This window comes from Procambarus clarkii, chromosome 50 (genome assembly GCF_040958095.1).
Source record: "Procambarus clarkii isolate CNS0578487 chromosome 50, FALCON_Pclarkii_2.0, whole genome shotgun sequence".
Taxonomy (NCBI): domain Eukaryota; kingdom Metazoa; phylum Arthropoda; class Malacostraca; order Decapoda; family Cambaridae; genus Procambarus; species Procambarus clarkii.
The window spans coordinates 6,412,159-6,556,337 of record NC_091199.1 but is presented as its reverse complement, the minus strand read 5'-3'; the positions used below and the strand labels follow the sequence as shown (position 1 = coordinate 6,556,337).

Here is a 144,179-nt window from a genome sequence, read left to right as displayed (position 1 = left end):
AGGTAGCCGAAAAAGTTAGGTTAGGTTAGGTTAGGTAGGTTAGGTAGTCGAAAAACAATTAATTCATGAAAACTTGGCTTATTAGGCAAATCGGGCCTTGCATAGTAGGCTCAGAAGTGAGTTCTGGCTACTAGGTACGACATATATATATATATATATATATATATATATATATATATATATATATATATATATATATATATATATATTTATATATATATATATTTATATATATATATATATATATATATATATATATATATATATATTTAATTTATTTAGTGATTGTTTTTAATTTGTTTGAGAAATACTGTAAGATACTGTATTCATGCTGTATAAATTTTGTGGACATCTTAATTAATAACTCAATATACTCAGAACACAATTCACCATGTTGAAATTATCATATGACAATTCATGATCTAAGCCATGTACAAGGCAATACAAACAAATATACGATACTGTATATATAATTTATTAAGGCAATATTAAATAAGTCACTTGTCTATCCTGAGAACTAATTTGTTTTGGTACAAATGTAAAATTATTGATTTTCCTTGGTGCTGTATAAAGCCATTCATTTTTGTCAAGCAATAATAGTCAAATTAGATATTTACACATGACAAACCTAACTAGTCAACCAACTAATGAAGTAATTCCTGGCCCCATGCAGCCAGCTAATCACAATATCTGGTGTTGATCATTTATGTCCTGTCTTGTAGAAAGAACTTTTCCTTGCCAACTATACTCTACACGGAATGGAGTCAGCGGTGGATCACAACATTCCCTTCCAGTAAACCACTGTCAGCATCTCGTCTCTCTATGGGACTCCTGCCATCGTGATCATCTGCTGGTTACATCGGCCAGTACTCCAATGCTGGCCACAGGTTTTGATTCCAGTGAGTGCATTAGCTTGTACTATATCAACAATATACCTACGTTTATCGTTAACCTACTTTGTCTTGTAAGCCTTAACCGCTGAATATGATATTTTTGCCTAATGGCCTCATGACCTTAGTCTTTTCCAGCATTTCCTCTCCTCTCTTAACAAACTGGCTCCTTCTATCAATTTCAAAGTTCAATGGGAATCCAATTCCCTCCTTCCTTTTCTTGACAATCATGTGAACATGATTGTCAAGAAAACAATGAATCATGTTCACATGATTCAAGGTTCTTTTTCTCTGTCTACTGCAAACCTATGCATAGTGGTATATACAATCATTTCTTTTCCTACCACCCTTAATCTGTTAAGAAAAGTGTTCTCATACAGTATCTCTCTTCCTCCGCGCTTCATACATCAGTGACCCTCAGTTTCTTGATTCTGAAATTTCCTCTATTTACAGGGCATGTACAATTTCTGTACATGCCCTGTCTGTCGGAAAATCCGACACCACAAAATAATATCATACAGACAGATAATAATTGCTGCTGTATTGTATAAACAAGTTACCCATAGAAAATGTAACTTGTAGTGGAACATTCCGTCTATAGAAAACGGGATATCACCACATACTATTATAAATTCACCAGCTATTCTGCTGGGAATTATTCTTAAATACATTTTTTTTTTTTTTTTTTGAGATATATACAAGAGTTGTTACATTCTTGTACAGCCACTAGTACGCGTAGCGTTTCGGGCAAGTCCTTAATCCTATGGTCCCTGGAATACGATCCCCTGCCGCGAAGAATCGTTGTTACAACCAAGTACACATTTTACTGTTGCGTTAAACAGAGGCTACAGTTAAGGAATTGCGCCCAGTAAATCCTCCCCGGCCAGGATACGAACCCATGACATAGCGCTCGCGGAACGCCAGGCGAGTGTCTTACCACTACACCACGGAGACTGTGGTGCATTAGTCTTTGGACTTTACCATCATAAAACATTTCATATAAATTAACTTAATTATCAATATTAAAGTAGAGTAAATGTGACCCTTCTATCACTTTCTGTCATCTGGACAATGTAAGCCAGGCGTCAGGGTGAGGGAGTGGCAGCCATTGTTAGACTGAGACCAGAGGCTCACGGGAGCAAATACGGCTCCTGTTAATTTTACTTGGACGTAGTGTTATGGAAACCAAAGGTGTACCATCTTCAACACGCTGTCAACAAATTCAAGTTAAGTGTTCTTCCGAAACCCATTTATCTTTCATTTATGGCCATTAATGTCTGGATATAGGGTGACCCGGTTAGAGCACGAGATTAAGCCAGGTCTTTAAGGTTCCATGTACAGTGTTTTCTCTGATATAGCTTGTCATATACTAGGATTCTGGCTTCACAGCTAGCGCCCTTTTGACAGGTCAAGACGAGGAAGCATGCTTTGTGCATCAGTTACCAGGGTGATGGAAGCTACCTCAAAGAGGGAAAATGTGGTGTCTACATCCTGGTTATACCTGGTGGACTAAGGCCTGCTGTACAAATAAGATAAGGAACCTCTTCAATGTTTAATAATGTGTAGTTAATACTGTAGTTTGATTGGCTGCATATATATAAATTTAATAAACCCCCCTAATGTGTAGAGGATCGATTTGTGAGATTATTGCAGAAATACAGTCCACTCATTATCATACAAATTGCTATCGAAGTATATAAATTAACGTAAATATAAATTCATATAAATTAAATAAATATAAATCTCACAGGTCGGTTCCCACACTGTCTTTGCAATACCACATTATTGTGATATTGTAGACACACCACAATAACTCATGCCTTGGTTACCCCTTACATTTTATCAACTGTGCCTATTCTCAACTAAACAATATTTCTTTCATCCCAAACCTGTTTCCAACACTATTAGCATCGTGCTCTGCCTTCCCTTCATATCTGAACTCAAATCTCTCACTAATACGCTTCATCCTCTGGACATAAAGCTCGCCTTTCGACAAACTAACTCTCTTCGTAGTAATCTGGTTCACAATGATCCTCCTGTTTTTAATGCTGCTGGTGTCTACATTATTTTCTGTTCATCTTGTCCTCTCCAATACTTTGGGGAAACTGGCCGTACACTAAATGACAGACTTAACCCTTAAACTGCGCAACACGTCATATGAAGTGTTGAGTAACTTGCAGTAAATTGCGCATCACTTCATATAACGTGTTGGAGTACTACGCAAGATTTAAATGGCCGGCGGATAAACGGGGTTCACCTCACCTTCATCAGGGCTCTTGTAAACAGACCCCATTTAAAAAAAAAATCGTGGGCCAAACTCCCGGGTGTTATAGGCCTCAGTATTGAGTGAGCTACCAAGCCTTACGCACGCAGCATGAGCTCACAGCACTGCTGTTCAGCTTGTGACCACAGCATCACCTAAAAATGCCATAATATACTTGTTCATGCTATTATGTATCGATGATATTATTACAGAAGACCCCTGACTGTGATAAAACTGACCAGGGTTCTGATAATAGCAGGATTGTGGTGATATTTAACGCTGTGCACCATGGAGGGAGGAGTAATGCTGTGGGAGGGAGAGTGGTGGCGATGTCTTCTGACTGTGTGTGGCCACCTTTTATTGACTGCACTCACCATACCAACTTAGTGGTTCGCTATGGTGAACACAAATGTAGATACTTATATATAACGTGTGTATAGAGGGTATAAACAGCAAGAGGAGTAGGTTGGGAGCCGCCATTTTGGTGAGGGCGGTGGCGTTGTCTGCACGATTTATCATGTTGTTTACTGGTTACCACGATGGTCTGTGGGCACCATACCAGTTTACTTGTACAAGTATGGTGAATAAAACAGGTAGATATTTATATATAATGTGTGTATATAGCGTAATAACACCACAAACGGTATTGTTGGAGGAGAAATATTAGTGCATCTGGCCTTGAGGGCGGCAGCCATCAGCTGACTGTGTGAGATCCTACGTCTTTGTGCCTTTACTCACCATACAAGCTTAGATGTACAGTTATGGTGAACAAAACATGTAAATACTTATATATAATGTCTGTATATAAAAGCAAAAACAGTATGGTGGGTGGAGAATGGTGGCAAGTCAGGTGAGGTGAGGGAGGGAGGGAGTGGCAGCCAGTGGCGGGCTGCCACTGCCACTCAGCATACCAACTTGGTGGTTCGTTATGGTGAACACGAATGTAGATACTTATATATAGCATCTGTATATAGTGAATAAAAGCAAAAACAGTATTGTGGGAGGAGAATGTGGGTGAGTCAGGTGACTTGAGGGAGGGCGTGAGTGGCTGGGTTTACACGGCGGTCACTCCTCGTTACTTTTTAACTCATAATAGCAACTTAGCGGTTCGTTATGGTGAACAAAACATGCAGATACTTATATATAACCTGTGTATATAGTGTAATAACCAACAAAGTATTTGTTCACTGTTTGATGAACATAATTGTATCAACAATATGCAGGGAGCCGGTCGGCCGAGCGGACAGCACGCTGGACTTGTGATCCTGTGGTCCTGGGTTCGATCCCAGGCGCCGGCAAGAAACAATGGGCAAAAGTTTCTTTCACCCTATGCCCCTGTTACCTAGCAGTAAAATAGGTACCTGGGTGTTAGTCAGCTGTCACGGGCTGCTTCCTGGGGGTGGAGGCCTGGTCGAGGACCAGGCCGCGGGGACACTAAAGCCCCGAAATCATCTCAAGATAACCTCAAGATAACTGTATTTTTGAGTACAACGATGATTCACTCATTTTATTATATAAATATATCACACTACACACTATTGAATAATATTACAGCAAAAAAACTACGAAAAATCAGAGACATTGAAATAATTAGGTAATTATCTCTTTGTGGCAACTCCGGCCTGACAGCTGGTGATCAACAGACCGCTTGGGACGCACGCTGAGTCAGCGCCTATTTTTTGCCTGACTTCCCCGCCCTATAGCGGGCAATATATGCCACTTATGATTTTTTTATTATTTTTCCCATGATCAGTGAACACAAATTAACAGGTTAGGAAGAATTTTTTTTTTTTTTTTTTTTCAACATTACATGCGCCTGTGGGGAACAAAGGATATTATACCCCTAGCATGTTAACCCTTAACATGCTAGGGGTATAATATCCTTTCTTCCCCACAGGCCCATGTAATTTTGAAAAATAAATAAAATTATTTTTTCTTCCTAACCTGTTAATTTGTGTTCACTGATCACGGGAAAAATAATAAAAAAAATCGTAAGTGGCATATATTGCCCGCTATAGGGCGGGGAAGTCTGGCAAAAAATAGGCGCTGACTCAGCGTGCGTCCCAGGCGGTCTGTTGCTCGCCAGCTGTCAGGCCGGAGTTGAGATAATTACCTAATTATTTCAATGTCTCTGATTGATTTTTCATAGTTTTTTTGCTGTAATATTATTCAATAGTGTGTAGTTTTATATATTTATGTAATAAAATGAGTGAGTCATTGCTGTACTCAAAAATATGGTGTGCATATTGTTGATTCAATTATGTTCATCAATCAGTGAACAAATACTTTGTCGGTTATTACACTATAAGCACAGGTTATATATAAGTATCTGCATGTTTTTTTCACTATAACGAACCACTAAGTAGCTATTATGAGTCAAAAAGTAACGAGGAGTGACTGCCGTGTACCAGCCAGCCACTCCCGCCCTCCCTCAAGTCATCTGACTCACCCACATTCTCCTCCCACAATACTGTTTTTGCTATAATTCACTATATACAGACGTTATATATAAGTATCTACATGTTTTGTTCACCATAACTGTACATCTAAGCTTGTATGGTGAGTAAAGGCAAAATTAAAGACGTAGGACCTCACACAGTCAGCTGATGGCTGCCGTCCTCAAGGCCAGACGCACTAATATATCTCCTCCAACAATACCGTTTGTGGTATTATTACGCTATATACACACACTATATATATATATATCTACCTGTTTTATTCACCATACTTGTACAAATAAACTGGTATGGTGCCCAAAGACCATCGTGGTAACCAGTAAACAACACCATCGTCTGCACGGTGGCGTCGTGCAGACGACGCCACCGCCCTCACCAAAATGGCGGCTCCCAACCTACTCCTCTTGCTGTTTATACCCTCTATACACACGTTATATATAAGTATCTACATTTGTGTTCACCATAGCGAACCACTAAGCTGGTATGGTGAGTGCAGTCAATAAAAGGTGGCCCCACACAGTCAGAAGACATCGCCACCACCCTCCCTCCCACAGCATTACTCCTCCCTCCATGGTGCACAGCGCTAAATATCACCACAATCCTGCTATTATCAAAACCCTGGTCAGTTTTATCACAGTCAGGGGTCTTCTGTAATAATATCATCGCTACATAATAGCATGAACAAGTATATTTTGGCATTTTTAGGCGATGCTGTGGTCACAAGCTGAACAGCAGTGCTGTTAGCTCATGCTGCGTGCGTCAGGCTTGGTTGCTCACTCAATACTGAGGCCAATAACACCCGGGAGTTTGGCCCACGATTTTTTTAAAAAATGGCGTCTGTTTACAAGAGCTGTGATGAAGGTGTGGTCAACCCCGTGTATCCGCGGGTCATTTAAATCTTGCGTAGTACTCCAACACGTCATATGACGTGATGCGCAGTTGACTGGAACAACGTCCAACATGTCACATGACGTGATGCGCACTCTAAGGGTTAAGGGTTAAGGCACACAAAAAAGTCTGCAGACACAAACAATGTTCTCTTCTGTCATGTCACAGATTCTAATCATCCTATTGATTTGTTTTCTTCCAAAATAACCTTTCCTGCCTCTACCCTTCACAGACGGTGTCTTGTTGAATCGGCTCTGATACACAACATACCCAACATGAACCTTAGTCCTGGCTTTGTTGTTGTTGACTCTTCCCTTTCACAGTGAGTACTCAAATGCTCTAACCTTTCTAACAAATGTGACCTGACATAAGCCTAACCCTCTTTTTTTTCTCTTTCATCTCTTGTTATGTTTCTATTCTTCCTTCACCCCACTGTTACACCCATCTCAACCATATCCTTTCTTCTTCTTTCCTTTCGTCTCGCTTTCACCTCCTCGTAGGAACTCCCTCCTCTTACCTGCTCCTCACCTTCCTATTGCTTACTTAATGCCCGTGCCTCCTCCGCTCCCATCACAATCGATTTGACAATGGTCCAGAACGGACTGAAACTTCATCGTCTCCTCATCTTCTGGTGTGTGGTTTGGTCATCATATCTCATGGTTTTTGTTTGGAGTGCAATATCTCATGGTTTTTGTTTGGAGTGCAATATCTCATGGTTTTTGTTTGGAGTGCAATATCTCATAGTTTTTGTTTGGAGTGCAATATCTCATGGTTTTGTTTAGTTGGAGTGCAATATCTCATGGTTTTGTTTGGAGTGCAATATCTCATGGTTTTGTTCAGTTGGAGTGCAATATCTCATGGTTTTGTTTGGAGTGCAATATCTCATGGTTTTGTTTAGTTGGAGTGCAATATTTCATGGTTTTGTTTGGAGTGCAATATCTCATGGTTTTGTTCAGTTGGAGTGCAATATCTCATGGTTTTGTTTGGCGTGCAATATCTCATGGTTTTGTTTGGAGTGCAATATCTCATGGCTTTAGTTGGAGTGCAATATCTCATGGCTTTAGTTGGAGTGCAATATCTCATGGCTTTAGTTGGAGTGCAATATTTCATGATTTTACATTATTTTTATAAATAACTAATAATAGCTTCTTTACTTCATTTCTAGTCTTTTCAGTTCAACTTTGTGGTCTAGTTTCAATCCAGTTAATTAAACAAAATTTATAAAAGTAAAACCTGAAATTCCTAGTACCACACACCTTCATAAAAACTTATCTGTTCTTTGTTAGTTATCGTGGTAGAGTACATTCATTTATGGCATACAGTGGTACCTCCATTTTCCAATTTAATCTGTTGCCAGAGATGGTTGGTAAACTAAAAATTTGTAAACCGTAGGGAATTTTCCCATAAGAAATAATGTAAATTGAATTAATCCATTCCACACCCCCAAAAAAACAGCGTTGAATGTAATGAAACGTCATGTTCTGGGTAAGTCCCGGAGGCTCATCGGGGCTATCCAGGCTGATGGGGATAGTCCTAATTTTTGGCATCAGTCGATGTGGGTGAAGTTCTAGGCCTACTGGGGACCACGGCCAGAACCTGACCCCCCTCAGAGTAGCACGAAGAGCAATGGCCTATAGAAATGCACGTGTGATTGTGAAGTATTCTATATCTGCCATCGACCGGGACATGCACCCCAGAAAGGTAAGCGTCCCAAAACAAACCCCTATTCTGGTAAAAACAATAAAAATAGACAAACGAGTGGACAGAACTCCCCAAAGGGAAACGACCAAAAAAGCACGAAGTCACGCGAGCCACAATGCATGTCTGCACCAGGGGAAGCCCCAGACCCCCTGCATTGGCGATCCACACCCCAGTTCTGAGGCAGGATATCAAAATAAGGAAAAAAACGCAGACCGGGGGAATTGAGGGTTGCCCGGAAGCCTCCAGGACTCGCCCAGAAAATGATGTTTCATTACATTCAACGTTGGTTTTCTGGGGGGGAGCCCTATTGGCTTCCCGGAGCTACTTCACCAAAGACAAAATTAAAGGAAGAGGACTTACCCGGGAGGCGGTCGGTGCTTCACACCTCAATTCAAAGTCGAGACAGGCTGCAGCCACCAACCCAGAGCGACACAGGCCCGACTAGGCCCAGGAACATTCACGAGGTAGCGTGCAGCCAGGACCCTGTTCGACTGCCAAAAACCTCGTGCCCGAATATCAGCCCAGGACATGTTCCCAAAGATGGAACATTCACGAGGAGGTAGCATGCAGCCAGAACCCTGTTCGACTGCCAAACACCCTGTGCCCGAATATCAGCCCAGGACATGTTCCCAAAGACGGCAGCAAGAGCAGTAAACTTACAAACATCATGGGCACTGGGATAGACCGCAGGCTGGCTAGACTTAAAAACCCTGCGGACGACCTGAGAGACCTATACCCACTAACAGGGAAGAAGGGAAACCGGGTCAATCCAAAGAGCGTCCCCGGACACAAGTGGTGGCACGCAAATAACGGCGGTGGGCCGCAAGTAGACACAACAGAAACAACAGAAAGAGTCTAGGGGCCTCGTAGCCTGGTGGATAGCGCGCAGGACTCGTAATTCTGTGGCGCGGGTTCGATTCCCGCACGAGGCAGAAACAAATGGGCAAAGTTTCTTTCACCCTAAGTGCCCCTGTTACCTAGCAGTAAATAGGTACCTGGGAGTTAGTCAGCTGTCACGGGCTGCTTCCTGGGGGGTGTGTGTGTGTGTGTGTGTGTGTGTGTGTGTGGTGTGGGGAGAAAAAAAAAAAAAAAAAAAAAAAAGTTAGTAGTTGGTTAGTAAACAGTTGATTGACAGTTGAGAGGCGGGCCGAAAGAGCAAAGCTCAACCCCCGCAAAAACACAACTAGTAAACACAACACATGATGCACCCCTGGCCTGACCAACCAAGCATCAACAACCCAAGGACCCCTCTGGAAAGCAAGTCTCATTCTTCACCAGAAAAGGAGACGGCTGCAGACGAACAAACCTATCTCCACGACCGAAAGAGCGAAAACCCTTGCGCTGGAGGAGAGCATGAAGCTCCCCGACCTGACCCCACCCCCAGAGGCCAATGCCAACAGGAAAAAAGAGCCTTCAAAAAAACAAATCTGAACCAAAGGGTCCACAACAAACCGAGGAGAAAAGAGATAGTTGAGCAGTCTATCCAAAGACCATGATGGCTCTGGTGGCGCATAAGTAGGCCGGAGGTGAAACAACGCACGAAACAGCTTGTGAAACTGCGCAGAAGTGACATCTATACCGAAAGCAAGCTGAAGCGGCTCCGCCAGCGCCGCGACAGTATTTGGCATAAGATGATGGTCCTGGAACAACCACAAGAGAAAGGACAACATAACCCTAACCGAATGCGAAGTACAACGACGAGGAGTCCAAAAGAAACTGAAGGACCACCAGGAAACTTCATACTGCCACCGAGATGAAGCCAGTAGGTGGGATCCCATCAAGGAAGCCACCTGATCACCATACAGATGGTGATAAACTCAAGTTAAAAATACCAAACGCGAAGACTCGAGGAGAAGAGCGAACCAGTCTCGTAACAGACCAGGCCGAAATTCTGAGAAAGAGGCGGAGCTGCGGAAAAACCTCCGGGTTCGGACACCGGGCAAGCAGCGCCTTAAACCACGGCTGGGGCCGGCCGCCACCGGGCCAAGAGGACTACCCGCCCTTGGTAAGTCTCCAAACGAGCCAGGAACTGAAGCAGCAGCTGAACCGGGCAGAAGAGTTATAGGAACCCCCACCTCGACCAAACCTGCCAGAAGGCGTTGATCTCGACGGCCTCACCTTCAGGGAAGGGCACCACATATACCAGGAGATGCCTCGACCACGCTGACATGAAGAGGTCCACCTCCGAGCGCCCAAATGTCTGGCAGAGCCAACTGAATGAGTCGGCATCGACCATCCATTCCATGGACAGGGGAACGAACTGGGACAGGCCGTCCACCAGGACGTTGGACACCCCCAGACGTGAACCCTCAGGAGAGCTAAACCCCGAGAGCTCAGCAGACAAGTTATCCGAAGTGATCAGCCCCAAAGAGCCAAGGACTGCATCGACCCCCCCCCCCACCCCCCGGTTCAGGCAATGAATCACCGGGGAGCAGTCCGAATGGAGCCGGATTGTCGATCTGTGGGCAAACCGAACCCCTCTGAAGAGCGAACCCCACCGCAGTGTACTCCCACACCATGCTGTAGGCCCGACGGAAGGACAGACCTCACCGCCCCTGGCCGACCTGGTGAGCACTGGTCACAAAGCCCAGCCAAGACATGACGTGTCCATGAACACATCGAGCAAGGGCTCGGGTAGGCGCCAAGGTACTGAACCCCCAAAAAACTGAAGAGGAATATGGCGACGCAGCAGCCGACGCAAGGCCCCCGGGGGGTTGAACCCAACGATCATGAGAGAGGCGGAAGGGACGTCCCCGATGGAACTAGAACAGCCAACGAAGCCAAACCCAACCCGGCAGGCAAGACCCTCATCGCAAAGTTCAGGCTCTCGCACAGACCCCTCGAGTAACTGCCGGGTGACTTGGGAGCCTCCTAGAAACAATCGCATGTGGGACTGCAACCGAAGAAGAGACTCCAGAGGAAAAGACAAGGAAGCTGTCCGAGAGTCCCACACAAGACTCAGCCAGGTCCAAACCTGGGAGGGAACCAGATGGGACTTCCGCCATTTCACCAGGTACCCGAACCCGGCTAGCGAGGAAAGCACCAAACCCCTGGCGAGCAGACATGCATACCGATTGGGAGCCCAAACCATCCAGTCATCGAGGTAAGCCAACACCCGAACACATAACAGACACAGACGGGCCACCACGACCCGGGTGAGGTGTGTGAACAAGCGAGGTGCAAGGTTCAACCCGAACAGGAGACAACAAAAGCAGTAACTCTAATGCCCCCAAAACAAATCCGAGCCACTTCCTGAACCCCAGATGAATAGGTACGTGCCAATAAGCGTCCTTGAGATCCAGGGACACCATCCAAGCGCCCGGCTCCAACAGAAGCAAAAACCCAGGGGTTCAGACGGAACAATTCCAGAATAAACCGCAGATCCGCACACAGAACTGAAAACAGTTGAGAAACCCACCTGAGGGACGTCGTTGTTTCGACCATGCCCATGCGCACCTACTCCAAGATTACCTGACAGAGCGCAGGAGAAGAGGCCTGCCCTGCCAGCCCCAAACCCCCTGAAGGGGGAGGAGCCACCCAATTCCACTGAAGGACGTGAGAAATGACCCTCTAATGGGGCCAGGTTCTGGCCGTGGTCCCCGGTAGGCCTAGAACTCCACCCACATCGACTGATGCCAAAAGTTAGGACTATCCCTATCAGCCTGGATAGCTCTGGCTCCCCCAGACATATTAACAAAAATGCATTTTATATATACTACTGATTATATTTTGTACTACTGTATGTACAGTATAAGTACAGTATATCTTACCTTTAATGAGGACTCTTGCTGGCATATGGAAGACAGTGAGGAGGGGGGAGGAGAGGTGTTATTGTTTGGAAGGGCAGTCCCCTTTCTATTATAACGTCAGGCAGTGATGACTTTTCTGGGGCACTCTCTCTCCTACGTTTTGCAGGCATACCTGAATTTTACTTGAATTTACCCGAGGGCCACTAATACTACTGGCCTTGATGAGGACAGGAAGCCAGCAGCTTGTCAAAGCTCCTCCCCATTTGCCCAGATGATCTTTTCTATCTGTATTTTAAAACCCAGCAGAGTTTTGGCGTTTACGGCTTCAGCGGGAAAGCGGTTCCACAGGTTCACAACCCTATAGGTGAAAAAGCATCTCCTGTTTTCTGTCCTACATTGTTGCTTATCGAGTTTAAACTGTTCGTGTTACATCTGACCTTTTGAAGAAAGTGTCCAGATCGACATAGTCTAAATTGTTTAGTATTTTGAAGGCTTCTATTAGATCTGCCCTGTCATACACATTTTAACACTTGTCTGTAGTGAGATATCACATTGTCATTAAAAGGATCAAAGCAATGGCCTGCTACAGCTTTATCTGGGTGAATCTTTTCAGCAAAACTTTGAAGCATGGGGAAGAACTGTACACATTTTTTTAACGAGGAAGAGACATCCTCTGCTGCCTCTACTCAACTATTTTCTTAGGTTGAACTTTTCCACTTATTTTCTTGGGATTCATGGCATGATACATAATAATTACTTTTATGATCAGAAACAAAATGCACAAAAACAAATAAATTCTTCACAAAGAATTTAAGCACAATCGTCACCAGGCGGGAGACACTGGTAAACTGAAGCGCACCTCACCTGTGCCATGAAGAACCACATGCTCGGTCGACCTATATGTTTATCAACAAACTCAACAAGCAAGGTGAAGCTCGTATACAGTACTAAGTTGAATTTTTAAGAAGAAATTGAGCTCGTAAACCGAAACACTCGTAAAGAGGGGCATTCGTCAATCGAGGTTCCACTGTATTTAAATTTCTAGTAGGTTAATGTGTAGGGACATTTTATATATTGCTCCACTTTCTTTCCCTTCGGCTCCCCGGAGCTATCCAGGCTGATATGCTAATGTCAGACTTTGGCATCAGTCGTGTATGGAGTTCTGTGGGCCTACCGGGGACCACGAGCCAGAACCTGACCTCCACAGAGAGGCATGGGGAGCAATGGTCCCGTATGGTTGGAAGCATTCTATGTCTGCCATTGACCGAGTCAGGCACCCAGAAAGGTAAGTGTCCCAAAACAAACCCCTATTCCGGTGAAAATTCCTACCAAAAGCCGAACATGTGGATAGAACTCCCCAAAACGAAACGAACATGACGTCACATGTCGCCTCGTACTCTGGCTCCAGTGATTTTCAGCACTGTGCTTTGAGTGTGATGTCTGTCCTCCAGGGGTTGCGCAAGCCAAGAGTTATTCTACAGTACTCGGGCTGCATGCACCTAGGGTTATCATCCCTAGGTGCCCAGTCAATACTGCCCTTGGGACTTGGGGCCACCTTCCACAAGTTCCTTGGGTCCTGCCTCTGCTAGGCCAACATACTGCTCGGTTTTTCAGCCGCCCTTTAGGTGCTTGGGGGTTTTGTCTCCCTTGTTTACCTTAGGATAAGAGGCAGTTTGCACTGGTAAGGTGCACAGGGTGCTGCGCAGCTTGCTTTCACCATTCATAGCAGCCGGCTCTGTTCCTTTTGGGTACATTGTCCTCTTGCGAGGTTTTCTTTTTCTTTTTCTTTTTGCCTTGTGGGGGGGGGGGGGGGGGAGAAGGGGGGCCTGCCTTGGATATTGCCCCTTTGTGCCTGACCTGAGTACGGTTCTTTTCTGGTGGTACCCCCTGCTAGGTCCCCGTGAATGTACACATCCCTGAAGTTCAGCTTTAGAGAGTTGCTCAGTAGTTTTGGGCGCCGATTAGTAGTACCCTACCTGGGATTCCCTGAGCGTGAGTTCCATCTCAGGACCCTAGGAAACCCCAGGGGGTATGCGGGTCCGATGGTTGTGACCCCGTGAGTCCCCCCTCGCTTCGTGCGAGTTCGAGGGTTGCTCGGTCCCCTTTTCTCTGGGTGCCTCTCACTGTTTTTGCCTCCGTCACGCTGCCTGTTGGGTTGGTGACACTTTCGACCTGGAGTCCTGCGAGTTTTGTTGCTTGCTGGTGATTCAGTTTACCCAGGCCAATGATAATCTTCTGCAGGTACAGGCGACGCAAGCGTTGCATGTGCGCTTTAGGTTGTTGTAACACGCTAGGTTGGTTACTCACCCGGATGCCCCGAGGCTGCCCTGTTTTGCTTATAGGGACCGAACTTGGGGGTGATGGTCGCTTCGGCCTTGGTTCAGTCCGCACTCCCTTGTCCTTCCCCTGCTGCGGTTCGTTATGGTCCACCCCCTTTCCCCTACTTCCAGCCCCAAAACATCTGAGGGTTTCAGAGTTGTAGCAGGGTTTAGATGGTCTTGAGACTTGGGCAGTCTTTGGGATGCCCTTTCCGGTGGCGACAGAGGCATTCGAGTCCGATTTCCAAGCTGAAGCCTCCGGGTCTGACCAGTGGGCCTCCTTTCATCCGGCTTACACAGCTGTGCCGGCCTTTTCTTTTGAGGCCGGTGCTTTGGGGGATGACTCGGCCCTGGGTCCTGCAGTGGAGGATCCTGGGGAAGGGAAAGGGGCAGACTTGGGGGCCTTGGGCCCCGTTGGACCCCGCCTGGGTTTTTTCTGCCCTCTGAGCGGGGCTTACTGTTACAAGGAGTGGGGTTCTCTTTTCCTCCCTCTGCATACGAATTGGATTTGGTGCCTGCCCCTCCCTGGGTTCTGTTCTGTGTCCCTCCGGGTGCGTCGGTTCCGTCTTTCCAGAGGTTTTCGGCTTCCTGCATCCAACCGTCTGCGGTGTGGGTGGACCTTGTGGCTTACCTCCTGTGCGACCCGGATTATGCCTCGGTTATGGATCCGTCTTCTTTCAGGTTTGGGACATCGTTCCCTTTCTTGGCCCGTTATGAGGTTCCGGAGTCATCCTGGCTGGCGGACTGTCCTGTGTTTGCTTTGGAGGCTTGGCATTCCTACTGTCATTCCCGCACACTTGAGTGGCGCGAGGCTTCGACGGTGATTCGGGTGTTCCTGGGGTACCTTGAGTACATCAATGAGTGCCTGTTTGCCCCTGCCCTTTCTTGGGATGTTGGCGTCGTGCAACTCCATGTGCAGGTTCCCTCCCTTTTGGCTGCGCAGGTTGCTGAGGACTTGCGCGCCTGTTGCCTCTTGGCTTCGGCCTTACATTTTTTTCCTCCTGGAGCTGTCTTTGGACTGGCTTGGGGACGACGTGGGGACGCTTGGGGCTGTTCCCGAGTCCTGTGCCTTGGGCTCGGTGGCTCACTCATTAGCTGCCTTGTTGAAGCTCTTTGCGCCGATCCTGTGGGGTGAGGTTTCGCTGTTATATGCTTCCCGACTCGTGTGTTGGCAGGCGGTGCTTGCCTCCTCTCTGGAATCGGCCTGGGCCCTGGCTCTTAGGATGTCCTCTCCTTTTTGCAGATTCTGCCATGGCACAATATTTGCAGGCTGCTTCAGCTAATTGTCGTCCTAAGTCTGACCTGTTGGTTCTCCGTGGGTCCCCAGGAAGGCCTTCCCGGATGGGTCGTGCCAGGTTCGGGGGTCCTCTCATTGAGGTAGGCCACTGGTGCCAGGTTCGGGTCCGTCCCTGCCTTCGGACCCACCTTCGTCTGGTCGGCGCGGTGTTCGCTCTGCGCGAGGGTCGGGGTCTCATAAGGGGTGTTGGCCCTTTCGCGGTTTGCCCCATTGATGGGGCAATGGAGGGAGGCTTGCACTGTTCGTTCACACCTGGTCCCACGATTTGTGGGTGTTTCGGGTCATTTTCTTCGCCTGAGGTGGCGTTGGGTGGCCCCTCCTCCTTCGGAGGGTTTGTGGCTGGCGGGGCAGGCCTCTTCTCCTGCGCTCTGTCGAGTCGTCTTGGAATGGGTGTGCTTGGGCGTGGTCGAACGACGACGTCTATCAGATGGGATTCCCGTCTGTTCCCAGTACTGAAACGGGACTTTGCGGACCTGAGGTTCATTCTGGACTTGTCCCGTCTGAATCTCTGAGTTCATTGCCCCTCCTTTCGGATGACTATGCTGTCCCAGGTTCGGCTCTTGATGGCGCCGGGCTCTTGGATTGTGTCCCTGGACCTCCGGGACACTTATTGGCACGTTCCAATTCTTCCGGGATTCAGGGACTTGCTTGGTTTTGTTGTGGGGCGTCAAGGTTACCGCTTTCATTGTCTCCCATTCGGGTTGAACCTGACACCTCATGTGTTCACATGCCTTACCCGGGTCGTTGTGGCCCATTGGGTCTTTTTAGGTATTCGGGTGTTGGTCTACCTCGACAACTGGCTGGTTTTGGGCTCCCAGCTGGTCCTCTTATCTGCTAGCCAGGGATTTGGTTCTTTCCCAGCTTGCCGGGTTCTGGTTCTTGGTGAACTGGAGGAAGTCCCATCTGGTTCCTCTCATGTTCGGACCTGGCTTGGTCTTGGGTGGGACTTTCGGACCGCTTCCTTGTCAGATCCTCCGGAATCTCTCCTGCAGCTGTGATCCCGCATGCGCCTGTTTCTGGGGGGCTCCTGGGTCATCCAGCGGTTGCTCGAGAGTCTGTGCGGGAGCCTGAACTTTGCGATGATGGTCTACCCACAGGGTTGGGTTTCGCTTCGTCGGCTGTTCTGGTTCCTTCGAAGACGTCCTCTCCACCTCTCTCTCTCTCTCCACCTCTCTCTCTCTCTCTCTCCACCTCTCTCTCTCTCTCTCTCCACCTCTCTCTCTCTCTCTCTCTCTCTCTCTCTCTCCACCTCTCTCTCTCCCTCTCTCTCTCTCTCTCTCTCTCTCTCTCTCTCTCTCGATCGCTGGGTTTTGGCCCCCGGTGTGCCTTGCGTCAGCTGCTGTTGCCGGCTTTCTCTTCGGGTTTTTTCGGGGTTCAGTGCCTTGGCGCTTGCCCGAGCCCTCGCTCAATGTGTTCACAGACGCGTCATCTCTTGACTGGGGCTTTGTGACCAGTGCTCACCAGGCCGGCCAGGGACGATGGGGTCTGTCGGTCCCACAGTACGGTGCGGGAGTTCGCGGTGGTGTGGTTTGCTCTTCGGAGGGTTCAGGTCGCCCGCAATTCGACGATCTAGCTCCAATCGGACTGCTCCTCGATGGTTCATTGCTTGAACTGAGGGGGTTCGATGCGGTCTTTGGCTCTTTGGCGCTGGTCGCTTTGGGTGACTCATCTGCTGAGTTCTCTGGGTTTGGCTCTCCTGGCAGTTCATGTGTGGTGTATCCAACTTCTTGCCCATAACGTTCGTACGTTCGCTGTTCTTGCTGCCATCTTTGGCAACATGTCTGGGCTGATATTCGGGCACGGGGTTTTTGGCAGTCGAACAAGGTCTTGGCTGCACGCTACCTCATGAATGTTCCTGGGCCTAGACGGGCCTGTGTCGCTTTGGGTCGGCAGTTGCAGCCAGATGTCTTGACTTCAGGTTGAGGAGTGAGCAGCGACCGCCTCCCGGGTAAGTCCCTCTACTTTGCTTTCTGTGGGTAATTAACTCCAGGGAGCTTAAGGGGCTCCTCCCAGAAAACCAGTGTTGAATGTAATGAAACGCCATTTTCTGAGCGAGGCCTGGAGGCTCCCCAGCATCCCTTCCCCCAGTCGGCAGTTTTTCGTGTGTTTTGATGTCCAGCCACTCAGAACTGTGGATGGCTAGCACAGGGGTCTGGGGCTACCCCTTCCCCTTCCCCTTCCCAGGGAGAGGGGTAGCGGCGCAGACAGCGGTGCAGCGACGTGTGACGTCATGCTCGTTTGCTTGTTTTTTTTTGGGTATTTCTATCCATTTGTTTGGCTCTTGATAGCAATTTTCAACAGAATAGCAGTTTGTTTTGGGACATACACCTTTCTGCGTGCCTGACCCAGTCAATGGCAGACATAGAATGCTTCCAACCACACAGGGGTTTCTATAGGCCATTGCTTCCCATGCCTCTCTGAGGAGGCCAGGTTCTGGCTCGTGGTCCCCGGTAGGCCACAGAACTCCATACACATGACTGATGCCAAAGTCCGACATTAGCATATCAGCCTGGATAAGCTCCGGGGAGCCGTAGGGTCTCCCCCATCCCCCAGAAAAATATCTGCAGGAGAACAGTTTGCCACTCAAGGCCCTGCTTCTCCTCAATAATGCTCTTGCCCATCCTCCAGGCTTGGAGGATTCATTGATGGAGGAATTTAGTTTTGTTACAGTAAAGTTTCCTTCCTAACACCACTCCTCTACTTCAGCCTATGAACCAGAAAATCATTGCCAATTTTAAGAAACTTTACGAAGAGGCACTTTTTTCGGAAATGTGGCGAAGTGACGGATGCCACAACTCGCCCTCAAAGAGTTCTGGGAAAAAAACATTTTAACATTTGTAGCGCTTTAAAACTCGTAGACAAAGCCTGGCAAGAAGTGACTGTAAGAACCATGATCTCTGGCTGGAGAAAATTGTGGCCTGAATGTGTTTCAGAATGAGACTTTGAGGGGTTTGAGCCTGAAACTGAAGTGCCTCTAGTTGAGGAAATTGTTTTTCTGAGCCAGCAATTGGGCTTGGAGTTGGATGGTGCTGATATTGAGGAGTTGGAGGAGGAACACGGCGAAGAACTGACCACCGAAGAAACTCCAAGCCCTTCAAAAGGAGCAGCAACAAGAGGCAGCTGAGGAAATTTCTTCAGTGGAGGAAGAGGCAATACAGAATGTTTCCTTCCTCAAAAATTAGAAAATGTGTGCAGCATGGGAAGAACTGCAAACTTTTGCTGAACTACTACTCGCCCAAATCAAGCTGCAGTAGGCCGTTGCCTAACCTTTTCAATGCCACTGATGCATCACTACAGATAAATGTTTAAAACGAAGGGAAAGAGAATTTTTAGTGAGACAAACAAGCAGTGAACCACAACCAGGTCCTAGTGGTATGCAGGCAAAACGTAGGAGAGAGTGAACTACAGAGGAGTCATCACTGCCTGATGTGATAATGGAAGGGGACTTCCCCTTCCAAACAGTAACACTTCTCCTCCCCCTGTCATCATCATCATCCATATGCCATCAAGAGTCCTCCATAAAGTAAGATAAACATATGTACTGTATTGTAGTTAAGAGAAAAAAAATGTATTCATTATAAAATGTATTTTTAAGTTAAATTTTTGGTGGTGGGGAACGGATTAATTCAATTCTCTTTATTTCATATATGAAAAATCGTTTCGACTTATGATATTTTGACTTGCAAAATGTCTCTGGGAATGGATTAGCATCATAAATCGAGGCCCCCACTGTGTATATGTATGTATGTATGTATGCATGCATGCAACTGAGGCCTCTCAATTCTGGTAATAATCTAGTTACAAACCTCTGAACTTTCTCCTGTTTCTGTTTATGCTTCACAAGGTGTGGGTTCAATGCTGGAACTTCTGAGTCTAGTATTGGTCTTGCATAGAAATGTGTATCGATTTAAAAACTTGTTTACATTCTTGAATGATGTTTTTTATGTTTGGTAATTTCCTGTATGTTGCTGATGTTATCCTGGTCACATGAACGTATGGGTGTTAATGATGGGATTATGTCTACTACCAGGATTTTCCTTATTTTTTTTATTTTTTTTTTTTTTTTTTGAGATATATACAAGAGTTGTTACATTCTTGTACAGCCACTAGTACGCGTAGCGTTTCGGGCAAGTCCTTAATCCTACGGTCCCTGGAATACGATCCCCGCCGCGAAGAATCGTTTTTTCATCCAAGTACACATTTTACTGTTGCGTTAAACAGAGGCTACAGTTAAGGAATTGTGCCCAGTAAATCCTCCCCGGCCAGGATACGAACCCATGACACAGCGCTCGCGGATTATTTCTTGTGATTACCTTACCCTTAGAGTATAGTTAAATACAGTACAGGTTTGCTATCTCCTTTACCAATTGTCATTACTTTATACTTATCTGGAATTAATTCCAGTAGAATTCTGTGAGGCTCCTTTGTTGACCAGTCTATTTTCATTGTTAAAACTTCTAAGTATTATGTTCTTTGCTCTGGCTCTCCTTACTACTGTGAAATAAGCTATTATCTTGAGGTATGTTTCGTTGCATTTATCATATTCTTCCCTTGGACCTATTAGAAGTTAATGGCGGGTTGCAAATAACACCTGCCATTATCGTCAAGGTCCTCACTGTTATCATACCTAGTACAAAATCCTGCTAGTTGGTTACCTCCGGAATCTCTATCTCCTCAAAGTTATTGTGTCAGTAGGCTCATCCTACTCCCCCGTTTATTGTTTCTTTCTCGCTACATGGTATTCTCTTTGGAATATTGCCTCCTCTATTATGTTTATCAGTCTCTGGAACTATAGTAATATAAGGACACACTCCTCATGCCCCATCTTGCAGCTCTACCTATATTTGTAATGCATCGACATTTGACACATTGTCACAGCTCTAGATAACGAGTCGGCAGCCTTCAAGTAACCTTCAAGACATCTAAGGTGAAGTCAAAGTCAACTTTGAGGGAAATAATAGCCATTGTCTAAACTTTCGAGGCATAAACAATTAGAAAATAACTACCCATGGGGCAAAAATAATAATATCTTACATAGTGCAATGTACAAACCTCTTGTGTTTCCATGTTATAATGTGAATTATTTCATCAAACTCAATATGAAATAAAACTACTTTTAATAACCTTGCTGGAAATAATAGACAGGTAATGAGCACACAAGCTACCCCTTTCCCCCTTAAGTTACAACATTTCACTTATGATACCAAGATATATACCCCCATAGATTACCAGAAGGTGCATATAAAGAATACAATTACAATATCAAGGTACCATGCAAGACACTGCAGGTCTATATAACACTGTGCTAAAATATAACAAACAGCAATTTTCACAAAACTCCTCCCTGAACAGTGTGTTGACGAAACATTACATAAGCAGGCGCTCAAGAGGATAATGTTAAAAGATGGTAACAAGAGACACAGGTGAACACCGTGGAAAATTTTATTGCTACTTCACAAAGTGGGGGACAAACAACAACAATTTGTCATATTCTTGGTTTAAAATAATAGACGAGTGTTAAAAGACTGCAACACCCAAGGTGAACATCTGGCCAGGAGCTGGTGGGGTGCTTCGGCACTGTGCATCGTAACCATTTGCTCAATATGCAAGCTGCTCCACTCACCTAAATAAGGAACATGTTGAACTGTACATACATACAAGTGAGAGTGCAAAGACCCATATTTGATGCTCTACACACTTTAGAAGAATACAAAAACACTGAGTAAAGAAGCCGGCCAAAGCACCTGAGCCATTTACAGAGAGGTCATCCTTCTACCCAGATGGTACAAATGTCATCTACATACACTTCAGTAAATACTTACGATATATTTCAAAATGCAACTACATGTATGCTTAGTATGTAGTATGTACAAATTTGATCTTTTACCTTCAAATGGATATAAATGTTTTAGAAATCAGATACATACTTATAAACGTCACCTGCCCACAAAAAAAAAAAAAAGGCATCCAGTAACTAAAGAATTTTGTATAATTAACCAACCATACAGCATTAAGTAAACAAAGAGGAAACTCCTTAGCCGCCAACTTATCATGCACATAATGTTTTATATTGTTGTGTCACAGTCTTTCAAAAACAACAAAAAAGCATATTTTGGCAGTGCACTCAATCTCAAATAATTCCCTTAAATATGAGGACAAGCAGCCGGCACTTTCGTGCCTACTGGCACCTCGCGAGCAATGGTTCAGACTTTCACCTGAAGAAATTCAATTAAACCATAAGTCATAGTAAGTAAACAGACAAATTTGAATTATTACACTAGAAAAATCCATTACTAGCTTCCAATGGCTCAACCTCAGTCAATGGAAGGATATATTTTGCTTATTCAAGCTTTAAGTATTTGGTACAAATTAATAATAAATTATACTTCAGTGAGCATCCTTGCAAATATAACAAAGAAATACTATATTTTATTTCAATATATAATACAGTATACAGGACACGTGCCAAAATGAGCATATCAAGTTTCAAAAGAAAACAGCGCACCTAAGGAATTCCCACAGTTATTTCCGCACTTCACACAAAAGAAAGTCATGACTAGAATGCAAAGCAAACGGTGCAAAATTTGTAAAGAATGCCAAGGAAAGCCCTCAAGAATGCGGTGAGCATATAAGCAGTAAGACATGGCAGGAATAACTCACTGCTCCAGCCACGACGGAGGTGCGGTGTTGGGGCTGCGGAGTTTGATGTTGAACTGTTTAAGGGTGGCTTTCCAGAGCCGTCTGGTTGCCACTAAAATATGCAGATACAGCATTGTGGAATAGCAATAACTGCTTGTGCATTACTTTCACCTGGAAAACATAAAATATATGTCACATTTTGAAAATGAAAACACAGTACAGCATTTTAATTTTATTTTAATTTGTTGCTGTCTAACTACACTTACCACCTGCATCTTGGTCTAACTAGATTGTTACCATCTGTATCTTTGTGTAACTATTCTATTACCACCTACATCTTGGTCTAACTACACTGTTACACCTGCATCTTTTCCTAGCAACATTGTAACCATCTGTATAATCTAAATTGTCACCAACAGAATATTTGCCTGTCAGAAAATCTTAGCAGAGCCACTCTCAACAAATGACAACAAAATTAAGACGTTCATGCCTAGTGCAAACCATCCAAGAATATTGATTCTTTGCACACAGTTTCATGGGATAGAAAATTAAGTTCTTAAATGCATCCGAAGCCAAAAATATAAATATTTGCTCACAGCCTGCTAGCATACCTCCAAAGTATACTATAATAATTATTACCTCAGTTTCTGCCTTACAAATTTGCATGGTGAAACTCCATCAGGTCCAACCACTTTATTTCTTCCTAGCCTCATGAGTAATTTTTTCCACTTTATCTTGATACCTCTATGTATTCTATGGTGTGCTCTGGAATTGGTATTTGGTCTGGCTCTCTGAAATCCTCATTTTGTACAAACACATTTTTTGGAACTGTTCATTTAGTGTTTCACATATTTCTTTTTCATTCTCAGTAGTCCTTTTCCCCATTCTCAATCACTGGATTTTATCATTTACATGCTGCTTGCTTTTAATGAATTTATAGAAAAGACCTGGAACTGTTTTACATTTGTCTGCTATACCTTTCTCAAAGTTCCTTTCTGGCTCTTTCCTCACTGCTGTGTATTTGTTTCTTGCTTCTCGTGCTGGTATGTTTGTGGGTTAGGCCTCTTCTGATACTGAAACCCATTTTCTTGTCTTTTCCTCTCTGGCCCTCTCACAATTTCTGTTGAACCAATCCTGTTTTCTGGTCTTTCATTTCTGTTTTGGTATGAATGTTTGTGCCTTCATCGTATATATTTTGCAAAATTTGCCATAAATCTCATTTACTTCCTTGCCTAAACAAGTTTGTCCAATTAAACTCATTAAAGAATTTTCTAAGTTCCCCAGTGTCCTCTCTTGAAATCTAGTTTATCAACTATCTCAATGTCCCCATTCTTTTCTAGATTATATCGCAAAGCAAATTTAATTTCCAACAGAACATGATCACTCTTTCCTGAGGGAGGAAGGTACTGGATGTCAAATATTTCCTCTTCTTCCTGGTGAATATTAAATCCTGTATTAACGGAACATCCCCTTCCCTCATTCTTGTGGCCTGCTTGATGTGATGATACATGAATGTCTCTAGAATGAAATCTACAAATCTGCATGTCTAAATGTCCTTCACTCTTGCTTCGTAGGCCTTCCAGTGTATTGCTTTCAAGTTGAAGTTCCTCAGTACCAACAATCGTGATTTATCTTAACTGCTTTTACTATAATTTCTCTCATAACCATAATGAGGCTGCCTCATTTGTCATATAGTTCCTCCTTTGCCCATATATTGCTTGCTGGTGGGCTGTAGGCCTTTATGATTATCAGTTTAGCATCCTAATTCCAAACCTGCAATGCCATTATGTCATCTTCGAGAGTTTTTGATTATTAACTCTCTTACCTTCAGGTGTTCTTTCACCAGCACAGCCACTCCTTTCCCCTTCCTAGTTTTCCTGTCATGTCTCCAAACTAAGTAGCCCCTTAAAATACAACCTCATATAAAATATTTTCTTCAAGTTTCGCTGCTGTCGGTGCAACAATATCTGGGACCTTAAGCTGAATTATATCTTTTAGCTCCAATATTTTTTATCTTACTCCATCCATGTTGATATGCGAAATAACCACATGTAAAGAATTAGAGAATGCTGAACCCATTTTTGGCTCAATTTGCCATCATCAGAGCAAGATAAAAAGTGAAGAGGAAAATGTGGTGGGCCAGGGAAGTGGCAGGTCATCTGACCACCAAGAGTTGGGGATGAAACCTTACTTTGGTATATACAATTTTCAGGAACATGTTCCCTTTTCCTTTGTCCTTTACTCCCCCTTCCTATAATGATTTTATTGCTTTGTTTTCATGTACCATTTCACTAGCTTTCCAGTCCCTAACACTTTGTAGGAAGAAAAATTTATTTTTTTCTTCATTTCTATTCCCATTTAGACGTTTCACTTCATCGAGGTTTGTATTCACCTTTTCTCTGTCTTCCTTTGAGAGGTCTTGTCTTACTGACCAAAGTTTGTCATCCTCATCACACTGCAATTACCTGATATTTCTAATCACTTCCGTCATTTGTTTCACTCCATTAAATGTCAACCTTAACGACTTTTGTCTTTCTCATATTTTCCTATCCTCCTAAAATCACTGACATTTTCATTTGAATTGAGGCCTTCCTCTAAACCTACTGTTTTCTCAATGATTTTCAACTCTACTACTGCTGTCCACCCTAGATGATAATTTCCTTTTCTAAACACCCAAAAATTATTATGGACTTACTTCCACAATATCTGCAGCGTTTTGTACTAATTTCGGCTTCCTGTTGGTCATTTCTGGTTTTGACTTTCAACACACTTCCTTGATCGTCTTTCTCTCTTTTACAACTTGCGCATACGTCTCCCTAATTCCCTCTTTGTACTTTCTAGTTCTTTATTAACCTCCTCTATGCGAGTTGTCAATGAAGTTTCTCTTTGCATATCTTTGCCTAAACTATGTTAGCCCTCTGGGTTCCTTGGATTTGTCCACCATATAAATATTTTCTTGTTAATTTTGTAAAATTCACCATTCTTCACTTTCCATACCTCATTTTTCTTCTACTAGTTCCTTGATTTGTTCCTCCTGAATCTTTATCTTGTCCTTTAAAGCGGTAATTTTCTTACCTTGCTGAAGAACATTTCCTTTAATGGGTGAAACTAACTCCTGAGAGCTCCATTTTCTTCTAATTCAATTACTTTTTCTTTATACTTTTTTAGCATGTCCTCAATAATCTGCATATCAATACTTTAGCATGTCCTCAATAATCTGCATATCAATACTTTAGCATGTCCTCAATAATCTGCATATCAATACTTTAGCATGTCCTCAATAATCTGCATATCAATACTTTAGCATGTCCTCAATAATCTGCATATCAATACTTTAGCATGTCCTCAATAAACCTGCCAAGAAAACCTCCTTTCATTGTATCTTGGTGAGAATTCTTCGAAACATTCATCTATTGGTATGTTTACAGTCCGGTGGTAGCGGCCATCTTTGTTATTGACAACTCTTTTTGTTTCGGAATATAAACTTTTCCAACACAGAATTTTCACTCACAAATCACTTCTTGTACCTTATTTCTTTTTAACTCCCGTATGCCTTTATGTAACCTGGGACACCACTTACAGCCCTCAACCATTCCCAATACCTAGGCAGTTTGATATTCCTGGAGCCTGCTGCAGAGCATCCTTGCTTGGATGTTTCCTACTAAAAGAAGCGACAGGTAGGACAACATGACTAAACAACTTACCCTAAATGAATGAGAGTTATAAACTGCAAGCACAGAAAAGTATGGTTAACATGTTCATTGCACAAACTTCTAACTAGGCCATTATCTCATCTAAAATTATTAGTACAGTGCACATTATTAACCCTCATTATTACCATAATTCCAGCTTTCAAGTGGTAAGGCAGCATCAGCATGAGAAAGATAGGGAAGCAATATAGGAAAAAAGATTAAAGATATTAAAAAGAAACCACAATTTCTTACTCTCTAAACACTCACAGAGAACTAGTTATTCCCCATTACAGTACTACACAAAACACACCTTATTTTCATCCAAGAATTTAAGTTTAATGGCTACATCTGCTCTGAGTCTATCATAGTGAGCCTTGTGTCCATTGAAGTTTCTCTGGGCTTCTTCCAACTTGATGGAGCTAATTTCTGAACGTGGCTGTTGTGAAAGCATCTCCAAGTCACTCCGGTAAGCATCATATTCAATCCTGAGTAAAGAAAGATACAAATATAAAATATGCCCACCATTTTACCTAACACACACACACACACACTACACACAACTGACAGCGATATACCCATTATTACTGCCTCCTATCTTGTGTTCCTGGTGCTTATCTCAACAATAAAAACTCTGCTACTATTACTTGTCACCTATCTACCCACAGCAAAATCAAAATACATCCTAAACTTTATCAAGACAGAGTTGGTAGCACGAGAACCTGTATATCCTCGATCCCAGTTTGATTTTAACAATTTATCTTAGAGTACTGCAAGTACAGTACTATACCATAGTTTCAAACCATTGTGAATACGGCATTAACTTGATTACATTGTTTCTGAAGTTGGGGTGTAAGGTGTAGGACCACTCTGCCCTTCCACCCAAGTGCTTGAGTAACTCTGCCCTTCCACCCAAGTGCTTGTGGGACCTGTTATGATCCCAGGTAGCCGAAAAAACGAGTCTCTCCTTTGAGAATTATTCTATCAAGCCTGACCTGACTAGGAGGTCGGAAATACAGACATGAAGATTCCTATGTAAAAAATAATTGGGTAAATTTTACGCAGAGTTTAAGATCATGGGCAGTGAATAAGAAAACAGATAAATGACTGGTTAGGAGATGTGGATAATTTGCTGGAGGCGTGAGGCTCGCTTCTGGAGGGCTTTGACCTCACTCGAGCGCCAAACATCGCAGGGGGAAGCCGCGCTCCGTTCGAGCTCCCGTCAGAAAGGAACCCCTAGTGATATATCTCCAAGAGAAGAGAAGTGTGCAGACGTGCCAGCTGTGGAACTGAGCTGGGAACGTTGTGGTCTCAAGTCCTGGACGGCGAGGAGTGTTTATTAAGCCGCCCAGAGACATTATCGTAGGCCGTTGGAGTGCCCTGACCAGGCTCTGTCAGAGGGAGGAGCGCCCTCGACCAGACAATCTGTGGTAAGCACAATTTAAGCCAGTTCATAGTGATTGCTTGTAGTTGGTCGTGTGCCAGCGACAGTAGCAATGTTTATTGATAAGTTAGACATGTTTTGATAAGGCAGAAGGCCTAAAATAAGAGTGGAGAGGGAGGAACACGGAGCGACGTCCGTCCCCTCTGAGCGCTGGCAGGTGACTGAAAGTTCCTGGCGGCTGAGGACCCTCCCAGAGTGAGTGAGGCCCGCCGGGCAAGGTGGAGCATGGACCAGCCCAAAATGGGGGAGTCCACTCTCACTGTATGTAGAGAGCAGATAGATGTTGGAGGCAAACATATTGTGTGGTTATTTTTGTTTAAGAGTTTAAGGGGAAACATTTTTATTGCCCAAAATGGGGGAGTCCACTCTCACTGTATGTAGAGAGCAGATAGATGTTGGAGGCAAACATATTGTGTGGTTATTTTTGTTTATGAGTTTAAGGGGAAACATTTTTATTGGAGTGTCAAAGGGTTGCAGGTTTGTCTTTGGGAAGAAGTTGCTGAGAACTTCAAAGCCACCACAGAGGGAGTAGTTGACGAGACTCCAAGGTAGTGGAGCAGAGGACCTCGAGCTGTGAGGAGAAGCAGTGAAGAGGAGTGTCACGTGCTTCTGTAGAGGTGGTGAAGCACCACAGTTGTTCGAGGAAACTTCATGGTGTAGCAGCCAGGAGAGCTGTGGAGGACCCTAGTAGAAGTATTGAAGCACCATAGTTGTCCAAGGAAACTTCATGGTAGCAGCCAAGAAGTGCTGCAGAGGATCCTGGTAGTTAAACCCGGAAGAACCTGAAGATATCGGGCTAGTGAACTTCCAGATGTGGAAGGGAAGTTCTAAATGATTACGTGTATGGAGGTAATCGAGTGTTTGGTTGTCATTAGCATGCAAGATGCAGTGAGAGGTGGGTGATTGTTTGCATTCTTATGTCAAGGAGTGTTTTATACTGAAGTTTAGAGTTACAATCGTAGGCTGGATTACCTACAGATGTATGTGTTCTAGGACTGATGGAGTGATCGATTGATCATTGTTGTGTATCAAGGAACATTTATACTGATATATGTGTTATTGCATTCATATGCTGATTTTCCTTGTACATGTTTATAGATATATATATTCTCTTGCTGATAGTGCAACATTGTATTATAGGACTTGACCTACTTGAGGAGGTTGGTAATATTAGGTGGTGAATCAGGAGATAGAATACCACTTGATAAGCTGATGATAGAGCCCTGATGGTGTTGGAGTGCAACCTGACTGAAATAGTATAGAGTGTAGGATTCATTATTATTATATGTGTGTATGTATTGTGTATGTGCTCTGTCCAGTAAATGTATTCCAATTTACTGGTGTTTGATTGTGTCCTAGTGAGGCTTCCCAGGAAGTAGTAAAGAAGGGGAGAGAGAGAGAGAGAGAGAGAGAGAGAGAAAGAACCAAGAACCACTGCTGTGGACAGGGCAGAACAGAAAACTAATAAGTCAAAGGGGATTGAGGAGATCATATCACACAAGGAGAGAGTGGGGAGTCACAGCGGCTTGAGTGGGTGTGTGCACATGACAACGAGGCCAAGTTTTGGAGCCGCATCCCCTAAATGTGTGACGTTGAGCCCCCTCTCCAAGAGCCAGAAGTGCCCAGTGTGATCTCCTGGTAAAGTATAAGCACTCTACCAAGTTGTGGGTTGGGTTGTCCAAAAAGAAGGATCAACGACGACAACACCACCAACCCACCACACTATAATAGACCACTCTGCTCTTCCACCCAAGTGCTTGTGGGACCACTCTGCCCTTCCACCGAGTGCTTCTGGGACCACTCTGCCCTTCCACCCGAGTGCTTGTGGGGACCACTCTGCCCTTCCACCCGAGTGCTTGTGGGACCACTCTGCCCTTCCACCCGAGTGCTTGTGGGGCCACTCTGCTCTTCCACCCGAGTGCTTGTGGGGCCACTCTGCCCTTCCACCCGAGTGCTTGTGGGGCCACTCTGCCCTTCCACCCGAGTGCTTGTGGGGCCACTCTGCCCTTCCACCCGAGTGCTTGTGGGGCCACTCTGCCCTTCCACCCGAGTGCTTGTGGGGCCACTCTGCCCTTCCACCCGAGTGCTTGTGGGACCACTCTGCCCTTCCACACGAGTGCTTGTGGGACCACTCTGCCCTTCCACCCGAGTGCTTGTGGGACCACTCTGCCCTTCCACCCGAGTGCTTGTGGGACCACTCTGCCCTTCCACCCGAGTGCTTGTGGGACCACTCTGCCCTTCCAACCGAGTGCTTGAGGGACCACTCTGCCCTTCCACCCGAGTGCTTGTGGGACCACTCTGCCCTTCCACCCGAGTGCTTGTGGGACCACTCTGCCCTTCCACCAGAGTGCTTGTGGGACCACTCTGCCCTTCCACCAGAGTGCTTGTGGGACCACTCTGCCCTTCCACCCGAGTGCTTGAGGGACCACTCTGCCCTTCCACCAGAGTGCTTGTGGGACATACATAAAAACTTGGACTGGCTTCAGTAGGGGCCTCCAGACTTCCTGTGATTTCAGTAGAAATCAGGTTGAACGACTTTTACAAATCAGTGGTGGTCCACTAGTAGAGTATGCGACTGGCAATGCCGGGCTCGTAGGTTCGTGCCACCTCACAGCCCTGGTGGATTTTCTTATTACCTTGATTGCTAAAACTAAGTAGGATAATCTGGATCAAACTATCCTCTACTTGAGTGACTCTACTTGAGAGGCTAGGTAAAAGATGGACTGGTGTACTGTACCAGTTTGGGCCTTCCAGAATCGATGAAACCAATTTGTTATCCAATTCCTAGGATTCAGGCATTAGGCCAGGTACTGGACCAGTTAGGTTATTCAGCACCAAGTATTCCATAAACATGATCTACCAGTTATTTTAGCTAAGCTCAACACCCTATTTTGTTAACATTAAATTGCTTCTGAAAATCTTTCCTCCCTTTTAAAAGCTTATATAAATGTGATTTTAGTGATTTTAAGTGTTCTGAATATATTTTCTGCCTTATTTTTGTTTTATCTGTAAATTTAGAAATGCTGTTATTTATTTCTGTATAAATGAGAATTAAACAATTCTTGTATTAAAAACCACAAGTCTGCACCTGCAACCCCTTTCCCCACTGACAACTCCATTTATCCTAACTAACAAGTCTTTCAAGAGGCGCAGTATTACAGACTATGCTAGAGCCATGGTATAAAATGTTGGAATCCTCTACATGTTCGACATGCTCTATCTACTACTTGGAATATGTTGGATAAGAATGAGTAACTTTGTTAAACATGAAGAGCCCTTAGTACAACCGTGTTCTGCAACCATTATTGATATTCGTCTTTCAAGATGATAATTGCTAAAGGCATTCATGAACAATTCAAGTTAGAGTATTTTCCTAAACACACATTCAGTTAATTGGCCAATAGTTCAATACAAGTGATCTATCTCCCCTTTTTATAAATTGGCACTACATTTGCAACCCACCACAATTCTGGCACTATGATTGACTAAGGATTTATTAAATATGCAAAACAAGGGCTCACTAAACTCATCTTTACATTACTCTTTAATTAACCCTTAGACAGTAGCTAGAGCAAAATGGTCTAGCTACTGTCTAAGCCCAAAAAACCAGCGTTGACTGTAATGAAACGCCATTTTCTAGGCAATACCCAGAGGCTCCCAAGAGCTATCCAGGCTGATATGTAACTATTAGCTTTCTGGCATCAGTCAAAGTGCATGCAGTTCATGCCTACCAGGGACCATGAGCCAGAACCTGGTCCCCTCATAGAGGCGTGAGGAGCAAGGGCCTATAGAAGCTTGTGTGGTTGGGAGCATTCTTCTATATCTGCCATCGACCAGCTCTGGCATCCAGAGAGATAGGCGCCCCAAAACAAACCCCTATTCTGGTGCAAATATTGCTATCGAAAGCCAAAAGAGTGGACAGAACTCCCCAACGAAAATTAGCAAACGAGCATGACGTCATCACATTGCCGCGCCGCTGTCTGCGCAACCCCCCCCCCCCTCCCCGGGACAGGAAAGGGGAGCCCCAGACCCCCAGATCTAACCAGCAGTTCTTAGGTTGGATGTCAAAACACACGAAAACACTGCTGACTGGAGGGAGGGAGGGATGCCAGGGAGCCTCTGAGGCTCACCCACAAAATGGCGTTTCATTACATTCAACGCTGGTTTTCTAGGGGAAAGCCCCTTTGGCTCCCCCGGAGCTAATTACCCAAAGACAAGGAAAACACAGAGACTTACTCAGGAGGCAGTCAGTCCTCTCTCCTCAACATGAAGTCAAGATAACTGGCTGCAACCGCCGACCCAATGCAACGCAGGCCCTACCAGTTCCAGAGACATTGACAAGATAGCATGCGGCCAGGACCCTGTTCAACCTCCAACAACCCTGTGCCCGAATGTTAACCCCAGGACATGTTGCCAAAGACAGCAGTCAAAGCAACAAACTTATGAACATCATGGGCATGGGAATAGACCACAGGCTGGCTAGACTTGATAACCCTGCGGACAACCTGAGAGACCCGAGCCCGGGAACAGGGAAGGAGGGAAACTGAGTCGACCCAAAGCGCATCCCCAGCCACCAAAGCCATGGCGCGCAAATAATGGCGGAGAGCCGCAACCAGATACAGCACATGATGAACCCCCGGCCTGACCAATCACATCAACAACCCAAGGACCCCTCCGGAAAGCAGCTGTCTCATTGTTCGCCAGAAAAGAAGGAGACGGCTGCAATTGAACAAACCTACCAACAGGACCGAAGGAGCAGAAGCCCCTGCGCCGGAGGTGAGCATGAAGCTCCCCGACTTGACCCCCAGAGGCCAATGCCAACAGGAAAGAGCCTTAGAAAAACAATCCTGAACCGAAGGGGCCAATACAAACCGAGGAGGAGAGAGAAAAGAGAGCACCAGGTCCAAAGACCAGGACGGCTCAGGAGGCACATGAGCAGGCCAGAGGTGAAACAACGCATGAGACAGCTTGCAGAATGGGGTAGACGTAACATCAATGCTGAATGCAAGCTGAAGCGGCTCCGCCAGTGCCGCACAATACGAGGCGACATCATTTGGCATAAGATGACGGTCCTGGAACAACCACAAAAGGAAGGACAAAACAACCCTATCAGAGACCGAAGTACACCTACGCAGTGATAGGAAAAATCGGAAGGACCGCCAGGAAACTTCATACTGCCGCCAAGACGAAGCACGCAGGTGGGAGACCAACAACGAAGCCACTTGTGCCCCATACAAGGGATGATAGACTTGTCAGAAACTCCAGATGCGAAGACTCGGGGAGAAGAACGGACTAGCCTCATACCGGGCTGGACCGATCTGCTGAAAGAGGCAGAGCCACGGGAAGACCCTCGGGTTCGGACACTGAGCAAGCAGCGCATGAAACCAAGGGTGGGCTGGCCACCAAGGAGTCAGAAGGATAATTCTCTAGGTGAGCCAGGACCTGGAGCAACAGCTGAACTGGGCAAAAGAGGTACAGATAATCCCACCTCGCCCAGTCCTGCCTGAAGGCGTCGACTCCGACGGCCTCGCAGTCGGGAAAAGGACGCAACATATACTAGGAGACACCTCGACCACGCGAAGAGATCCACTTCCGGAGGCCCAAATGTCTAACAGAGTCAGCTGAACAAGTTGGCGTCGACCATCCATTCCGTGGACAGGGGAATGAACCGGGACAGGCCGCCTGCCAGGACATTGGACACCCCCGAACGTGAACCGCCAGGAAAGTCAAACCTCGAGAACTCAGCAGACGAGTCACCCAAAGAGCCAAGGACCGCATGGAACTCTTTTGGTTCAGGCAATGAACCACCTGGGAACAGTCCAAATGGAGCCAGATCGTTGATCCGCGAGTGACCAGAACCCTCCGGAGCGACATCCACATAGCCGCGAACTCCTGCACCGTGCTGTAAGCCCAACAGAAGGATGGACCCCACTGTCCTTGGCTTGTCTGGTGAGCACTGGTCACAAAGCCCCAGCCCAGAGACGACATGTCCGTGAACTCATGAAGTGAGGGCTCAGGTAGGTGTCAAAGCACTGAACCCCGAAAAACCCGAAGAGGAAGCCAGCAACGCAGCAACTGACGCAAAGCCCCCGGAGGCCGACCCCAACGGTCGCAAGAGAGATGGAAGGGAGGTCCTCGAAGGAACCAGAACAGCCGATGAAGCCACACCCGACCTGGCTGGTAGACCATCATGGCAAAGTTCAGGTTCCCGCACAAACCTTTGAGCAATCGCCGCATGACCCGGAAGCTTCTCAGGAACAGATGAAGGCGGGAACACAGGCGAAGCAGAGCCGCCAAAAGAAGAGACAAGGAAGCGGTCTGAGCGTCACACACAAGACCCTGCCAAGACCGAACCTGAGAGGGAAACAGATGGGATTTCCGCCAGTTCACCAGGAACCCGAACCCGGCAAGCTGGGAAAGAACCAAATCCCTGGCGAGCAGACACGCAGACGCAGCATCCGACGTTAGAAAGAATTTTTTTAGTGTCAGAGTAGTTAATAAATGGAATGCACTAGGAAGTGATGTGGTGGAGGCTGACTCCATACACAGTTTCAAATGTAGATATGATAGAGCCCAGTAGGCTCAGGAATCTGTACACCAGTTGATTGACAGTTGAGAGGCGGGACCAAAGAGCCAAAGCTCAACCCCCGCAAGCACAATTAGGCGAGTACAATTAGGCGAGTACTGGCTGGGAGCCCAAACCAGCCAGTCGTCGAGGTAGGCCAGAACCCGAACACCTAACAGACACAGGTGGGTCACCACAACCCGCGTAAGGCGTGTGAAAATGCGAGGCACTGAGAAAAGAGGTCGAGTCAGATTCAAGGCGAATGGAAGGCAACAAAAGCAGTAACCTTGACGCCCCACAACAAAACAGAGCCAGTCCCTGAACCCCGGATAAATCGGGACTTGCCAATACGCGCCCTTGAGATCCAGGGACACCATCCAAGCCCCCGGCTCCAAGAGAAGACGGGCCTGGGACAGAGTAGTCATCCGAAAGAAGGGGCAATAAACCCACGGGTTCAGACAGTACAAGTCCAGAATGAACCGGAGGTCAGCGCAGTCTCGTTTCTGGACCAGAAATAGGCGGGAAACCCACCTGAGAGACAAGGCCATCTCGACCACACCCAAGCGAACCCACTCCGAGATGACTCGACAGAGTGCAGGAGAAGAGTTCTGCCCCGCAAGCCCCAAACCCCCCAAAGGAGGAGGAGCCACCCTACGCCACCGCAGGCTGCACGAAACGACCCAAAAGGCCCACAAATCATGGGACTAGGTGAAAGCCTCCCCCATCACCCTGTCAATGGGACGAACCATGAAAGAGCTGACGCACCTTACGAGAACCGAAGCGGCACACAAGGCAATCCCCACCCGCCAACCAGAAACAGACGGAACCGAAGTCTGCACCTGCCTTAAATCTGACACCACTGGCCTACCACGATGGGAAGAATCCCTGAGCCCTGGCATGACCCTTCCGGGAAGGCCCCCCACGAGCCCTTCCGGAGAGCTAACAAATCAGACAGAGGATAGCAATTAGCCGAAGCCGCCTGCAGATACTGCACAACCGCACTCTGCAAACAGCAGCGGACAAAACGGTGAAAACAACCTAAGAGCCAGGGCCCAAGCGGATTCCAAGGAAGGAGCAAGCACCGCCTGCCGACAAGCAAGTTGAGAAGCAAAACACCAGCGTTGAACGTAATGAAACGCCATTTTTTGGGCGAGCCCCGGAGGCTCCTTGGAGCTATCCAGGCTGATATGGATACCCTAACTATTTGCATCAGTCAATGTGGGTGGAGTTCTAGGGCTACCGGAGACCACGAGCCAGAACCTGGCCCCCTCAGAGAGGCACGAGGAGCAATGGCCTATAGAAATGCACATGTGATTTGGAGCATTCTATATCTGCCATCAACCGGGACAGGCTCCCAAAAAGGTAAGCGCAACAAAACAAACCCCTATTCTGGTTAAAAACAATGAAAATTGCCAAATGAGTGGACAAAACTCCCCAAATGTAAACGAGCAAACAAGCATGACGTCACACAAGCCACGCAGCATGTCTGCGCAGCTCCCCCTTCCCAGGAGAGGGAAGGGAGAACCCCAGACCCCCACGCCGGCAATCCACACCGCAGTTTTGAGGCTGGATATCAAAATACACGAACATACATGAGGGAGCACGCAGCCAGGACCCAGCGCAACCGCCAAAATAACCCAGTGTTCAAATGGCAGCCCAAGACATGCCACCAACGACGGCAGCAAGCGCAACAAACCTACGAACGTCTAGGGCATGGGGAGAGACTGCAGGCTGGCTAGACAGAATGACCCAGCGGATGACCTGAGAGACCCGAACCTGAGAACAGGGAAGGGAACCAGGATCAACCCAAAGCGCAGCCCCGGCCACAGAGACCATAGCACGCAAAGAACGGCGGAAAACAGCAACCAGACACAAAGAAGAGAAGAGACAGCCTCAAATGAACAAACCGACCACCAGAACCCCAAGAAGCAGAAACCACTGACAAAAACCAGAACTGAAGGGGCCACAACAAACCGAGAGGGAGAGAGAAAAGAGCACCCTGCCCAAGAGCAGGACGGCTCAGGTGGAGCATAAGCAGGCCAGAGGCGAACAATGCCTGAGACAACCCTTAAACGGTGGAGAAGTAACAACAAAACTGAAGCAATCTGAAGTGGCTTCGCCAGTGCTGCACGAGACAGGGTGATGGTATGCGGCCAGATGACGGCCCTGAACCACCACGAGAGAAGGACAAGACCCCCGACAACAAAGATTGCAGCACACCTACGAAGAGACAAAAAGAAAAGGACCAACAGAAAACCCCATACCGCCACCGAGACGAAGCACTCAGGTGGGACACATCAAGAAGCCACCTGATCTCCAGACAGTTGGCGAGAGACTTGAGTTAAAAGTACCAGACTAGAATACTCGAGGAGGAGACCGAACCAGCCCCACCACAGATTGGACCGACCATTTAAAAGAGGCAGAGCCGTGGGAAAAACCCCTGGGTGAGGACACCGAGCAAGCAATGCCGGAACCAAGGCTGTCAAAGAACCTAAAGAAATGTCCACCAGGGAACCAGGAACCCAAACACGGCAAGCCGGGAAAAAACCAACCCAGCTGAGCGCGTCTCCCACTCCTTCAAGGGTCCCCCGGGACCCTTGAAGGAACAATAAGCCTGACAACTGACAACAAGAAGCCGCCGCTTGCAGAAACTGTTGAGTCGCAAACTCCGCAAACAGCAAGGACAAAAAGAGCAGCAAAAAACTTAAGAGCCCAGGAACAGGCAGAGGCCAACAAGGAAACAAGCACCACAAGACAAAACTTGAGACGAAAAGCGAAAAACAGTGACACCACAACCCGCAGGAGCGGCACCACCAGCCCCGGCAGGGCAGAACAATGCACGCGTCACTGAGGAAGGAAGGAGAACCACGAAAGACATGTACTGCACTAAAACAAAAATGTACTGTCCAGGATGGAACACAAAGACATGTCGTATCCAGGGACAGAAGTCATACGCCCCCCCGCCCCAATGAAAAGGAACCGTAGGGGCAGGAGTGGGTGATTGGAAAGCTACAGACACCAGCAGACAGTGCAACACAGATGCTGGTAGTGACAGACAGGGAGAAGAGGAAGAACGCAGAGCTATACCGGAACACGGGCCTGTTCTACAACAGGAAACTGAACAAGAACATATCCCAACCTAGCACGAGCATGAGACTAGCCAAGATGCACCTACCAAGATACACAACAATGTGTAGTATAGAGGTAGGAAGATGTAAAAATGCAATGAAAAGACCTGAAAGACAGTTCAAGCACTGGAAGCCAGGGACAAGAGCATAAACAATCGGCAACAGAAGGTACATGAACCATATACACAGACTAGTAGTGAGGGAAAACAAGACACTCGCCCCAAACTCAAGTGCTAATGAGAGAAGCATACCCCACATTAGCACCAATACCCAGACCCTAAGAACAGGAAACAAGTCCTCCAACCCAAAGGAGGAAGGCGAGGGGTATAAAAGGCATTTATATACGCCGAATGTATACAAGGCATACGTATGTGTATATGGAACGGACATATGGTCGAAACCCACACACTGTGCTCCCACAACGGTCGTCCAAGTCAAAATCTGGGAACGCCCCAAGAATTTTGTTGAAAACATCCTGATAACTCAGTAAACCAAAAATCCAAAGTTTTTAATGTTAGGTGAGGGTAGGTTAGATTAGGTTAGGTCAGTGTTGTACAACTGCGACAAGAGGACGACATAGCTAAGGGGAAATGTTGAACGTTAAAATCAGCGCTCGCCGATGTCAACCCGGGCAACCACCGCAAAAATGCAACATATGGGCCGACCCAACTGCTACTTGGGTCACATCTCATTATGGTTCGGAATATATATATATATATATATATGGGTGCAACCAGGCACTGAACGACGGGCAATGAAAGTGTTCAGAATGGCTGGTGGCTGGCAGTCACCAGACTGTATAATCTCACCTGAAGAGTGTAGGCACTATCTTGACACGACAGAGCGTAGCCGTGTAATAGTCTGGGAGCATTGCTAGAGGAGCATGTCCAGAGATGCTTGTGCAGGAGTTCAGGTGCAGTGGAGAGGCGGAGGAGGGGCCATTCCCAGCCACCCTACACCCATAAGCAGAGAAAGAACTAGATGTGTTCCCAACATATAAAACCCAGAATTCCCCCAAAATCTAGGGGGCGATGACTGGAGAGATAAGATAAGCGAGAGCGGCATACTACCTGGGAGAAAGTGCACGGAACACCGACACATGTTTACACTGACCATACCAAAACAATCACCCACAGCGCATGCGCAGGACGTATGAGGTCCGGGCTGCACCACTCGAATCCCGGGGAAGGTGCCAACAAGGAATATGTAACTATAATTAGTAATGTCGAGACAAAGGACGGAAAGGGGCGACTATTAAAAAATCGGAAATAGCATCGAAAGGGTAGAAAAAGTACGGAAGAGTACCAACGAGTCCTAGAAAGGACTGGAGGTAAGCCCCACTGGAAGGCGACAGACGTTTCACTAATGCAAAAGCCTTGAAGATCTACTCGAACCTTCGAGATCCTAGACCAACAAGCACAAAACCACCAAGGCACAGATGCACCCAATAGCATCCGTGACCATCAGTCATGCAGGACCTGAGACAACAGAAAATGATTGTGGCACAGAACACAGGTCCTAGAGAAGAAAGGTGGGAAAGTGGAGAAAATGCCCCACAGAAGGACAAAGTCGATGAACCAAAAGGGACATGGAAAGCACAAAGTCAACTTGTACGCAGATGGGGGGGTAGTGGAAAACCCCACTCCTAGTAACAGTAAGCCCCGGTCAGAAGATCGGAAAACCCATGTGGGGTCCAACGGGGCCCAAGGCCCCCAAGTAAGCTCCTCCTCAACCCCGGGAACCATCACATCAGGCCCCAAGGGCAAGTCATCCTCCAAAGCCCCGGCCTCAAAAGAAAAAGCCGGGGCAGCCAAAATAGCAGGAAGGGAGCGGGCCCACTGGTCAGACCCCGGAGCTACGGCTAGAGGAACAGACTTGAATGCCTACGACGCAACCCCGGAAGGAGTAACCCCCAAAACTGGTCGAGTCTTAAACCTCGAAACCCTGCCCCGACCTCGAAGTCCTCAGACACCCAGGAGCCGGAAGCAGGGGAAGGGGAAACCGAACGAACCACAGCAGGGCAAGAACGAGGGGGGTGCAAACTGAACCAAGGCCGATGCGACAAATACCCCGAAATCTGAGTCCCTAGAAGCAAAATCGGGCAGCCTCGGGGCATCCAGGGAAGCAACCAAACTTGCGCGTTACAACAACTTATCTGGCAATGCGCGAGCCGCCTGCACCCAAAGAATGTCATCAACAGATTGGGTGAATGGAGCCACAAACAAGCAACAATGCTCGCAGGACTCAGGGTCGAATGTGTCACCGACCCAACAGGCAGCATGACGAAGGCAAAAAAATGAGCATCGCCCTGAGACAAGAGGACAGAGCAACCCTCAAACTCGCACAAAGCGAGAGGAGACTCGAGGGTCTCAACCAGTGCACCCAAGTGCCCCCGCGGGGTTTCCCAGGGACCCTAGGCTGGGTCTGCTAAGAGTTATCCCAGGCAGGGTACTGCTAACCGGCGCCCAAGCTACCAATCGAACTGCTAATGCTGAACCCCCAGAACGTGTCCACTCACGAGGGGGTTCAGCGGTGGAAGTACGGGGGTACCACCATACACACAAATAACCCTAATATAAGGGTGGAGGAAAACCAAGGCAGACCGCCCACTAGGCAAAAACAAAAAGAAAAGAAAAACCTCACAAGAATGACAACGTACCCAGAGGGAACAGAGCCGGCCGCTGTTATAGGTGAAAACTAGCTACGCAGTACCCTGCGCCCCACCAGTGCAAAAACTACCACTTACCCCAAGGCAAACTAGGGTGGAGACCCCCAAAACATTCAGGGCGGTCAATCGCCAAGCAGCGAAACACCAACAGAGATAGACCCAAGGTGACTTATGGAAGAGAACCCCAAGCCCTTAGGGCAGTACTTACAGGGCACTAAGGGAAGGGGACCCTAAGCACATGCAGCCCAAGTACCTGTGAATATTACTCCCAGCTCACACGCCACAGTAAGAGCAGTATTGAAACCGAATATAAACTTTTTTTTAATTTGATTTGCAAACTATTTTTGGTCATGCACACCACGAAGAAGCACTTTTAAACAACTTGGCCATTTAAGGGTTAATATGAACTAGCACCAAGACAACTAACCCAAGATGTTAAAGCCACTGCAAGACATCGTTTCTTAATCTCTTAATATTGCATGTTTGTTCTCAACAAAATGCCAGAAAGCAAATAATATTTAAACATACCTTGCAGCTTCGTATAATTTGACAGTAAGTAAAGTGTCTTCCATAGTCTTGTTGCATAGGGTATTTACCGAAGAGACAAAAAAGTTCAAAGCCCCAAGAAGAGTCTCTCCGTTCTTCGTGAGAGTCCTTTGAGTTTCAGCATTGTATATAAACTCCTCCTGCAGCTCTGGTGATTTCTGAATATAGAAAATAAAGATATAGAATGTTTAACATCAACATGTGCATGCATGTCAGTCACTCTAGAGGGTACATCACATGATACAAACAATATAATGAATGAGAAAATAAACTTGAACTCTGAGGTGACTTGACCATGCGACCAAGGCACTTCCAGTCGCAAACTCTACAACGGTACCATTCTGACTTGCTAAGTTATACAATGTGGGATTCTACTGAATTGACAAAGCCCAGACGTCCTGTTGATTCCCAAAATTAAACCAACTACAAAGAGCAGAGCCATAATGTCCAAACCTGAATTAAACCAACTATTACATAGAGCAGAGCCATAATGTCCAAACCTGAATTAAACCAACTATTACGTAGAACAGAGCCATACTTTCCAAACCTGAATTAAACCAACTATTACGTAGAGCAGAGCCATAGTGTCCAAACCTGAATTAACCCTTAAACTGCTCAGCATAAGGGGGTATAATTCGAAAGATATTTGAATTATGTCAAAATTACTTAAAAATGTTAAACAAATCTCCAACTTATTGGCTTCAGTGTCGTAAAACTTTCATTAAAATATTTTTAGAAATTTATTTTAGGCGAATATTTAAAAAAAAATTAAAGTTTTGTTGATAAGAACAGCTCCTATTTAACTGCAACTGATGGATAATGCAATAATAGAGATGCAAGCACCTGTCCGACTCACAACGAAGAAGAATGGTAGCAAAAAGTGTCCACAAAGTGGCTATACAGCTGATGCCTTTATAGCATTGATGAATAATACACAACACAAATAATAATGATAAGTACGTTATTATTATGCTCTATTTTGTTATACATCATATAAATACATTGCCCAATGTTATTATCACTTACTTTCAACAATGTCCAAAAAATATTTTTTTTAAAAGATTTTTTTTTTTTTAGGTTTTGAGGTTTTTTCCTCCTTTGTTTATTATTTGAATTTGTTGTAACCTTTACATCCTGGAGAATGCATACTCCTAACTATGTGAAGACACAATTAATTTGGTCAACAAATAAATTAGTCACAACTCTCAGAACTTGGGACTTTGAATTTGTGTTGGCTGATTTTTTCACAGATTTCAAACTATTTTCTTTGTTTCTTTAGGTTGTTTTGATGATTAGGGACCAGATTAGGGCTTTTTTACTTATATAAAATATCCCTTAAATTATTATAATTATCCCTATATTTAGTTGTTTGGGGGGGTTATTTTTTCTTTACTATATTTCAACAGTGACCTACAACTTTCACATAGTTGAGTACGAATGCCAAACAATGTTTATTACAACATACAAGTAAATTCATGAGTTAGAACTGCCTTATTCATTGTCAATAACTTGAACTTCAATTATATCGATAACTAGATTTTCAACTTACTTCGGTATCCAAAAATCTAGTTTCTGACCGATTCTCACCATTTTTACATATAATGTGCACAGCTGTCTGTTCTACAATCCCTATTGAATTGATTTTTCATAAACTCTAAACGTTTGGAGTTAAAAAATTTTGTTGTCTAAATTTACACATACAGTACTGTATTTCAAATGCCATATTGACCAATTTTTTTTTTTTTACAGTAAACTATACTGAAAACCTATATTCTAAATATATGAAAATGAAGATCATATCCTATTTTGAGAGAATAACAACACCAAATGAACAGTTGGTGGTATTTTATATTTTTGCAGCCGATTTCAAAATATGAAGTTTTCAATGTTCAATTTCATAATTATTTTTCATTTTCTTGTTTTTCATGTGACACTAGTATCATTTAGACAAAGTTGGAGCATTTGCCTAGTAGATTATACACAAAATATAGTTTCGGAAAATTTAAAAAACTGAGCTCAATGTCACACATCATATGAAGTTTTGCACAGTTTAAGAATTAAACCAAGCATTACACAGAGCAGAGTCATATTGTCCAAACCTGAATTAAACCAACTAATACGTAGAGCAGAGCCATATTGTCCTAACCTGAATTAAACCAAGCATTACACAGAGCGGAGTAATATTGCCCAAACCTGAAGACAATCCTATGATAGAGCACAGGACCACTTATTCTAAACATTAAAACATAATGCCTCCCTCCTTAAGTGGGAAATGGATAATACTTACATAATAAGTTATGACTTCCATAATTTCTCAAATTAAGCTTTTCTTTTATTATGTTACCAAAATATCTTTGTAATTTTAATTTATAGGGTTAGTAACGATAGTCATTAGAATGTTGAATCAGCAGTTGTAGTCTTGACTAGGAATTACCTATGGACAATTTTGGTGGTAGTTCTACTATCCTAATCTAGTTTATGGCAAGCCTGCCTTGGTAATTGCCTGATTTATTATAATTTTCATCTTTGTGGCACACATGCCCATTTAGCCATCACAGCTGGGCTGATCCGGTAACTAAGAAACACTTGTCAAGGCCCCTCTTGAAAGCTTGCTCCAGCAAAATGTCTAATATTCATTAGCAGGAGGTTGAAGAGTCATGGACCTCTGATGTTCTGTAAATGTACTCACAAGACAAGTTATGCTGCCTCGGTGCACTCAAATGATCACCATACTGCACACAACCACCTGGTGATGGTCAAGGCTAAAATAGCCATGACCCCCTAAAATTATGATTTTCTTGGCCAATGCAATCACTAGATTTTGAAAGACATGACTGATGCTGTACTACGGGTCAACCAAGAGACTGCCATTAAATTTTCTCATGTTGCTACAGTAAGAAAGGTAAGGAGAGCATTGTTGGAAATAATTTCCACATTTAAGCATTAATAAAACCAAAAATGTAAATAACAATTAAAATTTAATCAATAAAATAAAATTATACAAGGACTTGTCCTCTGTTACAACTGTAGAACTATGCGGCCGCATACTGTGGCTGACACAATACTCTCTCTAAAATTTCTTGTTGCTATCTCCTCACTGAAATTGAGGAACTGTAGTTGCTCCATTAAATATCTCTATTAAATAAGGGTATGGAGATTGAAATTAATACTTAATTGGTATGTTGAGTTAATAATATAATAATCTGACTTCTTAATTCATAAGAATTTAAAGACCACTCCTAATTTAGCATTAACCTTCGCACTGACTATCAAGTCGAGAGGTGCGGGAGGGTGGAGGGTTCGCCATTGTGGATAGTGCCCGTTGGTGTTACACCACGTTGGCGAACATAACTCTTGCAATAGTTGGCCAACAGCTGCATAGCCCTGTTCACAGCCACCACCCTGTTTCTGTCTCACAACTGTTAAGTATTCTGACCCCATTACGCAAGGTTTGGCTATTTCTCGAGTAAATACATGTTGGAAATGAGGGGGGGGGGGTAGTTAGGCTGCAGGAAGACCCCATAATCAATGTAAAAAATTAATTCCTTAATGCAAATTAAAGTTAACTATTGATAAAATTGGGATTATTAATTACATAAATATGGGATTTTCCTATTTAATAAAGAATTTGCCAACATAAAATGAATCGGCATCATTACAAGTTTACTGGAAGCCACTACATTTACCATGAGGTCAGCCCTGGGCCCATACTGTGATTCCTTCAACTTGCGTGCTACAGGGACCAGATTCATGAAGCAGTTTCACAAGCACTTACAAACCTGTACATCTTTTCTCAATCTTTGGCGGCTTTGTTTACAATTATTAAACAGTTGATGAACTCTGAAGCACCAGGAGGCTGTTTATAACAACAGCAATAGTTGATTGGGATGTTTTCACTCTTGTAAACTGTTTAACATTATTGCTCTCTTTGGACACCGATCATGTCCATTTTTTTCTCTTGAGTCCTAGCAGTGGTCAGGACTCGCGCCCACTACAAAAATATTTGTATAAAATTCATTTTTTATCCGATCGACCTCGAGATAGTTTCAAAATAAGCACCTTTAGAATGTGCACAATTTGATACCAAAATGAAAGATGTAACACAAAACTTGATGTCAGAACACTTAAAAGATTATAAATATGTTTTTGGGTCTAAATTTTAAATTTTAAGATATTTGTTAAAATTCTATTTATTGTGCTATTATTATGGGACTAGTTTTAAAATGTGCGCCTTTATATTGTGAACAATTTGATACCAAAACGAGCGATGTAACATGAAAATTGATGTTACCAAACTGAGCGAGTATACACATTAGGTTGTGGTGTGCAAATTGGTGCTCGTTCACGGGTAATTTAGGCTTTGCTGCAGGGAGTCTCACCAGGCTTTTGGACATTATATGCATATACATCTGCAGGGAATTTAATTGCGAACACAATGATACCAAAAAGGAATGATGTAGCACGAGAATTAACGTGAGAAAACTGAAATGAGTATACACATTTAGGTGTCGTCGCACGCTCGCCCGCACCATTAGCCCCATGACGCCAAAGTCTGCAATGCTCACGTGGCGCACGCGATAGTGTTAATAAATGTAACTAAAGCCGTCAAAGATTGTGGAAAGATGGACAAGTTCATAAGTACTTGTGTAACTGCTTCGTGAATCTGGCCCCAAATCACCAAAACAGCTAAGCTGCTCAAACTCATTAACTAACAGTTTAAATTCTTTAATATTTTAACAAATGAATATAGCAATTGAGTCTACTCATTAAATTAAGCAAGACTGAAATAAAACACTATATAATCTTAAATTAATTAACCTGAACAACTGAATTACCCTCCACTATGGGATTATGTTACATCAAGTTTTAATATACAGTCCACTTAATTCAATAAATAAATTAATGATGCAACCCACACAAGCATTAAGTATATTTTATAGCATGAAAGAAAAAAATAATTGTGTGTATTAATAATGATAATGTATTGTACTGGTTAAGGTCAAAGAACTTAATTATTGGAGACGGATACTATGCAAGGAGAGAATGTTCAATATAAAACAAGGAGAAATGAAGAAGCAAGTAATACAAGGGAGAGAGAGATCTCTCATCATCTCTCTCATGATGAGAGAGATTTCATGATCTCTCCTTGGGAGATAAGGGAGAGATCATGAAGGAAACACAACTCAACATGTGGAGAAACAATAGCAAGACAAGTATATACTTCTTCTGACCTTCACCTGCAGGAATAAGGCATAGACATGGAATGAGAGAGAGATGGATATAGAATTACAACTATTGAAATGAACTACATGTTTCAAGAAATACAGTACATGCAACTTTAACAGGAGATAAAAATGCAATGCATAAGCAAACAGAATATAGGGGATGGCAGAAATAGCCAAAGTAATATGATGTGCAAGTCAAATACAGGTAGTGGGGCTCCCATTGTACCACCAGATGATTACTCTAACAAAATAAAAGGGTGGGCTACAAAAAATATTTTACATTAGGTACAGCTAATTGTCTTTATAACTTGAAAGTAGTTGTACTACCTTGAGATAGTCTGTATGATGCCCTTTTCCTTAAAGGAAGCTCCTAAGGAGGACACAGCATCCAATGCAACTGAGGCCACCCAATTCACTATCAAAAGCTTTACAAGCACAAAATGTCTCCTGCCATAAGAGACTAAAGCAGTACAGTACATTCATATGTTAAGGCTGTAGGACACAGTCAATTTTTTACACAAGGGATCTCTCTTTCATGGCAAGGAAGAACACATCAGAACAAACACAAGCATAGTCATTCATTTGGAAAAGGACACAGTTACTGTATATTAAGTGTAATATAAAAAATACAGTATTACACTAAAATATGGTCACTTTTACCTGGGCCAAATCTGCAAAGGCATCTCCCAGCTGTTGCTGTGTTTGTACCACATGAAAGAAATGCGAGGATAAAGCCCTCGCCAAGCGTAATATCTGGGAATATTTACGTTGTGTGTCACGAAGTGATTCAATTTGCCCTTCTAATTCTGAAAATTAAAACAAATATATTACTATAAATTCTATTTAAGAAATTAGAATGTCTATTTGCTTGACTTTGGAAAGTCTACATCTCAAGAATTACTAATCAGTTTATACAAAGTTAATTTGTAAGCATATACTCATGGAAGAAACACAAGCTAAGTTTTCAATTTTCCCATTTGTGAAGAATTATAAATAACCGAGTAGTATGCTCACCTGCATCTACTGTCCGAGATGATTTTCCTAACTTCTCAGATAAGAGTTGCTTGGTGCACTTGTATGTAGATATTGACCAAGTCTTAATCGTTTCCATTTTACTAGAACTTGTACGAACTACAGCAGCCCCATTTTCAGTGCCAGGAGACGTTGGTGTAGCTAATGGAATGGGCGACATGGCTGGAAACGGCGAGATATAACAGTCCCACTTATTGCCGTATTCTGAAACATTCCTTACATAGGGGTCTAGGGCTTAAATGGTCTATCATGGGAGGTGGAAAAACAGGTACTTTTTCTTGTCTGCCTTAACACTATACAATACTGTACAGTAATTCTGACAACTACAGTAAATGCATCACCCAGTGCTTCTAGACTAGTGATGAAATGCACTGCCAAGTGGATGTAGTGTGCAGATGTGTAAATTTCATCCCATTCTCTTGATAAGATAGCACTTTTTAAAACTATGTGAATGATCATATAAATATCGATGCGATGGACAAAATAGAAAGTAGAATTTGGTACTATTAATTTTATAGTCCAGAAAAAATAAAGCTAAGAACCATACCTAAATATTCCTAGGCCCAGTATAGCACATATATACAGGGTACTATATAAGGCCTGAACGAGCATGTATTAGGCCTTGGATGATTAGGTTAGATCAGTTTTTATTAGCAACATAAATAAAAACACTTTTCCTGTTTGTCCAAATTCAATAATACAAGTCTATTTTCTACCGATTCTTCACGTCCATATTTATACAATTGACCACATTGTTACTGCAAGTACTGTACTGTATTTTCATATAAGGAGAACGGGTTGCTAAATTGTATGCCTAATGGAGAGACCAAGTTTATTCATCTTAGTTAATGCTTAATCTTTATGCACAGCATTCATCTTAATATACTGTTCTTTTAATGCAATTATATACTTATTTAATTAAGTTTTGACAATTCTGCTCATGCCCAACACATTAACTTTCTTAAAACTCACCAGGACTGCTGGCACTATTGGGTGAAGTGTAGGCTGAGCCTGGGTTGTGAGGGTACTGCGGTAGGGACGTTGGTCGAGCCTGAGGAGTGGGAATAGGCTGTGAAGGAGAAGTGAGCTGAGGCTGTACCCCCGAGTTGGGTATGGCATTGGACATGGGGATGCCCGCTAGAGGCTGGGTCTCCCCACAGTGTGTTCCGTCATTGAGAGCAACACTCTGCATTCCTCCCTCACTAAGATCTCCATCCATGTTTCCTACTGGATCTGTAACACATGCACAAAACAACATTTACCAAGTTGAATATTTTTAAAACTTCAAAATGCCTTTCTGTTCTTGCTACAAAATTTCTTTGAAGTCAACAGCATCAATCTGCATTACCAAGGAAGATGTCCCAAGAACTGTCCATCATTATGCCATTTGTAATACCACATGCTTGATCTTGTAATGACATCCCTTTACATACAGTATTCTTGCTTCTATCTTTCACTATCACTCTGGGCCCCCTTGTCTTTCCATGTCATTTCAGTGCCCTTATTCATAACTCTACATTCATTCTCCTCTCACACCCATACCTTCGGAGAACTATAATCACTAACTTATGAACTCCTTTCTCTGATGCATAGTATGTCTGACAATTATTTTTCTCCCCACTCCCCAAATTTGAATATAATAAAAATCCCCTTCTAATCTGTACTACTAACACCATTTTATAAGTTTACAAAATCCTATTAAAGAAAGAGATCTAATGGTGGTTTAGGATGTCATTCACGGATCAAATGAAGAACATTGTTCGAGGAGCATTTGCTATGTTTACCGACTTTCATTATCACAAATACATGTATAACAAAATACTAAAGAAATTATTCACGATCTTAACGAGACCAAAGCTAGAATATGCAGCAGCTGTATGGTGCCCATAGTTCAAGAAGCTCATCACTATAAACTAGAAAAGATGTAAAGACATGCAACTAAATGGCCTATAGAGATGAAGGAGAAGAGCTAGAGGTTAGCAGCATTATATAAATCAAAGTTAGAAGATAGAAAAAAAAGAGGCAACATGATCGATAAATACAAAACAGTAACAGGAATCAACAAAACGGACAAATAGAATTTTTAAAAACTGCAACTTCAAGAACAAGACGACAGGTTCAAAATGAAGAAACAAAGATGCCAGAAAAGCATTAGAAAATTAACTTTGCAAACAGAGTGGTAGACAGTTGGAACAAGCTAAGAGAGAAGATGGTGGAGGCTAAAACTGCCAGTAAATTCAAAGCATTATACAACTGAGTACTGGGAAGACAGGACACCACGAGCATAGCTCTCATCCTGAAACTACACTTAGGTAATTATATATATATATATAGGTAAAACCTGTCACCTTGGGGTCAATACGTGTCACAGAAGAACAAGTGACCATCCAGCCACACACACACACACACACACACACAGGATAAACACCTGCCACCCCTAGGTTAATACAAGTGTCAGGTGGGGTACAATAGTGACCAGCCACACACACACAGGATAAACACCTGCCACCCCTGGGGTCAATACAAGTGTCAGGTGGGGGACACACACACAGGGATAAACACCTGCCACCCTGGGGTCAATACAAGTGTCAGGTGGGGGACACACACACAGGGATAAACACCTGCCACCCTGGGGTCAATACAAGTGTCAGGTGGGGGACACACACAGGGATAAACACCTGCCACCCTGGGGTCAATACAAGTGTCAGGTGGGGGACACACACACGGGGGATAAACACCTGCCACCCCTAGGTCAATACAAGTGTCAGGTGGGGTACAGTAGTGACCAGCCCCACACACACAGGATAAACACCTGCCACCCCTGGGGTCAATACAAGTGTCAGGTGGGGGACACACACAGGGATAAACACCTGCCACCCCTGGTGTCAATACAAGTGTCAGGTGGGGGACACACACACAGGGATAAACAGCTGCCACCCCTGGGGTCAATACAAGTGTCAGGTGGGGGACACACACAGGGATAAACACCTGCCACCCCTGGGGTCAATACAAGTGTCAGGTGGGGGACACACACACAGGGATAAACAGCTGCCACCCCTGGGGTCAATACAAGTGTCAGGTGGGGGACACACACACAGGGATAAACAGCTGCCACCCCTGGGGTCAATACAAGTGTCAGGTGGGGGACACACACAGGGATAAACACCTGCCACCCCTGGGGTCAATACAAGTGTCAGGTGGGGGATACACACACGGGGATAAACACCTGCCACCCCTGGGGTCAATACAAGTGTCAGGTGGGGGACACACACAGGGATAAACACCTGCCACCCCTGGGGTCAATACAAGTGTCAGGTGGAGGACACACACACAGGGATAAACACCTGCCACCCCTGGGGTCAATACAAGTGTCAGGTGGGGGACACACATACAGGGATAAACACCTGCCACCCCTGGGGTCAATACAAGTGTCAGGTGGGGGACACACACACAGGGATAAACACCTGCCACCCCTGGGGTCAATACAAGTGTCAGGTGGGGGACACACATACAGGGATAAACACCTGCCACCCCTGGGGTCAATACAAGTGTCAGGTGGGGGACACACACACAGGGATAAACAGCTGCCACCCCTGGGGTCAATACAAGTGTCAGGTGGGGGACACACACACAGGGATAAACACCTGCCACCCCTGGGGTCAATACAAGTGTCAGGTGGAGGACAATAAGCGAGGGTGCCGTCCCAGACACAGTAATGGGCGGGTCCTCACACTGCAACACCTTAAGACATATACGCCGGTGGCCCCCGTCGTGCCGGAGGCCGCCGGCGAGGCCCCGTACTCGAGGGCACCCTCCCCCAGCACGGACATGACCGCGAAATAAAAAATACCTTCCCCTAACTATAGGAAAACTTGAAAGGCTAAGTTACCCTCGGCGCCAAACCACATGACATGTCAGTTGGGCGCTATTTCACCACACCCCCGCCCCCACTCTCGCCTCCCGCCACACTTTTGGAGGCTACATAACCCTCCACAGTCAAATTGCAAGAGTAGTGTCTACATACCGAGGGCTGTGGTTCATAAAATAAAACAATTTGGGAAGCTGTCAAATATCATCAAAACACACAAGCTGTCTGCTGATGACGTCACATGCCGCGTATCACCTAGAGTAGCCGACTCCCTCTTTTATGATACTATTTTTACCGCTTTTACAACCTGTATTATTAATATATACCCACTACAAATCATTATAGATTGCATTAACATTCGAATGCATGAGATATAATGAAATGCTATTGGCAAAGATAGCGAGATAAATATAAAGTAGTTGAAGTGGGAAGTGGTTGGGGGGCCACATACTACAGCACAACTATCCACACTTGTATTTATAGTAATTACTGTAGAAAGTTTTGATCTACAGCAGGGGCGGGTAGGCTGTTGTAGACCAATATTACCAGGCAGCCTCCACCCGCGCCCCTAGGGTCTGTGCCCCCTGCCTCGCCTCTGCCCATTACTGCCCGGTCTGGGGCACACCGACCATATCCTATCATATATATGACAATAATTTCATTTTAGGTATGTGTTTTTTATATGCATAATTGAGTATGACTTATATGTTTAATAACTTGTATGACATCTTTAAATCATGCGGAAAATGGTTTCTATATACTGTATATTCAGTCGGCCTATAAATATATAGTACAAATAAGAGTTGCAAAACTTGTCTCAGCGCACAAATTCTCATGGAGAGATAGGTCTAATGACGGCGACGTCAGCTGTAATTTAGAAATTGTACTTGTGGTCGATCTCGAACCCATTGTTGATATGACGACTTATATTGAATTTTGTAACTAGCTCATCAAGATTGTAACTTGCTTAGCTAAATGAATTGTGGGGTTTAGTCCCTAAGCCCATTATGTGCCTCTGTAACTCTTTCCACTACCGCCGCCAAGATGGGTATGGGGTGCATAATAAATGAACTAAACTGAAAAACATTTTTGTTATTAACAAGCTTAGGTATGCACAGTAATATGCTGCTACCTTATTCTATGTGAAGGATTACACAATGTAGATCAAACACTAGTTATAAATTCATCTAATATCCCCATCTCATGGGATGGTTAGACATACATGGAATCAGGAAAGAACATTTACCTGAATTTACCTGAAGGCTACTAAGACACTAATGGCCTCCACGAGGACAGGAAGTCGGCGGCCTTGATGATCTTTACCCGGTATATTTTAAAACTCAACACAGTTTTGGCCTTTACGGCTTCGGCGGGTAGGCTGTTCCATGGATTTATTTGCCTGAATTTTTTACCTGATAGCCACCAACACTAGTGATCTCGACGAGGACAGGAAGCCGGCGGCTTGTCAAAGGTCCCCCCATTTGCCCTGATGATCCCTTTCTAGCTGTATTTTTTAACCCAGCAGAATTTTGACGTTTACGGCTTCGGCAGGAAGGCGATTCCACGGGTTTTCAACCCTATGGGTGAAAAAGCATCTCGTATTTTCTATCATACATTGTGGTTTGTTGAGCTTGAACACGTTGCTCTTTGTTTGTGTTGCATCTGACCTTTTGAAGGCATTGTTCGGATCGACATCGGATGCAATAGGTTAAGAAGTATAGGTTAGGAATTGTCTCCAAAGAATTCTCAAAGAATTACTCATTATTGCTGTCTAAGATAATTAGACGAGCCAAAACTAAATACTACGAAGATAAATTTACCCAAATAAAGAGCAACATTAAACAAACTTGGAGAACAATTTCTCAAATATTGGGATCAAAGAAGTCTTTAAATAACAAACCGACTCTCCTGTCTAATAACGATGGTCAGCTTTCAGCCTCTGATTCTGCTACTGAGTTCAATAGGTTCTTCTCTTCCATTGGTTCATCCCTTGCAAATGATATTCCATCTTCCAGTACAGACATTAATGACTATCTTTCAGGTAACTATCCACAGTCTCTGTACCTAAAGCCTATTAATTCCACTGACGTCAATGAGATAATCCTTTCCCTTAAAACCAAGTCTGGTGCCCTTGAGGAGATACCAACTTTAATTTACAAAAAAGCCTCCAGATCTTTAGCCCCTGCTATTGCTTTCAACAAGTCACTTGAACTCCAAACCTTCCCAGATATTCTAAAAAAAGCGAGAGTAACGCCTGTCCACAAATGTGGTAATCTCACAGATGTTAACAACTACAGACCTATATCTATCCTGCCAAACTTGTCAAAAATTTTTGAAAAAACAAATCTATAAGCAGCTTTACTCATATCTAGGCAAACTCAATATACTTAGCCCTTGCCAATATGGCTTCAGACCCAAAAAAAGCACTAACGATGCACTTATTAGTATGCTTAACTCGATTCATACAGCTCTTGATAAAAATGAGTTCTCTGTTGGGTTGTTTGTGGACCTGCGTAAAGCTTTTGACACTGTCAACCACCAAAACCTTCTTCTTAAATTACATCATTATGGAGTCAGAGGACACTCCCTACAATACCTCAAATCCTACCTTACTGACAGGCTCCAATATGTTTCTGTGAATAATACAATTTCTCCCACCCTACCCATCAACATTGGTGTTCCCCAGGGCAGCATACTTGGCCCTCTCCTCTTTCTCATCTACATTAATGACCTTCCAAATGCCTCCCAACACCTCAAACCAATTCTATTTGCTGACGACACAACCTTCATTTACTCCAGTCCTGATCCCCTTGCTCTAAATGCCACAGTAAATACTGAGCTAAATAAAGTCCATCTGTGGCTAACTGCCAACAAACTCACCCTTAACATTGACAAAACCTTTTATATTCTGTTTGGCAATAAATCCTCTAATCAAATAAATCTCAAAATAAACAATACCCAAATTTGTAACAAATTAGATGGCAAATTCCTTGGCATTCTCATTGACCATAAGCTTAATTTCCAGGGACACATTCTAAACATATCAAAAAAAGTTTCAAAAACTGTGGGCATTCTTTCTAAGATCAGATATTATGTACCACGCCCTGCCCTGGTGACTCTCTATTACTCCCTTATCTATCCATATCTCAACTATGGTATTTGTGCTTGGGGCTCTACTACCCAAAATCACTTACGTCCTCTAATTACTCAACACAAAGCTGCTATTAGGACAATATCCAATTCTGGCCCCAGACATCACTCGGTACCCCTACTTAAATCTCTGAATATGTTAGACATTAAGTCACTGCACATTCTCTCATGTGTATTATACATATATAAAACGCTAAACTATAATGCCAATCCTGATCTCAAAAGCTTCATAGAAGGTTGTATCAGAACCCATGAGCATCACACCAGAAATAAATACAGTTTTGATATTCCTAGAGTACGACATAATCAAACTAGAAATGCTCTACAAATCAAGGGACCCAGAATGTGGAATGACCTTCCCAACCATGTTAAAGACTGTACCTCTCTCAACCAGTTTAAGTTAAAAGCGAAGCTATACCTAATAAATTCCCTGTAACCTACCTTACCCTTCTATTGTCAACCAATGTCTGTTTTTTTCTTTAAAGAGCGCTGTTTGTCGACATAATTGTATTTGTGCTGCTTTTTCATCTATGTTTTCATTTCTTGTTTTCATTCTACTCATTATGCTCAATTAGTATTAAGCTTGTCATTTAAGTTTATCATGCCCGAAACGCTTTGCGTAATAGTGGCTTTAGGCATTGTATGTACTAGCTCTACCTATAAGTTAAACAATCCTTGTAAATATTTATTGTATGTATGTACCTTACCTAAATAAAATTGTATTGTATTGTATTGTATTGTATTGTATTGTATTGCAATGATCTAGGTGGGGGCGCCCCAATTGAACGACTACTCTCTTTTCCTTGAAGGTAAAGGTGTGCTTGATTATTCCCAGGGTTTGGTTCGCTTTCTTTTTTACTGCTGCTCTCACTTGTTGTGCAACTCTTAATGCATGATGGATTCTGACTCTAAGGTCATTCTCTTCATCTATGTTTTCTTCAGCTTTTCATCATCTATGTGTTGCTGTCAATTTGATAGTTGTGACGTAGTTGTGACTCTGGTGACTCTCTATTACTCCCTTATCTATCCTTATCTCAACTATGGTATTTGTGCTTGGGGTTCTACTACCCAAAATCACTTACGTCCTCTAATTACCCAACACAAAGCCGCTATTAGAACAATATCCAACTCTGGCCCCAGACATCACTCGGTACCCCTACTCAAATCTCTTAATATGTTAGATATTAAGTCACTGCACATTCTCTCATGTGTATTATACATATATAATGTATAATGTTTTATTACCCTGTTAATTAACCATTACTAAGCTAATTATCTTCAAGATCATTTTTTTTTTATGATTATTATTTTTCTTATTATTTTTTATTTTACATTTATATTGTCAGTCTCTACTGATTTTTTGTGTTTTATTTTATGTAACTTCTGTGTCCTCCCTGGCTATCTATTGGATCTTTATTTTACTTCTAAATTGTTACTATTTTATTGTATCTGCTTTTATTCTTGTGTTTTGCTTTATCGTGTATCTTGTATCGTGATCCCTCTGCATCTCTATGCACACTGATATTGATCCTGATCAAAATCTTCTGTCTCATATCTATACCAACCAGCACATTGATCATCATTATTGTAAGTATTTCACAGCACACCAGGCTAAAAACAAACTCCAAAATAGCACCTGTCTATCAGTTTACAACCAAAATGTTAGATCACTTGGTAAACATTTTGACGATTTAAATGCACTACTCACAGCACTAGGTACTAACCTATCGTTCATTATTTTAACAGAAACTTGGCTAAATAAAGACTATACCCAACTCTACAACTTAGCTGGTTATAAAGCCATTCATAACTGTAGGCCTAATAAAAAAGGTGGTGGCACAGCTATATATTACAGAGATACATTTATCTGCAACAGTGTTATTAGTGACAGAGATGACTACTGTGAATATACTTTTGCTCAGTTTACAATTAAATCCCTTAAATCCTCTTTGACTATTGGAGCCATCTATAGATTTCCTAATACTAACATAGCTTCTTTCTCAGACAACCTAAGGAATCTTATTATAAACAACAATCTCAACAAAAACCACATCATTCTGGGAGGAGACTTTAATATTGACCTGGGTCAACAAAACTGCTCTCAAGTTGACTATTTCCTTAACAGCATGAACTCCTGTATGCTAATCCCCATAATCACCAAACCTACCCGAGTCACTCAAACATCAGCCACTACCTTGGACCACATATGGACAAACATAACAGCTCCCCTTGTATCTGGTATAATCTACGACAGAACAACTGACCACTATCCTACCTTTCTCATAGCGAACATGGACATAACACCACCAAAAAGCAAGAAACTTTCATTTAGGCTACACAGTGAATCAGCTTTAGACAATCTTACAGAGGCACTTCACAATATTAACTGGGATTCTGAATTCAATAATACCCATGATATAAATTCATTAGCTAACCTCTTCCTCTCCAAAACTCTAAGCCTCTACAACCTTCATTGTCCCCTTCTTACAAAGCAAGTAACTGACAAAAGATTAAACAATCCATGGCTCACAAGTGGCATTCTCAACTCAATCAACAAGAAACATGAATATGAAAAGAAAGTTAGGATTGGCCTAGTTTCAAAGGAAGTAGCTAAAAGGTACTCATCAATGCTTACCAGTATCATAAGAAAGGCAAAACTTGCATATTATGTGAATAGATTCAATGAAGCAAAAGGCAACATGAAAAACACTTGGAAAACTATCTCTAGTATCCTAGGAACTAAACAACACTCACATAACCAAATAAAACTCTACAAGGATGGGGATATACCGTCAACTGATTTAGAAATGGCAAATGAATTTAATAGTTTCTTTTCATCGGTTGGTGCTAATCTTGCCAGTAAAATCCCACAGACTCAGACACATATTAACACATATCTCTCAGGCAGCTATCCAAACTCTCTTCTCCTTTCACCAATCAGCCCGGCAGATGTTGTGTCCATCATACACTCTCTAAAAACCAAGGCAGGGAACACCAGTGAAATTCCGTCCATTGTGTACAAGAGAGCCTCCCATGCCCTTGCCCCACCCATAGCACTACTGTTCAACAAATCTATAGAGTGTCACACCTTCCCTGATATCCTCAAAAAAGCAAGAGTAACGCCAGTCCATAAAGGAGGCAATCCGGCGGACATAAACAATTATAGACCAATATCAAATCTACCCATTCTATCAAAAATATTTGAAAAAATTATTTACAAACAGCTCTATTCCTACCTCGTAAAATTCGACATACTCAGCCCCTGCCAGTTTGGCTTCCGGTCCCAAAAGAGTACCAATGATGCAATCATTAGTCTCCTTGACATTATCTACTCAGCCCTTGACAAAAATGAGTTTCCGATTGGACTCTTCATTGACCTAAGAAAAGCCTTTGATACTGTTAATCACAACTACCTCTTACTTAAACTCCAGCATTATGGAATCCGAGGCCTTGCCCTTGACTACATCCGATCCTATCTTAGTGACAGACACCAATATGTAACCATCAATGATACAACTTCTTCCACTCTACCAATTACCGTTGGAGTGCCACAGGGCAGCATCTTAGGACCTCTTCTATTTCTTATATATATAAACGATCTGCCTAATGTCTCTAATATTCTCAAACCTATATTGTTTGCTGACGATACTACCCTTATCTACTCAAACCTCAACCCACATACACTAAATAATGTTGTGAATAATGAATTAAAAAAAGTCCACTTATGGATGTCAACGAACAAACTAACATTAAACATCGAAAAGACTTACTACATCTTATTTGGAAGCAAATCATCAAATGCAATTCAGCTACAGATAGACAACATTAACATCAGTAATAAAAATGATGGCAAGTTTCTTGGCCTATTCCTAGACAAGAGACTCAACTTCAGCACCCACATTCAACACATAACTAAGAAAGTCTCTAAGACAGTTGGTATACTCTCCAAAATCAGATATTATGTTCCTAACTCTGCTCTCCTCTCACTATATTATGCACTAATCTACCCTTATCTTAATTATGGTATCTGTGCATGGGGGTCTACCACTGCAAACCACCTTAAGCCCATCATCACACAGCAAAAATCTGCTATCAGAATAATAACTAACTCTGCTTTCAGACAACACTCAGCTCCCTTGTTTAAATCTCTAAACTTGCTAAATATTAACTCCCTCCACACATTCTCTTGTGTCAACTACATTTACAAAACCCTGTTCTTAAATGCAAACCATGCTCTGAAACTCTCCCTGGACAGATGTAATAGGACCCATTATCACCACACCAGAAATAAATATCTCTTTGATATCCCCAGGGTCAAACTTAATCTGTGTAAACACTCTATGCAAATTAAGGGACCTAGTCTATGGAACTCACTCCCTAGTGAATTGAAAAACTGTAAAACTTTTGCCTTATTTAAAAGCAAAACCAAAAAGTACCTAACTTCATCTATTTAGTTTCCTACACTGAGCTTTAAATTTGCTCTGTACCTAGTGGTACCCAATCTCATAATTTTTATGTAATATCAAACAACCTTATCATTGTGTTCATTGCTGTCTTCTTTTATGTGCTAGCCATATGCTGTATTGTGACTACCAATTTTTGTCAACTACCATTCAAGCTGTCATTGCAATCAATCTTATATTGTTTCTGCAGTATTGTGCCTACCAATTTGTTGTCAACTACCATTTTAAGCTGTCATTGCAATCAATCATAGCTACCTATGTGCTTTAATATACTGTACCTATAATTTTCTCTCATTTTTTTTTTCATTCCATGTAATCTGTTATCATTTTTTTGTCTATAAATTTTGCAAGTATTTACCTCCTTAAAATTTTCTTAGATTAAGGACCTGCCCGAAACGCTGCGCGTGCTAGTGGCTTTACAAGACTGTAATTACCATAATTGTATCCTCACATTCCTTATGTACATTCTTGTATATGCATAAATAAATAAATAAATAAATAAAACGCTAAACTATAATGCCAATCCTGATCTTAAAAGCTTCATAGAAGGTTGTAACAGAACCCATGAGCACCACACCAGAAATAAATACAGTTTTGATATTCCTAGAGTACGTCTTAATCAAACTAGAAATGCTCTGCAAATCAAGGGGCCCAGAATGTGGAATGACCTTCCCAACCATGTTAAAGACTGTCCCTCTCTCAACCAGTTTAAGATAAAAACTAAACACTACCTAATAAATTCCCTGTAATCTACCTCACTCCTCTATTGTCAACCCATGTCTGTTATTTTCTTTTTTTTTTCTTTTTTGTAATCAACACTGTCAACCTATTGTATTTGTGCTGCTTTTTCAGTCATGTTCCCCCTTTTTTTTTATCTTTATTTGTATTTGTTCTCAACATCTTTTATTCTTTATGCTCAATTAGTATTAAGTTCTAGATATTAATGTTTTTCTTGCCCGAAACGCATTGCGTAATAGTGGCTTTAGGCATTGTATGTACTAGCTCTATCTATATATCAATCCATTAATGTAACATCACTTGTATGTATATACCTTACCTGAATAAACATCTGAATCTGAATCTGAATCTGAATCTGACGTGGATTGTTATGCCCCACATGCAAGGTCTTGCATTTATCGACATTAAAGAATATTTGCCAGTCATCTGACTCCTGGGTGAAAAAGCATCTGTTCTCAGTCCTGCATTGTGGATTGTTGAGCTTGAAACCGTTGCTTCTTGTTTGTGTTACGTCTGACCTTCTGAAGAAATTGTCCGGTTCAACATTAACAACATGAATACCAGTCATATACCTGAATTTGACCTGAATTTATAGTGAGCATTATGAGTGTAAACTTTGTGGACAAAAACTGCATACACTATTCTGCACTATATAATACGATTATTATCGTGTACGTCTGATACCATACTACTTGTGAAGGAGGAAATGTATATGTTTACCCCTCAGAATGTTTGGTAATATGTTTATTTGTGATGTGTGTCTATGTATATATTAACACGTTGTACTGAATGGGATGAGAATAGCTTGAGCTACCTCATCCCTTTGTGTGTATTTTACCTCAATAAACTTATTTCAATTTCAATTTCAATTTCTCCTCGTAGCTCTTACCCTTCAGTTCTGGGAGCCACTTAGTAGCATGTCTTTGCACCTTTTCCAGTTTAATATATGGGCACCACACAACAGCTGCATATTCTAGCATTGGCCTAACAAAAGTCATGAACAATTTCTTTAGTATATCGCCATCCATGTATTTAAATGCAATTCTGAAGTTAGAAAGCATAGCATAGACTCCTTGCACAATATTCTTTATGTGGTCCTCAGGTGATAGTTTTCTATCTAGAACCACCCCTAGATCTCTTTCTTTATCAGAATTCTTTAAAGATTTCTCACATAATATATAGGTTGTGTGGGGTCTATGTTCTCCTATTCCACATTCCATAACATGACATTTATTAACATTAAATTCCATTTGCCAAGTGGTGCTCCATCTACTTATTTTGCCCAGGTCTTCTTGAAGGGCATGACAATCATCTAAATTTCTTATCCTTCCTATTATCTTAGCATCATCAGCAAACATGTTCATATAATTCTGTATACCAACTGGTAGATCATTTATGTACACAATAAACATCACTAGTGCAAGAACTGAACCCTGTGGTACTCCACTTGTGACATTTCTCCATTCCGATACATTGCCTCTGATTACTGCCCTCATTTTTCTATCAGTCAGAAAATTTTTCATCCATGATAGAAGCTTACCTGTCACCCCTCCAATATTTTCCAGTTTCCAGAACAACCTCTAATGTGGAACTCTGTCGAAAGCCTTTTTTAGGTCCAGATAGATGCAGTCAACCCAACCATCTCTTTCCTGTAATATCTCTGTGGCTCGATCATAGAAACTGAGTAAATTCGATACACAGGATCTTCCAGATCGAAAACCATACTGTCTGTCTGATATTATATCATTTCTCTCTAGGTGTTCTACCCATTTAGTTTTGATTAGTTTTTCCAATACTTTCACTATTACACTTGTCAATGATACAGGTCTATAATTGAGGGGGTCTTCCCTGCTGCCACTTTTGTAGATTGGAACTATGTTAGCCTGTTTCCACACGTCTGCTACGATTCCTGTACACAGGGATGCCTGAAAGATCAGGTGAAGTGGAATGCTGAGCTCAGATGCACATTCTCTCAGAACCCATGGTGAAACGCCATCTGGGCCAGCTGTTTTGTTCTTACCGAGCTCCTTGAGCATTTTTTCCACTTCGTCTCTAGACACCTCTATGTGCTCTATGTTGTTCTCTGGAATTCTTATTGTATCTGGTTCCCTAAAGATTTCATTTTGTACAAACACACTTTGGAACTTTTCGTTTAGTGTTTCACACATTTCCTTTTCATCTTCCGTGAATCTATTTCCCAATTTCAACCTCTGAATATTATCCTTTACCTGCAATTTGTTGTTTATGAATTTATAGAATAGACTTGGTTCTGTTTTACATTTGTCTGCAATCCCCTTTTCAAAATTTCTTTCTGCCTCTCTCCTCACTGCCGTGTAGTTGTTTCTCGCATCTTTGTATCGCTGGTATGTTTGGGGGTTCGGCCTCTTCCTGTATTGATTCCATTTTTGTGTCTTTTGGTCTCTAGCCCTCTCGCAATTTCTATTGAACCAATCCTGTTTCCTAGTTCTGCATCTCTGTTTTGGTATAAATTTTTTTGCGCCTTTATCATATATTTCACAAAACTTGACATACATCTCATTCACTTTCTTGCCTAGCATCAAGTCTGTCCAATTATACTCACTAAAAAAATTTCTAAGGTCACCATAATGTCCTCTCCTGAAGTCTGGTTTTTCAACTGCTTCAACCTCCTTATTTTCTTCCAGCTTATAACGCATTGCATACTTTATTCCCAAAAAGACATGGTCACTTTTACCCAAGGGAGGAAGGTACTGAATGTCAAATATCTCTTCCTCCTTCCTGGTAAATATCAAATCTAGCATGGAGGGAACGTCCCCTTCCCTCATCCTCGTAGCTTGTTTAACATGTTGATACAAGAATGTTTCCAGGATGAGGTCTGCAAATTTACAGGTCCAAAAATCTTCTGTTTTAGCTTCATATGCTTCCCAGTCTATGGATTTCAAGTTGAAGTCACCGACTATCAACAGTCGTAATCTATCGTTATCCGCTCTCGCTATAATCTCTCTCATTTTTGTTATAAGACCTTCACGTTTACTATCTAGCTCCTCCTTTGACCATGTGCTGCTTGGCGGTGGACAATATGCATTTATTATCATTAGTTTATCATCCTCATGGCAGATCTCTAGTGCTATTATGTCAACTTCTTGTGGATTGGCAGTCATTATTTCGTTCACCTTTAGGTGTTCTTTTACCAGCACAGCAACGCCACCGCCTTTCCTAATTTTTCTGTCCCGTCTCCAAATTGAGTAGCCCCTTGGGAATATGACCTCATTTAAAATTACATCTTCAAGTTTTGTCTCCGTGAGTGCAACAATGTCTGGTGTCTGCAGCTGTATTACATCACTTAACTCCAGTATCTTCGATCTCACTCCATCTATGTTGGTGTATGCAATCTTCAGGAACTTGTTCCCCCTCTCCTTATTCTTCACTCCCCCTCTCTCTATTGATTTTGTTGGTTTGCCTTTATGTACCACTTTACTGGTTTGCCTACCCCTATCACTTTGTAGAAAAAAGAATTTATTTCTTCTTCATTCCTGCTCTCATTTAAATGTTTTGCCTCGGCGAGGTTCAGTTTCAGCTTCTCTCTATCTTCTTTTGAAAGATCTCGTCTTAACGACCACCCTTTCCCATCCTCATCACTTTGCAATTTTCTAGCATTCCTTAGTACTTCTTCCATCTGTTTGGCACCGTTTAGGGTGATCCTCAAAGGTCGATCTTTCCCTTTTACGTACCTGCCTATTCTCCTGTAGTCGCACACATTCTCTATGGTTGTAAGACCTTCCACGAGGCCAACAATTTTATCTACTACTTTAGCTTCTTCTACAGCTCTTTCTGACCTAGATGTTATCGCCTTTTCTTTGCAGCCAAAAATGATCAGGGACTTACTCCGATCAACTGTGTTTTGCACCAACTTCGGGTTAGTTTATATATTCATAAAGAACTGTAAAAAACCACTATCGCAGGCCCTCCACATTCTGTGGAGACAAAGCCTAGATACTGGCGTTATTCCTGATATACTAAAAACAGCAGAGATAGCACCACTTCATAAAGGAGGAAATAAGGCAGAGGCAAAAAATTACAGACCGATAGCACTAACATCGCACATCATAAAAATTTTTGAGAGAGTGCTAAGAAGTAAAATCACAAAATACATGGAATCACAGCAACTCCATAACCCCGGACAACATGGTTTCAGAACAGGGCGCTCTTGCCTGTCGCAGTTGCTGGACCACTATGATATGGCATTAGATGCTATGGAAGACAAACAAAACGCGGATGTAATTTACACAGATTTCGCAAAAGCTTTTGATAAATGTGACCATGGTGTTATTGCACATAAAATGCGTTCAAAAGGAATTACCGGAAAAATAGGCAGATGGATCTACAATTTCCTGACCAACAGAACCCAATGTGTAATAGTCAACAAAATAAAATCCAGCCCATCAACCGTGAAGAGCTCAGTCCCCCAGGGTACTGTGCTTGCTCCAGTACTTTTTCTCATCCTCATTTCGGACATAGACAAGAACACAACCTATAGCACTGTATCATCCTTTGCAGATGACACTAGGATCTTCATGAGAGTAGGCAACATAGAGGACACGGCGAACCTCCAGTCAGATGTAGATCAGGTCATTCATCAGGTCATTGGGGTTCTACTACCCAAAATCATTTACGTCCTCTCATTACCCAACACAAAGCTGCTATTAGGACAATATCCAACTCTGGCCCCAGACATCACTTGGTACCCTTACTCAAATCTCTGAATATGTTAGATATTAAGTCACTGCACATTCTCTCTTGTGTATTATACATATATAAAACGCTGAACTGTAATGCCAATCCTGACCTCAAAAGCTTCATTGAAGGTTGTAACAGAACCCATGAGCACCACACCAGAAATAAATACAGTTTTGATATTCCTAGAGTACGACATAATCAAACTAGAAAAGCTCTACAAATCAAGGGACCCAGAATGTGGAATGACCTTCCCAACCATGTTAAAGACTGTACCTCTCTCAACCAGTTTAAGATAAAAACTAAACACTACCTAATAAATTCCCTGTAACCCACCTCACTCCTTTATTGTCAACCCATGTCTGTTATTTTATTTTATTATTATTATTTTTTTTTAATCAACACTGTTTGTCAACCTATTGTATTTGTGCTGCTTTTTCAGTCATGTTCCCCCTTTTTTTATCTTTATTTGAATTTGTTTTCAACACTTTTTATTCTTTATGCTCAATTAGTATTAAGTTCTAGATATTAATGTTTTTCTTGCCCGAAACGCATTGCGTAATAGTGGCTTTAGGCATTGTATGTACTAGCTCTATCTATATATCAATCCATTAATGTAACATCACTTGTATGTATGTACCTTACCTGAATAAACATATTTATTTTTATTTATTTATTTATTCTATGGGCTACAGAAAATAATATGGTGTTTAACGAAGATAAGTTCCAGCTCATACGCTATGGAAAAAATGAAAATATAAAAACGGAAACCACGTACAAAACTCAGGCAAATCATAACATAGAACGAAAAGGCAATGTAAAGGACCTGGGTGTACTCATGTCGGAAGACCTTACCTTTAAAGAACACAATAAAGTAGCCGTCACAACTGCAAGAAAAATGACAGGTTGGATAACAAGAAATTTTCACACTAGAGATGCCATACCGATGATGATACTTTTCAAAACGCTTGTGCTCTCTAGAGTAGAGTACTGCTGCACAATGACAGCACCTTTCAAAGCTGGAGAAATTACTGACCTGGAGAGCGTGCAGAGATCCTTTACTGCTAGAATCCACTCAGTAAAACATCTAAACTATTGGGACCGACTAAAGAGCCTAAAACTGTACTCCCTAGAGCGCAGGCGGGAGAGGTGCATAATAATTTACACGTGGAAAATATTAGAGGGGCTGGTCCCAAACCTGCACACAGAAATAACATCACATGAGACCAGGAGGCATGGCAGGATGTGCAGAATACCCCCGTTGAAAAACAGAGGTGCAACTGGTACTCTGAGAGAGAACTCTATCAACATCAGAGGTCCGAGACTGTTCAACACGCTTCCACTACACATAAGGGGCATAACTGGCCGAACCCTCACAGTGTTCAAGAGAGAACTGGATAAGCACCTCCAAAGGATACCTGATCAACCAGGCTGTGACTCATACGTCAGGCTGCGAGCAGCCGCGTCCAACAGCCTGGTTGATCAGTCCCGCAACCAGGAGGCCTGGTCGACGACCGGGCCGCGGGGACGCTAAGCCCCGGAAGCACCTCAAGGTAACCTCAAGGTAAGGTAGATGCCAATTCTTTTCTCACTTCCAGCCTAATGTTTGTTTTATCTTGGTTGCTGCAGTGATTGACTTCCTTTACTGCTTCTTCTATTTTTTCCTTCTCCTTGGCCACTTGTGCATAAGTGAGTTGCATATCTTTCTTGCACTGTTCTATTCCCTGTGTAACTTCCTCCATCTGTGCTGAGAAAAGCTGTTTCTCCTGTTGAATTTCCTTGCCTAATCTATTGTAGTCATTTATGTTTAAATTTACTTTAACTTCTTCCAAAGCTATTTTTAAGAGTTTATTTTCTTCTTCCATGGCTTTGCAATTTGTTTCCAATTGATTCTTATCCTTGCGCAAGTCTTTCACTAAACCCTCAAGATATAAAACTTTGCTATTCAAATGGTCATTATTTTCTTTCAATTTACTAATTATTTCTACATGAGAGTTCACTATAGTATCTAAATTTACCAACTTGTTATGTAGACTACTAATATCGATGCTTCCTTCATTGAATCCCTCAAAATCAAGCTCTGTTTTGTTTTTCCCCTTGCCAGTGGCCATCTTGAATGTTCTTCTCTGCACTGTAAACACTAGGGCAACTTTTTCTCATCCGATTTTTCACTTCCCTTAGCACTTTCCTGTTATCTCACCTATTTTTCAAGAGCACTATACCTTTATGTTCTCTGGGACAGCACTCACTACCATCAACCTGTACTACAATACTTAGGATTGTTGAAATATGCTGGAGCTCCTCTGCTGCAAGTGTTGACCCTAGGGGTGTCACCTTTTCATGTGAGTGAAAAGTGTATAGTGTATATGGGGGTTGTTAAGGGGTTAATAAATAAGTAAGTTAGAACGGAGTATTCCTTCTTCCTGTGTGGGAGTGCAATAATCAACCTTTAGTCTGACATGGTCTAGTAACAAGTTCTTATTACTGTGGATAGTTTATTTTGGGGGCCGGGCCTTTTAGTTCTCCCATATTTGATAACTCTGTATTCTAACTAACCTTACCCCTTAATAGTACCAGTTCCCCCATAGCAAGCCCACCATTTTCATAACATATACATTCTTTTAAATAAAAATTTGAACTTGAATTTAAATTTGAGTGTGTTGATCACGTTCGCTGGCTGAGCTGACCATTAGTGTTCACTGGCTTTAAAGACGACCATTAATGTTCGCTGGTTGTGTTTGCTGACATGACGAGAATGTTTACATGCGCCTTAGCAACACATAGCAACGGAATGTTGACAGTGGCGGCCAGGCAGGCTGTCCGTCATGACATCTTTCCGCCATACCTTCATACCATTCGTCATGTCCATGGCCTGAAGAGACTGTGACGTATGTGGCATGAATAGACTGTAAAGTATGTGGCCTGAATAGACTGTAAAGTATGTGGCCTGAAGAGACTGTAAAGTATGTGGCCTGAAGAGACTGTAAAGTATGTGGCTTGAAGAGGTTATAAGGTTTGTGGCCTGAAGAGACTGTAGGGATCTCATTCCTCTTTGCTATTTCTCGGTATCTGGTAGCGGGACGCATCCGATCCCTCGATCCTCCTCAACCGACAAAAACAACAACACCGAGGCTCAGTGATAGGGTGTGGCGACTACACTGAGGATCAGCGACAGGGTGTGGCGACTACACTGAGGATCATCGACAGGGTGTGGCGACTACACTGAGGATCAGCGACAGGGTGTGGCAACTACACTGATGATCAGCGACAGGGTGTGGCGACTACACTGAGGATCATCGACAGGGTGTGGCGACTACACTGAGGATCAGCAACACGGTGTGGCAACTCTACCGAGGCTTGGCAACGGTGTGGCGACTACACTGAGGCTCAGAGACAGGGTGTAGTAGCTACACTGAGACTAAGTTGGCCTCAGTGTTTCTTCTCATAATTGGTCGTGCAAAGTAACTTTGTAATGATGATGCTGCAGAATATCCAGATCCGAGATGGGGAATATACCAAGACTATATATTCTCTGGTTAGTTGATTCATTCTCCTACACTATTAATATATTTGTAGATAAACTGGCTTAAAATATGTTGGATATGAAATGGTTTAGTTAGAATATTGTATGTGAGGTAATTATTTGGAAATTATTTGAAAGAGGGATAAATGGCCCTGTAACCATTTAAATTTTGATAATGAGAGTACAGCATTTTAATGTTGTGAATGGTATAGTAGCTGTAATTTTGGAAGTATGAGAAGCTTAAAGTTAATTGTGTCTCCCTGCCAATTCCCATATGATTACCACACTTTATACAAAATATCCCATTGTCTCGCTATATGCTACATGTTGTACTAAAGGATCATATCAGTTGCAGAAGTTCTGTTTGATCCCCACACAGAGGCACAAGGAGCTGGTGACACTCTACCACTCAACCAGAAAAAGCCTCCTGAAAGTTAGCAAAGCTTTACAGACAATTGGAGGGTTCACAAAAAACAAACTCTTGAAACGGAAAAACAACTCTGCAAACGATTCACTCAAACCAGCTTGAAACTCATTAGTACCTATTGCTGCCACCATGTGGCCTGGCCACTGCCCTTAGTCAACCCTCCACCTCAGTTCTGTTGCTGATGCTGTAGCAACTGGTGCTGCTAGTAGATTTTGGGCATACCCCACTGCTGCGGTTGGTTTTGTTCCTGCAGTGAGTGGAGCGAGGGCCTGGTATATCTGCTTGGTTAACATCCTTGAAGCTCTGAGGATCCCCAGTGAGTCTCTTATGGTTCGTATGGATCGCCCATTCAAGACCACTCGCTGAGTGTGAGTTTAAGGGGTGTTGATCATCTTTGCTACTTGTCAGTGATCATTCTTTCTATCCCTACCATGATGCCTGTTCAGTCTATGACATCTATGACCTTGATTCTTGTGACATGTGTTCTCATTGGATCTCTGCACTGATGGATTCTGCCTCCCAGTTGGAGGCAATTGAGGCAGCGGCTACTTTGGGAGTTAGGTTTCCTCATGTTAAGCATTTGCAGTATATTGATTGGCTGGATGCCCCAGAGTTGGCCCTAAGGTGGTGGTGGTGTTGATTTAAGAGGTGACAATGAAACTAAATGTATGCACCCTGTCAAATTGGATTCACAGTATGAAAATAAAACGGGAAGCTATCCCAAACGACAAAACATAACCAGACAGCAAAACAAAACTGTTTAGTGGTGCTGCCCACCTGGTGACACCCAAATACCCCTGGCAGGCCAGGCACTGGCCACCCACACTACACACAGGGTAACAACCCTGGCAGAGCAAAGTCAGGCGCACACTACATCCAGAGGGAACATAGGAGCTTCCAGAGCCTGCTGGACCTAGGCACTTTTCGACTAAGCTGGTTTTGGACCTCCCCACAGGGCCCAAAGTGCAAGCCAGAAAACACAAGAAAATCTAAAAAAGTCAGTTGATAGAGCTACGCCCTCACACGCGTGGGGTTCACAGTTTGAGACCCATACAGTCCAGGTGAATGAAACAAGAAAATCTATCGACGCCCCTTGACCCATGACGATATATGTACCAGGTGTCGTAACCATCCAAGGATTTGAATAAAGGTGCCTTACAACCAAACATAACCCAATAGGCAGCAAAAGCAAAATGTGCTCCGGCAATCCCTCCATGCAGAGCTGATGTCAGGTGTCTGTACAGCATCAAGGTTGAACCAGGAATCCTGCTCCATAGTATTTAGGGACCCAGAATTGGAGGTGTTGGTGAACTCAACTGGATTAAATCTGTGCCTCCTTCCTTCCCTTGTTGGTGGGACTCGCTATTTCTGGTCTCCCCCCCCCCCCACACTCCACGGTTTATAATAATAATAATAATAATAATAATAATTTTATTTAGGTAAGGTACATACATAAAAGAGATTTTACAAAGTTTGTGGGCTTTATAGATAGAGCTAGTTTGGCTCCAAAGCGTCTGAATGTTTTGAAATTGGGTCAAGGTTTAGCTCAGCGTGTAGCGCGACCTTCTCTGGGGGTAGTCCCGTCCATGTTAATAACAGAGACAGTTGAGCCTTCCAGTCCTACCAGGGTTTTGGGATGCTTACCCTTTCCTCGGGAGGACACCTTTCTGTCTCGGGTGTTAAACGAGGATTTCATCTCTGCCCTGGAGCCTTTGTAGCAGACTTTCATGGTTAAGAGGAGCTCAAGGAGTGCCCATGGGTGCTTTTCAGTCTTTTGTGGATCTTTGTCCCCTCTGCAGAGGGTCTTGTGTTGCAGGAAATAATTTTTTGTATCATCCCTCTATGTATGAGTTAAAATCACTTGGCTGCTCTCCCTAGGGTTTGATTCTTAGTCCTGTTAGGCACCTCGGATTCATCCTTTATGCAGAGGTTTTGTCCTCCCATGCTGCTCCTTCTGTGGTCTACATGAATTTACTTCGGTACCTCCTGTGGAACATGGACCTCTTTTTTTTTTTTTACTTAATGGACCCAGCCTCTTTCAAGTACAGTTCTCTCTGCTTATTGTCTACAGTAAGGGGTCTCAGTTTCATCCTGGCTGGCTGACAACCCTCTCTTTTTCCCTTGGAGGATTGGCAGGGGGGTTCTGTCAGCCCTATGCTTGATCGGCAGGAGGTGAGCTCCATCTTTCAGGTGTCTCTGAGCGGGGCTTCCTTTGTTCTGCTCCTGAGCTATTTGCTTTGGCACTTTTCAAGGATTTGGGGAAGTGGTAGCTCCATGTGCAGCTGCCTGTGTTATTTGAGGCCCTTAGTGGGGAAGACCTCAAGCCTTATTCATACTTGGCAGCAATCTTGCATGTCTGGATCCTTCTGGAGCTCTTTGAGCATCTCTGTGAAGATATGTCACTAGGGTCTGCCCAGTTGCTGGAGGCTGTGTGACCTGCAGTTCTGGTTTTGGCAGGCTTGGCAAAGATGTTCACCCCCTCTCCTTCAGGAGGCGGGGGTGGCCTTTTGTTCAGTCCAACTCATGTCTCAACAAGCCATGTTGGCCAATTCTTTAGATGGTCTTTCTGCCGGGACAGGTGTGGCTTCGTCGGCTGCTCTGGTTCCTCCGGGGACGTTCCTTCCATCTCTCGCGATCGCTGGGTTCAGCCTCTGTGGGCCTTGCGTCGGCTGCTGCGTCACCGGCTTCCTCTTTCGTTTTTTTTGGGTTCAGTGCATTGGCACCTACCCAAGCCCTCGCTCGATGTGTTCATAGACGCGTTGTCTCTTGGCAGCAGCTTTGTGACCAGTGCTCACCAGGTCAGCCAGGGGTGGTGGGGTCCGTACTTTCGTCGGGCACACAGCACGGTGGGGAGTTCACAGCTGTGTGGATGTCACTTTGGAGGGTTCGGGTCGCTCACGGATCGATGATCAGGCTCCATTCGGACTGCTTCCTGGTGGTTCATTGCCTGAACTGAAGGGGTTTGATGCGGTCTTTGGCTCTTTGGGGCTGGTCGCTTCAGGTGACTCGTCTGCTGAGTTTTCGGGGTTTGGCTCTCCTTGTCGTTCTCATTCGTGGGGGGGGGGGGGGGTTTGTCCAACCTCCTGGTGGACGGCCTGTCTCGGTTCATTTCCCTGTCCACGGAATGGACGGTCGATGCCGACTCGTTCAGTTGGCTCTGCCGGATGTACGGGCTCCTGGATGTGGACCTCTTCGCGTCGACGTGTTTGAGGCATCTCATGAATTATGTGGTGCATTTCCCCGACTTCGAGGCCATCAGGGTCGACTCCTTTCAGCAGGGCTGGTCGAGGTGGAGTTACCTTTACCTCTTCCAACGATTTCTGCTATTACGTCAGATCCTGGCTAGCTTGGAGACTTACCAGGGGAGAATAGTCCTCTTGGTCCCTTGGTGGCCGGCCCAGCATTGGTTTCAGGCACTGCTTGCTCGGTGTCCGAACCCGAGGGTCTTCCCGTGGCTCCGCCTCTTTCAGGAGATCGGCCCAGTCCGATACATGGCTGGTTCGATCTTCTCCTCGAGTTTTCGTGTCTGGTCTATTTGACTCGGGTCTATCACTATTTGTATGGGGATCAGGTGGCTTCCTTGATGGTGTCCCACCTGCGTGCTTCATCTTGGTGGCAGTATGAAGTTGCCTGGCAGTCCTTCCAGTTCTTCTTATACCTTTGTAGATGCACTTCGGTTTCTGATATGGTTGTCTTGTCCTTTCTCTCGTGGTTGTTTCAGGACCATCATATTATGCGGAATACTGTTGCCTCTTATCGTGTGGCGCTAGCGGAGCCACTGCAGCTTGCATTCGGGGTTGATGATACTTGGGCTCCGTTCTGCAAGCTGTCTCGTGTGTTGTTTCACCTCCGGCCTGCTCATGCACCGCCTGAGCCATCCCGGTCTTTGGATCGGGTGTTCTCCTTTCTCTCTTCTTCTCGGTTTGATTTCCCTTCGAATCAGGATTGTTTCCCTAAAGCTCTTTCCTGTTGGCATTGGCCTCTGGGGGTCGGGTCGGAGAGCTTCATGCTTTCTTCCGGCGCAGGGGTTTCTGCTCGTTTGGGCCTGGTGGTAAGTTTGTTCGGTTGCAGCCATCTCCTTCTTGTCTGGCAAAGAATGAGACTGCTGCTTTCCGGAAGGGTCCTTGGGTTGTTGATACTTGGTGGGTTAGGCCAGGAGTGCATCATGTTTTGTGTCCGGTTGCGGCTCTCTGCCGTTATTTGCGTGCCGTGCCACAACTTCTGTGTCAGGTTGTGGCTCTCTGCCGTTATTTGCGTGCCACAACTTCTGTGTCAGGTTGCGGCTCTCTGCCGTTATTTGCTTGTCATGACTTCTGTGTCCGGGGACTTGCTTTGGATTGATCCGGTTTCCCTTCTTCTCAGTTCCAGGGTTTGGATCTCCCAGGTCGTCAGACAGGGTTCTTTGGTCTAGCCAGCCTGCGGTCCATCCTCATGCCCATGACATTCGTAAGTTTGCTGCACTGGCTGCCGTCTTCGGAAACATGTCTTGGGTTGACATTCGGTTGCGTTTTTTTTGCGGTCAAACGGGGTCCCGGCTGCGCGCTACCTGGTTAATGTTCTTGGGCCTAGTCAATGTTCCTGGGCCCAGAACTGGGGTGTGGGTAGCCGGTGTGAGGGTCTGAGGCTTCCCCCTTTCCCCTCCTAGGGGTAGGGGGAGAAGAAGCTGCACAGACAAGCGGCGCAGCAATGTGGTGACGTCATGCTTGTTTGCTTGCTTTCATTTGGGGAGTTCTATCCACTAGTTCGGCTTTCAATAGCAATTTCTTAACTGGAATAGGGGTTTATTTTGGGGCACTTAGCTTTCTGGATGCTTGACCCGGTCGATGGCAGACATAGAATGCTTCGAACCACACCGGGATTTCTATAGGCCATTGCCCCTCGTGCCTCTTCTGAGGGAGCGAGGTTCTGGCTGGTCCCCGGTAAGCCTTGAACCCCATTCACATTGACTGATGTCAAAGTCTAATCATGTATATCCATATTAGCCTGGATAGTTCCGGGGAGCCTCCAGGTCTCACCCAGAAAATGGTGTTTCATTACATTCAATGCAGGGTTTTTTCTTCCGTTTCCTGAGCTGAGGCTTGTATGTTTTCAATTGTCTGCAATGTTATTCAGTCGTGGCAGCCTGAAGTCTGCCCTCTTGTCCATGATGTTTGAAAGTACAGTATGCCACTGTTGTCTATTTTCGTTTCTATGTCCTGGGCTCATATTCACGTGCAGGGGTTTTGGCAGTTTACCAGGGTGCTGATGGCTCGATACTTGGTTAATGTTCCTAGGTCTCATCGTCCTGCTGTTGCATTGGATCATGTCTATTGATCTGCTGTCTTGGCCTCATGACAACCAGCAGTTCTTCCTCCTCCCTGTTATTTTTATTCTCTGGGTAATTAACTTTACTGAGCCACATGTAGCTTCCCCAGAAATCCCCCACCTTGATTCTAATGAAATGCCAATATCTAGGTGAGCCCCGGTGGCTCCCTGATTATCCTCCTCCTTTCCAGGTCATCGTTTAGGGGTGTTTTGTGTGTGCATCTGCACAATAATTGATTGCTCTAACCAGTGGACAGCATGATCCCCAGTCCCCTCCCTCTCCAAACGAGTGAAATGGTGGGGAGAACAAGCACACACTTCTTTTGAGATTTGATTGCTTTCCTTGTTGAGGAGTTCATTTGGTAGGCTGTAAGGCTTTGGTCTCTTTTTGAACTCTGCAGTGGTGTATATTGTTTCACTGACTTTTAGTTTGGATGCCTTCCTCAGTGAGGTGGTAATTACCCAAGTATAGTTATAGAATGAGAACTATGTTTGTAGTGTCTCGTCTTCCAAGCACTCTTTGTAACTGCTGACAGTTTTGACCTCTACCACCTTCTCACTTAACGTTTTCTAACTGTCTACCACTCTGTTCGTGTAAGTCACCTGCTCCCTGTACTTCCGTTAGGTGGCCAGGTTCTACCAATGGTCTCCAATAACCAAACTAAACTCCATGGCTGATGTGATCTAGTAGTTGGGAGCCATCTCAGTAAGAGCTTCAGGAGCCACTGGGGCTCACACAGAAATTGGCATTTCATTACATTCAGTGCAGTTTGTATATACACATTACTGTATATACAGTACTGTAGTTTACATGTGGTATTTGTCATCTGTTTTTACTATTCACACACTTTTACCTCGGTTCTATATAATCCATTCTCTGTACGTACATGCCAGATCAGTTCTGTTCCCAACTCTTATTGTTCTGTGGTTCACAGAGTCCCTGTGGTGCAGTGGTAAGACACTCGCTCAGCGCTTTGTGAGCACTTTGGCCTGGATTCATATCCTGGCCTGGGAGGATTGACCAGGTGCCAATAATTAACTGAAGCCTCTGTTCGGTCAGCAGTGAATGGGTACTTGGTTTTAAATGATTTGAAGGGTCATATTCCAGGGAAAATTAGGATTAAGGACCTGCCCAAAATGCTATGCGTGCTAGTGGCTTTACAAGAATGTAAGAACTCTTGTATATATAAATAAATAAATAATTTTCTTTTATACTGTATATATATACGTATCAGTACAGTATATACAGGAGTTCTTACATTCTTGTACAGCCACTAGCATGCATAGCATTTCAGGCAAGTCCTTAACCCTTACACTGCTACAGCCTGGGCTGTAAATGGGGGGTATAAGCTGGGGCTGGGTGAAAATGTATTTGAATTATGTGAAAATTAATATTAAATGTTAAACAAATCTCAAACTTTTTGGCTTCAGCGTTTTGAAAGTTTCATCCCAATATTTTAAGAAACGGATTTTAGATTTTTTTTTTAAGAAGAACATTTTGTTGATAAGGAAAACAGCTCATATTAACTGGAACTGAGGGATAATGCAGTAATAAGGAGATGCAAGCACCTGTCCAATGCACAAAGAAGAAGAATAGCAGTAGTTAGAAGTGTCCACAAAGTGGATATGTAGCTGGTGCCTTTATAGCATTGCTGAGTAATACATAATAACACAAATAATAATGAGTAAGCATGTTGTTATGCTCTATTTTGTTATATATCATACAAATACATTGTCCAATGGTAATACCTGTTACTTTCACCAATGTCCACAAATTTTATTTTTTTAGGGAAGGATTTTTTTTCCTCTCTTTGTTTATTATCTGATTTTGTTGTAACCTCTACATCCGGGAGAATGCATACTTTTCCATACCTATGTGAAGATAGAATTAAATTGGTCAACAAATAAATCAGTCATAACTGGCAGAACTTGGAACCCTGATTTTTTTTGGCTGATTTTTTTCACAGATTTCAAATTCTATTTTCCTTGTTTCCTTAGATTGTTTTGATGATTAACCCTTAACATGCTAGGGGTTTAACCCTTACACTGCTCAGGGGTCCTGGGGACATTTACACCCGTGTGCAAGAAAAAAAAAAAAAAAATTCTTTCGTCTTCTAAACATGTTAATTTGAGTCCCTTGAGCACGAGAAAAATAATAAAAAAATTCTATTATACATACCAATGACACAATTGAGCCGAGAAGTTGGCCGATGACGTCACAGAACGTGAGCGCTCAAGGGTGCTGCGTCAGCCAGCCGTCACTCACGGCCGCTCACGCGGCCTGAGTTGCCGCAAATTTATTTTTGCTGAATTATTTACAGTATTCTTGGGTCATTTTACACAATTTTTTTTCGCTAGTATTGTTCCAATTATTACCAATAGACGTATTATAATAAAAATGGTATAAACTCACTAGGCGCTCACATATTAGTGTCACAAGTATGCCCACCAAAATGGTATAATTTACAGCAAATATTCAATGTATTTGGGGTTTTTTCAATATAAACACAAAAATTAACTTGATATGTACATTTATTTACCAAAGAATTACACATTTAGTACTCCTGGAGACTGTGATATTGTGCGAAACAGTCGATATGGCACAGAGGGACGGCACACGCTTCGCACCATGTCAACACCAATTTACGTTTCTGTGGCCTCAATTTGGTACTGGAACACACAACACACCGACGCTGGCCTGCTGCACGAGCTCCAGTTGGTGGTAATTTCTTGATTTGATGTATCAGAAAGGCCTCCCTGTAAGCGAGCCTGGGTGCAGGAGCATGGTTCAGTATTGGGTCTCGAATGGGTCTTTGTATGCCAGGTGTGTCCTTGCCAAATTTACCTAGTAACTGTTTCACAACTTGAAAACTAAACGAACGGAAATATGGTTTTCTACCTGTCTTCACAAGAAACATGTTGTAACTGTTCAGCATTGTTACGTCAATAAGGTGGAAAATCATTTTCTTTGTCCACTTCACTGTTTTCCGTACACACTCTACAGCACCCACCATCATGTCACATTTATCAACTAAATGCATGTTGATGTTGTAGTCCATCACACAATCTGGCTTATATATTATTTGCTTTGTTGTTCTGTTCACCTTGCCACTGTCCACCATTGTACCAGGGTGAATGGTGGTCAACATGTTCACTTCACGTCCGTCTTTCCACCGCACTGAAAGCATTGCACCACTTTTTCTTACCTCGCAATCACCTACTTGCATAGCAGTGTCAAACAGGCATTTCCTTTCGTTTTAGCTTTACTGTTCCACACACTCCAGTCTTATTATCAAGCAAGAATTTTGTTAGCAAGGGACTGGTATAATAGTTATGTGTACAATATGTGGCCCTTGTTCAGATATGGTGCAAGCAGTGCCTTCACCACACTACCTGAGAAGCCATGTTCGTCATTAGCAGGAATATCTACATTTGTGGCTGAATAATCATGTGTAACACCATTCCTGATTCACAGTCACAGAGCACAAAGAATTTCAGTCCAAATCGGTGACGTTTTGAGGGAATATACTGCTTGAAGGCAGCACGTCTTTTGAAAAGCACAAGGGATTCATCAATAACCAGCTTCTGAGCTGGTACGTAGTAATCTCGGAACTTTCCAATCAGGTCATTTAGCACGTGCCTCACCCTTCAAAGCCTATCATCCTGTGTCTCGTCTGCATTATTTGGAAAATTAATGCACCATAGGATCAACAGAAATCTGTCTCGGGACATATATTTCCCGAACAAAGGTGTTGGAACAGCGTTGTCTTTGCTCCAATAATCTGAAATTACGTGTTTCACACAATGTTTCATCAACATGCAAATTGCGAAAAACACATACAGTTCCCCAACAGTTCTCTTTCCAACGCTGTAGTCATGAAAATTCTGATACTTCCTCACCTTCAATGAGATCGGCCGCAAGTCTGTTCGTTTCGTGAACAATGTGTTCCATGAGCGGCTCATCGAAATATGCAGTAAAGAAGTCCATTTCACACATTTCGTCACCAGTATCAGGGAAAAGATCTGTAATTCCCACATCTCTGTTGTCAAAGTCGGGAATTTGTGGAACAAAATCTTCCCCATCACTCCACACACACAAACCTGCTGCCTTCCGAGAGCCATTAGCTGCACCACGGCGAGGAATCCGGGGACCAGGAGCTGAAGCAGGCATTGTAACAGTAGGGGGCAGGAAGGGTAGATGAGGAAAAAGATTTGGAACATGAGGGAATTTGTTCCTCATTGTTGCCATATTGTCCCATGCGGCGGCGCTTGGCTGGGCGGGCAGCTGATGCGGCGAAACTTGTACTGGCACTAGCAGCCGGGGTAAAACTATTCTCCGATTCTTCATCACTAAAACCTGAGAAAGATTCACTTGTTTGACTCGTCGATCATATCATAAACGTGCAATGGTACATATGAACGACGTGCTTGGGCGCGAGGTGGTGTTGAGTGGTGTTAAGTAGTAGCCTCGTGAGGCATCCTCACCCTCGTGGCACCCACATGTTCACCCTCACTATCCGTTGTTTCGATTTCTTCTGGCTGGGTATAATCTTCATCTATATCTGAGTCGTCAATATCAGATTCGTCAACGTCCTTGAACAGTTCATCTGCAATTTCGTTTTCGGTCAAAGACTGTGCGGCTCGGTGCGCTGAACGAGGTCGCACGCTGGGTCGTGATGCGCTCGCCATGGTGTCTGGCCACTAACTAAGGCCTGTGAAACAAAGGAGGTCTGCTCTAGATTTTTTTCAAAATGGCGTCTGTTTACAATCACCCCTGGCTACGGTATGGGTGACCCCTTTACACTGCGGGATGTTTGAATCGTGCCTGGCACCCTTTGGCGTATATATACGCCATGCGCATGGTGGGACATGTTACTCATGGCGTATATATATGCCATGCGCAGTTTAAGGGATAATATCCTTTCTTCCCCACAGGCGCATGTAATTTTGAAAAATAAAAAATTATTTTTTCTTCCTAACCTGTTAATTTGTGTTCACTGATCACGGGAAAAATAATAAAAAAATTGTAAGTGGCATATATTGCCCGCTATAGGGCGGGGAAGTCTGGCAAAAAATAGGTGCTGACTCAGCGTGCGTCCCAGGCGGTCTGTTGATCGCCAGCTGTCAGGCCGGAGTTGCCACAAAGAGATAATTACCTAATTATTTCAATGTCTCTGATTGATTTTTCATAGTTTTTTTGCTGTAATATTATTCAATAGTGTGTAGTTTGATATATTTATAAAATGAAATGAGTGAATCATTGCTGTACTCAAAAATATGGTGTGCATATTGTTGATTCAATTATGTTCATCAATCAGTGAACAAATACTTTGTTGGTTATTACACTATAAGCATAGGTTATATATAAGTATCTGCATGTTTTGTTCACTATAACGAACCACTAAGTAGCTATTATGAGTCAAAAAGTAACGAGGAGTGACCGCCGTGTACCAGCCAGCCACTCCCGCCCTCCCTCAAGTCATCTGACTCGCCCACATTCTCCTCCCACAATACTGTTTTTGCTATAATTCACTATATACAGACGTTATATATAAGTATCTACATGTTTTGTTCACCATAACTGTACATCTAAGCTTGTATGGTGAGTAAAGGCACAAAGACGTAGGACCTCACACAGTATCGAATTTACTCAGTTTCTATGATCGAGCAACAGAGATATTACAGGAAAGAGATGGTTGGGCTGACTGCATCTATCTGGACCTAAAGAAGGCTTTCGACAGAGTTCCACATAAGAGGTTGTTCTGGAAACTGGAAAATATTGGAGGAGTGACAGGTACGCTTCTAACATGGATGAAAAATTTTCTGACTGATAGAAAAATGAGGGGCTGTGATCAGAGGCAATGTATCGGACTGGAGAAATGTCACAAGTGGAGTACCACAGGGTTCAGTTCTTGCACCAGTGATGTTTGTCTACATAAATGATCTACCAGTTGGTATACAGAATTATATGAACATGTTTGCTGATGATGCTAAGATAATAGAAAGGATAAGAAACTTAGATGATTGTCATGCCCTTCAAGAAGACCTGGACAAAATAAGTACATGGAGCGCCACTTGGCAAATGGAATTTAATGTTAATAAATGCCATGTTATGGAATGTGGAATAGGAGAACAGAGACCCCACACAACCTATATATTATGTGAGAAATCGTTAAAGAATTCTGATAAAAGAAAGAGATCTAGGGGTGGTTCTAGATAGAAAACTATCACCTGAGGACCACATAAAGAATATTGTGCAAGGAGCCTATGCTATGCTTTCTAACTTCAGAATTGCATTTAAATACATGGATGGCGATATACTAAAGAAACTGTTCATGACTTTTGTTAGGCCAAAGCTAGAATATGCAGCTGTTGTGTGGTGCCCATATCTTAAGAAGCACATCAACAAACTGGAAAAGGTGCAAAGACATGCTACTAAGTGGCTCCTAGAACTGAAGGGCAAGAGCTACGAGGAGAGGTTAGAAGCATTAAATATGCCAAAACTAGAAGACAGAAGAAAAAGAGGTGATATCATCACTACGTACAAAATAGTAACAGGAATTGATAAAATCGACAGGGAAGATTTCCTGAGATCTGGCACTTCAAGAACAAGAGGTCATAGATTTAAACTAGCTAAACACAGATGCCGAAGAAATATAAGAAAATTCACCTTCGCAAATAGAGTGGTAGACGGTTGGAACAAGTTACGTGAGAAGGTGGTGGAGGCCAAGACCGTCAGTAGTTTCAAAGCGTTATATGACAAAGAGTGCTGGGAAGACGGGACACCACGAGCGTAGCTCTCATCCTGTAACTACACTTAGGTAATTACACTTAGGTAATTACAACAAACAGAGAAAGTGAGTGCGTGTTACCCGGGAGCGCATAAGAGGATAAAATGTGTACACTCCTTTCACGTTTGTCACCTCAATTCCTGACCTAGGGCTTTCATTTTGGTATCATTGTGTTCGCAATAGAATTCCCAACAAGAGCATATGCATGTGAAGTCAAAAACTGCAGCACGCTCCACCCGCTGACGTGATGAATGTGGCCCGGAAAGAGAACACTGCGCCATCCCAAGGCGCCTCTCATTACATTACAGAGCGAGGTAATACTGCAAAAGTGTATACTCGTTTCTACTTTATCATCTCATTTCTCATCCTAGGTTTTTCAATTTGGTATCATTGTGTTCGCAATAGAATTCTCTACACGACTAAAGACATATAAAGTCCAAAAGCCCGGCGTACAATCCACAACAGAGAAAGTGAGAGCGTTACCTGGGAGCACATAAGAGCAATAAAATGTGTACACTTTCTTCACTTTGGACATATCAATTCTCGTCCTAGGTCTTTCATTTGGTAACATTGTGTTTGTAATAGAATTCCCTACAGGAGTATATGCAAATATAAAGTCCAAAAGTCAGGCGTACCACCCACAGCAAACAGAGAAAGTGACAGAGCATAATCCCAGTGAGCACTAATAAAATGGGTATACTGTTTTCAACTTTGTTACCTCATTTCTGGTCCTAGGTCTTTCATTTTGGTATCAATGTATTCGCAATGAAATTCCCTACAAGAGTATATGCATATAATATGCATATAATATCCAAAATTGCTGTGCGCCCCTCCCAAAGTCGCCGCCAATTTGCCGCCGAAAACGACGCAATGCTGCGTCGTTAGCGGGAAAGCTTCAAGTACAAAAACGACGCAATGCTGCGTCGTTACTGGGAATGCTTCAAGTACAAAAATGACGCAATGCTGCGTCGTTACCGGGCGAAAGTGTTAACATTTGTCTGTAGTGATGCATCACAGTGTCATTGAAAAGGTTAAGGCAACAGTCTACTGCAGCTTGATTTGGGTGAGTAGTTTCAGCAAAAGTTTGCAGTTCTTCCCATGCTGCACACATTTTCTTAATTTTTGAGGAAGGGACATTCTGTATTGCCTCCTCCTCTCCTGAAGAAATTTCCTCAGCTGCCTCTTGTTGCTGCTCCTTTTGAAGGGCTTGGAGTTCTTCGGTGGTCAGTTCTTCGCCGTGTTCCTCCTCTAACTCCTCAATATCAGCACCATCGAATTCCAAGCCCAATTGCCAGCCCAGAGAAACAATTTCCTCAACAAGAGGCACTTCAGGTTCAGGCTCAAATCCCTCAAAGTCTCGTTCTGCAACACATTCAGGCCACAATTTTCTCCAGCCAGAGATCATGGTTCTTACAGTCACTTCTTGCCAGGCTTTGTGTGCGAGTTATAAAGGCTACTAATGTTAAAATGTTTTTTCCAGAACTCTTTGAGGGTTAGGCTTGTGGTATCCGTCACTTCCACACATCCATGAAAAAGTGCCCTGTCATAAAGTTTCTTAAAATTGGCAATGATTTTCTGGTCCATAGGCTGAAGTAGAGGAATGGTGTTCGGAGGAAAGAACTTTACTGTTACAAAACTAAATTCCTCCATCAATGAATCCTCCAAGCTTGGAGGATGGGCAGGAGCATTGTTGAGGGAGAAGCAGGGCCTTGAGTGGCAAACTGTTCTCCTGCAGATATTTTTTGATGGCAGGGCACACCATCTTATTCACCCACATGTTAAAAAATTGCCTAGTCACCCATGCCTTAGCATTAGCCCTCTACATCATACACATTTTGTTTTTCTGCACATTATATTTTTTGAAAACCCTTGGATTTTCGGAATGATACATAGGCAAGGGTTTAATTTTCAAATCGCCACTCGCATTACCACACAGCACAAGAGTAAACCTATCTTTCATAGGCTTGTGTCCGGGCAATGACTTCTCCTTCGTAATGTATGTTTTCTTCTGCAATCTTTCCCAGAATAGCCCTGTTTCTGGGGGGAGCCCCGTCGGCTCCCCGGAGCTATCCCAGGCTGATATGCTAATGTCAGACTTTGGCATCAGTCATGTGTATGGAGTTCTTAGGCCTACCGGGGACCACGGCCAGAACCGGGCCCCCTCAGAGAGGCAAGGGGAGCAATGGCCTATAGAAGCCCCCGTGTAGTTGGAAGCATTCTATGTCTGCCATCGACCGGAACAGGCACCCAGAAAGGTAAGCGCCCCAAAACAAACCCCTATTCTGGTTAAAATTGCTACCTAATACCGAACTAGTGGATAGAACTCCCCAACCGAAAACAAGCAAATTAGTGTGACGTCACACACTGCCGCGCCGCTGTCTGCGCAGCTCCCCCCTCCCCGGGAGGGGGAAGGGGGAGCCCCAGACCCCCCGCGCCGGCTACCCACACCTCAGTTCTTGAGGCTGATGCTATAGGCGATGGTCGTGTGCTCTGGCTCCGGTGTCGCTACTGCACTGTGCTTTGAGTGTGGTGTTAGTTTTGTGGGTGCGAGAGCCAGGAGTTATCTTCAGTACTCGGGCTGCATGCGCCTAGGGCTGCCTTCCCTAGGTGCCCTGTAAGTACTGCCCTTGGGGCTTGGGGCCGCCTTCCACAGGCTCCTCGGGGTCTGCCTCTGCTGGTCCGTTTTACCTTTCGGTTTTTCGGCCGCCTGTTGGGCTCTTGGGTGTTCTGTTCTCCCTTGTTACCGGCAGGTAAGAGGCAGTTTGCACTGGTAGGGGCGCAGGGTGCTGCTCAGCTTGTATTTCCCGACATCGCGGCCGGCTCTGTTCCTTGGGGTTCGCTGTCCTCTTGCGGGGTTTTGTTTTTCTTTTTGTTTTTGCCTGGTGGGGGGTTCTGTCCTTTTATTCAGTTTGTTTTTGCCCTTCCACTGTTCTCCTCGGTGGCACCCCCTGCTAGGTCCCCGTGAGTGTACACGTCCCTGGGGTTCAGCTTTAGAAGTTTGCTTGGTAGTTTTGGGCGCCGGTTTGCAGCACCCTGCCTGGGACTACCTGAGCGCGAGTCCTCTTAAAGTAAACGCTCAGGACCCTGGGAATCCCCTAGGGGGCGCGTGGGTCCGATGGATGTGACCCCGGAGTCCCCACTCGCTGTGTGCGAGTTTGAGGGTTGCTCGGTCCCCTTGTCTCAGGGTGACCCTCATTGTTTTTGCCTCTGCCACGCTGCCTGTTGGGTCGGTGATACTTTCGACCCTGAGTCCTGTGAGTGTTGCTGCTTGCTTGTGACTCAATTTACCCAATCCTCTGATTCTATTCGGGTACAGGCGGCACGTGCGTTGCAGTCTAGGTTTCGTCTGTTGCAACGCGCTCGGTTGGTTGCTTCCCCGGATGCCCCGGGGCTGCCCCGCTTTGCTTTTCGAGACCCGGACTTGGGGGTGGGGGTCGCTTCGATCCTGGTTCAGTCCGCACCTCCTCGTCCTTCCCCTTCTGTTCGTTCTGGTCCCCCGCCCCTGCTTCCGGCCCCGAAGCGTCTGAGGGTTACGGGGTCGGAGCAGGGGTTACTTGATCTCGAGACTCGGGCAGCTTCGGGGGTTGCCCCTTCCGGGGGGGCGGCAGAGGCATTCGAGTCTTGTCTCCCGGCCGAAGCTTCAGGGTCTGACCAGTGGGCCCCCCTTCCTCCAGCTTTTCCGGCTGCTCCGTCCTTGTCTTGTGGGGTCGGGGCTTGGGGAGAGGACTCGGCCTCGGGTCCGTGTGGTGACGGACCTCGAGGCTGGGGAGGGGCTGACTTGGGGGCCTTGGGCCCCGCTGGACCCCTCCGGGGTTTTTCTTCCCACTGAGCGGGGCTTATTGTTACAAGGAGTGGGGTTTTCTTTCCCCCCCTCTGCGTACGAGTTGGATTTGGTGTCGGCCCCTCCCCGGGTACGGTTCCGTGTTCCCCCGGGTACGTCGGTACCGTCCTTCCAGAGGTTTTCGGCTTATCGCATCCAACCTGGTGTGGTGCGAGCGGCCTTTGCTGCTTACCTCCTGCGTGACCCGGATTATGCCTCGGAAATGGATCCGTCCACGTTCAGGTTTGGGACTTCGTTCCCTTTCTGGCTCCGTTACGAGGTTCCGGAGTCGTCCTGGCTAGCAGACTGCCCCTTGTTTGGTCTGGATTCCTGGCATTCCTTCTGTCGTTCCCGCACGCTGGAGTGGCGGGAAGCTTCCACGGTGCTTCAGGTTTTCCTGGGGGGTGAACTTGAGTACCTGAATGAGTGCTTGTTTGCCCCTGCCCTTCCCCGCGATGTGGGCGTTATTCAGCTCCATGTGCAGGTTCCCTCCCTTTCGGCGGCGCTCGTGGCGGAGGACTTGCGCGCTCGGGGCCTTTTGTGTTCGGCCTTGCGGTTCTTTTCCCTCCTGGAGCTGTCTTCGGATTGGCTCGTGGAGGATGTGGGGACGCTTGGGTCCGTCCCGGGGTCCGGCACCTTGTCCTCGGCTGCGCGTTCGTCGGCTGCCTTGTTGAAGCTGTTCACGCCGATTTTGCGGGATGCGGTTTCCCTGTTCTATGCTCACCCGTCTCGCGTGTCGGCAGGCGGTGCTGGGTTCCTCCGTGGAATCTGCTTGGGCTCTGGCTCTTAGGCGTTCTTCACCTTTTTGTCCTCTCCTGTTTGGGGAGTCGGCCGTGGCGCAGTTTATTCAGGCTGCGTCGGCGGCTTGTCGTCCGATGTCGGACTTGTTGGTTTTCCGGGGGTCCCGGGGTGGGTCTTCCCGGAAAGGTCGTGCCAGGGCTCGGGGTTCCTCTCGTCGTGGTAGGCCTCTGGTGTCAGGTTTGGGGTTGGCTCCTCCTGCGGACCCTCCCTCGTCTGGTCGGCGCGGTGTTCGCGCTGTGCGGGGTTCTGGGTCTCGTAAGGGTCGCCGGCCCTTTCGCGGTTTGCCCCTTTGACGGGGCGATGGGGGGGCGGCTTGCGCTGTTCGCCCGCGCCTGGTCCCACGATTCGTGGGCCTTTCGGGTCGTGTCTCGCGGCCTGCGGTGGCGTTGGGTGGCCCCTCCCCCCTTTGGGGGGTCGGGGCTGGCGGGGCAGGCTTCTTCCCCTGCGCTCTGTCGAGTCGTCTTGGAGTGGGTACGCTTGGGCGTCGTCGAAACGACGTCGTCCCTCAGATGGGTTTCCCGTCTGTTTCCGGTTCCGAAACGGTACTGCGCGGACCTGCGGTTCATTCTGGACTTGTCCCGTCTGAACCCCTGGGTTCATTGCCCCTCCTTTCGGATGACTACGCTGTCTCAGGTTCGGCTCCTCTTGGAGCCGGGTGCTTGGATGGTGTCCCTGGACCTCCGGGACGCTTATTGGCATGTCCCGATTCATCCGCGGTTCAGGGACTGGCTCGGTTTTGTAGTGGGGCGTCTGAGTTACCGCTTTCGTTGTCTCCCGTTCGGGTTGAACCTGGCACCTCGCGTGTTCACACGCCTTACACGGGTTGTGGTGGCTCGTTTGCGTCTCCTAGGTGTTCGGGTGTTGGCCTACCTCGACGACTGGCTGGTTTGGGCTCCCAGCCAGTCAGCTTGCTTGCTAGCCAGGGATTTGGTTCTTTCCCAGCTCGCCGGGTTCGGGTTCTTGGTGAACTGGAGGAAGTCCCATCTGGTTCCCTCTCAGGTTCGGACTTGGCTGGGTCTCGTGTGGGACTCTCGGACCGCCTCCTTGTCTCTCCCTCCGGAGTCTCTCCTGCGGCTGCGGTCCCGCCTTCGTCTGTTTCTGGAGGGCCCTCGGGTCACCCGGCGGTTGCTCGAGGGGCTGTGCGGGAGCCTGAACTTCGCGATGGTGGTCTACCCGCCGGGTCGGGTTTGGCTTCGACGGCTGTTCTGGTTCCTTCGGGGTTCCCCCTTCCGCCTCTCTCGCGATCGCAGAGTTCGACCCCCGGGGGACTTGCGTCGGTTGCTGCGTCACCGGCTTCCTCTTCGGGTTTTTCGGGGTTCAGTGCCTTGGCGCCTACCCGAGCCCTCGCTCGATGTGTACACGGATGCGTCGTCTCTCGGCTGGGGTTTTGTGACCAGTGCTCACCAGGCCGGCCAGGGGCGTTGGGATCCGTCCTTCCGTCGAGCTCACAGTACGGTGCGGGAGTTCGCGGCAGTGTGGTTTGCTCTGGGGAGGATTCGGGTGGCCCGCGGATCGACGATTCGGCTCCATTCGGACTGCTCTCCGGTGGTTCATTGCCTGAACCGCGGGGGTTCGATGCGGTCCTTGTCTCTTTGGGGTTGGTCGCTTCGGGTGACTCGTCTGCTGAGTTCTCGGGGTTTGGCTCTCCTGGCAGTTCACGTACGGGGCGTGTCCAACGTCTTGGCCGACGCCCTGTCTCGCTTCGTTCCCCTCTCCACGGAGTGGACGGTCGACGACGAGTCCTTCCGTTGGCTTTGCCAGACGTTCGGGCGCCCCGAGGTGGACCTCTTCGCGTCGGCGTGGTCGCGGCGTCTTCTCGTTTATGCGGCGCCCTTCCCCGATTGCGAGGCCGTCGGGGTCGATGCCTTTCGGCTCGACTGGTCGAGGTGGGGGTTCCTGTACCTCTTTCCCCCGGTTCGGCTGTTGCTCCAGGTCCTGACTCGCTTAGAGACTTACCGGGGGAGAGTTGTACTTCTGGCCCCTTGGTGGCCGGCCCAGCCTTGGTTTCAGGCGCTGGTTGCTCGGTGTCCGAACCCGAGGGTTTTCCCGCGGCTCCGCCTCTTTCAGCAGATCGGGCCGGTACGTCACGTAGCTGGTTCGATCTTCTCCTCGAGTCTTTGCGTATGGTTTTTTTGACTCGAGTCTATCATCATCTCTATGGTGATCAGGTGGCCTCCTTGTTGGTGTCCCACCTGAGGGCTTCTTCTCGGCGGCAGTATGAAGTTTCCTGGCGGTCCTTCCGTTTCTTTTTGCGTCTTCGTCGTGTTAGCTCCTTGTCTGTTCGGGTGGTCTTGTCCTTCCTCTCGTGGTTGTTTCAGGACCGTCATCTTATGCCTAACACTGTCGCTTCGTATCGTGCGGCGCTGGCGGAGCCGCTTCAGCTTGCTTTCGGTATCGATGTTACGTCTGCGCCGTTTCGCAAGCTGTCTCGTGCATTGTTTCACCTCCGGCCTGCTCATGCGTCGCCTGAGCCGTCCTGGTCTTTGGACAGAGTGCTCGCTTTCCTTTCATCTCCTCGTTTCGTTGTGGCCCCTTCGGTCCAGGATTGTTTTTCCAAGGCACTTTTCTTGTTGGCTTTGGCCTCTGGGGGTCGGGTAGGGGAGCTTCATGCTCTCCTCCGGCGCAGGGGTTTCTGCTCTTTTGGTCGTGGTGATAGTTTTGTTCGTTTGCAGCCGTCTCCTTCTTTTCTGGCGAAGAATGAGACTGCTGCGTTCCGGAGGGGTCCATGGGTGGTTGATGCTTGGTTGGTCAGGCCGGGGGTGCATCATGTTTTGTGTCCGGTTGCGGCGCTTCGCCGTTATTTGCGCGCCACAGCTTCTGTGTCCGGGGACGCGCTGTGGGTTGATCCGGTTTCCCTTCTTCCCTGTTCGCGGGTTCGGGTCTCTCAGGTCGTCCGCAGGGTTATTAGGTCTAGCCAGCCTGCGGTCTATCCCCGTGCCCATGACGTTCGTAAGTTCGCGGCTCTTGCTGCCGTCTTTGGGAATATGTCTTGGTCTGATATTCGGGCGCGGGGATTTTGGCGGTCGAACAGGGTCCTGGCTGCTCGTTACCTTGTGAATGTCCCTGGCCCTCGTCGGGCCTGTGTTGCTTTGGGTCGGCGGTTGCAGCCAGTTGTCTCGGCTTCGAGTTGAGGGGTGAGCGACGACCGCCTGCCGGGTAAGTCCCTCTTTTTCTGTCTGTGGGTAGTTAGCTCCGGGGAGCCGACGGGGCTCCCCCCAGAAAACCAGCGTTGAATGTAATGAAACGCCATTTTCTGGGTGAGTCCCGGAGGCTCCCCGGCATCCCTCCCTCCCTCCGGTCGGCGGTTTTTTCGCGTTTTTGACATCCAGCCTCAAGAACTGAGGTGTGGGTAGCCGGCGCGGGGGGTCTGGGGCTCCCCCTTCCCCCTCCCGGGGAGGGGGGAGCTGCGCAGACAGCGGCGCGGCAGTGTGTGACGTCACACTAATTTGCTTGTTTTCGGTTGGGGAGTTCTATCCACTAGTTCGGTATTAGGTAGCAATTTTAACCAGAATAGGGGTTTGTTTTGGGGCGCTTACCTTTCTGGGTGCCTGTTCCGGTCGATGGCAGACATAGAATGCTTCCAACTACACGGGGGCTTCTATAGGCCATTGCTCCCCATGCCTCTCTGAGGGGGCCCGGTTCTGGCCGTGGTCCCCGGTAGGCCTAAGAACTCCATACACATGACTGATGCCAAAGTCTGACATTAGCATATCAGCCTGGGATAGCTCCGGGGAGCCTCCGGGACTCACCCAGAAAATGGCGTTTCATTACATTCAACGCTGGTTTTTTGTCACAATTAAACACTTGTTGTGGTAGGTATGCCTCACACTGCACAAAGTCTTTAAATTTGCCAATAAATCTTTCAGTCGCTGGATTGTCTGAGGCTGGCACCCTCCCCATGCCTCACAACACTATGAATGCCACTTCTTTCTCTAAATTTCTCAAACCATCCCTTGCTCGCCTTAAACTCTTTCACTTCTGCATCACTCGTTCCAGGGGTTTTCTTTATAAGATCTTCATGCAATTTTCTTGCCTTTTCACAAATGATGGCCTCTGAAACACTTATCACATGCTAACTCCTTGTTGTATATCCAAATTAATAACTGTTCAACATCCTCAAGTGTTTGTGTTCTATGTTTCGTGATTATTGATGCACTTTTTGCTACCTTAGCACTCATAATGTCCTTTTTCTTAGCAAGTATTGTGGATATCGTTGACTGAGATTTGTTGTACTGCCGAACTAGTTCAGCAACTCGCACACCATCTTCATATTTACGAATGATTTCTTGTTTTTGCTCTATGGTCATCCTTACATGGGTTTTCATATGTTGAACTTTACCACAGACTTTCTTGGGACCCATGGCACGATATATAATAATCAGTTTTATGTTCAAAAAGCAAAAAATCACCACAAAAATGGAATTTCTTATAAGCGTGATCATCACCTAGCAGGCGGCTCTAGTAAACTGAAGCAGGTCGGCCCGCGCAACCGGGAACCATGCGCTCAGTTGACCTGAATGTGTATCAACAAATATCGTTAGTCGACGACACTATCATAAGTCGAGTCGCAGTTTTCGATCAAATTTATATCGTAACTCGAAATTATCATAAGTCGAGGTGCCACTGTATTTGTTTGAATCGATAATTCTTTTAATATTGAACTGGGTCATCATGCTAACCTATTTATTTCTCTTCTTTACAGATTAAGGAGCAGCGCTACAGTGAGGCTGTACAAATACTGAATCATATTATAGAGTCTTACCCAAGTGTAAGTCAACTTGTGCTTTTGGAAAAATGTATTTTTGTTTGGGAGCAAACTGAATTTTTGGGGAGGAGTCTCTGGTGGCTCCCTAAAGTTATTTCGCTGAGATGGTTTCCCACTACTGGGTCCTGTTGCCTACCAGGAACATGAGCCAGAACCTAGTCCCCCCCTCACTGAAGCACAAGGAGCATGGAATTATCATGACACTCCTACACAGAGGCAGTGTAGTAGAGATAAGGCCTGACTCGCCATGGGTTGATGTAGGTCCTCAGCAGTCTCGGGTCCTTGTACTTCCTTTGATGCCTGCCTTTTCTGCTTGTCGTTGCTCCTCTGTGTTATGGAAGGATGGCACCACTTATCATTCTTCGTGCTGAACCTTTCTGTGGGTCACCCCTTTGACGGCGTTGTGGGGAGGCATCTTGTCTGTTTTGTGTTTGGATTCTTGCAGATTCCCAGTTTGCATCTCTTTCCATGCATCCTATGGTTCTGCTCCACTTGCAGTGTTGTCACTATCTGGTGTTGGATCGGCTTCTGAATGAAGCCCTGATGACTCCATGACTCCTCGCTACCAGGTTCGTCAGTTTGTCAGTTCATTGGGCATCAGCTCCGGACTGACCTAGGGGGCTGGCTGTTGGCTGGAGGCTCTGGGCCACATGGCAGTGACCATTGGTATTAACAGGTTCAAACTAGTTTCGACTGAACTACTTGTTTGGAATGAATTGTTTGTGAAATCATTTGGGAGTTTCAATCTTCCTTTTCTATGAGCCATGCAGTTGTATGTTAAGCTTTGTTTACTTTATGGATTCTTTCCCTGCCAGGCGTGCCCAACCACTTGGGTTGGACAGTAGAGGGACAATCTTGCTTCATGCAGGTCGGCGTTCAATCCCTGATTGTCCAGGTGGTTGGGGCACCATTTCTTTTCCCCATCCCATCCCAAATCCTTATCCTGACCCCTTCCAAGTGCTATATACTGTAGTTGTAATGGTTTGGTGCTTTCCCCTAATAATTTCCCCTCCCTCCCTCCCTATGAGATGTGATGATGATAATCCCCTGCTCCTCACACCTCTGCGAGGGGGACCAGATTATGGCTCTGGTTCCTGGTAGGCCAAATAGGACTTTGGTGGCTGATGTGACCCAGCTTTGGAGAGTCATCAGGGCTCTATCAGAAAGTGGGATTTCATTACAGTACTGTACTGTACATTCAATGCCAGTTTTTTGTATGCTTTTGCAATGGTTTCAAACATATTTTGCTAATATGTAATTTTAGGATAATATCTCGGTTCCCAACTAACTTTTGCCTAGTAGCTTGAATTTAACATATCAAGGAAATAAATAGTTATTGAAAATGGAGTAATATTGATAACATTTAAATCTTAATTTTAAAATGTTTACATTTTCCAAGAAATTGCATTTTGAAATTATGTAAATATAATGCACTTATTAAATTCATAAGCATCATAACAGAGATATATTCTGGGTAAAATTAACAGCTTTGATAATATAATTTAGCTTCCTATGTTCATGCACGTTATATGATTGTTTATCTAGCATGTTGTCAGTGAAGGTTATCCTACATGTTCCTTTAGCTTCCTATGTTACTGTATATATTATATGACTATTTATCTAGCATGTTGTCAGTGAAGGTTATCCTACATGTTCCTTTAGCTTCCTATGTTACTGTATATATTATATGACTATTTATCTAGCATGTTGTCAGTGAAGGTTATCCTACATGTTCCTTTAGCTTCCTATGTTACTGTATATATTATATGACTATTTATCTAGCATGTTGTCAGTGAAGGTTAGCCAACGTGTTATCTTAGCTTCCTATGTTACTGTACATTATTATTTTCTTGTTTAGGGCTTCTATTCCTCTGAATAGTGCTCTTGCATCTTGGTTTAATTGGAAGAGTATTTCTCCATATGTCATCTTTGTTTGAGTTGAAGAAAAAGAAATAATTAACATTAGAATATAATACACTTGTTATAAATTTACATGTTTCAAACCTACATGGTTCATTCTCAAGTGAAGGGACAGTGCTAGGCATATTGGATTTATATAATTAACCACTGCACTGCGCACCTGGTTTCTGCAAAACTTCATAGTGCAATTGTCAAGGACATATTTTTGTTGTTTTTATAAATGTTCAGGTGAAGTTAATGTCAAAATGTTTCCAAATTCAACCATTTTTGTTTCAAAACATAAAGAGCGATGAAAACATTAAAAAACATTAAAATATAGCCTAATTAAAGAAAAAAGCACAACTCTCAGAGTTCCTTAGGTGCTCTGTGCAGTACAGTGGTTTAAGTGGTCAGGTGCATAGAACAAAAAAGTGAGGAGTACATCGTAAAGAGAGAATAGGCCATAAATGGGGGAAGGATAGGGGACATAAATTGAGACGAAGCATGTACAAAGATTAATCAGGTGTAGTGGGCGTGGCATGTTGAGCAGTGTCTTCTATGTTGTCATCTTCACGTTCTGGTCTAGTTCTTACTCTCATGGTGGGTAACATGAATAGTTCTGGAATTTGAGTATTTATGGTGGGTTGTTATATTTTTATGTGGATTGCCTCTAGAATTTGTAATTGTAGTGAGTGGATTATCCCAAGTCACCATACTCTACGTAACAATAGAACCGTTACATAATCTTCTTACATCTTGGTTTTGTCTATTATACTAGTGTTTTTTTTCAACATCTCTCTTGTTAGGGTGATGTCATGAGCTTGTCTCATGTGATTTTTGGGGGCACCTGATTGAAGATGACAGGTCAACTGCCTCGTCAGCTTGGTCGATGTCAAACCTATGTACTGTACTTAGATTGAAGGTTACATCCTTCATGGGGGGCAGGTGTACATGTATACAACGTTTGACTGCTGTAAAGGGTTCTCCATCGGCTTCGGGCTGTTTTTGATAAGGAGGTCGGTAGTCTTCTTTGTTTTGTAGAATATGATCAGGTCTATGTTTTGGTTAGGAGTAATGCTTTTTACTCCTTTACGGATTATTTCTTTCATTACTCTTTCTTCTTTTTTATGTTCACTGTGCATGGTTGATTTGTAATATAATTTTATTGGAGGTATTGTGGTTTCTGTTCTAGGTTCAGGATTGTACCATCAGTCCAAGTGTCTTCTTATAGCAGCATTTATTTCCGTGTTGCTATATCGATTGTTCACCAATACCTGAGTTATTCTTTCAAACTCTCTGAACGCTACCCACGTTGCTCCATTCGGAGCAGTGGGTAAGCGCTCGACGAATATAAGCATTGAGAACACTTACTTTGTATCCTTGGGGGCACTCACTTCTACCGTTCAGGCATAATCCTATGTTGGTAGGCTTAGTATATACATTGGTGATTAAAGAGGGTTCCTGTTTTTGTTATTAGTAGATCCAAGAATGGCAGACTGTTATTTTCACTATTTTCATGTGTAAATCGGAGTACTGACTCTCTAGATGACTTTTTAGATCAATTAGTTCATCTGAGTCTTTTACTATGACAAATATGTCATCTACATAACGGCAGTATACAGTTGGTTTTTGTCTACTACTGAAGACTCTATCTTCGATGGTTCCCATATAAAAATTAGCAAATAACACTCCTAAGGGAGAGCCTATTGCTACTCCATCTATATGTAGATACATGTCCCCTTGTGGACTGATGAAAGGAACTTCTTTTGTACATGCCTCGAGAAGACTCTTCAAGTGTGGCTCGGGTATGTCTAATTTGGGGGTGCTCTTGTCTCTGTATACTCTGTCCAGTATCATTTCTATGGTTGTGTCGACTGGGACGTTGGTAAATAGGGATTTGACATCCAGGGAAGCAATGATTCCATCAGGCTGTGTAGTTTTGATTAATTTTAGAAAATCTGCTGATGATTGTAGATTGTAGTTGCTTGGAGTGTATGGAGTTAGGAATTCATTAAGCCTTTTTGCCAGGTGATAGGTTGGAGTTGGTATTTGGCTGATTATTGGGCATAGTGGATTACCTGGTTTGTGTCTTAACATTGCCATAGGCATATCCTAAGCCATAGTCGCCTTGGAGTTTAGTGAAATGAACACTACCTTTCTTTGTGTTGATTGCAGTAATAGTTTTGTTCACTTTGCGTTTAAGGTCTTCCGTAGGATTCCTCGTGATTCATTGAAATTTGGTGTCATCACTAAGGATGTCGCTAATTTTGTTCATGTATTCTTGGGTAGGAATCAATACATATGCTGCTGTCTTGTCGGCTTTTCTTATTGTTACATCTTTCAGATTTTGTTGTTGTTTTGCGGCTTCTTTGAGTCGTGTGGTTAAGATTGTAGATGAGTATGTTCCTCGTTTTTGTCCTGCATTTGTTAGTAGTTCAGCCTGAAGTGTGTCAGTGGTGATGACTTTTTTGTTGTCTTCTAACTTGTGGATGTCGTCCAGAAGCATTTCGATTTCAAAGCGTTTTTGATGCTTCTTAGGTCTTGTTATGAACTGACAGTTTATTAGGCCAACATTCAAGAGGTCTCGTTGGTCCTGGTTAAGATCATGAGTATATACTGTATATGTATATATAGGTTATATATATATATAAATAAATGTCGTACCTAGTAGTCAGAACGCACTTCTCAGCCTACTGTGCTGGGCTCAATTTGCCTAATAGGCTGAGTGATTTTCTTTATTTTCAAAATAAAATTTCCAATTGGTTTATTTGAGATATTATTATTATATTATATTAGGAGCATAAATTATTGACTTAGTTATGTTAGTTTTGGTTAGGTTAAGATAGGTTAGGTTAGGTTAGGTAGGGTTGGTTAGGTTTGTTCATATATCTACGTTAGTTTTAAATCAAATTAAAAACAATTGACTCATACATAGTGAAATGGATAGATTTATCATTTCATAAGAAAAAAATTTAAAAATATATATATTCAGGAAAAACCTGGCTTATTAGGCAAATCGAACCTAGCATAGTAGGCTGAGTATTGCATTCTGGCTACTGGTACAACATATATATATATATATATATATATATATATATATATATATATATATATATATATATATGTCGTACCTAGTAGCCAGAACTCACTTCTCAGCCTACTATGCAAGGCCCGATTTGCCTAATAAACCAAGTTTTCCTGAATTAATAGATTTTCTCTAATTTTTTTCTTATGAAATGATAAAGCTACCCATTTCATTATGTATGAGGTCATTTTTTTTCATTTGAGTTAAAATTAACGTAGATATATGACCGAACCTAACCAACCCTACCTAACCTAACCTAACCTATCTTTATAGGTTAGGTTAGGTTAGGTAGCCGAAAAAGTTAGGTTAGGTTAGGTTAGGTAGGTTAGGTAGTCGAAAAACAATTATTTCATGAAAACTAGGCTTATTAGGCAAATCGAGCCTTGCATAGTAGGCTGAGAAGTGCGTTCTGGCTACTAGGTACGACATATATATATATATATATATATATATATATATATATATATATATGTCGTACCTAATAGCCAGAACGCACTTCTCAGCCTACTATTCAAGGCCCGATTTGCCTAATAAGCCAAGTTTTCATGAATTAATGTTTTTTCGTCTACCTAACCTACCTAACCTAACCTAACCTAGCTTTTTTGGCTACCTAACCTAACCTTACCTATAAATATAGGTTAGGTTAGGTTAGGTAGGGTTGGTTAGGTTCGGTCATATATCTACGTTAATTTTAACTCCAATAAAAACAAATTGACCTCATACATAGAGAAAAGGGTTGTTTTATCATTTCATAAGAAAAAATTATAGTAAATATATTAATTCAGGAAAACTTGGCTTATTAGGCAAATCGGGCCTTGAATAGTAGGCTGAGAAGTGAGTTCTGGCTACTAGGTACGACATATATATATATATATATATATATATATATATATATATATATATATATATATATATATATATATATATATATATATATATATATATATATATATATATATATATATATGTCGTACCTAGTAGCCAGAACTCACTTCTCAGCCTACTATGCAAGGCCCGATTTGCCTAATAAGCCAAGTTTTCCTGAATTAATATATTTTCTCTATTTCTTTTCTTATGAAATGATAAAGCTACCCATTTCATTATGTATGAGGTCAATTGTTTTTTATTGGAGATAAAATTAAAGTAGATATATGACCGAACCTAACCAACCCTACCTAACCTAACCTAACCTATCTTTTTAGGTTAGGTTAGGTAGTCGAAAAAGTTAGGTTAGGTTAGGTTAGGTAGGTTAGGTAGTCGAAAAACAATTAATTCATGAAAACTTGGCTTATTAGGCAAATCGGGCCTTGCATAGTAGGCTGAGAAGTGAGTTCTGGCTACTAGGTACGACATATATATATATATATATATATATATATATATATATATATATATATATATATATATATATATATATATATATATATATATATATAAACATAAATATAAATATAATAGAAATCAGTCAGTCATGAGGATTAGAACCCGCTCACTTGGTACGCACAAACTCCCTTAGACCACTACATCACGATATGGAAAAAAAAAACAATGCAACCTTGGATTCCACTGAATCCTCTAGTAGTCCTGAGGCTTCCAACTGAAGCTCAGGCAGGGTTTCACACATTTGCCCCCCCCCCTCCTTCCCCACTATGCACTCTGGTTTATGGTCCAGTAGTTTGCCTGGGATTACCAAGTAAGTGGGTTCAAATCCTCCCCATGGTTCCTTCTGAACTTCTCATTGTTACATCGCATTAATGTGATATCATTGTACATATTGTCAAAAGGCCATATTTTGATTCTCACTATTACATATACATATATGTGTGTGGATCTGGTGGACCACGTTGTCTTGTTCCCTCTACAAGATGACAGTAAGTGTAACTCAGATTATATTACATTCCTGTAACTATAGTTTGCAAAGTTCTGCATGATTGCACCTTTCTCATCCATAATACACACAGCATGAAACATAATACAGAATGCAGTGTGCACAGTGTCCTCAAATTATGCCTGAGGTATATTGAAATTAATTATTTCCCAATTGAGGCATTTTATATATGTATATATATATACTGTATGTCTTGAATATTTCTGCTGACTAAGAGTGCATTTCTCTAAGTTGGTGTGTTGTTCAGTACTTGTATACAAGTGTAATCAAGTCGGTGGATGTTCATGATTTGTTGAACTGAAAACTGGGCTTATGTTCTTAATATAACTTTTTTCATCTTTTTTTATTTTGTTACTTTTACAAGTGTTCACAAACTCTTCATGTGAACATTTCATTAGTGATTTTTTAAACTGTTCTAACTTTTATAGGATCACTAGTATGTTGCAGCTTTTTAGGGTTGACAATTACACTACAGTAGTAGTAGTAGTAATAGTAGTACTGTACAGTAATAGTAGTGTGGACTTTTGAGCACCTACAAGTCGAGAAGGAGGGGTGCTCTCACTGTTTTAGTATGGCGGATTTGGAGGCCAGCATACTACAGTATGTGATGGGATACCATATTTTGCACACATCAAACTGGATATACTTTATCTCTTAATCTGCCAAAGCTTAACATCATACAATACAACATGTCATATGCAAATATTTGATATACAAATTAATGCAATGTGTGTATGGTCAAATTTAATTTAGTTCTTTGCCTCTTTTAGGGTAAGTGCCAGGTTTAGTGCTGATGGGTTATATCCTCTTGCTCTCATTGTCTTCATGACATTTTGCCTCGAGAAGTGTATCTGCTGTGTCCTTTATATATACTGTGTGTACTCACCTAGTTGTACTCACCTAGTTGTGTTTGCGGGGGTTGAGCTCTGGCTCTTTGGTCCCGCCTCTCAACCGTCAATCAACAGGTGTACAGATTCCTGAGCCTATTGGGCTCTGTCATATCTACACTTGAAACTGTGTATGGAGTGAGCCTCCACCACATCACCCCCTAATGCATTCCATTTGTCAACCACTCTGACACTAAAAAAGTTCTTTCTAATATCTCTGTGGCTCATTTGGGCACTCAGTTTCCACCTGTGTCCCCTTGTGCGTGTTCCCCTTGTGTTAAATAGACTGTCTTTATCTACCCTATCAATCCCCTTCAGAATCTTGAATGTGGTGATCATGTCCCCCCTAACTCTTCTGTCTTCCAGCGAAGTGAGGTTTAATTCCCGTAGTCTCTCCTCGTAGCTCATACCTCTCAGCTCGGGTACTAGTCTGGTGGCAAACCTTTGAACCTTTTCCAGTTTAGTCTTATCCTTGACTAGATATGGACTCCATGCTGGGGCTGCATACTCCAGGATTGGCCTGACATATGTGGTATACAAAGTTCTGAATGATTCTTTACACAAGTTTCTGAATGCCGTTCGTATGTTGGCCAGCCTGGCATATGCCGCTGATGTTATCCGCTTGATATGTGCTGCAGGAGACAGGTCTGGCGTGATATCAACCCCCAAGTCTTTTTCCTTCTCTGACTCCTGAAGAATTTCCTCTCCCAGATGATACCTTGTATCTGGCCTCCTGCTCCCTACACCTATCTTCATTACATTACATTTGGTTGGGTTAAACTCTAACAACCATTTGTTCGACCATTCCTTCAGCTTGTCTAGGTCTTCTTGAAGCCTCAAACAGTCCTCTTCTGTTTTAATCCTTCTCATAATTTTAGCATCGTCCGCAAACATTGAGAGAAATGAATCGATACCCTCCGGGAGATCATTTACATATATCAGAAACAAGATAGGACCGAGTACAGAGCCCTGTGGGATTCCACTGGTGACTTCACGCCAATCGGAGGTCTCACCCCTCACCGTAACTCTCTGCTTCCTATTGCTTAAATACTCCCTTATCCACTGGAGCACCTTACCAGCTACACCTGCCTGTCTCTCCAGCTTATGTACCAGCCTCTTATGCGGTACTGTGTCAAAGGCTTTCCGACAATCCAAGAAAATGCAGTCCGCCCAGCCCTCTCTTTCTTGCTTAATCTGTGTCACCTGATCGTAGAATTCTATCAAGCCTGTAAGGCAAGATTTACCCTCCCTGAATCCATGTTGGCGATTTGTCACGAAGTCCCTTCTCTCCAGATGTGTTACCAGGTTTTTTCTCACGATCTTCTCCATCACCTTGCATGGTATACAAGTCAAGGACACTGGCCTGTAGTTCAGTGCCTCTTGTCTGTCGCCCTTTTTGTATATTGGGACCACATTCGCCGTCTTCCATATTTCTGGTAGGTCTCCCGTCTCTAGTGATTTACTATACACTATGGAGAGTGGCAAGCAAAGTGCCTCTGCACACTCTTTCAGTACCCATGGTGAGATCCCATCTGGACCAACCGCCTTTCTAACATCCAGATCCAGCAGGTGTCTCTTGACCTCCTCTCTCGTAATTTCGAACTCCTCCAAGGCCGCCTGGTTTACCTCCCTTTCTCCTAGCACAGTGACCTCACCCTGTTCTATTGTGAAGACCTCCTGGAACCTCTTGTTGAGTTCCTCACACACCTCTCTGTCATTCTCTGTATACCTGTCCTCGCCTGTTCTAAGTTTCAATACCTGTTCTTTCACTGTTGTTTTCCTTCTGATGTGACTGTGGAGTAGCTTTGGTTCGGTCTTGGCTTTGTTTGCTATATCATTTTCAAAATTTTTCTCTGCTTCTCTTCTCACCCTGACGTACTCATTCCTGGTTCTCTGGTATCTCTCCCTGCTTTCTGGTGTTCTGTTATTCCGGAAGTTCCTCCACGCCTTTTTGTTCAGTTTCTTCGCTTCCATACATGCCCTATTATACCATGGATTCTTCTGTTGCTTCTCGGATTTTTCCCTTTGGGCCGGGATGAACCTGTTTACTGCCTCCTGACACTTTTGGGTAACATAGTCCATCATACCCTGTACAGACTTGTCTCTGAGGTCTGTGTCCCAAGGTATTTCACTTAGGAAACTTCTCATCTGTTCATAATTCCCCTTTCGGTATGCCAGCCTTTTGATTCCTAGTTCTTTTTGGGGGGAGATAAGTCCTAGCTCTACCAGGTACTCAAAGTTCAATACACTGTGGTCACTCATTCCCAAGGGCGCTTCCATCTTAACTTCCCTTATATCCCATTCATTTAGGGTAAATATCAAATCAAGCATTGCTGGTTCATCTTCTCCTCTCATTCTTGTTGGCTCTTTGGTATGCTGGCTTAGAAAGTTTCTTGTTGCCACGTCCAGCAGCTTAGCTCTCCATGTTTCTGGTCCTCCATGCGGGTCTCTGTTCTTCCAATCTATCTTCCCATGGTTGAAGTCTCCCATAATTAGTAGTCCAGATCCATTCCTGCTAGCAACAGAAGCTGCTCTTTCTATTATGTTAATGGTGGCCATGTTGTTTCTATCATATTCCTGTCTAGGTCTTCTGTCATTTGGTGGTGGATTATATATGACTGCGACTATAATTTTTTTCCCTCCATTTGTTACAGTACCTGCTATGTAGTCACTGAAACCTTCACAGCCCTGAATATCCATCTCCTCAAAATCCCAGCCTTTTCTTACCAGCAGAGCTACACCACCCCCACCTCTTCCTTCCCTCTCTTTCCGCATAACATAATAGTCCTGTGGGAACACTGCATTTGTTATTGTTTTCGTGATCTTTGTTTCTGTGAGGGCTATTATGTGTGTGTGTATGTGTGTGTATATATATGTATATATATATATATATATTATATATATATATATATATATATATATATATATATATATATATATATATATATATATATATATATATATATATATATATATATATATATATGAGGCACAACTCTCCTAAACACGAGAGTCAAGTATACAACTTTAGAACACTTTCCCACCAGGAGACTCGAACCCTAGCCAGCACAGAAGCCTTCCAGCAACTGGCATAACAGGTACGCCTTAACCCTCTCCACCACCTGCTCAGACCCTTAAAAGAGATGGTAATTTCGGAGTATTTAAATACAACAAAGATCACCACCTCCCAAGAGCACTAGAGCAAGTGAGGGGTCATTTAGACGTTAATTTCATCAAGTCCCTGTTAATATGGGAAGACACAGTGTCTATGCTTAAGGCACAACTCTCCTAAACACGAGAGTCAAGTACTCTAGTGTACTTGTCACTAGACAAGTACTCTCTACACTAGTGTACTAGTGTAGAGAGTCACTTGCTCTAGTGCTCTTGGGAGGTGGTGATCTTTGTTGTATTTAAATACTCCGAAATTACCATCTCTTTTAAGGGTCTGAGCAGGTGGTGGAGAGGGTTAAGGCGTACCTGTTATGCCAGTTGCTGGAAGGCTTCTGTGCTGGCTAGGGTTCGAGTCTCCTGGTGGGAAAGTGTTCTAAAGTTGTATACTTGACTCTCGTGTTTAGGAGAGTTGTGCCTTAAATGAGAGCAGGAATGAAGAAGAAATAAATTCTTTTTTCTACAAAGTGATAGGGGTAGGCAGACCAGTAAAGTGGTACATAAAGGCAAACCAACAAAATCAATAGAGAGAGGGGGAGTGAAGAATAAGGAGAGGGGGAACAAGTTCCTGAAGATTGCATACACCAACATAGATGGAGTGAGATCGAAGATACTGGAGTTAAGTGATGTAATACAGCTGCAGACACCAGACATTGTTGCACTCACGGAGACAAAACTTGAAGATGTAATTTTAAATGAGGTCATATTCCCAAGGGGCTACTCAATTTGGAGACGGGACAGAAAAATTAGGAAAGGCGGTGGCGTTGCTGTGCTGGTAAAAGAACACCTAAAGGTGAAGGAAATAATGACTGCCAATCCACAAGAAGTTGACATAATAGCACTAGAGATCTGCTATGAGGATGATAAACTAATGATGATAAATGCATATAGTCCACCGCCAAGCAGCACATGGTCAAAGGAGGAGCTAGATAGTAAACGTGAAGGTCTTATAACAATAATGAGAGAGATTATAGCGAGAGCGGATAACGATAGATCACGACTGTTGATAGTCGGTGACTTCAACTTGAAATCCATAGACTGGGAAGCATATGAAGCTAAAACAGAAGATTTTTGGACCTGTAAATTTGTAGACCTCATCCTGGAAACATTCTTGTATCAACATGTTAAACAAGCTACGAGGATGAGGGAAGGGGACGTTCCCTCCATGCTAGATTTGATATTTACCAGGAAGGAGGAAGAGATATTTGACATTCAGTACCTTCCTCCCTTGGGTAAAAGTGACCATGTCTTTTTGGGAATAAAGTATGCAATGCGTTATAAGCTGGAAGAAAATAAGGAGGTTGAAGCAGTTGAAAAACCAGACTTCAGGAGAGGACATTATGGTGACCTTAGAAATTTTTTTAGTGAGTATAATTGGACAGACTTGATGCTAGGCAAGGAAGTGAATGAGATGTATGGCAAGTTTTGTGAAATATATGATAAAGGCACAAAAAAATTTATACCAAAACAGAGATGCAGAACTAGGAAACAGGATTGGTTCAATAGAAATTGCGAGAGGGCTAGAGACCGAAAGACACAAAAATGGAATCAATACAGGAAGAGGCCGAACCCCCAAACATACCAGCGATACAAAGATGCGAGAAACAACTACACGGCAGTGAGGAGAGAGGCAGAAAGAAATTTTGAAAAAGGGATTGCGGACAAATGTAAAACAGAACCAGGTCTATTCTATAAATTCATAAACAACAAATTGCAGGTAAAGGATAATATTCAGAGGTTGAAAATGGGAAATAGATTCACGGAAGATGAAAAGGAAATGTGTGAAACACTAAACGAAAAGTTCCAAAGTGTGTTTGTACAAAATGAAATCTTTAGGGAACCAGATACAATAAGAATTCCAGAGAACAACATAGAACACATAAAGGTGTCTAGAGACGAAGTGGAAAAAATGCTCAAGGAGCTTGGTAAGAACAAAGCAGCTGGCCCAGATGGCGTTTCACCATGGGTTCTGAGAGAATGTGCATCTGAGCTCAGCATTCCACTTCACCTGATCTTTCAGGCATCCCTGTGTACAGGAATCGTAGCAGACGGGTGGAAACAGGCTAACATAGTTCCAATCTACAAAAGTGGCAGCAGGGAAGACCCCCTCAATTATAGACCTGTATCATTGACAAGTGTAATAGTGAAAGTATTGGAAAAACTAATCAAAACTAAATGGGTAGAACACCTAGAGAGAAATGATATAATATCAGACAGACAGTATGGTTTTCGATCTGGAAGATCCTGTGTATCGAATTTACTCAGTTTCTATGATCGAGCCACAGAGATATTACAGGAAAGAGATGGTTGGGTTGACTGCATCTATCTGGACCTAAAAAAGGCTTTCGACAGAGTTCCACATAAGAGGTTGTTCTGGAAACTGGAAAATATTGGAGGGGTGACAGGTAAGCTTCTATCATGGATGAAAAATTTTCTGACTGATAGAAAAATGAGGGCAGTAATCAGAGGCAATGTATCAGAATGGAGAAATGTCACAAGTGGAGTACCACAGGGTTCAGTTCTTGCACCAGTGATGTTTATTGTGTACATAAATGATCTACCAGTTGGTATACAGAATTATATGAACATGTTTGCTGATGATGCTAAGATAATAGGAAGGATAAGAAATTTAGATGACTGTCATGCCCTTCAAGAAGACCTGGACAAAATAAGTATATGGAGCACCACTTGGCAAATGGAATTTAATGTTAATAAATGTCATGTTATGGAATGTGGAATAGGAGAACATAGACCCCACACAACCTATATATTATGTGAGAAATCTTTAAAGAATTCTGATAAAGAAAGAGATCTAGGAGTGGTTCTAGATAGAAAACTATCACCTGAGGACCACATAAAGAATATTGTGCAAGGAGCCTATGCTATGCTTTCTAACTTCAGAATTGCATTTAAATACATGGATGGCGATATACTAAAGAAATTGTTCATGACTTTTGTTAGGCCAAAGCTAGAATATGCAGCTGTTGTGTGGTGCCCATATCTTAAGAAGCACATCAAAAAACTGGAAAAGGTGCAAAGACATGCTACTAAGTGGCTCCCAGAACTGAAGGGCAAGAGCTACGAGGAGAGGTTAGAAGCATTAAATATGCCAAAACTAGAAGACAGAAGAAAAAGAGGTGATATGATCACTACATACAAAATAGTAACAGGAATTGATAAAATCGACAGGGAAGACTTCCTGAGACCTGGAATTTCAAGAACAAGAGGTCATAGATTTAAACTAGCTAAACACAGATGCCGAAGAAATATAAGAAAATTCACCTTCGCAAATAGAGTGGTAGACGGTTGGAACAAGTTAAGTGAGAAGGTGGTGGAGGCCAAGACCGTCAGTAGTTTCAAAGCGTTATATGACAAAGAGTGCTGGGAAGACGGGACACCACGAGCGTAGCTCTCATCCTGTAACTTCACTTAGGTAATTACACTTAGGTAATTACACACACACACACACACACACACTCACTCACTCAATTGGAAACAAATTGCAAAGCCATGGAAGAAGAAAATAAACTCTTAAAAATAGCTTTGGAAGAAGTTAAAGTAAATTTAAACATAAATGACTACAATAGGTTAGGCAAGGAAATTCAACAGGAGAAACAGCTTTTGTCAGCACAGATGGAGGAAGTTACACAGGGAATAGAACAGTGCAAGAAAGATATGCAACTCACTTATGCACAAGTGGCCAAGGAGAAGGAAAAAATAGAAGCAGTAAAGGAAGTCAAACACTGCAGCAACCAAGATAAAACAAACATTAGGCTGGAAGTGAGAAAAGAATTGGCATCTAACCCGAAGTTGGTGCAAAACACAGTTGATCGGAGTAAGTCCCTGATTATTTTTGGCTGCAAAGAAAAGGCGATAACATCTAGGTCAGAAAGAGCTGTAGAAGAAGTTAAAATAGTAGATAAAATTGTTGGCCTCGTGGAAGGTCTTACAACCATAGAGAATGTGTGCGACTACAGGAGAATAGGCAGGTACGTAAAAGGGAAAGATCGACCTTTGAGGATCACCCTAAACGGTGCCAAACAGATGGAAGAAGTACTAAGGAATGCTAGAAAATTGCAAAGTGATGAGGATGGGAAAGGGTGGTCGTTAAGACGAGATCTTTCAAAAGAAGATAGAGAGAAGCTGAAACTGAACCTCGCCGAGGCAAAACATTTAAATGAGAGCAGGAATGAAGAAGAAATAAATTCTTTTTTCTACAAAGTGATAGGGGTAGGCAAACCAGTAAAGTGGTACATAAAGGCAAACCAACAAAATCAATAGAGAGAGGGGAAGTGAAGAATAAGGAGAGGGGGAACAAGTTCCTGAAGATTGCATACACCAACATAGATGGAGTGAGATCGAAGATACTGGAGTTAAGTGATGTAATACAGCTGCAGACACCAGACATTGTTGCACTCACGGAGACAAAACTTGAAGATGTAATTTTAAATGAGGTCATATTCCCAAGGGGCTACTCAATTTGGAGACGGGACAGAAAAATTAGGAAAGGCGGTGGCGTTGCTGTGCTGGTAAAAGAACACCTAAAGGTGAAGGAAATAATGACTGCCAATCCACAAGAAGTTGACATAATAGCACTAGAGATCTGCCATGAGGATGATAAACTAATGATAATAAATGCATATAGTCCACCGCCAAGCAGCACATGGTCAAAGGAGGAGCTAGATAGTAAACGTGAAGGTCTTATAACAATAATGAGAGAGATTATAGCGAGAGCGGATAACGATAGATCACGACTGTTGATAGTCGGTGACTTCAACTTGAAATCCATAGACTGGGAAGCATATGAAGCTAAAACAGAAGATTTTTGGACCTGTAAATTTGTAGACCTCATCCTGGAAACATTCTTGTATCAACATGTTAAACAAGCTACGAGGATGAGGGAAGGGGACGTTCCCTCCATGCTAGATTTGATATTTACCAGGAAGGAGGAAGAGATATTTGACATTCAGTACCTTCCTCCCTTGGGTAAAAGTGACCATGTCTTTTTGGGAATAAAGTATGCAATGCGTTATAAGCTGGAAGAAAATAAGGAGGTTGAAGCAGTTGAAAACCAGACTTCAGGAGAGGACATTATGGTGACCTTAGAAATTTTTTTAGTGAGTATAATTGGACAGACTTGATGCTAGGCAAGGAAGTGAATGAGATGTATGTCAAGTTTTGTGAAATATATGATAAAGGCACAAAAAAATTTATACCAAAACAGAGATGCAGAACTAGGAAACAGGATTGGTTCAATAGAAATTGCGAGAGGGCTAGAGACCAAAAGACACAAAAATGGATTCAATACAGGAAGAGGCCGAACCCCCAAACATACCAGCGATACAAAGATGCGAGAAACATCTACACGGCAGTGAGGAGAGAGGCAGAAAGAAATTTTGAAAAAGGGATTGCAGACAAATGTAAAACAGAACCAGGTCTATTCTATAAATTCATAAACAACAAATTGCAGGTAAAGGATAATATTCAGAGGTTGAAAATGGGAAATAGATTCACGGAAGATGAAAAGGAAATGTGTGAAACACTAAATGAAAAGTTCCAAAGTGTGTGTGTACAAAATGAAATCTTTAGGGAACCAGATACAATAAGAATTCCTGAGAACAACATAGAGCGCATAGAGGTGACTAGAGACGAAGTGGAAAAAATGCTCAAGGAGCTCGGTAAGAACAAAGCAGCTGGCCCAGATGGCGTTTCACCATGGGTTCTGAGAGAATGTGCATCTGAGCTCAGCATTCCACTTCACCTGATCTTTCAGGCATCCCTGTGTACAGGAATCGTAGCAGACGTGTGGAAACAGGCTAACATAGTTCCAATCTACAAAAGTGGCAGCAGGGAAGACCCCCTCAATTATAGACCTGTATCATTGACAAGTGTAATAGTGAAAGTATTGGAAAAACTAATCAAAACTAAATGGGTAGAACACCTAGAGAGAAATGATATAATATCAAACAGACAGTATGGTTTTCGATCTGGAAGATCCTGTGTATCGAATTTACTCAGTTTCTATGATCGAGCCACAGAGATATTACAGGAAAGAGATGGTTGGGTTGACTGCATCTATCTGGACCTAAAAAAGGCTTTTGACAGAGTTCCACATAAGAGGTTGTTCTGGAAACTGGAAAATATTGGAGGGGTGACAGGTAAGCTTCTAACATGGATGAAAAATTTTCTGACTGATAGAAAAATCAGAGGCAATGTATCGGAATGGAGAAATGTCACAAGTGGAGTACCACAGGGTTCAGTTCTTGCACCAGTGATGTTTATTGTCTGTTTATTGTTGTTCCTGCTGTTTCCTCTGATCTTTGTTCCACTTGGTGGCTACAATTATCTTCTGGTATGTTGTATGGACCACTTCTTTCTATTGGCAATACTTGTCTGGCTTTCTAGGCCCTTGTCCTTTTGGGCCCCTGCACCTTTGGGTTGCTTCCACATATTTCCAGTGCTTGGGGACCTTTGCACTCTCTTCTGGTGTTCTTGGTAACTTTGTCTCTCCCACTTGTTTACCTTTTTAGTAGTTCACTCCCCTCCTGTGTGTTTGAGTTTGTGACTCAGCTATGCAGCTTTGGGGCTGTGCTCCTTTCCTAGCCAGTGGCCCGTAGATGGGTTCAGTCTCCCCTCATGACTGTTACCTCCTTTGATTGCCTTTGCTCGGGAACATGTTTTTGGTTGGGGTGTGCTTCCTCTGACATGTGTCTTCTCTCATGCTCTTCCAGCCTGCCTTTACCTGGATAAATATTACTGTGCAGCCTAGATGCAAGTTACAATTAGCATAATATAAACATTCTCTGGATGAAGATATTTATCACATGAGAAATATGCCGTCATAATCCTTTAGTTTGACAACATGATGCTTGCCTTTAGTGTGTATATGCTTGAAGAGTGAAGTTGTACAGTAATGCACTCTTGGTGATGAATTTTTCTTTGCTCTTCATGTTTTCAAGAAAGTCAACATGTTTGTAAAGTGCCAATTTCTCTAATGTTCTTTGCAATCCTCTGTTTTACATTTCAACTGAGAGTGGTTTGTTAAATGTTAGCATGCAGAAATAATTATATTGTTGGCATTTCTTGTAGCTAGCAAAAAACATTATAACAAACTTTGTGCTTTGATAAAAAATATCTTATTTTATATATTTCTTTTAGATTTCTAAAACTTGACTTTCAGAGTACACCATTACTAATTTCAAGAAATTATACAATATTTCTGGTCTTCCATGGACAGTGAGGCTAATGTTTAAATTTAGACTGTTTTAATTAAAATACTTATGAAGGCGACGATACATTTGAGGACAGTTTTCTTATTATAGTACAATATTAAAATTCCATTATTAAAGCTTAACCAATTTAAAAATAAACAAATATGTAATTAACATGATGTAGATATTAATGTATCTGCCTCATTAAGTAACATCAGTGTCACACGCTTATTCATGCTACTTATGACAATTTGTGATTGTTGCTGTTGTTAATATTAAATACTGTTAATGTATTGTTATTATAGTTAACACTAAAGCTACAGAAGCAAAGAGTAAAGTAATATATACCCCTCGTCTTCAGGTATCACATAAAAAGATTGTTTATCATTTGCTAAATTTCATTAATCACTTATGTACGTTTGCCGACATCTAATATACTATAATACTGCATTAAGTATTACCCCAAAAGTGTCACACCCAATACTGTACACTCATTACAGTACTGTATCTTAATTTTAATTTATATTTGAAATGCTGCGCATAATGTGTGGCTTTATAAAATACATTATGCAAATACTGTACCTACTAACCGTCTACTGCAATCTCACCCCTCTATTTTTATAAATAAATTATTATCATTATAAAAAGTTGCAATATTGGCAGCACTCACCAAGGGCCGATAGAAGAGGAGAGGATAATAAAGCTTTAATAGTGAAAATGCTCATAGACTTTGAGACTTTACTGCTCCTACCACAATGTTAATTAGCTTTAGTTAGTCTTAACTTGATATTTCATTAACTTTTGTTTAAAGTTTTGTGAGTCTTATTCTAATTTGAATCAGGGACCTGCTTTGTTTAATAATTATCTCCTATTAGTGGAAAAGTGTCAAATTATTCCTGTCTTATCAGAAGAAAAGAAGACGTACACAGGAGTATCTACTTAAAGGGAAATTTCATATCTAATCAGTAAAGTCCATTATATAACATTTGTAAATTTTTCAGTATTGCATGGTTTAAGGACTTTAATGACCAAAATAAAAGTACAGTATTGAGTAAAATTAAAGCACATTTGACTTGCAGAGATTTTTGTTATAATGGAGAACAACAGTACAAGAGAGAGAGAGAAAGTGCTACCAGTAGAGTACTCAGACAGCATCGTATATATAAATTGCAGTATATATATAAAGTACAATAAATTTGTTTTTAACAAACAAAAATATGAAATTTAAAACACACATTTTTTTTCTAAGATGTCAATTTTAAGTACAGACCAACATTGTGGTCTGTGATACGTACTACTGCACTGCACTGTGTACGTCTAATGAACAGTAGTACTGGCTGACATTATTTCATTACTGTATGTTGGATGAAAACATGCTTTGTAATTCGTTGAGTAATTCATCACAGAGTACCAAATTTTGTAATGCTGGTCATGGACTACTTGGCATTCTTTCAGTCACGTGCTGCATTGTCTCTCCTGGCCTACTGCTACTTCTACATGCAAGACTTTGTCAATGCTGCCAACTGCTATGAACACCTCACCATTATTTTTCCTGAGATTGAGGACTATCGCTTGTACTATGCACAGGCCTTATACCAGGTGATTATGTACAGCGTTCCATCATAGGCCTTATACCAGGTGATTATGTACAGTGTTCCCTCATAGGCCTTATACCAGGTGATTATGTACAGCGTTCCATCATAGGCCTTATACCAGGTGATTATGTACAGTGTTCCATCATAGGCCTTATACCAGGTGATTATGTACAGTGTTCCATCATAGGCCTTATACCAGGTGATTATGTACAGTGTTCCATCATAGGCCTTATACCAGGTGATTATGTACAGTGTTCCATCATAGGCCTTATACCAGGTGATTATGTACAGTGTTCCATCATAGGCCTTATACCAGGTGATTATGTACACTGTGTCATCTGCTGTAATTATCAGATGTCTTGCTAGAGTAACATTCAATTCATAAAACATCTTTCATAAACAGTAGCATATACAAGTAAAGAAAATTATCTCAGTGCTTATACTACATGCAGAAGTTAATTAGTAAAGTAGAATATACATACAGTGGTACCTCGAATAACCAATGTAATCCATTCCGACGCCGTGCTCGTCATGTGAAATGCTCGTCTTTCAAAACAAATTTCCCCCATTTAACATATTGGAAATAAAAATAATCCGTTCCACCACCGAAAAACATCAATATGATATTAAATTTTTTAAATAATGGAACATCCTACCTGACATACGCTGAATGAACCGTTATAACATTTGTCCGTTTTTCAAATTTGTTCAATTTTGTTTTCATTTTTTATAGCAAAAGGTTCGGTGTTTGTCAGGTAGGCTGCTCCATGTTTCTTAAAAAAAAAAAATGAAAAAATTTGAAAAAAAGAACAGGTGTCAAAAAGGTTTGTTCAGTGTTTTTCAGGTAGGCTGCTCTATTTTTGTAAAAAAAAAAATGAGAAAAAAATTAACAAATTTGAAAAACGGACAAATGTAATAAAGGTTCGTTCAGTGTTTGTCAGGTAGGATGCTCCAATATGACAATCTTTCTTTGTTTCAGATGTGTTCAATTTGTTTTGTATTTTTCATTTATTTATTAATAATGGAGCAGCCTACCTGACAAACACTGAATAAACCTTTTTGACATTTGTTATTTTTTCAAATTTTTTCATTTATTTTTATTCTACAAAAAAAGTCAATGCTTTGCAACATCACAGCAGTCACCCTTTTACATACCAGCATCATTAGCATCTTTAAACAAAACAAAAATTTTATTTGCATCGACGGAGGCGTCTGAGAATGTGCGAGAAGCAGTGGGAACACACCATGTGGTTTTCTCATTAATCAAACGACCGCTCGCCAATTGAGACAAATTGTCGGCGATCGGCGCGCTCGTTATTCAAAATGCTTGTAAATTGAGGCGCTTGTCACTCGAGGTTCCACTCTATTTTAAAATTGTCTTGAACATTTTAATTATATCATTTATTGATAAAGCAAGCCAGATAATTTTTTGTAATGCCTCTACACATCTCTTTTTAGGCATGTCTGTATGAAGAGGCAATGAAAGTGACTCATCAGATAGAGGCACCAGAGTATGCTGGCCGCATTACCAAGCTTCAGGCAGCCATCAAGTATGGAGAAGAGGACCTCCCAGGGGCCAAAAGCTTGGTAGATCAATGTCCCACAGATGACCCAGACACAGAAGTCAACCATGGATGTCTGCTGTATAAGGTCAGTTCAAGATATCTACTCTTAAATATTCAGAATTTTGTAGGGCAAAGTGTAGTACAAACATTCTCAACCTTAAAACTTTCACTCATTCAGTCCCATAGTTGTAGTGACTACCATGCCACATCACATCTCAGGCATCCTGCTGACTATACATGTAAGATACATGTCAAGGCAGAATTATTCACCCTACCAGCAACACCAAGGTCGACATCTTGCCTTGCTACCAGCCACCTTCCCATCTTGGATTGTCTTGTGAGCTAGCAGAGTTCCCGTTCCTAGGAGAACTTGCATTGATCAGTGTCCTACATATAATGTGTACCAATATATGTACCACTATTATTGCATTTCATGGTCCTTATCTGGTAACCCTTGTAGATCATTAAATAGTTAAGTACTTAATTACTGTTGGAACTTGAAATGTAATTATTATAAACTGTATTACTGTTGGCAGATATTTAACCTTGTATAAATTGACATAAAGCAAGCATTACATAGACTATTGTCTATTTTATCGTGGGAGACTAGATCTAGTGACGTATAATAATCGATAGAATCTGCCTACTTTTTAAATACAGTGTACAGTATGATCTCGGTAAAATTTCCACTGCTACTTTAACATATGCACTTCAATTCCTATTTTGGAGAAGGTATATTTTTCAATTATTTTTCGACCCAATTAAAGGGTCAATCATGCATCTATACAAAGTTAATATTTATATACATGTAAATACAGTATATAGCTGACTGATCAGCTGATGCGTTTCCTGAGTGAGTTCCCCCTTCCTTGTGCAGCAGCCTTATAAATAATCTTCCTTGGACATTTAAACTGACTTTGTCTTAAATAGTTTTAAAAGTGCTAAAAATATTAACACCATATTTCTATGTCCAGTATCGAATACGTATTAATATTGACATTAAATTTAGGAAGGACGGTATGAAGAAGCTTGTCAGAAGTTTGGCAATGCATTGCAAGTGGCCGGTTACCAGCCTCATTTATCATACAACATCTCGCTGTGTCACTATCGTCTCAAGCAGTTTGCTCCTGCCCTGAAGCATATTGGTAAGACCGCATGTATATGCTCATACTGTATATAAAGATATTTATATAAATATCTTTTCAAATGTTTAAATAGTGTAGTACAATTTTATTTATGAGCCATTAGCGGGACCACAGAGTTTAATTTTTGCATCCATATATAAGTACTGTACTGTAACATATGCGTGATGTATAGTATTAACATTATAGTAGGGTGTTCGGCAGTGCATATGAATGTACATTTCTAAACCAACCAGTAACAAAATACAGGTGTTGTGCACATGTCAAATAAAATACTGTTCAGTAAATATATTTTCTTTCATGATGGTTAACATTGTACCATACAATCACAATCGACTTGATAATGGTCCAAGACGGACCAAAACATCATCGTCTCTTCAATTTCTAGTGTGTGGTTTGGTCAGCGTTATTCAGCCATGTTATTGTGACTTTTTTTTGCATTGTATCATACACTCGTGTTTCTGGGGAGGGCCCCTACGGCTCCCCGGAGCTATTCAGGCTGATGGGGATAGTCCTAACTTTTGGCAACAGTCGATGTGGGTGGAGTTCTAGGCCTACCGAAGACCACGGCAAGAACCTGGCCCCCTCAGAGAGGCACGAGGAGCAATGGCCTGTAGAAATGCACATGTGATTTTGGAGCATTCTATATCTGCCATCGACTGGGACAGGCACCCAGTAAGGTAAGTGCCTCAAAACAAACCCATATTCTGGTGAAACCAACAAAAATAATGAAACAAGTGGACAGAACTCCCCTAAGGGAAAACGAGCAAACAAGCATGGCGTCTTGTTTGCTGACGTCTGATGATGTTTGCTGATGTCTGCTGCTTTCCGGAGGGGTCCTTGGGTTGTTGATGCTTGGTTGGTCAGGTCGAGGGTGCATCATGTTTTATGTTTGGTTGTGGCCCTCCGTTGTTATTTGTGCGCCACGGCTTCTGTATCCGGGGACGCACTTTGGGCTGATCCGGTTTCTCTTTTTCCCTATTCGCGGGTACGGGTCTCTCAGGTCGTTCACAGGGTTATTAATTAACACTATCGCACTCCGTTGCCAACGTCCGTCGTCATGTATTTTTCTCCTGAGTCATCTCGGTTGCCTCCGTCTTGCGTCACTCATTAAAATACTGTAGTTGTTAAAAATTTCAATTTTATCCGATCAATCTGTGAGTGGTTTCAAAATGAGCGCCTTTAGATTGCACAAAATTTGATTTCAAAATGAAAGACGTGACGTGAAAATTGATGTCAGAACACTGGAAAGATATAAATAAATTTGTGGTGATGAGCGTCAAAAAGTATCCAAAAGTTAAAATATTTGCTAAAATTCCATTTATTATTCTATTATTATTGGACTAGTTTCAAAATGTGTGCCTTTATTTTGTGAATAATTTGATACCAAGATGAAACACGTAACACAAAAATTTATGTTATCAAACTGAACGAGTATATACACTAGTCTGCAGGTGTACCAATTGGTGCTCGTTCACGGGTAACTTGGCTGAATTTAGGCTTTGCTGTGGGGAGTCATGCTGGGCTTTTAGACCTTATATGCATATACCCCTGTAGAGAATTCTATTGCAAACACAATGATACCAAAACGAACGACGTAGCACGAGAAATAAGGTGAGAAAACTGAAATGAGTATACACATTTTACGGATTTTGCATGCTCACGGGTAACTTTGCCGACTTTAGGCTTTGCTGTGGGGAGTCACAGAGGGCTTTTGGATCTTATATGCATATACCCCTGTAGGAAATTCTATTGCGAACACAATGACACCAAAACAAACGATGTAGCATGAGAATTAAGGTGAGAAAACTGAAACGAGTATACACTTTTTGGTGTCACCGCACGCTCGCCCACACCAAACGGTGCATGATGTCATTTCTGCGGCACACCCGCACGGAGTGCAATAGTGTTAAGTCTAGCCAGCCTGCGGCCTATCCCCATACCCATGACGTTCGTAAGTTTGCTGCTTTTGCTGCCATTTTTGGGAACATGCCCTGGGCTGACATTCGGGCACGGGGTTTTTGGTAGTTGAACAGGGTCCTGGCTGCACACTACTTCGTGAACGTTCCTGGGCCTAGTCGGGCCTGTGTCGCTTTGGATCGGCGGCTGCATCCTGTCTCGACTTCGAGTTGACGTGTGAAGCACTGACCGCCTCCTGGGTAAGTCCCCTTCTTCCTTAGTCTTTGGTGAAGTAGCTCCAGGGAGCTGTATGGACTCCTCCCAGAAAACCAGTGTTAAATGTAATGAAGCGCCATTTTCTGGGCGAGTCCTGGAGGCTCCCTGGCAACCCTCTCTCCGTCCGGTCAGTGGTTTTCGTGTGTTTTGATATCCAGCCTCGGAACTGAAGGTGTGGATCGCTGGCGTGTGTGTCTGAGGCTCCCCCTTTCCCCTCCCGGGAAGGGTGGAGCTGGGCAGACGTGCGGCGCGGCTCGTGTGGCGTCATGCTTGTTTACTCGTTTTCCCCTTGGTGTTCTGTCCACTTGTTTCGTTATTTTCGTTGGTTTCACCAGAATAGGGGTTTGTTTTGAGGCGCTTACCTTTCTGGGTGCCTGTCCCAGTCGATGACAGACATAGAATACTCCAAAATCACCTGTGCATTTCTATAGGCCATTGCTCCTTGTGCCTTTCTGAGGGGGCCAGGTTCTGGCTGTGGTCCCCGGTAGGCCTAAAATGCCACCCACATCGACTGAGGCCAAAAGCTAGGACTATCTCTTATCAGCCTGGATAGCTCCGGGAAGCCTCCGGAACTCACCCTGAAAATGGCGTTTCATTACATTCAACGCTGGTTTTTTTCTGCAGCAGCATATCCTCTATGAATACTAGTGAATTACCTGTATTAATATTAACTCTTCCTTAACAATGCGTAGTATTACTTGTGAACCACCTGAAGACATGTGATATGTCTGCAATAATTCTTCAACAGGTCATCCTTTTATGGAAGAGAACTAGAAGAACAAAGTATCAGATATAGAGCAGATGTAAAATATCTGGCAGGTTCCATCCACTTGCCAGAGCGTAGTCCACAATGTACAAATAGAATAGATAGGTATTTCGCAAGAAATCCAGGAACAGCTCCATTGGTAATACTGCACTCTGCCATCTCCCCCACCATATTAAAACTGATTTGTGCCTAGTGCCTGATTTAAACTTGATTTCCAATTAAAGCGTTTTTATACAAGTACTGCATGTGAAAATATTATTTGGAAAATTTATGTTTTAGCCCCAAAATGTGACCTCTACAGAAAAGATAACTTTGACCATTCCCACTGTCTCGCCTCATTCCCTTCATTAACCTACAGTTGCTAGGTTAATATTTACTTTAGTTTGCAACTAGTTTGCAAACTAAAGTAGTTTGCATTAGTCTTCAGTGTAGATAAGGACCAAGGTGAGAGTAGACTATTTGTTCAAGATGTTTTGCTTCTAAAGAATTTTATCATATCAAACACTGATGCACAGAGCAATAAATGGGAAATTGAGGAATGAATGAGCTCAGAGATGAAGATGGGTTGAAGTCAGTGAGGTACATGCATTACCATTTATATTTATGATCCCCCATGTTTCTCGCATTTACCTCATGAATAAAAGAACATTGTACATATTGCAGGCTAATATAAAGTTGTAATTTTTTTTTGTACATCTACTGAATCATGAATACTTTTTCAAGAACAGATGTTAGGCATCATCTGGAGCAAAAGAAACTTTTGACACTACTTTGATTACCATTCTTATTTTATTACAGCTGACATAATTGAACGTGGTATTCGAGAGCATCCAGAGCTGAGTGTGGGTATGACCACTGAGGGTATTGAGGTGCGCAGTGTTGGCAACACCCTCACGCTGCACGAAACAGCGCTCATCGAAGCCTTCAATCTGAAGGCTGCTATAGAGTACCAGCTAAAAAATTGTGAGTCTTTGCTTCTTAAGAGTTATTATGTAGCACTGTGTCTACTGCCCTGTAGACACACATTTTGCTTTTGTCCTGTATAGCTTGTATATATTTTTTTCTTGAGCAAGATCATTAAGGTGCTCGAGTGTCTCGGAAGAATAATCAACCCGGCTGTTAATGATTGAAAGTGATTAATTCATAAAACACATAGCTTTGCATAATTCTCCTTTGACATCATACACTGATACATAGATAAGGTACAGTGCTGAATTTCTTATGCTTATTTATTTACAGTAATTTATTTACAAGGTACATTGGGTTGTGAGAGCTTGAGTATTACATTCTTGCAAAGCCTCTAACATGATTTGCATTTCAGTTTGAAGTAAGTTAGACTGAGATCTTTTCATAATGCAACATTTTAAAACAAAATGATCTTACACGGGCTCTTGCCAACCCAGTTGAGGCTGCTCGTGAAGCACTGACCGACATGCCTCCACGCTCAGAAGAAGAACTTGATGCTGTTACTCTCCATAATCAGGTATGTACATTGTAGTATGAATAATGTCCATTTCCAAAGTCCACTTCACAACAATCTGATATAGAGGATGTTACTCGAATAATTTTTTCCATCTTATCTGTGCGTGTTTGAAATATTGATGATTCAGCAGTAGAGCTAATTTTTATTAGCACTACTGTTGTTGTTGTTGTCACAACAATACTATTGTTGTTCACAGAGAATAATCACACTAATGGGACTACATCAGTGAAAAAATCCGTAGAAGCCATGATGAAGATTCGAACACCCAGTGCATAAGCTTGAATTTTCATCACGGCTTTTATGGATTTCCTGTTGTTGTTGTTTTGAATGTTGTCTCGAGTATCTTTAGGGGGCTAGAAATAGCCTAAGCTACTCTATCCCTTTGAGATCTATTTCTTTCTTATCTCAATAGACATACTTGAACTTGAATCAAGTGTCTTGTGTTAGCATTTAGCATTAACATTTATTAGGTACCTACCTTTGCACAATTATGAACGCTGCATTTATATAAAATACAATTTTCTTAAAGTAAAAATAAGCAAAGTGACAATTTGAAATAAACAGGGATGAATCACAAGAATAAATAAAAATAGAAATATTGGACATAACTAAAAAGGGTTAAATTAAAAAAACTATAGAATATAAAATCAAATACAAATCTCTTTTCTTTCCTAGGCTTTGATGAACATGGAGACGAAGCCAACTGAAGGATTTGAGAAACTGCAATTCCTTTTGGGTCAAAATCCATTCCCTCCAGAAACCTTTGGTAACCTTCTCCTTCTCTACTGTAAATACGAGTATTATCATTTAGCAGCTGATGTCCTTGCAGAAAATGCTCATCTCACTTACAAATACCTAACACCAGTAAGTTGTTCAGTACTGCCTTTGTATTTATCTTGTATTCTGCTACCACCAGGGTTATTACTGGCACCACAGGTTTTAATATTGCCAGGGCTTCTACTATCTCCAGGGCTTCTACTGTCACCAGGTGTTCTTCCATCACCAGGACTTCCACAATCACGAGAGACAGACAGACAGACAGACAGAGACAGAGACAGACAGACAGAGACAGACAGACACAGACACAGACAGACAGAGACACAGACAGACAGAGGGAAAAAAAGAGCAGGATTACAAGGAAATACACTGGACTGGGTACGGGAGCACTTGACGGACAGGAAACAAAGGGTCATAATCAGAGAAGATGAGTCTGGCTGGAGAGGTGAGGAAAGTGACATTTTACAGGGCTCTCTCCTAAGATCATTGCTGTTTATAATTTATGTAAATGATCTCGCAGAGAGAATATGATCGTATGTTTGTTTGCAGATGTTTGCAAAGTTTGAGGGGGTTAATAATTGAAGAGGACAGCAGAGTGCTGCAAGAAGACCTTAACACATTTGAGAAGTAGTAATTCCAGGCTACTGGAATTCAATCCAAATAAGTGAAGAATAATGAAAATGGGTAAGGGAGGTTATCTTGAGGTTATCTTGAGATGATTTCGGGGCTTAGTGTCCCCGCGGCCAGGTCCTCGACCAGGTCTCCACCCCCAGGAAGTAGCCCGTGACAGCTGACTAACTCCCAGGTACCTATTTACTGCTAGGTAACAGGAGCATCAGGGTGAAAGAAACTCTGCCCATTGTTTCTTGCCGGCGCCCGGGATCAAACCCAGGACCACAGGATCACGTGTCCCGTGTTCTGTCCGCTCAGCCACCGGCTCCCTCCCAGAGAGACAGAAAACCTGTATTTAACTGTACCATAACAAGAAGGCAATTACAAAAAACAATAAAAGAAACAGCCTTGGGAGCAGACATAATCCCAATACCGGCACCAGAAGCTCATGTGAACAGGATAACATCAGCAGCATATAGGAAGTTAGCAAACATAAGAATGTCATTTTTAAGAATTAAAACAAGGAAGTCTCTCTGGTGCTTCCACTCTCACAGAGGCTTCCATTCTCACCAGGGCAGCTCCTGTCACTAAGGTATACAAATTTAGTAGAATTATGATTTATTTATGTTTGGTTTAAATTATAAGGCCTTATTGGCATGAAATTCAAGTCTTCTTTTGAAGATAGAGTTGTGGAAGACATGCAGAGCCTTCATGTTGCACTGTAAGCCTGTATGATGGTGTGTGCTAGGTAGTTCACGTCCACAGAGCTTCATGTAGCACTGTAAGCCTGTATGATGGTGTATGCTAGGTAGTTCACGTCCACAGAGCTTCATGTTGCACTGTAAGCCTGTACTCACCTAATTGTACTCACCTAATTGTGCTTGCGGGGGTTGAGCTTTGGCTCTTTGGTCCCGCCTCTCAACTGTCAATCAACTGGTGTACAGATTCCTGAGCCTACTGGGCTCTATCATACCTACATTTGAAACTGTGTATGGAGTCAGCCTCCACCACATCACTTCCTAGTGCATTCCATTTATTAACTACTCTGACACTGAAAAAATTCTTTCTAACGTCTCTGTGGCTCATCTGGGTACTAAGTTTCCACCTGTGTCCCCTGTATGATGTATACTAAGTAGTTCACATCCACCTAGAGCTTCATGTAGCAGAACAAACTTAGATAGATCTTCCTGAAATAATGTGAGTATACTGTACATAGAACTTGGCAGACTAACTTATGGTTGCCAATTTTAAAGCCAACCTCTAAGTACTTAGGAATCCACTGAAAATCAAAGTATTACTTAATATTGGAGTTGGTGTCACGTAATGTTCCATTAGACTTCTCTGCATTTCTTGGTTTCAGCCAAAGTGTGGTTGTGGTTGTGGCTGCGGACTGTCACCCTTGCTGTCGTCTTGTTGTCTAAAATGTTTATTGCATCATGTGCCTCTGTTTCACGTGAAATATTTTAATATTTATTGAGCATAATCATTACTCCTTGGAAATATGCATTCCTTTGTTTAAGGTAACAGAGTTAAATGCCAAGATCACAAATAATGGTGGAATGTGAATAGAACAATTTTGTTAATATTGTTCTGTGATGTGAACTACCAATTGAGCTCAAAAAAATGTTTTGGTTAGTAACTTTATGTATATAGATTGCTGCTTACAAATTTTATTTTAATATTTCAGCATCTCTTTGACTTTCTTGATGCCCTGATTACCCAACAAACTGCAGCATCGGAGGCATATCGCAAATTTGATGAACTAGGATCACGTCATATAGAGTTACTGCGGAAACTGACGAAGGTAGTACAGGAGGCTCGACAGAATCACGATGATGATCAAGTCAAGACTGCTGTCAATGAATATGAAGAGGTTTTGGAAAGGTATTCTTACATTGCTACAATACCAACATCCCTCTCTTCCCTCTCCTCCACCTCCCCTCTCTCTTCCCCTTCTCCACCTCCCCTCTCTCTTCCCCTTCTCCACCTCCCCTCTCTTCCCTTTCTCCACCTCCCTCTCACTTCCTCCTCCTCCACCTCCCCTCTCTTCCCCCTCCTCCACCTCCCCTCTCTTCCCCCTCCTCCACCTCCCCTCTCTTCCCCCTCCTCCACCTCCCCTCTCTTCCCCCTCCTCCACCTCCCCTCTCTTCCCCCTCCTCCACCTCCCCTCTCTTCCCCCTCCTCCACCTCCCCTCTCTTCCCCCTCCTCCACCTCCCCTCTCTTCCCCCTCCTCCACCTCCCCTCTCTTCCCCCTCCTCCACCTCCCCTCTCTTCCCCCTCCTCCACCTCCCCTCTCTTCCCCCTCCTCCACCTCCCCTCTCTTCCCCCTCCTCCACCTCCCCTCTCTTCCCCCTCCTCCACCTCCCCTCTCTTCCCCCTCCTCCACCTCCCCTCTCTTCCTCCACCTCCCCTCTCTTCCCCCTCCTCCACCTCCCCTCTCTTCCCCCTCCTCCACCTCCCCTCTCTTCCCCCTCCTCCACCTCCCTTCTCTTCCCCCTCCTCCACCTCCCCTCTCTTCCTCCACCTCCCCTCTCTTCCCCCCTCCTCCACCTCCCCTCTCTTTCCCCTCCTCCTCTTCCCCTCTCTTCCCCCTCCTCCACCTACCCTCTCTTCCTCCCCCTCCCCTCTCTTCCTCATCCTCCACCTCCCCTCTCTTCCTCATCCTCCACCTCCCTTCTCTTCCTCATCCTCCACCTCCCCTCTCTTCCCCCTCCTCCACCTACCCTCTCTTCCTCCCCCTACCCTCTCTTCCTCCCCCTCCCCTCTCTTCCTCATCCTCCACCTCCCCTCTCTTCCTCATCCTCCACCTCCCCTCTCTTCCCCCTCCTCCACCTCCCCTCTCTTCCTCCCCTCTCCCCCCTCCTCCACCTCCCCTCTCTTCCCCCTCCTCCACCTCTCCTCTTCCCCCTCCTCCACCTCCCCTCTCTTCCCCCTCTTCCACCTCCCCTCTCTTCCCCCTCCCCTCTCTTCCCCCTCTTCCACCTCCCCTCTCTTCCCCCTCTTCCACCTCCCCTCTCTTCCACCTCCCCTCTCTTCCCCCTCTTCCACCTCCCCTCTCTTCCCCCTCTTCCACCTCCCCTCTCTTCCCCCTCTTCCACCTCCCCTCTCTTCCCCCTCTTCCACCTCCCCTCTCTTCCCCCTCTTCCACCTCCCCTCTCTTCCCCCTCTTCCACCTCCCCTCTCTTCCCCCTCTTCCACCTCCCCTCTCTTCCCCCTATTCCACCTCCCCTCTCTTCCCCCTCCTCCTCTTCCCATCTCTTCCCCCTCCTCCTCTTCCCCTCTCTTCCCCCTATTCCACCTCCCCTCTCTTCCCCCTCCCCTCTCTTCCTCATCCTCCACCTCCCCTCTCTTCCCCCTCTTCCACCTCCCCTCTCTTCCTTCTCTTCCACCTCCCCTCTCTTCCTTCTCTTCCACCTCCCCTCTCTTCTCCCTTCACCACCAGTTGATGAAGATTAACCCCTTAGCTGCTATCATCACTCATTGATTCACAGGGTAGTGCAGTTATCATATGACAAGGAAACAACAGTGCTAAAAAATATTAGAAAATGTCCTTTTACAAACAGGGTGGTAGATGGTGGGAGCAAGTTAGGTGAGAAGATGGTAGATGCCAAAATCATTTCAATAATAATTGATTTCAGAGGCTAATAACATTTCAAAGCATTATACGACAAAGAGTACTGGGAAGACGGGACACCACGAGCATAGCTCTCATTGTGTAACTACATTTAGGTAATTACACACACATGAAACTCTTTAACTAGTCTACATAATTCCTATCTCACTGTTATAAGAATTGTATTATCTGCATATATCACGTTTATATCAGTATTATCAGTATTATTATATCATATATCAGTATTCCAATTATTCATATTAGGCCTTCACTAGGTTTACATCCCTCTCAAACATTCTTGGCTTCACCTTCTTAATGAACCTCTCCTTACATTGAAGAATATTACTTTTCATGTAAAATGTGTATAAACATTTCTCTTTTGTTTTTAAATGTTTAAGGTTTTTAAACTTTTCCCTTTTGTTTTTAAATGACATTTGAGAATGCAGTATTTATTTATTTATTTTTGTAAGTGTTGTATTTTCAATATTTTCAGGTACATCCCAGTCTTGATGGCTCAGGCAAGGATATATTGGGATATGGAAAACTATTCCCAAGTCGAGAAAATTTTCCGAAAGTCAGTCGAGTTCTGCAATGAATCTGATGTTTGGAAGTTGAATGTAGCCCATGTTCTATTTATGCAAGAGAACAAATTCAAGGAAGCTACTGGGTTTTATGAACCCATTGTGAAGAAGAATTATGACAATGTAAGGATATATTAAATATAATTGGGAAAATTATGCATATACAGTAGGTTTCTTCTGAATAATTTTTGCTTTATTTCAAGGTGTATAATTGTTTAGATTTGGGTGCTATTTTATTTCAAGGAAATAGTATTTGTTTAGAAGTACAGTAATACTGTAGTGATGCCATTGCTGGCCGTATGAGAGAATGTACCTGAATTACTGGTAGCAAGAAACACTGTAGGAAGAGAAAATAGTGTTGCTACAGAAAATAGTGTTATATACACCTGATGAGTGCCAGCTGATGAGTTGTATATAACAGCAAGCATAGTTACTGAAGAGAAGGTTTACCGTGATCTGATGAGTGTGTTCTCCACAGATTCTGAATGTGAGTGCCATTGTTCTAGCCAACCTGTGCGTCTCTTATATCATGACCAGTCAGAATGAGGAAGCTGAGGAGCTCATGAGGAAGATTGAGAAAGAGGAGGAACAATTGGCCTATGAGGATCCAGAGAAGAAGATATATCACTTGTGTATTGTTAATCTTGTTATAGGGTAAGTCTCATCAGATAATCTTTACACACAAAATATATTTATGTTCAATTCACAAGTTTATCCAGCAAGCAAAATCTTATTGAATAATATTTTATTAGTACAAAATAAATAGGTAGTGTAAAAATCCTTGACTGATTGAGTTACTTTTTCTGTTGCATTGTGTGCACCTTTCAACAGTAAATAAGATCCTGTGTGTGTGTGTTAGAAGGGAAGGTTGATGTACGGTGAGGCAAGATAACACGTTAGCACCGATACCAACAAAAATACTTTTCAAGTGGCCCTGGCAGGTTTGTAATGGTGCTAAAGTTTCACTAGTCAACATTCAGTACAGCCCAGATGGATTGTTAGCAGTCCATTCATAACAATTTAAATTAGGTCCAGGTCCAACGGCTCTCAGTAATTATCAGTTGGCCTACTTGGGTATCTTGAGGTTATCTTGAGATGATTTTGGGGCTTTAATGTCCCCGCGGCCCGGTCCTCGACCAGGCCTCCATCCCCAGGAAGCAGCCCGTGACAGCTGACTAACACCCAGGTACCTATTTTACTGCTAGGTAACAGGGGCATAGGGTGAAAGAAACTCTGCCCATTGTTTCTTGCCGGCGCCTGGGATTGAACCCAGGACCACAGGATCACAAGTCCAGCGTGCTGTCCGCTCGGCCGACCGGCTCCCTAAATCAGGGTAACTGATTTGATGAGAACAAAACAGCAGCATTTCAGATACCTCCAGGCCTACACACCCAGGCAATCCCACATACTTTGTGACATCATAAAACAGACAAGAATCAGAGTGGGTACAGCCAACATGTTGACTTAGAAATGCACTTTCATATATAGTAACTCAAAACCTGACTTCTCAACTATCTCATTTGACTTCTTCCTTAGATTAGAATATTCAACAAAAGAAATGGTAAATAAATAAGTGGAAAGACCCTGTTGGTACAGAGCAGTGCACAAGGAATGCTGTAGGGCAAGCAGCATGGCACCCAGACTAATAGAACCTAGAGATCAAGAACCACTGCAGGCACTACAGAGGATTAGCTCAGGGGGGAAAAGAACCTATCCAAAACCCCACACACACTAAAAATCCAGGCAAGGGATCTTAGGAAAGTATTATTTTACTTTGTGCAAATTGTGCTTCAAAATCTACATGGCCAAATCATGGAGCAAAACATTGAAGAGAAGAAAGAGTGTATATAGCATCCTTCCTCAAAACACGACCTCAACCCTAAGATTAACCTACAATCACCAACTAATGAATAAGTTGGGAGATAATTCATTTTGTCAGGGAACAGGCAGCATGTGTATGTATATATCTTAGGCTGGTATCAAGGTGTCCTCGCTTCCAGGTTGAACTACTGAACCTCCCCCAACTCCACAACTGTTAACTAACTCCTGGGTACCTATTTACTGCTAAGTGAATAGAGGCATTAGGTAAAAGGAAATGTGCCCAATTATTTCAGTCCCACCTGGGATTCTCAATTGAGTCAAGAATGACATAATTGTACTAGATGTGGCAATAACTGGAAAACATGGACTTAGGTGTTAAGAAAAGCCTATCTAAAACCACTATGCTGTGAAGAACCCCAAAAATGTCTCCAAAAGGCTCCATGACAAAGCAGATGATTCATACAAAATGAAGAATGCCAGACTTGAATGAAGAGAAAGCTCCTGATGTAGAGCATATCTCATGTTGTGTCAGGAGACCGGTCCAACGTCCAAGCAGGATCTAATTAAATAGAAGAGCAGTAAGAAAAAGCTTACCCGAGGTGATACGGCTGACCAGAGTTTAAAGCTGTAATGAAGCTGCAAAGGCAAAGCAAAGCTGTTAACAGCTAGGGAGTTAACAGGGAGCCTGTCGGCTGAGCGGACATCACGCTGGATTTGTGATCCTGTGGTCCCAGGTTCAATCCCGGGCGCCGGCGAGAAACAATGGGCAGAGTTTCTTTCACCCTATGCCCCTGTTACCTAGCAGTAAAATAGGTACCTGGGTGTTAGTCAGCTGTCACGGGCTGCTTCCTGGGGGTGGAGGCCTGGTCGAGGACCGGGCCGCGAGGACACTAAAAAAAGCCCCGAAATCATCTCAAGATAACCTCAAGATAACCTCAAGATAACCTAGCTATAGTATTAGGGAAAATACTGATCCTAAAAGTAAACTTGATCAGGAAATCCATAATAAGAGCAACAGGAAGAAAAGACAAACACCAGAAATAAATAAATAAATAAATAAATAAATAAATAAATAAAAGCAAATGCCACACTACCTCATTCTGTTTTCCAGAAGATTTTTGGAATTTTCGGGGGGAGGGGATGTGATATAAGCCTAACGTGTAGGAATACACTCGGGCTTCCTGTCCCTGACAATTGTTTTTTTTCTGGGGGGGGGGGGAGCCCCTTCGTCTCCCCGGAGCTTACTAGGCTGATATGCTAATGTCAGACATTGGCATCAGTCATGTGTATGGAGTTCTGTGGGTCTGCAGGGACCACGAGCCAGAACCTGGCCCCCTCAGAGAGGCATGGGGAACAATGGCCTATAGAAACCCCCGTGTGGTTGGAAGCATTCTATGTCTGCCATCGACCGGGTCAGGCACCTAGAAAGGTAAGCACCCCAAAACAAACCCCTATTCCGGTGAAAATATTGCTACCAAAAGCTGAACAACTGGATAGAACTCCCCTAAAAGAAACGAGCATGACGTCACACACCACCACACCGCTTTCTGCGCAGCTCCTCCCTCCCCAGGAGGGGGAAAGGGGAGCACCAGACCCCCCTTCCCACGCCAGCTATCCACCCATCAGTTCTTAGGCTGATGCTAGAGGTGGAGGTCATGTGCTTGGCTCCAGCTTTTCCAGCACCGTGCTTTGAGTGTGGTGCTGTCATCTGGGGGGGTGCGAGAGCCAGGAGTTATTCTTCAGTAGTCGGGCTGCATGCACCTAGGGTTATCATCCCTAGGTGCCCTGTAAGTACAGCCCTTGGGGCTTGGGGTTACCTTCCACAAGTTCCTCAGGGTCTGTCTCTGCTAAGCAGTATTACTGTTTGGTTTTCGGCTGCCCTTTGGGTGCTGGGGGGTTTTGTCTTCCAGGTTTACCTTAGGGTAAGAGGCAGTTTGCACTGGTGGGGCGCCGGGTACTGCGTAGCTTGTTTTCACCACTTACAGTGACCGGATCTGTTCCTTGGGGTACATCATCCTCTTGCGGGGTTTTGTTTTTCTTTTTGTTTTCGCCTTGTTGGGGGGTCTGCCTTGTTTCCCCCTTTTTTGTGCCTGACCTGTGCACGGTTTTTTATGGTGGTGCCCCCTGCTAGGTCCCTGTGAGTGTACACGTCCCTGGGGTTCAGCTTTAGACAGTTGTTTGGTAGTTTTGGGTGCCGGTTAGCAGTACCCTGCCTGGGATTACCTGGGCATGAGTTTCCGTTAAGTGCTCAGGACCCTGGGAAATCCCTAGGGGGTGCGTGGTTCTGATGGATGTGTTCCCGGAGTACCCCTTCGCTTTGTGCGAGTTCGAGGGTTGCTCGGTCCCCTTGACTCAGGGTGACCCTCATGGTTTTTGCCTTAGTCACGCTGCCTGTTGGATCGGTGACACCTTCGACCCGGAGTCATGCGAGTTCTGTTGCTTGCTAGTGACTCGGTTTACCCAATTTCAAGATGATGTTCTACGGATACAGGCGGCACAGGTGTTGCATGCTCGTTTTAGGTTATTGCAGCGCACTTGGGTGGTTGTTCGCCCGGATCCCCTGAGGCTGCCCCGTTTTGCTTATAGGGACCCGGACTTGAGGGGTGAGGGTCGCTTCGACCTTGGTTCAGTCCACACCCCTCATCTTTTCCCTGCTGTGGTGCGTCCTGGGCCCCCCCCCCTCCCTGTGCTTCTGGCCCATAGTGTCTGAGGGTTTTGGGATCAAGGCAGGGTTTAGATGGTCTTGAGTCTCTAGCGATCTTGGGGGATGCCCCTTCCGGTGTGGAGACGGAGGCATTCGAGTCCGATCTCCCTGCCGAAGCCTCTGGGTCTGACCAGTGGGCCCCCTTCTGTTCGGCTTACTCGGCTGCACTGGCTTTTTCTTTAGGGGGCTGGTGCTCTAGGGGATGACTCGGCCCCGGGTCCTGAGGAGGGGGATCTTGGGGCTGGGGTGGATGTGACTTGGGGGCCTTGCGCCCTGCCTGGGTTTTTCTACCCTCGGAGCAGGGCTTATTATTACAAGGAGTGGGGGTTCTCTTCTTCCCCCCTCTGCATACAAGTTGGATTTGGCATCTGCCCCTCCCCTTGTTCCCACGGGTGTGTCAGTTTCGTCTTTCTGGAGGTTTATGGCTTCCCGCATCCAACCGTCTGCAGTGCGGGCAGCCCTCGCTCCTTACCTCCTGCGTGACCCAGATTACATCTCGGTGATGGATCCATTGTCTTTCAGGTTTGGGAATTCGTTCTCTTTCTGGGTCCGTTACGAGGTTCCGGAGTCGTCCTGGCTGACGGACTGAACTATTTTTGCCTTGGAGGCTTGGCATTCTTTCTGTCGTTCCTGCACGCTTGAGTGGCGCGAGGTCTTGATGGTTGTTCAGGTTTTCCTGGGGAGAGGGGGGGCTGACCATGAGGACCTCAATGAGTGCTTGTTTGCTCCTGCCCTTTCCTGGGATGTTGGCGTTCAGCAGCTCCATGTGCAGGTTCCCTCCCTGTCGACTGTGCAGGTGGCCGAGGACTTGCGTACCCCAGGCCTCTTGGTTTCGGCTTTGCGCTTCTTTTCCCTCCTGGAGCTGTCTTCGGACTGGCTTGGGGAGGATGTAGGGGCACTCGGGGCCATTCCGGGGTCTGGTGCCTTGGTCTCGGCGGTGCACGCGTCGTCTGCCTTGTTGAAGCTGCTTGCGCCGATCTTACGGGATGCAGTTTTCCTGTTCTACTCTTTCCGGCTCGCGTGTTGGCAGGCGTGGCTTGCCTCCTCTTTGGAAATGGCCTGGGCCCTGGCTCTTAGGATGTCTTCGCCTTTTTGTCCTTTGCTTTATGCTCCTTCGGCCGTGGTGCAGTATATTCAGGCTGCTTTGGCCAGTTGCCGTCCTATGTCTAACTTATTGGTTCACCAGGGGTCCCGGGGAGGTCGTGCCAGGACTCGGGGTTCCACTCATCGTGGTAGGACACTGGTGCCCGTTTCGGGTTCAGCTCTGCCTTCAGACCCGCCTTCGTCTGGTCAGCATGGTGCTTGCTCTGTGTGAGGTTCTAGGTCTCGTAAGGGGCGCCGGCCCTTTCACTGTTCGCTCCATTGACAGGGCGATGGGGGTCGAGGCTTGTGCTGTTCGCTCACACCTGGTCCCATGATTTGTGGGCACTTCGAGTCGTTTCCTTCAGCCTGTGGTGGTGTTGGGTGGCCCCCTTTTCCTTTGGGGGGTTCGGGGCTGGTGGGGCTGGCGGGGCAGGCCTCTTCTCCTGCACTCCATCACTTCATCTTGGAGTGGGTTCGCTTGGGCGTCAACGAAACAACGTCATGCCTCAGACTGAGCTACGACATGGTAAATTGGGAATTGTGTAAAATCCTGGTTTGTGTCTCGGAGAGGCTGCAGGATCCAAGTAAGTTCAGTAGAACTTCTGGTTGCAATTCTTTTACCGTGTTGTAGCTCAGTTGATTAAGGCAGCGTCTGGAATGCTCTCGGATGTAGGTTCGAATCCTCGTCACGACCCTTGTGGATTTGTTCATTAGAACGTGTCTGTTTCTGCACTCGCCTGTGTAAATATAAAAGTGAAGGAAAGGCTTAGAAGTGAACCAGTGTTCTTTAGTGAATATGTGAATATGTTCTCCAATGACACTCCAGCACCATTATCATCCTGCAGAATTCCTTTTAAAAGTATCCTTCTGAGCCACTGTTAGTGTTCTCTTATCTTACTCAACTGCATATCATCCATTGCTTCAGACATTAGATCTTATATTAGGTAGCAGCTAAAGAAGATAGTACTTACCTAGTTGTGCTTGCAGGGGTTCAGCTTTGACTCTTTGGGCCCACTTCTCAACAGTCAATCAACTGGTAATTACCTAAGCATAGTTACAGGATGAGAGCTACGCTCGTGGTGTCCCGTCTACCCAGCACTCTGTCATATAACACTGAAACTACTGACGGTCTTGGCCTCCACCACCTTCTCACTTAACTTGTTCCAACCATCTACCACTCTGTTTGCAAAAGGGAATTTTCTTATATTTCTTCAGCATCTTTGTTTAGTTAGTTTAAATCTATGACCTCTTGTTCTTGAAGTTCCAGGTCTCGGGAAATCTTCCCTATCGATTTTATCAATTCCTGTTACTATTTTGTACGTAGTGATCATATCACGTCTTTTTCTTCTATATTCTAGTTTTGGTATATTTAATGCCTCTAACCTCTCCTTGTAGCTCTTGCCCTTCAGTTCTGGGAGCCACTTAATAGCATGTCTTTGCACCTTTTCCAGTTTATTGATGTGCTTCTTAACCCTCAAACCGCGCATATCATATATAAATGATATCAGTGACAAAACCGAAACCGCGCACATCATTTATATATGATTTCGTGTCTAGCGCTATAATTTAAACGCCCCGCCTGGGATAGAGGCAGCTATAGTACAGCCACGACCGATAGTTGCCAGATGCCACCTAGAAAAAAATCCAGGCCAACATTCTTGGGTGTTACAGCGTCAGTATTGAGCAAGCCACCAAGGCTGGCGCACGCAGCACGAGCTCACAGCACCGCTGTTCAGCTTGTGACCACAGCATCGCCTACAAATACCATAATATAAATGATACTGCTATTATTTAGCAGTGATAGTATTACTGAAGCCCCCTGACTGTGATAAAACTGACCAGGATTCTAATAATAGCAGGATTGTGGTGATATTTAGCGCTGTGCTCCATGGAGGGAGGAGTAATGCTGTGGGAGGGAGGGTTGTGGCGTCGTTTTCTGACTGTGTGTGGCCACCATTTATTGACTGCACTCACCATACCAGTTTAGTGGTTCACCATGGTGAACACAAATGTAGATACTTATATATAACGTGTGTATAGTGTGAGATAACAGCGAGAGGAGTAGGTTGGGAGCCGCCATTTTGGTGAGGGAGGAGCGTCGTCTGCACGACTTGGCATGGTGTTTACTGATGGCCACTATGGTCTTTGGGCACCATACCAGCTTATTTGTTCAGGTATGGTGAATAAAACAGGTAGATATTTATATATAATGTGTGTATATAGCGTAATAATACCACAAACAATATTGTTGGATGACAAATATTAGTGCGTCTGGCCTTGAGGGCGGCCGCCGATCAGCTGACTGTGTGAGTAGCTACATCTTATGGCCTTCACTCACCATACAAGCTTAGATGTACAGTTATGGTGAACAAAACATGTAAATACGTATATATAACGTCTGTGTATAGTGAATAAATACAAAAGAGTATTGTGGGAGGTGAATGAGGATGAGTGAGGTGGTGTTGAGGGAGGGAGTGGCAGTGAGTGGCTCGCTGGTGTTTGGTGTTTCACTCCTCGTTGCTTTTTGACTCACAAGACCAACTTAGTAGTTCGTTATGGTGTACAAAACATGCAAATACTTATATATAACCTGTGTATATAGTGTAACAACAGCAAAACTATTTGTTTATTGTTTTATGAACATAATAATTGAATCACTAATATGCACACCATAATTTTGAGTACAGCGATGGTTCACACATTTTATAATATAAATATACCACAATTCACTGTATGGAATAATATTACTGCAAAAAAACTAAGAAAAAATCAGAGACATTGAAATAATTAGGTAATAATATATTTGTGGCAACTGCCGTCTGACAGCTCGGGCGGAGTAGACCTCGTCTGGCGAAGGCTCTGCCAACGCCCCTTTTTTGCCACACTTCCCTACCCTATTGCGGCTAAAATATGCCACCTACGATTTTGTTGTTATTTTTTCCGTGATCAGGGAACAAAAATGAACACTTCTATAAGACGAAAGAATTTTTTGGAATTTTTTTTTTTGTTGCGCCTGTGGGTGTGAATTCCATTTGGGCCCCTAGCGGTTTGAGGGTTAAGATATGGGCACCACACAACCGCTGCATATTCTAGCTTTGGCCTAACAAAAGTCGTGAACAATTTCTTTAGTATATCGCCATCCATGTATTTAAAAGCAATTCTGAAGTTAGAAAGCGTGGCATAAGCTCCTCGCACAACGTTCTTTATGTGGTCCTCAGGTGATAGTTTTCTATCTAGAACCACTCCTAGATTTTTCTTTATCAGAATTCTTTACAGATTTCTCACATAATTTATAGGTTGTGTGGGGTCTATGTTCTCCTAATCCATATTCCATAACATGGCATTGATTTACATTAAATTCCATTTGCCAAGTGGTGCTCCATATACTTATTTTGTCTAGGTCTTCTTGAAGGATATAACAATCATCTAAGTTTCTTATCCTTCCTATTATCTTAGCATCATCAGCAAACATGTTCATATAATTCTGTATTCCATCTGGTAGATCATTTATGTAGACACTGAACATTACCGGTGCAAGAACTGAACCCTGTGGTACTCCACTTGTGACATTTCTCCAGTCCATTAATAAATTGGAGTAATTTGGGGATTCAAACCAGTATTCCATTCACTGGGGCTCTAGGAGACTCGAACCATGTTCTGTGTGAGGCAGAAGCTCTATTGATCGAGCTATTGAGTAGTTACTCGATTGCTTTTCAGTTACTTACAGTAACTGTATACCATGTATATACATGGTATATATATACTTGGTGTACAGGTTCCTGGGCCTATTAGGCTCTTATCATATTTACATTTGAAACTGTGCATGGAATCTGCCTCCATCACATCACTTTCCAATGCATTTTGAGATATATACAAGAGTTGTTACATTCTTGTACAGCCACTAGTACGCGTAGCGTTTCGGGCAAGTCCTTAATCCTATGGTCCCTGGAATACGATCCCCGGCCGCGAAGAATCGTTTTTTCATCCAAGTACACATTTTACTGTTGCGTTAAACAGAGGCTACAGTTAAGGAATTGCGCCCAGTAAATCCTCCCCGGCCAGGATACGAACCCATGACATAGCGCTCGCGGAACGCCAGGCGAGTGTCTTACCACTACACCACGGAGACTGTAAAGACATTTCATTTGTTAACTACTCTGACACTAAAAAAAAAAGTTCTTTCTAGTGTGTCTATTGCTCATTTGGTGCTCAATTTCCACCTGTGCTCACCTAATTGTGCTTGCGGAGGTAGAGCTTTGGCTCTTTGGTCCCGCCTCTCAACCATCAATCAACTGATGTACAGATTCCTGAGCCTACTGGGCTCTATCATATCTACATTTAAAACTGTGTATGGAGTCAGCCTCCACCACGTCACTGCCTAATGCATTCCACCTGTTAACTACTCTGACACTGAAAGTTCTTTCTAACGTCCCTGTCCCCCGTGTCCCCTAGTGTGTGTGTGTGCCCCTCTTGTGTTAAATAAATTGTCTTTATCTATCCTATCAATTCCTCTGAGAATCTTTTTTATGGTGATCATGTCTCCTATAACTCTTCTTTCTTTCAGGGACTTGAGGTTTAGTTTTCGTTGTCTCTCCTCATAGCTCATACCCCTCAGCTCGGGTACTAGTCTGGTGGCAAACCTCTGAACCTTTTCCAATGTTTGTCTTGTGCTTGACAAGATACGGTCTCCATGCTGGATCTGCATACTCCAGAATTGGTCTGGCATATGTGGTATACAATGATTCCTTACACAAATTTCTAAAGGCCGTTCTTATGTTGGCCAACCTGGTACATACTGCTGATGATATCCTCTTGATTTGGGTTTCAGGGGACAGGTCTGGCATGATATCAACCTCCAGGTCTTTCTCTGATTCTTGAATTCCATCTCACAAATGATACCCTGTATCTGGCCTCCTGGGGCCAGATTCACGAAAGCACTTACGCAAGCATTTACGAACGTGTACATCTTTCCTCACTCTTTGACGGCTTTGGTTGCATTTATTAAACAGTTTACAAGCATAAAAACTTCCCATTCAGCTGTTGTTATTGTTATAAACAGCCTCCTGGTGCTTCCGAGCTCATTAATTGTTTGATAATTGGAAACAAAGCTGTCAAAGATTGAGAAAAGATGTACAGGTTCGTAAGTGTTTGCGTAAGTACTTTCATGAATCTGGCCCCTGCTCCCTACACCTATCTTCATTACTTTATACTTGCTCAGGTTAAACCCTAACAACCATTTGTTGGACCATTCCTTCAATTTGTCTAGGTCATCTTGAAGCCTCATGCTGTCCTCTGTCTTAATCCTTCTCATAATTTTGACATCATCGGCAAACATTGAGAGGAATGAGGCTATACCCTCTGGAAGATCATTTATGTATACAGTATCAGAAACAGGATAGGTCCGAGTACAGAATCCTGTGGGACTCCACTGGTGACTTCACGCTACTCTGAAGAGTCAATCCTCAGAGTAACTCTGCTTCCTATTACTTAAGTACTCCCTTATCACTGGAGCACCCTACCAGTTACTCCTGCCCGTTTCTCCAACTTATAAACAATCTCTTATTGGGTATTTTCCGACAGTCCAAGAAAATGCAGTCTGCCCATTTTCTCTTTCTTGCTTAATCTTTGTAACCTGGTTGTAGAATTTTCTTTAACCTGTGAGGCAAAGTTTGCCATCCCTGAGCTCATGTTAGGCAGTGTGTCACATAGTTCCTTCTCTCCAGATGTACTACTAGGTTTTTCTCGCAATCTTGTCCATCACCTTGCATGGTATACAAGTTAAGGACACTGGCCTGTAGTTCAGTGCCTCTTGTCTGTCACCCTTTTTGTATATTGGGACTACATTAGCTGTCTTCCATATTTCTGGTATGTCTTCCGTTTCCATAGACTCTCTCTCTCACATCATTGTGTGGGGGCAACCTAAGTGCTACTGCACACTTTTTCAGTACCTATGGCGAGATTTCGTCCAGACCAACAGCCTTTCTCACATCCAGTTCCAACAGATGCCTCTTACTTTCGAACCATTCCAAGGCTGCCTAGTTTATTGTGATCTCTTATGAGTTCTTCACACACCTCTTTGTCATTCTCTGTGTACCTGTTCTCACCTGTTCTCAGTTTCATCACCTGTTCTTTCACTGTAGCTCAGTGTTCATATATAAACCTGTGACAACCATAAGGTCACCATTCTTACAAACAAAATACTGATTACAATTGAAAGATTTCCATGCACTGTATAATGCTGCAAATGCTACATAATATGTTAAATAACATTTACAGTGACGAGCAGTTTCTGTATATGTAACCCAAGGTAATGAAAACCTGATTTCGCAGGACACTGTATTGTGCCAAAGGCAATTATGAGTTCGGCATCTCGCGAGTGATCAAGAGTCTCGAGCCTTACAACAAGAAGCTGGGAACAGACACTTGGTCAGTATCTTATGAATACTTTAGTTACTGGCTAATTCTGGCCACATCGAGGCTGACTGATATTTTTGGTGTAAATTACCACTTTACTGATACGATGCATATGGTACTGTATAGTATTCTAAACTAATGAATACATAGGTTAGAATAATGTATCATTCATTCATCCACAAAATCATTTGGGTGTTATATAATTCATGATTGAAAGAGAGAAAATAGTACATATTTATTTTATAAACCTTATGGATAGCAGGGTTATTTTTCTTAAAAAAAATTGAAAAGACAAAATTATTAACTCAAAAGTACTTAGTCTCATAAAATAAAAGTCTAGAAATCAAAGGTACTGAGGAAATACCGCCTATGTTTTACCAACTCTCTACATCGTAGGGAGCTTGTTCAACCTCACAAGCTGGCTGTGAATGTTAAAATAATATACAGTACATAATAATAATAATACAGTACCTTATAAAATATATTATTATTATCATGGGGGATCCAATTCAAAATACAATATATCAATATACAGTGGAGCCTCGCTTTTCGAATTTTTTGGTTTTCGAGCTCAATATCTTTGAAAAATTTGACTTGGTACTCATAGTTTGCCTCAGTGTTTGAGTTTGTTGATATACATATGTGCTGACCGAGCACATGGTGCACTGCAGCTTACCAGTGACTCCCGCCTAGTGACGACCGTGCTTGAATTCCTTGTGAAGAATTTTATTGTTTTTGTGCTTTTTTGGTTTCTGAACATAAAAGTTCTTATTATATATCATGCCATGTATTCCAAGAAAATCAGTGGTAAAGTTCAACCTAAGAAAATAGTTGTAAGGATGATGATAGAGGAAAAACAAGAGATCATTCTTTGTGAGACAATGTGATATCTCACCACAGACAAGTGTTAAAAATTAGGGGGGGGGGGAAAGTGTCTATAGACAGATTCTTAGTAAGACATGCAAGCAGTGAGCCACAACCAGGTCCTAGTGGTATGCCTGCAAAACATAAAAGAGAGAGAGTACCCTACAATTGTTATCACTGTGGTTATAATGGAAGGGGACTCCCCTTCTAAACACTAACACCTCTCCTCCTCCCCCCCTCCCTCACTGCCTTCCATACACTAACAAGAGTCCTCAATAAAGGTAAGGTACCTATGAGTATTATTCTGTATTAAATGTATTTTTTAGTTAATATTTTTGTGGGTGTGGAACGGATTAATTCAATTTACATTATTTCTTATAAGAAAATTCGTTTCGGTGTTGAATTTTTGCTTTTCGAATAGTCTCTGGGAATGGATTAAATTTTAAAGCTGAGGTGCCACTGTATGTATTTACAGCTTTCATCAAGCAACCAACCATGCACAGCATGATAAATAACTGAGAAAATGCTGCAGCTTGAACATCACTTGATAAAGAAAAGAAGAAGGACCGGCCAAGGAGCCAGGCCCAGGAAGTTACGAATCCTCAAAAGAAGGCACCGAGTTCTCCTGTAAAGGACAGGGTAGCAAGTCCCACACAGACGATGGGAGAAGTAGACAGATCTAGCCTGCGCTCTGCTCAGTCGGCAATGCCCTCCGGGGCAAAAAACTGACCCTCACCCTCCAACATATTTGACACCAGAACCTGTTAAGTCAAATGATGAACAGCCACTGTTGGGGAACCAGAAGTGAGCAGCCCCTTTCTGGTTGGTCAGACTCCTGAATCTTCTTTGACATGGATAGTGTTATATAGCCATACTGGCTTGACAAAAAAGAGCTAATTATATCTCATGCTGTGAAGACATGCCAACAGAAGAAAATTAATAAAAGTCACTTTTATGCAAACACCTTGTTGTGACCCAAACTATACTTGCCCCTATACCTGGGAGTTGTTCTACTTCCCAAGCCAGGACTAACCAGCCACTTTTGAAACATTCAGCACATATACTATTGTGTGCTTACCCGGTGTTTGCACATTTGTAGTGTCATCCAGTGGGGATGTTTTCCCACATCTAAATGTGAATACAAATACAGTGGTACCTCAGTTTTCATATTTAATCTGTTCCCAGAGACGGTACGAAAACCGAAATGAATTTTCCCATAAGAAATAATGTAAATCAAATTAATCCGTTCCACACCCCAAAATATATTAACTAAAAAATACATTTTATACTAAATAATACTCTTAGGTGCTTTACCTTTATTGAGGACTCTTGTTGGCATATGGAAGGCAGTGAGGAAGGGGGGGAGGAGGAGAGGTGTTAGTGTTTAGAAGGGGAGTCCCCTTCCATTATAACAGCAGTGATGACATGTGTGGGGTACTCTCTCTCTCTTATGTTTTGCAGGCATACTACTAGGACCTGGTTGTGGCTCACTGCTTGCTTGCCTTACAAAGAATCTGTCTATAGACACTTGTTTTTTCCTACGTTTTAACACGTGTCTGTAGTGAGACATCACATTGTCTCACTATGAATGATCTGTTGTTTTTCCTCTATCATCATCCTCACAACCCATGTTGTGATATATAAGAACTTTTATGTTCAGAAACCAAAATAAAACACAGAAACAATTAAATTCTAAACAAAGAATTCAAACGCGATCATCACCAGGAGGGAGACACTGGTAAACTGAAGTGCCACATGCTCGGTGGACCCATACGTGTATAAACATACCGAAAACCGAATCAAATAATGAGTACTGAATCAAATTTTTTGAAGAAATTGAGTATGAGAACCGAAAAATACGAAAACCGAGGTTCCACTGTACAGTATTTGTTTTCTCTAGTATGTACTTGTATATGCTAATACTGTATTAACAGTTATCTTTATTTCCAGGTATTATGCCAAGAGGTGTTTTCTCTCCCTCATTGAGAACTTGGCCAAGCACATGATAACTGTGAAGGACTCGGTTATTCAGGAGTGTATACAGTTCCTGGAGCACTGTGAAGGTGAGACATTTCACACTAACATGGTAGCTTATCCTGTAACTACATTCAGATAATTACATTTAGATAATTACCTTCTCACCGTGTCTTACATGGACGGTACTCACTGTGCAGTAGTACTTAGTCTAAGCTGCTTGCTCACAGCTACCAAGCACAAGGAGAAAGGCAGACATGAAGGAAGCAAGGGAGGAAAGGAAGAATGGTAGGGAGAAAGGAAAGAAGTGGAGGAAGGGAGAAATGAATGAAGGTAAGGAAGGAGGGAGAAATGAATGAAGTTAGGGAAAAATGGAGGAAGAAAGGGAGAATTGAAAAAGGGAAGAAAGGAAATAAGAATTTTAGGGAGAAAAGAAGGGAAGGAGGGAGAAAAGGGAAAGTGGGTTCAGGTTCCTGGCAAACTAAAGTAAATCCCAGTTGGTTTTATTCCAGTTTTGGACTTGGTTGTGCCTTATTTGGGACTCTTGGTTGTTGTGGCTGTCCATGCCCCCAAAAGCTTTGCTCTGTTGGCATCTTTATCACCACCAAGTGACTCGTTAGTTTGTCGAGTGGTTGTGCAGGAGCTTGAACTTTGCATGTGTCGTTTTCTCACTGGGCCAAATTTAGCTCCGAGCGTTGTACTCTTCCACCTCTCCTGTGGCTGGTGGGTTTGGGCCTCGCCCACCCTTCATCTCCTCTTGCTTCTCTGGCTTTCTCTTCAGGCCTTTCAGGGTTCAGTTCCATGGCAGCATCTTTCCCCATCACTCGGTGTGTTCACAAGCGCCTCATATCAGGGTTGGAGCTTCATGATCAGTGCTTACCCGACTACCTAGGGTCAGTAGTTGGGTCTGTTCCTTCGAATGCATAGTACAGTGCATGAGTTTGTGATTGTGTGCATGCCCTGCAGAGGATTTAGTTTCCAGCATGCTCTGTGCTCCGGCTCCACTCCACCTGCTCCCTTGTGGTTCATTGTCTAAATCATGGGGGATTCGCTTCAGTCCCTGCTATTGTGGAGTTGGATGCTTCGTGTAGCTCAGTTTCTGGCTTCTCAGGGTTTAGTTCTCTTGTGTGGTTCACATGCAGGTTCTCTCTTTTCCCAGTTCTATAAAGTGGACTGTCAATGACATGTCAGGATGGAACCATTGCCTTCTCTCCTATATGGCTCCATTCCATGATTGCAAGGCTCTTGCAGTAGATGCCTTTTGGCTGGACTGGTCGAGACTGGTGTTGTCCAGACTGGAGTTGTACTTGGGGAGGGTTTCTAGCACTTCTGAATCCGTCTTTCAGCAGATCAGCCTGGCAATGTACCTTGATGGTTAGACCTATGTTGTACATGTCTGGAGTTTTTTTTTTTTTTTTTGTATGTGCAGCTGTTGCCATTTGTATGGCAAGTAGGAAGCTAGGTTGTTGATGAACCACCATCTTCACAGCAGCCATATGAAGCTGCCTGGCATTCATTTTGCCTCTCTGTCAATTCATTGTCTTTCTTCAGTTACACTTGGTGCCTTTTGATACATTGGTTTCAGTGATCCTGTCCATTTTGTCTTAGTTGTTTCTCGATTGGCATCTGATGCCTAACACTGTCTTGTCGTTAAGTACTGGTGGAACTGCTGTTGCTTGCGTTCAGTATTTGGTACTTCTTTGGCACCATTAAGCAGGATGTCTCATGTTTTTTTTTTTTTCATGTCTGACTTGCTGATGCTTGACCTGGTCAAGCCGTCTCAGTCCTGGTCTCGTTACTGGGTTTTGATTTTCATCTTCCCACCTCATTTCACAGTTTCCACTTTAGCTCGTGATGTCTTACTGAAGGTGGTGTTCTTGTTCACCCTTGCCTCTGGCTACCATGTTGGTGAGCTTCATGCTCTTCTCTGGATGGAGAAGGGAGGTTTGTTCTTCTGGCCCTGGTGGGCATTTTATTTATTAGCAGCCGTCTCCCTTTCTGGCAAAGAATAAGTTGGCTAGCTTCCGGATGCTTTATTAATACTTAGTTGGTCTGGCTGGGAGTGCACCATTTGTTGTGTCTGATGGTGGCTCTTCACCACTACCTGCAGGCTTGTCCGGGGTGACTGACTGTGGGTTGATCCAGTTGCTTGGTCCCCTGTTCCAAAGCTCACATTTCCTAGGTTGTCCCACAGTGTTATTAAGTCTACCCAGATTATGGTCTACGCTTGGGCCCATTTTGTTTGCAGATATGTTGCTTTAGCAGCAGTCTTCTCTAACATATCCTGAGCTGATATTGGAGCTTGGGGGTTTTAGCAATCTAACAGGGTCTGGCGGCCTGGTACAGTATTTGGCTAACATTCCTGGTCCTAATCAGTGTTGTGTTACTTTGGTCCGGGTGTCCTGGGCCTGGATTCTCTCCATCTTAATACCTGCCACATCTTCTCCTCCCTGGTAAGTCCCGTGCGTTTTGTTCTCCGTCATTGTTCAGCTTGAGGGAGTCATTGGGGGCTTCCTCCACAAACCTAGCATTGAATATAATGAAATACTGCTTTCTGGCACTGAGGTCAGAGGAACCAGCTGTGGGCTGGGTCTCGGCTGCCTAGTGGAAGCTAGCAGTGTTGTACTAACGAATTTGAGCTCATTTTGAGTGAATCTATTGTTTCATCTTGATAATTTGTAGAGGATAGACTGCAAAATGGCTAGAGTTAATGACACAGTGGACAACCTGAGAGAAGAGCGTTGGAACAGGGAACCAAAGTGACAGTAGATTATTTGTACATTGATCCTGAGGCAAAAACAGAGGCACAAAAGTAGCGGTGAAAAACTGCTTCTGAACGTCATGGGATAACGGTTCGAATGGAGCCAGATCATGGAGTCTGGAGAAATCCAAACTCTGCAGCACCTGCCACATGACCATGAGCTCCCAAACTGTTAGAGGCACAGCCTCTAACGAAGGAGTGGAGACCAATGGCCCTGCCCAGTCTGGTGACCAATAATCACAAACCCCCAACCAAGAGCCGAGGCGTTCGTGAAGACATGGCGAGGGCAGAGGATGGTGTCAGGCAACCAAATCTCGAAAAGCCTGAAGAGGAAGCCGGTGGTGCAACAAGCGGTGAAGGACCAATAAAGCCCACACCCTGTAAGTGCAGCAGTGGCAAAAGGGGCTGGCTCATAGAACCCAGAACAACCTCTGAAACCAAATCCTGCACAGGGGATACACCAGAATGGCAAAAGTCGGGCTCCCACACAACTGCTCAAGCAACCGAGTCACCTGGCTCTGACTCAACACCAACAGGTGGTGCTGCTGTAAGCAGGTCGAGGCCATTGGAGGCAGGGAGAAGCAATTCAGACTGAGAATCCTAACTGAGACATAGTGAAGTCCAAACCTGGGACACAACCAACTGGAACTTGTGCCAGTTTACAAGGAACCCAAACCCAGCAAACTGGGAATAAACCAGATCCCAGGCTAACACACGTTCTGGTAGAGAGCACACACCAGCCTGTTGTCGGGGTAGGCCAAAACCTGAACACCAAGTAAACAAAAACAGGCCACCATAACCTGAGGCCAAGACGAAAACATGTGTGTAGCTAGATTGAGCAGAATGACCCAAAAGCTGTAAGCCTACTGCCCCACGATAAAGCCTAACTAATCCCTGAATGTATAGAGGCGTGCCAATACACATCCCGGAGGTCATCCAAGCTCCTGCCACCAGCACAAGATGGACCTAGGAGAATGTGGTCATCTGAAAGAAGATACAAGGAATAAACAGATTCAATCTGGAAAGATTGCAAATGAACTAGAGGTTCGGCAAATCCCGTTTCAGAACCGGAAAGAGGCAGGAAACCCACTAAACAGATGCGGTCATTTTGACCGCACCCAAAGACAACCTGATGAGGAAACCTGCCTACAAAGGTCCGAACCCCCCTACCAACTCCACTGCAGGCCAAAATAAAAGACCTGAAAAGCCGACAAATTGTGGGACCAGGCATTGGCAAACCGAGCTAGCCGCCCTCCCCATGGCCTCATCAAAGGGGTAAACTGACAAAGGGCTTGAACGAACCTGCAAGCCCCTTTTCCAAAAGCAGCAAGCATGGCATTGACCAGACAAAGGAAGACTGGCCAAGACAGGTGCTTGCAAATTGGCTCCACAGATGGCCTACCCCAGCCACCACCAGGCACCACCCCAGCCCTACCAAACTGCCTACGAGACCAAGAATGACCACCATGAAGATACAAGAGCTTTGTAATGGGCCAACAAGCAGTCACTGCAGACAATATGAATTGGGCCACAACATCCACTGGGAATGGGAGAGAGGAGCAAGGGTCCAAGCTGAATCCAGAGGCTGGACCAACACATCCTGTCGATACGTGAGTCGGGCGGCAAAGAACATGGCTACCACCCACCACACCTCTTGAAAATAGTAGCATACAGCATGGGGAGCACAGTCAATGCCACAGCAGCAGAGGCCAAGATCCTTGCAAGAGGCATCCTGCCAAGTGCTCCAACATCCTCTACGAGCCAGTCAAAATGTAGTTCAAGGAGGCCCAAAAAGCACAGGACAGTTCCCAGGTACAGATGGGCATGAAGGTCGTCCACCTATAGCGCCGCTGACAAGAGGAGGAAACTGGGCATGGAGCTACACGAGACCCATGTCCTGAGAAAGAGCAGGAGCAAACAGGCACTTGTTGAGAGGCTCAAAAGATGGGCTCCCCCCCCCCCCCCAGACACTTGTAAAATGGTCGACATCTCATGCCACTCAAGTGTGCAGAAACGACAAATGCTGCACCAGCCCCAAGCAAAAACATGGGATTGTCTGCCAGCCAGGATGGCTCCAGAACTTCGTAATCCATCCAAAAAGGAGAAGACTCGTACACAAAAGAGGCTGTCTATCAATGAGGCATAATCCGGATCACACAGGATCATTGTTTGCACCAACCACTATAATGACTTGTATATAAAGTTTAGCTTTTGGTATTATTAATGTAAATGTTGTTCTTAGTTAACAAAAAACAAACTAGTATTTTAATTTTTGTTTCATTTGTGTTTATAAATATGTTCAATTGAGCTTTAGTAAATGCTTATACAGTACTTTAAGTGTGTGTAAAGTTTTCCCACACGTTTTTGTGTGGGTAGTGTCCCAGCACCCCACAAGAACAGAGGGGCTAGACCACACACACAGAGGGTGTAATGTGTGCTTGTGGGATGCCCACCTCACTGTGCAAGGGTATTTACCCTGTTTTTTTGTGTGACTGGATAACTGTTGTTAGTCTGGTGAGTGAGAAGTTATTCCTTGGTAGTGTATTGTCCCATTTCCTGTCTCTTTTAATAAATGTAAAGCACGCATTCAGATTGTTTAGTCCCGCCAATTCAAAAATATGGTACTGGCTCCACATGGTTACTCTAATGTTTGAGGTGTTTATAAATAACACTTGTTCTATATTTCTGTTTTAAAGTAATGTACCTATACTGTAAGTAAGGAAGTAAAAGACAGGTTTCAATAGTTCATACAAAATATTCTGTGCCTTCCCCTTACAACACCTGGGATAGATAAGTGGAATCCAATGGAGAGGCTCCAAGGAAAGAAGGGGCTGGCTGAAAGGAATAGCCAGAACTCTCGGAGGTACTGGAAAGCTCGACTACCTTGGAGCCCAAATCGAAAGGGGGCAGACACCAGAATTGATCGAGCCATAGCCTAAGCTAAACTCTGCGCTGACCCCAAAACCTTCAGATGCTTCCAGAGCTGACCAAGCCACACCCAGAGCTAAGCCTTGCTGCGACCCCAAACTCTTCAGATGCTTCGGGGCCAGAAGTAGTAGGGAAGATCAGAGGAAGGGTGAACCATGCCTGAAGGAATAGGAAGAGGATGCACAGGCAGAGCCAATGTTGACTTAACCAACACCTCCAACTCCAGGTCCCTAAACATCAAACAGAGCAGCTCCAGGGCATCCAAATGGGCACACAACCTAGACCACTACAACAAAGAAAACATGACACAGCGGTTGCTACCTGATGCGCCCCATCTGGAGGGTCAGAAAGAAGAGTAACATGATGGAAGCAAACCCTATATGACTCAGGGTTGAAGGTGTCACCGACCCAACAGGCAGCACAACGGAGGCAAAAGGAATGTGGGTCACCATGTGGCATGAATAACTCAACGCTCAATTCAAAAGCGGGTTTGCAGGGGATATCCATAGGACTACCAAATCTGCAGGGTTAGTGACCCTGTAGAAAGCCCAGGCACTGGGACACCACACCAGACCTAGATAATTGTACAGGTTCTCTTTAAAACAACAGATATAAATAAGCCAACACAACTAAACAAATGCTACTGTGAAGGCCAACCTTGTCTTGCTGAGTACAGCTGCAAACCCCCTGTGTGCCCTGCCAGCAAAAATCACTCCTAACCCAGAGTTAAAACAGAAAACCAAAGAAACTGGCTCACCTAGGGCAAGGGCCACCACAAGCAAGAAGGACCTCAATGGGAGTGATCCCCAACCACTCCATTCCAGGGAAGATAACCCTGGCAGTGTAAGGGCAGCACTAAGGAATGCACAGGTAAGATAACCCTGAGCACATGCAGCTCCAGGTACTCTCAATTCCAAGCTCAGAACTGTACAAAACTATACAGGAACAACCACTAAGGCAAAACTGAGCAAAAACTTGGCTGAAAGCCAAACACCCGAGCCAGTGACAGAGAGGGCGACCACGGCACACAACTACCATCAGAATAGAACCGATAGTTGCGCTGCTGGCTGGCTGCCACCCTCCCTTCACACAAATAATGTGGAGGTGGGGCAGACGAGCTTGCACTAGTTTTATGAAGTTTTGATTGTTTACTCTGTTGGGGGGGGGGGTTATTTTGGTGATTCTCAAGGCTACAATCTTGTTTGAAGCCTGCAGTGGTCCGTTTTGTTTCGCCGACTGTATGTGCCTTCCTCGGTGATGGCAGACATGAATACATATCTAAAAAATTTATAAGTGTCACTGCTCCCTGTGCCTCTGCAAGGGAAGACCAGGTTATTGGCTCGTGGTGCCTCAGTAGGCCAACAGAACTGTGACAATGATGGGACATGACAGTATGGCACTCTATCAGAGATAGAAGCTTCAGGGAGCCACAAGGGTTACCACCCCTTCCCCCAGAAAAACATTTGAAACCATATTTCCTCATTCTTACTTTTTCAATAAGATTCTTTTTTTCTGGTAACTCTTATTAACATATTGTATTCTTATTCAGTGTACGGAAGGAATGTGAAGGGGGTAATAGAACACCCACTGGAAGAAATGGCCATCCATCCTGGGAAGAACACAGTGACGTATGAATCCAGGTTGCTGAAAGCTCTACTTCTACAAATTCAACGCATGTAGGATTTTTTATAAAAACAAATCTCAGTAATGTGTTTCATGTATGTTCCTAGTCACCTATATTTATACAGTACTTTAGTAAATTACTATAACACACCATAGTGGCCTTTAACATATCATGGGATCAAGTCTGGTACAATTTCTACACCATTATCACACCTCAATAAATAAATAACTTAATCAGTGTAACGTATTACTTTATACTGTACAGTACTGTAGAATTTTGCACTTAATTTTTATGAAACTAAATTAAAAAAAAAAGCTTTGATCCTACTAATATCAATGCAAATATATAATTCATATACACACTTTTTTTATTATCCTGTTTTTCACTTTTTTAACAGAAAGGCATCAACCAAGAAAAAAGTTAAATAGCACAGTAAAAAACTTTAGAGATATTAAACAAAAATCACGATGACCTTATTACCTGGTACCAGCTTCCCATTAGTGGGTGTTTCTCCGGGAGGATCTCTCTCACAGCACATACCTCTCACTGTTTCTAGTTGTGTGACATCTCTCACAACTTGAGAAACCTGGCGAGATATATGACTCGCATGACTCAAAGAGACCAGGTGAGATATATGACTAACACCCACTCATATATCACAGATAAACACCCACACTCCACTCACATCATGAGACCA

General features: G+C 43.6%; 2 protein-coding genes across 3 annotated transcripts; one reads left to right on the top strand and one right to left on the bottom strand.

Annotated features, from left to right (window-relative positions):
• Nucleotides 1-20,986: 20,986 nt before the first annotated feature.
• On the bottom strand, nt 20,987-50,515 carry Arfip (ADP ribosylation factor interacting protein arfaptin). The gene is given in 8 exon segments (XM_069303400.1): nt 20,987-22,290; nt 22,292-22,372; nt 26,204-26,378; nt 40,224-40,399; nt 46,127-46,272; nt 46,481-46,702; nt 47,471-47,731; nt 50,388-50,515. Coding segments are annotated over 8 exon segments (1,152 nt in total). The 5' UTR covers nt 50,407-50,515; the 3' UTR covers nt 20,987-22,218.
• A 15,676-nt stretch (nt 50,516-66,191) lies between these two features.
• LOC123749987 (tetratricopeptide repeat domain 30) lies at nt 66,192-143,841 on the top strand. 2 transcript variants are annotated; one of them, XM_045732117.1, is made up of 14 exons: nt 66,192-66,965; nt 88,799-88,864; nt 108,455-108,598; nt 110,053-110,244; nt 111,169-111,304; nt 115,041-115,205; nt 115,646-115,725; nt 116,401-116,589; nt 118,802-118,998; nt 121,222-121,432; nt 121,788-121,963; nt 133,248-133,343; nt 136,146-136,258; nt 143,408-143,841. In XM_045732117.1, the coding sequence occupies exons 1-14, from the start codon at nt 66,903-66,905 to the stop codon at nt 143,536-143,538; spliced, it is 1,959 nt and encodes a 652-aa protein (XP_045588073.1). In that variant the 5' UTR covers nt 66,192-66,902; the 3' UTR covers nt 143,539-143,841. The 2 variants fall into 2 exon arrangements, with proteins under 2 accessions (XP_045588073.1, XP_069159500.1); XM_069303399.1 differs by lacking the exon at nt 88,799-88,864 and having other exon boundaries at nt 66,763-66,965.
• The last annotated feature ends 338 nt before the right edge of the window (nt 143,842-144,179 follow it).

What these genes read in the sequence shown, in the direction of transcription:
- LOC123749987 (XM_045732117.1), top strand. Translation starts at nt 66,903, where the DNA reads ATGATGATGCTGCAGAATATCCAGATCCGAGATGGGGAATATACCAAG. An exon ending in ATGCACAGGCCTTATACCAG is followed by an intron (nt 108,599 to 110,052) that starts GTGATTATGTAC and finishes ATCTCTTTTTAG; the next exon opens with GCATGTCTGTATGAAGAGGC. An exon ending in AGAGTACCAGCTAAAAAATT is followed by an intron (nt 115,206 to 115,645) that starts GTGAGTCTTTGC and finishes TTGCCAACCCAG; the next exon opens with TTGAGGCTGCTCGTGAAGCA.